At 38.9% G+C, this 144,179-nt stretch overlaps 4 protein-coding genes and 1 long non-coding RNA gene across 5 annotated transcripts in view; 2 read left to right on the top strand and 3 right to left on the bottom strand.

The window, feature by feature from the left end:
• Positions 1-8,016: 8,016 nt before the first annotated feature.
• Positions 8,017-65,402, bottom strand: LOC139727625 (uncharacterized). The gene is made up of 3 exons (XR_011710758.1): positions 65,332-65,402; positions 8,259-8,305; positions 8,017-8,072 (listed from the first exon to the last, which is right to left on the bottom strand). It is a non-coding gene; the product is annotated as an uncharacterized lncRNA (long non-coding RNA).
• Positions 53,909-76,699, top strand: LOC139727525 (uncharacterized). Its single transcript, XM_071638536.1, has 11 exons — positions 53,909-54,230; positions 60,996-61,026; positions 63,754-63,802; positions 65,378-65,633; positions 66,154-66,473; positions 69,822-69,908; positions 70,480-70,673; positions 72,552-72,609; positions 73,042-73,113; positions 74,567-74,696; positions 75,696-76,699. The coding sequence occupies exons 1-11, from the start codon at positions 54,142-54,144 to the stop codon at positions 75,739-75,741; spliced, it is 1,332 nt and encodes a 443-aa protein (XP_071494637.1). The 5' UTR covers positions 53,909-54,141; the 3' UTR covers positions 75,742-76,699.
• A 10,306-nt stretch (positions 76,700-87,005) lies between these two features.
• On the bottom strand, positions 87,006-107,831 carry LOC139727433 (xylulose kinase-like). Its single transcript, XM_071638429.1, has 15 exons — positions 107,687-107,831; positions 105,145-105,227; positions 104,508-104,658; positions 104,028-104,114; positions 102,838-102,966; positions 99,179-99,244; positions 97,933-98,005; positions 97,174-97,292; positions 95,185-95,266; positions 93,000-93,156; positions 92,141-92,256; positions 91,389-91,559; positions 90,567-90,713; positions 90,252-90,343; positions 87,006-89,308 (listed from the first exon to the last, which is right to left on the bottom strand). Exons 1-15 carry the CDS (start codon positions 107,741-107,743, stop codon positions 89,252-89,254), a joined length of 1,587 nt encoding a protein of 528 aa, XP_071494530.1. The 5' UTR covers positions 107,744-107,831; the 3' UTR covers positions 87,006-89,251.
• A 2,185-nt stretch (positions 107,832-110,016) lies between these two features.
• The window catches only part of LOC139716887 (ferrochelatase, mitochondrial-like), a 140,150-nt gene continuing 105,987 nt past the window's right edge, over positions 110,017-144,179 (top strand). The window contains exon 1 of the mRNA XM_071628447.1: positions 110,017-110,137. Coding sequence (XP_071484548.1) covers positions 110,107-110,137 — 31 coding nt within the window. The 5' untranslated portion in view covers positions 110,017-110,106. The remainder of the gene's footprint in view (positions 110,138-144,179) is intronic.
• LOC139716786 (uncharacterized) lies at positions 123,313-124,956 on the bottom strand. The gene has a single exon (XM_071628354.1). The coding sequence runs from the start codon at positions 124,845-124,847 to the stop codon at positions 123,816-123,818; it is 1,032 nt and encodes a 343-aa protein (XP_071484455.1). The 5' UTR covers positions 124,848-124,956; the 3' UTR covers positions 123,313-123,815.

Below are 144,179 nucleotides of genomic sequence, written 5' to 3' on the forward strand. Positions count from 1 at the left end.
ATATAGTATCACAATAAGGGCACGTTTTCCCATCTTCATTTCAATACGGGTCAGGAACTAGCAAAATTCAGAGACATGTCTAGCGTCGAGTTGAAAAAGATTATCCTCGCATTCGCACCGGAATTCCGGGTCTGTGATTGGTTGAAATCTGTCGCAAGACGCGGCGTGTCGCATTGCGTAGTATCCATTGGCTGCTGACTCAGTGCTGTGAGTTTTTAAATGTTAGGTTCCAGATTGTGATCGAATTTTCACTCTCTATACAAAACTTGAACTTTACACAGGAACCAATGATGTGTATGTGAGTGTGTACTTACAATGACCCTGAACAATGGACCTGGCTGTCACCTGTCCCGAGCTCTGCTGCAAGGCACATGAATGCTTAATCAATTATTCATGTGGATTGCCCCCGAGCACTGCTAGTCTGAATTCTTGACACAGGGTGAAATGCATGCACGTGAAAGAAGTAAGCACATGTTTCCATGTGCTTGCACACACCACATTTCAGAATGAACAAAGACTAGCTGCGATAGTGGAATTCCTCATGAAACATTCCAATCCTGGCCATTGTCCACGACCATTGTCTGGGTATCAACAACACATTCCACGCGTGTTCATTCACCAGTGTTCACTGCCCCACTTTCAGTAATAAAACATAATTTGCCTTGTTTTCAACAGGAAAATTCACAACCTTAAAAATGGTGCCCCTCTTCGTTTTTTAATTGATCATACTCGCTCAAGTTTCACGATTGTGAAATCGAAGAAATTACGGAGATCTATTTTCAATACCAGTCAGGAACTAGCAAAACATCAAACTATGATCTAAAAGCTTCTTGAACATTGGCAAAATAATCGTTTACTTTGATGCTAAAATGGACTACTATATTGACATCAAAAATAGGGAAATTAGGTATCAAATTAATGAGCGTAATCAGCTCTATAACTTAACTAACCATCCTGGGTCAAACAATGCACTGCGAAAGCTATGAAAGCTGTTGTTGCGACCTCTGCAAAAACTCTCGCAAAGTATCGCGAAATCTCGTCAGTCTCAAGGGCACAAACTGCGTAAACGTGATTCTGAATAAAATTGTCGTTCGTGCCTCATTATCGCACACGCTGCGGACTGACTGCTTAGTGTCGGTCTCATGAGCCTTCTGTGCGTAGTGTCGGTCTCGTGAGCCGTATAATTCCTGGGCTTATTATACTTGATGTCGAACTCGTGGGCTTTATTTACTCAGTGTCGAACTCGTGGGCTGTATAACTGGTGGGCTGTATGACTCGTGGGCTGTATGACTTGTGAGCTGTATAACTTGTGGGCTGTATGACTCGTGGGTGTCGGTCTCGTGAAGTGCACCCGTCTGGTGTAGGTCATCCCATGCTGCAAAGATCGACCCAGTCCTGAATGCAGCTTGCAGAGCTATCTCTGGATGTCTGCGACCAACAAGTGTAGATGACCTTTACTTACTGTGTGGTATTGCCCCACCACACATCAGGCGAGAGGTCTCAGCACAGATGGAGAAAACCAAGCAAGAAGTTAACCCTCGCCACCCACTCTACAATCGTGAACCTGCTAAAAAGAGACTCAAATCCAGACGCAGTTTTCTCCATTCAACCGAATCCCTTGATGGCACCGCCCACGGTCGAAGGATTACCCTATGGTCCAACCACCTCCAGTCTGTGACGCATAAGCTCTCCTATGGACCAAGAGAATCACTCCCTCCGGGTTCAAGTGAGGCATGGTCCACCTGGTCATGCCTGAATCGCCTACGGACAGGAACAGGGCGATGCAAAGTCCTCATGCAGAAATGGGGCTACAATAGGGATGGAGAAACTGCTTGCAACTGCGGGCAGGATCAGACAATGCAACATCTTTTGGTCTGCCCCCTCCTACCAGAGCCATGCACTGTCAATGATCTGGAGACTTTCAACACCAAAGCCAGATCCTGCGCTCTGCACTGGACAGGACTTGTGTAGTGACTCGAGAAGAAAGAAAGATTGGGTTGTTGTTGTTTTTTTTTTGTCTTATATTTTCATAAAATTGTAATGTTCACTGTTTGTTTCCTGTATGCATCTTTGAAAATGATTCGAAACTATTGGAAGTAAATACTTTTTCCCGAAAGCAAAGAGATCAAATCGACTGCGTTGCCTTATGGCATCGGATATTTCCAGGTTCTCAATGTACTGCCATAAGTACAATTTAATGACCGTTACACATGAAGTTCATCAGTCTTGACTACTGATCTTGCTGGATAAAATATTTATTACCGCTTTTAACACTTTCTTTAATCGTTTTTACTCAGTGTTATATCTTGATTTATAGCAGTTTTCCTCGAAAACTTCGCAATTTTCCAGAAATTGTGTGCTCGAAAGTAGGCTACTTTTTGACAGCGGCTTCACTTCTTGTCGGGGGGGGGGGGGGGGGGAGGGGGAGGGGGAGGGGTTAAGGGATGGCGTCATAGACCAAGGCAAATACCTTTTTCAGCTCCTGAATGAAACCACTGATCTCGTAAGAAAGCCGCCAGGGGCTAAACATGGTATAATTTTGATGCCCCCTCCCCCCTCACTCTGGTAGTCATTCTGTATAACCCCATGCGCGTTCCCACTTTTTCGAGAAACGATGAGAAGAGATGTATGTTTTAGGAGCTCAATTCGGGAGAAAAATTCCGAACAAAAATCGGTGAAACAGGGGGTCTTTTATCATTCTTTTGTCACGATGTTTTCAATTAGGGGTAGTTTTCAATTACAGCCCAAACCGAGATTTGGACCAGCTATCATTATAACTACTGAATAATACCATGTATATGCATTGTATATTGTTTTGTACATTATCAACAATGTACAAGAACGCGTGCTATTACTTTTGATGTAATATTGATATATACGAGAGGAATGAAATACTTCTGAATTGAAATGTATGTGCATTGTATATTGTTTTGTTTGTTTTGTACATTATCAACAATGTACAAGAACGCGTGCTATTACTTTTGATGTAATATTGATATACGAGAGGAATGAAATACTTCTGAATTGAATTGAATTGAATTGAATTGAAATGAATTGAATTGAACTGAATTGAATTAATCAAATTGAATTGAGTTTGCCCCGATTCTTCCGAATATGCTTAGGCCCTACTGGAAATGTTTTGCTGCAAAAGCACATCTTCTCTGGTATTTTCAGCATGATCGGAGAACTGTGAATGCAGACTTGTGCTGAAATTGTAGACAATCTCCACCTCGGCACTCTTCTTTCATTTATCGAGGAGAAATTTTTGCTAGCTTCCCTTCCAAAAGCCCATGACAGTGGTTCAAAATCCTAACCCATTTCACAAAATAAATGTTACCAAAAAGCTTTTAAATGCGAATATTTTACTCATGTTTTATAATAAGGTTTAATGTTTGGAAATCATGGAGTTACAAAAAAAAAAACCATTGTACATTGTATTTTCTTTTGCTAGGAGGTCTATATTAATATTCTGTACAACGATATTTCAAACAGTGTTTTCTGATGACTAACATTTCCATTTTGTAATGGCCAATCATTTGTCGCAACCAACTTCCTTGACAAATCATCATCATTTATGTTATTCTTAATTGATTTTCCTCTTTTATCTTTTGGCACAGAATATTTCGCAATCACACAAACACACATCACATTCCATGTTTGAACTGATTCACGTTATAGTAATCGTAACAAGCAAAGTTGTGATGGCGTGTGACGTTTATCACATTTTCCTGCTCTCTTTTTGATAAAGTTTATTGCAAAAAAAAATCTCCTTCCTTAATTCTGTCACACACACACACACACACACACATAGGCCTATACATATTATGTATATATATATATATATATATATATACACACTCAACAAAAAAAGTAAGTTCCCCCCTAACATTTTTCGATATATCTCAAAAAGTATTTTACGGATGTTCATAATTCGAACGGGAATGGATAGGGAATTTCATTACTCATAACATGAATGGCATATCATTGCCACCAGATATCATTATTGGTGTAAAAAATCGCATTTTATGTCAAAATGCATGGGAAAAAAAAGTTGCACTTTAGGCCATAGAGAGCATATTGTATACATTTCCTATGTAAGTTATCAAATGATCTTTTTAAATTGTGTAATTCTCAGGAATTTCTTCAGGTACAATGTGCTTCCCTATTAAACAGATGTTACGCATACTTTTTGAACTATAGGCCTTCTCAATATGAAAATATTGGTAGAAGCCATGTGATTTGTAATTCCAATTCAGGTTGATCACATTAATGTGCCTGTGGGCATTTTGCATCATGCCCTCAAGTTGTAGATCAGTTTGCTGAGGGAAATGGCATCGAACGTATGGAGTGGCCTGCAAGATCCCCTGACTGTAATCCAGTAGAGAATCTTTGGGATATCATTAAGTGGAAAGCGAGCAAGAAGTTGAAAGATGACACTTCACTGCAAGAATTTCAGCGCATCTTGCAGAGAGCATAGACCAACATTGAGCAGCGCCAAGTACAAACTTTAGTTAACAGTTTGAGGAGGAGATGGCGGCTGGTCATTGCGGGTGGTGGACATATTATCAAATACTTCACTATATGCTCATGAAAAGAAAGAGATAGAGAAATATGCAATAACCCATGCTTAAATGTTCACAATCATGAGTGATTGTTTGATTATTTGTGTAAAAGTCATTGCAAATCACTAAAGTGCAACTTTTGTTTCCATGCATTTTGACATAAAATGCATTTTTTCACACCAATAATGATATCTGGTGGCAATGATTTTCCACTCATGTTATGAGTAATAAAATTCTTTATCCATTTCCGTTTGAATTATGAAAATCGGTTGAATACTTTTTGAGATATATCCACAAATGCTAGGGGGGAACTTACTTTTTTTGCTGAGTTTATATAGTACAATATATAGTAGGATGGAAGGCGTTGCTTTATTAGTGACTTAGCTGGACAGTCTGTTTCGGCCGAAGCCTCGTCAGCAACTAAATCAGTTTCTTGTTAAAGTACAGTGTAAGACATACGGCTGTGGTGCACTCAAGCAAGCAGACAAAAGATACAAAAGATACATGCACGTGGCTACTTAACCACACAATAGAGTTGATAATGACACTGGTACTGGGCAGGGGTACCAAATTGTTACATGTGGGCGCCGGGGGGGATGGGGGCAGGGGAGTTAACCATGCTCTGCAAGGGCAAACTTTTTCTTATGTTTACATGTTGAAATTAGTTCTGTTCTTGAGTTCAGGATTGTTCGTTTCTTGGCCGTGATGATGTGGTATTTCTCCCATACAATACAGACACAGGTTGCACCGGTTTGTTTTGGGCGAGTACGGTTGGGCGTGCCTGACGATCCTCCATGTGAGGGAGTAGGGAGTGACTTCATCCCTCAGTCCCCAGATGTATTCGCTCAGTTCTGTCTGTTGTCGTTTTTCCCTGTTTGTGAAGCTTGCCTTATGAGTAGCATATCTTATTTGAAAGAGGTTGAGATGAGGCCAATGTATACTTTCTCGTCTTCTGGGGTCGCTACCTTCGCTTCGTATATGATGTTTCTGCCTGTGCATTTCCCAGGGATCGGGCAATCCTTCTTTCTGCAGTTGCAGGAGTCCCTAGCTTGCTCTTGACTGTTGTTGGTTATTTTGTTGTTGTGTGCCTTTGTAATGGTATGCATATTGTCCATGCAACTGTAGCTTACTTTCAGGGTGTTCTTGTTGCATATCTTGCGAAGCTGATGCCCTTTAGGGAAGTGATGCTCGACGAGGGCTAGGAACTTCTTCCCGATGTTTGTTATGTCCGCTGAACGGGGGGTTGAACCACTATGTTTCGTTTCCTTTGGTGTTGTCTTTCTTCTCTGCAGCTGTTGGTCTCCTTGGGCGTGTACGTCAACGTTTTTTTGGTGTCCGGCCTCGTGGAGTGCTTTTTCGTAGTCTGGTTTGGTGCTAGCTGTTGAATACTTCCTCGTTGCTGGAGATGTTGGATAGGCGGGTCTGGATGGACTGTGGTATTTTCTTGGTGACGGTGGGTGGATGATTGGATTCTGTGTGTACGTATAGGTGTGAGTCCCCTGGCTTCGAGTACGGCTTGAATTCCTTCTTGGTGAGGTCGAATGTGACATCGAGGAAGTCGACGATGGTGTCATTTGCACTGGCTGTTGTCTGTAGCCCGAACTCTTTGAATTTTTCGCAGAGCATCTTTCGGGGGGAGGGAGGGGGAGGGGGGAGGGGGCGGTTTGTACTACATGGGCTCCTATATAGTTGAGCACTGTCAGCCATATTGCAGTTTACACTCATACGCACACGAAAACAGATGGGGAGAAATATTGACCGACATAGCTGTGTTATTAGGCCTAAATCGAAGCATCTGAATTACAATGATATGATCAAATCATTGTATTATATTTAAGCTTCAAATTGCTAATTACGGTTTATAAGGTGCAGATGAAAAATTTTCAATTCACAAAACTTGAATGATTTTACAAGGAGCCCGTACAAAACAGAGAGAGAGAGAGAGAGAGAGGGTGTGTGTGTGTGTGTGTGTGTGTGCGTGTGCTATTAACAATATTTTAAAACTACTCCTATTTGAAAACATCGTGACAAAAGAATGATTTTACGCGCATGGGGTTATACAGAATGACTACCAGAATGAGGGGGGGGGGGCATCAAAATGATACCGTGTTAGCCCCTTACGGCTTTCTTAAGAGATCGGTGATTTCATTCAGGAGCTGAAAAGGGTATTTGCCGTGGCCTATGACGCCATCCCTTAACCCCTCCCCCCCCCCCCTCCCCCCGACAAGAAGTGAAGCCGCTGTCAAAAAGAAGCCTGCTTTCGAGCACACAATTTCTGGAAAATTGCGAAGTTTTCGAGGAAAACTGCTATAAATCAAGATATAACACTGAGTAAAAACGTTAAAGAAAGTGTTAAAAGCGGTAATAAATATTCCATCCAGCAAGATCAGTACTAAAGACTGATGAACTTCATGTGTAACGGCCAAATTTAAATTGTACTTATGGCAGTACATTGAGAACCTGGAAATATCCGATGCCATGGCAACGCAGTCGATTTGATCTCTTCGCTTTCGGGAAAAAGTACTTACCTCCAATAGTTTCGAATCATTTTCAAAGATGCATACAGGAAACAAACAGTAAACATTACAATTTTATGAAAATATAAGACAAAAAAAATACACATAAATAAAAAAGGGCTTGAATTTTCAAAATTGTATCAAACACCAAAACAAATCCCACGCCACAATTAATCATATCATATCAAATCAAATGAAAATCCCCAACTCAAGCGGTCAACTATTAGTTGCAGATTCTCGTAGAGATACCTCTTTAATTCAATCAAAATAATACAAAGGTATCGATATGGTACAAAACGTGAGTTGTCAATCAAAATAACCGAGTTGATAGCAATCGTATCCACAACTAGTGTCGAAAATTGGTGTCGGGTGTCGAAATCTGATGTCGCGCAGACGCTACGGCAATATCGTTACAATTCTATTTTCCGAGACACTTTACTAAAAGCATGTAGGTATCCTCATAGCATACAAATCAAATCATATCCAGACCAAAAATGAGATGGCAATCTTGTAAGAATTCAGAATTATCAATCATTATGTTCTAAAGTGTCGAAAACCGGTGTCCCTATATGGTACATACGTTGTTTACAATGTTGTATAAACGCACACACGGTACAATGAATAATTTCACACATAATACATAACACAGAGAAAAATAGAGGGGAAGAGTGACTTGCGTACAGATATATAGAACCCTCTATCCATAGGATAGCATATCCGTGGCATGTTTTTCTCTTTTTCTTCACCCAGGTGCCGATGGACAGTTTTGCATGCCATGTCATGGTCGGCCGTAATCATGGTTACGTGAGATATCAAGTGTGCTTATAGACCATTTACACACACACACACACACACACACACACACAAATAATGATAATAATAATGATGGCGTAAAACTGGTAAACTGCAAGCCTAATTTCCCAAATCGACTCACATGTGTCCTGTGCTTCGCCTTTAAATAATTCGTCAAGGTTGTTGACCTCGGCGCTCGAATCTGTGTGAAGAATCATAGGGTAAAAAGTATCAACACAGTCTCTGCCGAAGAAAAATGGCAATACTGGTACGCGATACGACTAAATAAATAAAAATGATGACTACCATTGGATGTGATCTTCGAGAACAAGGACGCGTCTCTACAAATTGGTCTTTTTTGTAAAAAAAAATAAAACTGTATACTTACACACCAGAAAGAGAAGCGTCACCAAGTTAAGCGTTGCTGATGTCATTCTGTGGAAGAAAATGGTGAATTATATAGTCAATTACTCAAATCTCCGTTTGTTTGAACTCCAGAGAATTTTGATTCACCACCGAAATGGGCAAAATTAATGATCCCTTTAGCAAGGCCAATATAAACATATTGTAAACTTGATAATGAACCAACGTCTGCTTGATACGAAAATGTGTCCTTCTCTGCGTAATTAGACATGTCACTACAGATTAAAACATCTAGGACCTACATCAACAGTCAGTGGTGGCAACCATCAGCCATAGCGGATGTGACGGCAAAGGAATGTCTGTGAGATCCGGAAAAGGCATCAGAGCGAGCGAAAGGTGTTGGTAAAATCTAAAGTGGCGTTTATGTGAATACTAGTACATAGGCCTAGCGCCAATAAGGATTGCGCGCGTGCACTGTAGCGCACATGTTGCGTGCTCTATGTTGCATGCGCGCCAAATGCGCGCTTTCATTCCCCCCCCCCCCCCTCCATTATCTCTCCATACAGTCAGATCGACCCAGTGGTCAGACCTTGCAGGGATTGATGGATGTTGTCTCCAGAGCAAGCGAGGAAAAGGGGCTATCGATTAACATCGCGAAATCAGTAACCATGGTCTTCAGCAAAACTGCGCAGCCACCTCGATGTTCGATAATGATAAATGGACAAGAGCTGAAGCAGGGGTGGTATTCTGTAAGCGCGATCCTTATTTCGATCCTAGGAGCGCGCGTAGGACAGAAAATAGGATACCCTTAGGACAGGCAAAATCGGTATTCTGTAAGCCTGTCCTAAGCCTATCCTAGGACAGTCATTTATGAATAATGAATATTAATGAGGAAAGACAGGACACGCCCGACGCAGTATCTATAAGCCAATCATCTGGCTAATTTTACGCAATGCGCGCCCAAGATCTTTTGCTCAAGAGTGCGCTTCACGCAGCTCTCTGTGCGAGGAGTTAAAAATGTATTGTCAGTCTAATTTTACAGTTAAGAATACAATTTCGATTATCAAAGCTTTAGCACGCACTTAGCCCACCATAATAACTGTATTTCTTACGAGTTCCATTAATTTGCATTTAAAGTTTTTGCAGAAATTAGCTCAAATTTTGAACTTTTGGAGGATGTTGGGGTAAACTGGGATATCATCACTGCATGCCAAACTTCGCCCTTTACTTCAAAGTTATTCTAAAACATATAAGATTTTCTTAAATATAAATAATAATAATAATACTAGATGCACACATACACACACACACACACACACACACACATGCGCTCACATTATTTTATGATCGATATGCTTGTAATAATAATGACTTGCTTATAGTTACTGACTTGCTTATAGTTTTCTCCCAGGAAAAAAACAAACAAACCAAAAGACAACACAAATACGACACTTACAGGAATATAGCGTAGCAACCCGTTATGTGGCTAGCATCAAAAGTCTTTGGGTCCGATTTAACATGTGTGCCCCATTCTAAATATCAGAAAGTTATTCGAGAAAATTCATCAAATCACAATTTTTTGTCCCATTTAATTCACCCCGCTAGCTCTCCCCTATCTTTATGGTAGTATAGACTTACATGCTGGGCAATGATAACATAATAAATAAAGGAGATTACTGATAGATTAAACAAAGATAATAAACACGGAGCTACTATACTATAGGTCATCAATTGTTGTACAGTCTTTTCATTTCACTATGTTCTATTTACCTTATTCTCTGTTATCAAAAGAAGTGAAACATAATTTTTATGTTATGTCGAAAAATGAAATAAACTTTGAATTGAATTGAATTGAATACTGTAGCTCCATGATATCCTTGTATAAACACGTAAGTTCACTGCATTTTGAAAAAAAAAAGTTAACCCATGCACATAGACTGTTAGGTCACGGGGGGGGGGGGTGTTTCATAAAGCTGTTCGTAAAGTTACGAACGACTTACGAGCGACTGGTGATCAGTTCTTGTGCTGAATTATGGAAATTCTGATAAGTATAGCATATCAGAACTGATCACCAGTCGCTCATAAGTTGTTCGTAACTTTACGAACAGCTTTATGAAACAGGGCCCGGGTTGAGGACATACGTCTTAACAATAATGTGTGCGTATGGATCGTTGCGTTACTAGTACTTTTCATATTCTACACGCGACCTAGAAGCGCACTGCGTACGTTTCTTTTTCTTTGGTTACTAGATCTTCATGGCAACGACTTCGAGGGTCACGTAATGTGGGCTGCGAAGGTAGGCTACTTGCACTGCGTCCGCATGACGTTCGGGCCGTCGCTGAGCATAATGATAATGATAACAACAATAATGACAACAACAACAATAATAATAATAATAATAATAACAAAAATAATAATAATAATAATAATAAGAATAATAAAAATGATAATAATGATAATGAAAATGATAATAATAATGATATTAATAATGATTATCATTGTTACCATATTAATAATTATAATAATAACTTTTGTTGTTATTGTGTACATAATATACTTTTGATTTATTTTGTGCCGAATTAATGAAGTGTGAATTGAATTGAAAATGGCGAACAACAAACAAATAAACGCATACCAGCTAGATAAAGAATACAATTGTTTCGAATATTATAGACTGCAGTTTTAGAATCCTCATTATGAGAGGAACAGATAACTCTGTTATACGATTCATGTATTTATTTTCTTGTTCATGAACATACAAAATAAGAGACAGTAGGTCGTCAGTATGGCCTATATACGCAATAGCCCGGCATAAAGCGCCAGAGAAAGGTTGCCTAGAGGCTATCCTTATTTTTGCTCCTAAACTTGGGGTGGTATTCTGAAATCCTTCCTAGGAAGAAATTTCTTCCTAAGTCAGGATTTTTTCCTAAGTGGTATTCTGAAAATCTTCCTAAGTTTCTTCCTAAGTAGACTTAGGAAGAAACTTAGGAAGGGGGCGGGAATATGCAAATTTCTGACTTAGGAAGAAGTTGGTATTCTAGAATGCACTTAGGAAAGAATTTTAGGAAAATATTTAGGAAAGCTCCACCCCTGTCCTAAGTACGTTGTTAAGAATAGCAAGCTGCAAGCATCGTGATAGGCGCGCTTGTCAGTCAGTCAGCGTGTTTCTACAGAACCCCAAATTCCGGGTCTATCGGATTGTATCCGATAGAGGGGGCTGTAGAAACACACCAGTAACGGTTTCTTTCCGATGCAGATTCCGATACCGATTCCGCTTAACTTAATTTTTTTCAAAGTCTGAAATCTCTGCTATTTATACTTTTGACACCAACTCTTTACTGTTTGTCTACACTTAATAGTATTATCATGAACTGCTTCTTCTCAAACAATTATTTTGTATTACTATGATCTGCAACAAGCCCAAATTTCACACAATTATCACAATTTTCTCCTCATAGTTTTGGTGCGAAAGTAGATCCGGTCGGCCGTCGGTCGGTATGACGTATCACCTCGCAGCTCGTATCGTATGCATTGTACGTACGTACGTGCGGTTCACATTTGTATCATCGTAACTTTTTCATAGCGGTTCGTTTCGAAATTTCGCGTCGATCAATTTTGAGCTTTCACTCCTTCCGAAAATGGCCGAGAACAGTGAGTTATCAGAGTGATCTTTTTATGGACTTTGAGGAGTACGTTAGTGAAGAGGAATGAAGCGACAAAAGCAGAGAAGGGGACGAGAATATAGACGAGGACGATGGAAGTTGGGAAGATGTAAGCTGGGGAGAGGACGATGGAGAAGTGGGAGAGCAAGGTGCTGTCGACGTCAATCCAGCCGGGGAAGCAGCGGCAGGGCCACGGGTGCCGCAACCCTATGAGCCGCTGCCTTTCGATGGAGATGGAATGGCAAACGACGGGGATGCTCCTCGTCTCGATTTTAGACATATTCATTAAGACATATTTCAAATTTCATGGCGAAATGATGTTTCTATCTTGAGAAATTTAACTTTGAAATCACAGCAATATCACCCCATTTTTTTACGAGCACGCATGAAAATGTGACCCAAATCATGTTTGCAAACAACGCCGAAAAGCTGCATTCGCGTGTGGATCTCCAGCGATCAGATAATGAGCGTACAGCGGTTAGAAAATACGCGTAACAAGCGCAGAAGCCACTCCCCCTATGTGTTGTCATACCCTGTGTGCGCTGCGTGCGTACGTACGTGCTCGGTATTCAGTTTACATTCGATTCACATGTACCGTATTGAGCGCCCTACAACACGTACGAACCCCGCGTATGTATGCAGGCGCAGCTAGCTAGCAGCAGCTAGGCAGCCCCGCCGGTAAAATTCGGGGAGCCGAGCGGACGAGAGAGCATCGCGATTGCAAGCCAGGGCAGCCGGCATGGCGAGCATGGTTACGTTCGCACTTTGGCTAAGCGGACATGATTGTATTCACAACCGACTTCTCGGCTTTATAGTGCCAGTGACTCGAGCATCGCGAGTGCACTTTCGAAATATAAATGCCATATAAATGAACAACGATAAGATCATAACCAATCCACAAGTAAACTAATAATAGTAGACAGAAATTTAGTCTGGTTGTTTTGCAAGACGTACGTGATTTGTGAGCGTGACTGTATCCGATATGTACAGTACAGGGTGCGTGCTATGCTGTGATGCGTGTTGTAGGCCTATAGGCAGTGTTGCCAGGTCCCAACAGAGCAAAATCACCAAAAGGTATGTGAAAAATCACCAAAAGCCATAAAAAATCACCAAATTTGGAAAAGCGTAGGTAAGGCTTAAATTCAAGACAAAATTATGTCAATAAACCTTTATCAAACACTCTGCGCGAGTCTCGGTGCAATTTACGGCGTGCCGTTGTCACACAGACTAAATGCAAAATGTTTACAATGTGTTGGGATATATGAGTGTTTGTGTGTGTTGAGTGACAAAAAAAAGGGCACATGTTATGATTCTAAGGAAATAAGGGGAAAACTTTGGGCAAAATGCACTTTCGTTTTCAATTAGTGTGATTATTTTTCATTTGTCTCATAACCACCAAAAAATAACCAAAAATCACCAAATTTTGATTTGGTTACCAGGCTAAAATTTTGTCACCAAACAACTTCAAAAATCACCAAATTTCACCCTTTTTGGTTACCGAAATCACCATCTGGCAACACTGCAGGAGCTATCGCAAGCGACACCAGCCCAGTTTCCTGCCTCGATATGCACATCATACACAACACATACACACACACACGTAGTGACACACACACACAGAGGTAGCTCTTTGCTGGCAGCATCTGGCGTCCGCACCGTACCGCGCGCTGGCACGTACAGAGTCGCATCACTCGCGGATTAATCTTTTACGCGGGACGTTATTTTTCCAACCAAAATAAAACTAAAAAAGTCCTCTCAAAATTCTAAATTTTCTGAATATTATGTGATGTATCAAAAAATCGTCCACTAGAACATTTTTTTCTAATAATTCTTAAACAAATTAGAACATAAAATCCATCATAAGAGAGCGATATGACGCAATTTTAAAGCTTTGACAGCACTGCATTTGCGTGGACATAAGAGGGAATACCCTTACGTGACATCATAATCTAGGGGTCTTGACTCAACGGGGAATAAGGCTTCGATATTTTGACGAAATTTGAACGCATATTCCTCAAAAACCAACCTTTTTAGGGGTTTGAAAGATGTGAGATAGGAAAGTATGGTTAATAAGCCTTTCAAAAACACAAACAGTCCAGTTTTTGGCGATCGGCTTCTTATGTGAACTTTAACCGTCTAATGAGGTAGTTCTTTCCGGGGCAGTTTCCAGTGTCAGCGCTGTAGAAACACGCCAGGTTCAATAATCCGATACTGACCCGGAAGACAATCACTAGTTTGACAGACATGTGTACGGTAATGTGGCCATGACTTTTATGTGCATGCATGTTGCAGCTATTTTATCTAACGTTGAATAATCCACTTTTACAGTAGTTGGGTGTCTCCAAAACGTCCGAGTATCAGGTTCTAACGTTACTAGTCACAATTTGCCTCAGATTTGACAAACTTGTAAAGAAAATACTCTGAATTTTAACATAAAGAAAAGACACACGAACAGGGGCAGGGGTGTTATTTTTACACAGTTGCGCTGTACCGTAATTTTAAAACCAAGGCAACTAACAGAACACTAGATCTAGTATAGTAACCGTTCTCATATAGTTAGGCCTAATACTTTTTAACGTTAGATTCGAGCTACTAGAACCTATAGTTCTACGAGTACGACTAACTCGTTACATTCTAATTGACAATACTTATACTAACTAGCGCTAACAATACGTGTGAGATGCACATAGAATCTAGTAGGGGTCTATTAAAACTAGATATTCTCTAGGCCTAATACTTTTTAGTTCGGAAAAGACAAACTCTAAAGTCTAGCATTAGCAAACTAGTGTTAGGGTTTGTTTTACGAACTTTTTGTCGTTATTCTAAAGGTTCGTTACTAGGGTCTAGTTTGTTAATCCGACAAAGAATTAAATAGAAATATGGATCTTGGTAGGCCCTATCTAGGGCCTATAAAAATACGGCGTTTCGTTAGTCCGAAAATGAAAGGAAATTCAAACATTCATTTACTGAGTATCGAAACATAATTGAAGCACATTTTGTCAATCCAAAAGTGGAAAAAGTGAGTCCACTTGGGGTGTAACGTTAGAATATGTCTAGACCTAGTTAACGTTAGATTTTAGAGGCAAGATGCCTACCTATTAAACAAACTTTACCGTACGTTAGAATTAACGCTATCTAACGTTAACCGTTAAGTGTTTTGTTAGGCATCCTAACAACAGCTGCTTCTGTTCTAAAATCTAACGTTGACTTGGAATATAACTAACAGTTCTTTAATGTTCCATAAACCCGAGTTTCTACCCGAATTACCCAGTAAATCCTACCTGCCCGAAGAAAGAGGTCTAACGCAGTTAACACAAACAGTCAACGTTAGCCCTCACGTTTAATAGGCCTTTGTTCTAACGTTACTTATAAATCCAATGACACACAGTCGATCCTTTTAGTTGTAACGTTAGGCCGTTTGTGTTTAAGACTCTGACAGTTAGTTAGACTAACGTTACTGAACGCTTTAACTTGTTAAGTTAGAGTGGTTCTCTAGGTCTAGCACCTAATTTAAAGGGGCCCTGAAATTCAAATGCATGTTGATTTGTGTTGATTTAAAATACCCTCAAGTTCTCAATACCACTTTTGTGGTGAAACGGATATCTAACACGATTAACGTTAGAAACATTCTATTTATTTTTAACGACTTTTTCTTTTTTTATTGTCCAGATTAACGTTAGACTCTAGCAGTTACTTGGGAACGCCCACAAAAAAAAAGAAACCACCTTCCAAACTAACACGTTACAAGTTCTAACGTTAGATCTAACTACTGTTAGAGTCTACTTTAAGACATTTCTAATCAATATTATTCCTCATCTGTCAGTCATTGGTAAAGACAGTAGATCTATGTAATGCAGTAGTAAAGTACGTCTACTGAAATATTTGACAAAACTATAAAAAAAAACCACCTTCCAAACTAGTTCTAGATTGACTTTAATACATTTCTAATCAATATAATCAAAATAGAGCCTATAATATGGAATGTTTCTTAGAACCACCCTTATATTCCCAAAAGTGATGTTTTCAAATAAAATTGGATTTCAGGGCCCCTTTAAGAACGTTAGTAAAAGTAGGCCTAGATAGTAACGTTAGAATCTAACGTTAGGCCTAATGGCAGTGACAAGTAGAAATGTGGAAATCACTAACATGAATAGTCTAACATTAGAGCTAACTTGTAGTAGTAACCAGTATACTAAGTAAGTCGTAAGATAGTATCCAGTCGCAGTAGGCCCAACGACTTTTAACGCCTAAAACGTGTAGACGTCTAACTGCTAACACTAGGCCCTAATCTAATCATTTTTTTATCTTAACTTGTTAGCGTTAGAAATATGCCTAACGTTGGGCCTAGCCCAACAGTTGAGTAGGAGGTTCTACTTCTACTCTAGAAACTAGTTAGAATTGATGATAGAACTTAACGTTACAGAACTCAGTCAGACGCGACAGAAGCTGTGTCTCTGTGAACTGCTGTTGTCTCGTCACATGTGATAATCCAGTTATAAAAATCCAACCTTAAGATCCGTGAAAAATTGACGAACCAAAGAATTGGTAGAAAACAAAACTAGTTTCTAATCCATATAAACGTTGGAGCTAACGTTAGAGTAGGAGCCCTAACGTTAAGTTAGATGAAAACAAATTCGTCCAGCAGCCGGTCGTAACTTGTACCCACACTAGGCCGGGCCGGCCGGCCCAGGGCTAGGCTAGCTAGCTAGGCAGGCCCTGTGCTCAGTTTCGTTCAATCGGTGATTGCATCCGCATCATCAGTAGATGCTTGACCTTGACCCAGGCCCACAATGCACCAGCCAACTTTCCAGACATCCGGTCACACCTGCATTCAGGTGGAGAATCGGATTCAATCCGATTATGCGCTTTCTGTAGAAACAATCCAGTTCCGCGTTAGCGCACTGTTTGATTACGCGCTTGCAAATGCTAGGTCTATCGGATTCTCTGTAGAAACACGCTGATTGCGCGCACATGTTCTTTGATGCGCGAAATGAGCGTAAGAAAGGGGACATGCCGCGCACTCGTGTATTTGACCCTACGTCACAGTAATATGCGATTGTCATTGGCATATGGAACGCCATTAAGGAAACAATACAAAATTCATTTCACTCCAGCCAATATTCATTTCACTTTTAACAAATACATTTCACTCACAAACATTGATTTTACTTTTTATAAAAATACATTTCACTTTTCACAATAATACATTTCACTTTTAAATTAAAATTCATTTCACTTTTCACAAAAATACATTTCACTTTTGCATTAAACTTCATCTCACTTTTCACAAAAATACATTTCACTTTTGAATTAAAATTCATTTCACTTTTGAATTAAAATTCATTTCACTTTTCACAAAAATACATTTCACTTTTACATAAAGATTCATTTCACTTTTCATGAAAATACATTTCACTTTTAGATACAAATTCATTTCACTCTTCACAAAAATACATTTCACTTTGGCGTACCATATCACTCAGACGAAACCATTTCACTGCGCTAAAACCATTTCACTCTGATAAAACCATTTCACTCTGATACAAAAAAATACGTTCCTCTTTTTTCCCGGCCAAAAGGTGGCGCCAGTCTGAGAGGAGTCACAGTGCCACGGCACTTTGTTAGCACTGAGCCGAGGTGAGTAGCCGGCCAGCTGGCCGGCTGGCTATGCATGCAGTACCTAGATTTACTTAGTAGCCAGTCAGTCGGCAAGCCCGAAAAAACCCGTCTAGAATATCCAAGTCCTCGCACGCGAGTTGACCCCGCAAGTCATAGAGAGCGCGATTGGAGAATCGTTTTGAAATGCTCATATCTTGGTCACTGAATTACGTTTTCACATGATTTTTCTTTTATTTGATAGGTAAAGGTTAAAACTTGGATGCTATCTTGTTGATTTATCCAAGAACGACATGAAAGATTATCAACTTCGTGGCTAACTAATTGCAGATGTTCCGGTAATAATGGATACAGATATTCTTCTAAAATTCTCCTAAAAGTCTTCTTTTTCATCGTGGGACACCAACAAAAGTTATATCATGTAAAAGGAAATTTATTCAGCTTTAAGATGATACCTAAAAGTGTAATGTGATGATTTGTAGATGGGTCAGCAGCCAGCTGATATCATAGGGATGTCATTCCTTTTTTTCTCGGCACGAAATCGCGAAGTACTGTCCCACATATAGAAATTGACGTGTGTCTTCGATGCCTTTGTACGTGTGTGTTACTGTATGAGCGACCCCAGCGTAAATACACGTGGTCAGTTTCGAGCGTCTGGCTGTGATATACTGTACTTGTGTCTGTCATTAGACATTACGTACTAATAGTCTACAGCCTCTTGCTGGGCCTCCCTCTCTCTCTCTCTCTCTCTCTCCCTCTCTTTTTTGATTATATGTCTTGTTCTTGTTATTCATAATACAATGTATGTTTGTTTTGTTTGCTTTTGTCCACCCTTCTGATTTCGTCAACAGGAAGTGTCTGATTCTCAGTTTCATTCTGCCATCAATCATTCACATCACTCTCTCTCAATTCAAAGCATCCTAAGCATCCACTCAAATACATTATAACCACTACTTATACCGTTCACTCCGCTAAAGTGAACACAGTTACATTACATGTATATCGAAATTCCGCTTACATTATCCACCTTTTTTTTTACATGCTTGGTTATAACAACATTTTGATATAACAAAAGAAAGCTGTTGATCCCAAGGACTTCACTACATTACTTCACTCTATTACTATAGGCCTACCTAACTAGGCAGAGAAATTTACATACATTATTGCACGTGCCATTCTCATCAATTAATAAAATACCTTTTTTTTTCATTAATAACAACAGAGAAAGGAGCACAATCCACAAGTTTTTTTTCTTTATAAATGTATATACATCTCCATATATATATATTTATTACATGTAAGTGTTGAAAGAACTACATTGCAGTTAAGTTTCAAGGTATCCACCAATCTTCATGACAATGTATCACACACATAACAAAAAAAAATACCTAAAGTAAGAGCTGCATAAGCAGTCTACAGTTTTATCTACTTTTTAGCAGTATAGTCAAATGCAATTTTAGATCATTTTATTTTTTTTATTTACAACTTGTATAACTCTCATTTATTTATTCATCCATTTATTAATTATTTTTAATTTATTTTTTGGTGGTGGTATTGGACTCAGTCTCCAGCCAAGTGGCATGTAAGAGACCTGCGAAAGGTACAACTGTCAGCGGTCTTGTGAGTACATGTAGGAACGCGAGTAGGATCAGTCTGTCTTGACTACAACATTGATGTACAGTGAACATTTCAAAAAAAAAAATCTTCTGGTGAAGCTCAGTAATAAGACAAGAGCAAATGAATGTACCAGGTAGTTTGAACAATTGCAGAGCTACATTGTATGGAGCAGATCTGTACAAATAAAATGCCGGCAAATTTGACACTGGCAATAAACAAACTATACTGATACCGATGTTGCACAAACATGAAACAGTTGTGAATATGGCTTGAATGTTATGTAAGTGAATAAAATCAAGCAAGAATACCACAAATGTTTTGAGGCAATACTCTGTAAATTACATGCCATCTACACTTTTGGCAAGGTTTCACTCAAATGATACATGTACAGAGATAACTTCATTAATAGTTCAAACTGCATGAATGTTTGAGGGTGTACAAATGCCCTTGAGTACTCTGAAGGCAGGTACACATACGTGTATCTACTATAGTATTCACATCGCCAAGGTTTCACACACATGAATAGAGGGTGACAGTAAACTGGCAGCTGCAAGAGCAATTTGAAGGTGTACATGTATACATATGAAGTGTACTTACTGGAAACAAAATGAAACATGTACAAAATATATAAACTTCATCGACAGTCCAAACAGCAGAGAATGTTTTGAAGGTGTACATATGCCCTTAAATACTTTGAAGGCAAGTACAATGTATCTATTGGTCACACTGCCAATGTTTCAAACACATGAACTGGCAGCTGCATCAACAATTCAGAAGTGTACATACTACATATGAAGCAGGGGCGGATCCAGGAATTCCGTAAAGAGGGGACGCGTTTACAAAATTAAAGGGGGGCGCATGCACCCCTCCCCCCATTTTTTTCTTTTAATTTCTTTTGTTTAAACAAAAAATAAAGGGGGGCGTGCACCAGTTGCGGTCCTAACTGGATCCGCCAATGTATGAAGTACACTTTATACTGGAAACTAAACAGATAAAAAATTTAAAGTAACTTTAAAACATCAATATTACTGGAAATCAAAGCAGACAGATTAGATTTGGCCTTATAGCATCTTGCAAAACATCTATGTGAAGAAATCTTTCATTCCCAACTTTAGCATTGACTGTATATAATCTTATCTGAAATGTCAAAAGGCAAACTAATCATCCCAACATCTCTGTCAACTGAATACACATGTACACATATCAGTACATGTACACAAGCAGTATCATACACATTTAAAATATCTGTGTGTCACTCTCTTCATGGTTATGACCGAGTGAATGATACAAATGTGTATTCGAACCCCTTACCAGTAACAACACTCGACAACACTGGGGTAGACTACAGGCCAACATGAAACCCCCCAGGTGTTATAAAAATCTGCTCATCTTACCTTTCACAAGGTCCACAATTTTTCTTTATAGGTATCTAATAAGTGCATGCCCGTTCAATGCGAACATGTTCAAAATTTTGGTTGATTTGGTGGAAGTACTAATGTAATGTATCATCTATCTAACTGTTGTGTCAAAATCTTCATCTTCCTTATCCCTTCTTGACCGTTCAATTCCTTTTGGTGACATACCTAGTGTATCTTCCTGATCGAACAGAATTCTTACATCTTTGAAACCTCTTCTGAAATGGGTCACAACCAAAATATTAGCAATAAAACATGCATACATGTACTAACTAAACCTCTTATAGTGCTTCAGTGATGATGTACAAATTAAATTCATACCTTCAGCAACAAGACATGCCCCTGTCGAGTAATGGCTGTACGTCCAGATACTACTTCATACTGTACAATGTACTTGCTTCCATAACATTTATCAAGAATATCATGAAGGATAATATTTAGTTTAATCAGGGCTCATTATTCTGCCATCTGTACAAACTCCAAAGTAATTTAAATGCACATAATTTAACATATACTATCTTGCATAGTTCCACACATTGATGTATCTGTAATGGTCGAACTTCACATTTACTACAACAACCATGCTTTTCAAAGAATATACATGTACATCCTCTTTACTAAAAATGTTACCGTAAAGATGAATGAAGTTGATATACAGTAACATACTGTAATATGTTACAATTGTATATCAACTTCATTCTTCCTATTGTATCATATCACATATTTAGCACCTTTCTGAGGTAGGTTATCATGATCACATACTGCTCTAGGTTTTTCAATGAAATGAAAAAGTTGACAGGTGTACTAATCAGTTGTTTCTATTCTTGTGAGGAAGTCACTCAGCGCTTGCAAAACAGCAGTGCTCTCCTTGATAAAAATCTGTCAGAGATTGAATGGTACGTGTGCATCCAAGAAAACAAAATACACTATAGAACTGACAGTGTAGATCTTCTCGTTTATGTCATGCAGATTTTCCTGGAGGCCACAGAGAAGAGAATCACCTTAAATATGCATGTTCCATCGGTGTGATGTCAGGTACTGGGGATACCTACATATACAATGTGACACAAATAGAGAAAATTAATCATAGATGATATTATAAACCATTATTCACAATAACATGTCCGAAAACATTATGTTGGAGTAAACCCCAATTCAAGCAGAGAGAAACTACAGACATGCACTGTACTATGGTAAACATATGAAGAGTCTGTTCGCAAAAACCGATAAGTCCATTTTTGAAGATTTTCAAGTACGGTCTCTGTCATTAAGTACAAAATAACACCTTTTAAATGAGATATTGGTCACTACATATAAAAGGGCATTTTTGAAGCTATGTCAAAAAGAAGCAAAAATTTTCTTAGTATTCTCTTTATTTTTCCTGACCTTTAATCGCAAATATCTCCATTTGGCAAATATGGACTTATCAGTTTTTGCGAACAAACTCTTCATATTATTCTGAGAATAATTGCATTCATTCAGACATCCTCGTAAACTTTATTGTTACAAATTGTAGATGCGGAAGACTAGTAATACATCTCTATATTTACTGACAACCTGTATACCAACTTGAAAAATTCAAATAGCCTGGTACTCTATTAGTGTTAATATTGCAGCCGGGTCAACTCTTAAACATGTCATGAAAATTATGTTTACATCAAATACTAGAATCGCTCTTGTGCCTTCTTTCTCCATGCGAAAGAAAAAAACTACTACTAATAATAATATTGAATCTATACTGTTCTTGTTTGTATTAAGTGATGAGTAGGTGCCTAAATCATATAATAATTAACTACTAAGAAATGAAGACTAAGACCCTGTTTATTATAGACAGCATACACATTGTACACTGTACAATTTTTGTGAATAAGTTGTAAATTCAAATTTACAAATTGCCATCGCCACATACAATTGTAGGCCTACCGCCACCGGCCTACACTGACTCACTGTACACAACACACGATATCACAAAGTTCCAATTGAGCGAATGAACAACGCTAATTTCAATATATGGGACTGACCCTGCACCTCCGCAGAGATCGTTCGGTACGGTCCGAAAAAGTCCCCTTCCGCACTAGATGCGATCGCGTGACCTTCCGGAGGACTAGAATACATTATTTGGCCTCTAAAAATGCAATCTTCAGGCCTAATTTTTAACAAGTTATGCTTCTAGGGCACCGTCGATCTTGGTATCTGCGTAAAGCACGAAGTATTGCCGACCTGATGAACAAAAAGTCACATCAATCCCCTTTTTAGATGGGTCAGCAGCCAGCTATAAACACGGGAATGTTTTGAAAGAGGAAAAATACTATGTCAACTTCGAGATACTATTTAAACGGCAAAAAAATACTCATTTTGAACCGGAAAAAAATAGCATGTCGATCACAAGAAGTCACACATCAAACTTACCCCACAACATCGCTGTTGAAAAGCGTTGTAAAACACACGTTAATTATTCAGCAAGTCAGGTGTAGATTCAATCCTCGATGTAGTATGCATGTAACGGCACGAGCGTGCATGTGAGTGAGGCCGAGGCGAGGACCGTCGACTGCTAGCTCGCCTCGCGTCGCTTCCGCGCCAGCGTTAGCGCGCTAAATCTTGGTACTGCATAGCCAGCCGGCCAGCTGGCCGGCCACTCACCTCAGCTCAGTGCTAAGTGCCATGGCACTGTGACTCGTCTCAGACTGGCGCCACCTTTTGGCCGGGAAAAAAGAGGAACGTATTTTTTTTTGTATCAGAGTGAAATGGTTTTATCAGAGTGAAATGGTTTTAGCGCAGTGAAATGGTTTTGTCTGAGTGATATGGTACGCCAAAGTGAAATGTATTTTTGTGAAGAGTGAAATGAATTTGTATTTAAAAGTGAAATGTATTTTTGTGAAAAGTGAAATGAATCTTTATGTAAAAGTGAAATGTATTTTTGTGAAAAGTGAAATGAATCTTTATGTAAAAGTGAAATGTATTTTTGTGAAAAGTGAAATGAATTTTAATTCAAAAGTGAAATGTATTTTTGTGAAAAGTGAGATGAAGTTTAATTCAAAAGTGAAATGTATTTTTGTGAAAAGTGAAATGAATTTTAATTTAAAAGTGAAATGTATTATTGTGAAAAGTGAAATGTATTTTTATAAAAAGTAAAATCAATGTTTGTGAGTGAAATGTATTTGTTAAAAGTGAAATGAATATTGGCTGGAGTGAAATGAATTTTGTATTGTTTCCTTAATGGCGTTCCATACTGGCAGACATTGGTTAGTTCCTTATGATACGGCATTTCGTATTGGCTTAGGAAAGGACGTGGGTGGGGATAAGGATGGCTTAATTTGCATTAAGAAGTGCCTAGGAAGACATTTCAGAATACCAATTTTGTCTTTCCTAGGCACTTCCTAAGTTTCTGACTTAGGAAGAAACTTAGGAAGAAACTTATGAAGATTTTCAGAATACCACCCTAGATCCTACTTGTGCTTACAGAATACCACTTATCTTAAGATCTCATTAACATCTAATTATATCTAATTAACATATCAAGTTACGCCCCTATCCTAAGCTGGGAGAGAAATAAGGATCCCTGACGTCACTATCCTATTTCTCCTCCTACGCGCGGTGTTACAGAATACCAATCGCGTATTTAGGAGCGAGAGCTGTCCTAGGATCCTTACAGGGCCCCAGGGCCCTGTTTCATAAAGCTGTTCGTACAGTTACGAACGACTTACGAGCGACTGGTGATCAGTTCTTGTGCTGAATTATTGAAATGAGTATTGATGCGCTATATAAGTATAGCACATCAGAACTGATCACCAGTCGTTCGTAAGTTGTTCGTAACTTTACGAACAGCTTTATGAAACACCCCACAGGTGTCATCTTTCAATTAGCTCGGTAGCCTGCTGACTTCAGACAGCCGCTCAGAACAAGAAATCAAGCGTAGAATTGGCATTGGAAAGACAGCGTTTCAGAACATGCGCCAGGTACGGAAGCGTAAAAGTGCCAACCAGATGACGAGATAAGAAGACGAGAAGACAGGTTAAATACCGAGAAGCCGAGTTACTGCAACTCGGCAAGTCGACTTGCTTGGATCAAGAAGACAAGATGACAAGTTGTTGAAACTCGGTAAGTCGACTCGTTTGGGACAAGAAGACATGATAACGAGTTGTTGAAACTCGGAAAGTCGACTTGCTTTGGACAAGAAGTCAAGATGACAAGTTGTTGAAACTCGGCAAGTCGACTCGTTTGGGATAAGAAGTCAAGATGACAAGTTGTTGAAACTCGGCAAGTCAACTCGTTTGGAACAAGAAGACAATATTCAGTTATTGGTTTTCAGAATCATATGCAGGGTGGTCCACAACTTGAAATTTTAGCATGTTGCAAGCTCACAATCTGAGAATATTGCAGAAATTGAATATGCGCGGAGCGCACACGATGAGTACATATAGTACGCAATATTTTGCTGCTTATCTCTCTTTGTGCTGCTTACATTCAGTGTTCTCTCTCATGTTTTATATATCTAAAGTACCTAGTAGTTTGATGTTTCTTATGTTATGCACATGTTTTGCACATTTTTGAATACTTTTACTTTGAGCTTGTTGCAAATTCTTGAGGATGTTGCATAGCATGTTGCTGGCTTTTTAGGATGTTGCACAAGAATTTTAGCATGTTGCAGCGACATGCTGAAACCCCTCGTGGACCACCCTGCATATGTTAAGTAAATTCGATCATTAATGATGTTATGTCCATATCGGTCCTGTCTCTAGCACCTGTATACTTCATCAAAAACAGCCCGTAACTTATGTGTGATAGTCGATCACGAAATCTCATATCGAAGTCATATAGCTCAAGTTCAGCGGAATGTTAGATATCAGTTGGGTTATTTAAGTTTCAAATATACGATTCCTCTTTTTTGATGTTGTTGTTGTTGGATCAAAATCTGCAGCTGATATCAACGGCATAAATCCTTCCGGGGGGGGGGGGGGGGGGGGGGTGATCGGCGATAGTCACTATTACCACGGTTACAAGCCAATAACCTGACCGGCGCACCCTTTTGTTTTTTGTTTTTTGTTTGGTTTTTTTTGGAGGGGGAGAAGCTTGGTGACCCCCCCCCCCCCCCGACACACACACACACACTTTACAGGGAGTGAATGTCCCATTCTTTTGCATGAATTATAAAGTGGGAGGGAAGTGGCAGCAAAAATATGTAGTCTTTTTGTTCTTGTTTTTGTTTGTTTGTTTTTGCTTGTCAGTATGAAGACTTTTTTGTTGTTGTTTCTCTTGTCTTTTGATTTCCTTTCTTCTTCACTGAAAGATCATTTTGACCCCCCCCCCCCCCAACCTTTCAAAAATGTGGCGCGGCCCTGAATAGTGCCCAAATAAAATCAATAAAATGGTAACATTTCTTTTATGTAATAAAATTATGTACAAACCATCCCCCCCCCCCCCCCGCCTCCATTACAGGGGGAATTTACGCCCATGGCTGCTATGCTTAATCATTCTTTGCCTTCTTCTCGGTTGGGTTTTTCGAATTCGCTATTGTGTAATATTCCAAAAAAAAAGATGTCACAAAAACTTATTAGTACATCATTCGGTTCATACCCTTTTCCCCGTATACCTATACTCTATTACTGTCATCTATAAAATGTTGAAATCCAAACTTAAAACGTGTCTGTTCCCCTCACAATGAGGACCATAACTGCAATATGTAATGTTTGGAACGATTGCAATCTTTATCTGGTATATGTGGTTGTTTGTTGCTTGTCCTTTTCTTCTGTGTTTTCTTGTTTGAACATGTATGATATTTAAATTCATTTTTATTTCTTGAAACGCCTTCGAAAAAAGTAGACCTGCGCCCTGTGCAAGTATAGACACCATTATTAGTATTTATTTATTTATTTATTTCGTTATTATTATTATCATTATCATTATCATTATTAATATCATCATTATTCACATAATCATCATTATCATATGTGAAGCAAGCAAGCTTTTCACGATTACATTCCTAGACAGAATGCAGAAATGGGGATCTCTGAGCGTTAGCCTTGGATGACCAGCACGACCGCAAACTAAGCAAGCAAACAAGCAAGTAAACAAAGTGACAAGACAAAAAAAAAAAACCAAACAGATGGTTAATGTATTATCGGCTCTGAGCGGCTCGGGAATACCGAGATCATTACAAAGAAACGAATAATTAATCACTGTGATTTCGAAGACTTCGTTGATACCCGTTATTTTTCGCTGTTCACAGAATGTGAGTTTTTTCCGACTGGAATAACAAACGATGTTAGAAAATTTAAATGGGAGTGGTAATTTTCTTGTGTCAAATTAATTGGAGGAGAGGTGATTGTTTGGGGTCTAATTTTAGAAAAGGGTAATTTTAAATGGAAATAATGTTCTGTGTTACCTATAATGTAGTGGTCACTGCAAAATGATGCAGCAGGGCAATACTGAAATAAATGCTATAGTCCGGCAGCAGAGGGGGCTAAGTACTTTTTCTCTGATATATATATATTATATATATATATATATATATATATATATATACATATATATAATATATATATATCTTTTTTTTTCTTTGTTGATTATTCATCTTTGGGATCTCTACAATGATATTCAGGTGGGTGTGGAGCTCTCACCATTGGGCAATTTTAATTATTCAAAGTGGCGTCCAAAATGGCCGCCATGAAGCCTATACAAGAGTCAGAAAAATGTCACTAAAACACTAGTACTTCAATTAGAACACTTATCTAAACGGTCAGTAATATTAGTGCAATGTCTCTAGTCGAACAGAATCTGGTTGCCATGGTAACCATCAAATAATTGGAACAAACCTCAAAAAAGTTAGCAAAGTATGCAAAACACACAAAAATGCCTGTTATTTGTGCGACGTCAACGAAATATCAAATACCTGCATACCTCTTACAAAGAAAGCCTTAATGAAGTTACCATTAATCTAGCCTTAATCTATATTTATAGTTGCCATAGCAACCTAAACTTGAATTTAATTGTGAATAAATGCCGAAGGATTGAATTGCAGTATAGCAATGATGTGAAAATGTGAAATACCATATTTCAGGTCTTTACTCCACATATGCCTATATTGGTTACACAAATCCAGTACCTCCCTCTGTTATAATTATGAAGTTGATATGTCCTGGTTGCCATGGTAACTGCTCAATGTCACTTTCAAGGACAGTCCCACAACATGCATACATACACATTGTCACAAAATTGCTTGACACTATTAAAATTAGATGGCAAGAGACTAACATCTTTGTGTAATACTTATTGGATGGATAAACCGACTGTTAGCTGGGATTTGCATGTTTTCATTTGTTTCCAAGTTGTAATATAAAAATAAAATCATACAATGTGAAATATTTTCATGGTTTTGTCAAAATATTGGAACATACATTGCAATATTACAGCCTGCATAAATTTCCTTAAAAAATCGTTCATTAAGTGTTTACGTGAAAACAACATTTCAAAAATGAGACTTCCTAGTATGTGGTACAAGGTGAAGAGTATAATGAAATAACTTTCACATTCATGACATTGACATCAATACATACATTGTTCGTAATAAACTACAGTCCTTGAGGATGAAAATCAAGTTTGTTTCATGATTTCCTGTTAATTATCTCACTACACTTACCTGTAGTTTTTATTCATGAGTCATGCATATTAATTTAACCGAAGTTGATATTATACAAGTGTATAAGGCAAAAACACTCTGAAAAAGAAAATATGTGTTTGTTATAATTTTCTGTAAAAACAAAAAACAAAACAAAAAACAAAAAACATATTATGACTTACTTTTCTTGTTTCATTTCTGTAGTACATGTAGGTTTCTAAATTAGGTCATGTAAGTTTTTTAAGATTCAGGTTCCAGTTCTGATGAGTAGCTTATTTTCACTTTGCTTCATTATGCGAGGGACTATAGTATCGAATATAAACTTGGCCGCCTCACTTTTAAAAAACATAGCGCCAGCCCCGATATGAGTGGTTCTTATATTAAGGGATGTTTAAGAATAAAGTGCCTTATGAGTGTTTGAACTTCTTAAATTTTCATATCTTTCTATGCTTGAATTTAGGATAAAACCGATTTTGTTAAGCTAAGATTTATTTCTGGCTACTGGCTATTTGTAAGCCGATTTTGTAATCTAATCTTTATGGTTTGACATCGTGGTTTAACTCTCAAACAAGTAGCACATGTCTTCTAAAGGTGGCCCAACTCACGGCTTAACTCTCCTTGCTCTGCAAAGTGTTGACATTTATTTTTCTAAAGAAAGTTCTTTTTTTTTATTAGGCAATATCCTAGAAAAGTAGAAGAAATTTTCATAGCTATGACAAGACAGGTTTATAGTTGTTCTTCAATTTGGTAACAAACACTTGTTGTGAGCAAGAATTGATTAGGAAACATATCCAAAAATGGAAAAAGTGGTTTAACTCTCCTGCATCTCCTCTACTTGATATCATAGGATTTTCTTTAATGTATATAATTTTATGATGCTTCAAGACATCGTAGGCAATTATCTCTTCAGATGATACTCTCATGGTAACATGTATAACACCAAGAAAAAGGCAAATTCGGAAGACAACGATGTAGTCAGTTTCTTTTACAGATTGATAAGCTTCCGATATATATATATATATATATATATATATATATATATATACAGGTTACTTATAAATTTTGAAACATCCCAGGACTATACATTCGTATGTAAAATATCATGTCTGGAACCAGCCAAAGAGCAAGTATCCATGGCAACCATCTACTCGGGTCCTTTAGGTAAAATAGTTTCTACGAATTTCTGCCAAACATTCTGGTCAACACGTCCCTCACCACACACACAAACCCGATTCCATATCATTTTGTATTTATATTGTGCATTTTAGGGATTTTAAGCTAATTCAATGTTTACCGTGGCAACTGTCCTGCAACAAAAAATGTAAAAAATATCTTGTTCAAGTTATTGGACCTTTGGACAAATGCTCCAATCCAAACGTTGATATAGTAGCATTTACAACACATGATTACATACATTTTCCTATATTGAGGGCTGTGTGGCGGCTATGTTGGACGCCATTTTGAATAATCAAAATTGCCCAAGGGTGAGAGCTCCACAACCACCTGAATACCTTTCAAAAGACCCAAAAGATGAATAATCATCAGAGAAAAAAAAACTGTATCAGAGAAAAAGTACTTTGGCCAAAAAAAAAAAAAAAAAAAAAAATGGCTTTTGGCTGCCGGACTTCTAAATACGGTATAAACAGAAAATAGCATCGAAATTCTCCTAGACACATCTCGTCGGTGTTTTCACGAAGTGGCACGACCGGCCAAAATCGAGTAAATTTTTGATTTTAAGATTTTTGCATGTTATGATAGTAAATACCGAGATCTACAACCTGACAAATTTTTGAACCTCAATCTCAAATAATTACGTAATAATAACGACCGTGTCACTTCGTGAAAACTTCGACTGGTCGGTCTACGATTTTCACGAAGCGGCACGATCGCGGGTTGCTGGTGCGTATACGCCGGACGTCATCATAAATCATTTATCTGCCAAACGTCCTCGTACGCGCGCGTCTAAGATGGCTGCGCCCAGAGCAACGGAAATTAGACAGATGAAATCGGTAAAGTTACATTTCGCTCTGTATTGACACTTTAATTGTTCGAATTGTTCACAGTCTTGAATGTAGATTTATGAATGAGGAATTAGAATATCAAAACAGCGTAAATATGTATTCTTGCAGATCACATTGACTTCGTTTGGCGCTGTCCTAGCTTCGTGATCTACGTGTGCAGTCCCACATCTATTATTCGGTGTAAGTGGAGAATAGGCAGGGAAAGTGATTCGACCTAAAGTCAAATGAACACGTCTCACATTTGCATCGAATCTTAAACGCACTAACTGGTGATATATTGTGAAGTTTTATTGTTACCTGTATTACGAGCTCAAATATGTAATGCTACGACCTACTTCTTCCCAGGTGGCAGGTAGACTGATTTAACTCTCTTATCTTACTTGATTATGTCTGAATCTTCCAGGAATTTAGATCCATAGCTGTTTAATAGGGAGTCTATATCTAGGCCTACAACTTCAAGATCTAACTAAGATAGCTAACAGTGTTACAGTGTTAATATTGTTCTTGAATACCGTTGGCGTTACCTGTCCAGGTTACTCTAAAAGTGATGTTATTTCACTGACTGCCTTTGAATTCTCAATGAAAAAAAAAAAAAGATTTTAGAGTTACTTCTGCTACTAGTACAAGTCTAGCATTAAATCAGGGAGGTCCTCTTCCCACCTCCCTGTCTAAATTGAGGCGTTACCAACAACAATGAAGAGTTTGATAATGTTGTCGAGAATACCGTACCAGCAAATTTGATTTGGATAGACAACAAGCAAAAAAAAAAAAAAAAAATTGCTGTGCAACGTTTATGCTCACCACCTGAATTCATGAATTATTCTATTATGCTATACTGTAGTATGAGCTTAAAAGCCTCAATGTGGTCGTAATTGGCTTATACGTGGCAAGTACTTTTGCCTTAGTTTGCGATTTTTCGTTTTGTTTATTTTTATTTTCTACAATCTATGGTTCTTTGAAACACAGAGGGTTTTTTTGGGGGGGGGGGGTGGAGGCTGGGGATTCGGAGCTGGGCAAATTGTAAAATTAAACCAGAGAGATGTTCATAAACTTCAGATTCTGGTAAGACGTAAAATATAGACCTGAAAGGGATGGGGGGGGGGGCAGTGTGACGTTTTGCAAATCTGTGCATCAATTTTATGATCTTACAGAACTGGTAGTGATGGAGTTTCATGTGACTGACATCTTTCATTCATCTTCCATTACAAACAGATATTGAGGCATTTGTATGGACAACCCAACAACTTGCAGACTGGAATGAAATGAGTGCTGTCCTTCGATGATGGGCTACTTTACAGTATTCCTGCAGTTTTCTCCTATCATCTCAAGCTTGAACAAGAACTGTAAGTTACATTGCTATCTGTCAAGGATTTAGAGTAAATTAGACAGACCAGTGTGTAATAGACAGTGCAGGCACACTACTAGTAATAATAATATTACTAATATGATTTGCCACATACTGAAATAATTGTTTTGATTACCTTTGAATTCTCAATGAAAAAAAAAAAATGATTTGAGAGTTACTTCTGCTAAAAGTCTAACGTTAAATCAGGGAGGTCCTCTTCCCACCTCCCTGTCTAAATTGAGGCGTTACCAACAACAATGAAGAGTTTGATAATGTTGTCAAGAATACTGTACCAGCAAATTTGATTTGAAATAATGGATAGACAACAAGCAAAAAAAAAAAAAAAAAAGAATTGCTGTGCAACGTTTATGCTCAGCACCTGAATTCATAAATTGTTCTATCATGCTATATTATGAGCCTAAGAGCCTCAATGTAGACGTAAATGGTCTATACGTGGCAAGTACTTTTGCTTTAGTTTGCAATGTTTCGTTTTGTTTGTTTTGATTTTCTACAATCTATGGTTCTTTGAAACACAGAGGGTTTTTTGGGAGGATGGAGGCTGGGGATTCGGAGCTGGGCAAATTGTAAAATTAAACCAGAGAGATGTTCATAAACTTCAAATTCTGGTAAGCTGTAGAATATAGACCTGAAAGGGATGGGGGGGGGGGGGCAGTGTGATGTTTTGCAAATCTGTGCATCAATTTTATGATCTTACAGAACTGGTAGTGATGGAGTTTCATGTGACTGACATCTTTCATTCATCTTCCATTACAAACAGATATTGAGGCATTTGTGTGGACAACCCAACAACTTGCAGACTGGAATGAAATGAGTGCTGTCCTTCGATGATGGGCTACTTTACAGTATTCCTGCAGATTTCTCCTATCATCTCAAGCTTGAACAAGAACTGTAAGTTACATTGCTATCTGTCAAGGATTTAGAGTAAATTAGACAGATCAGTGTGTAATAGACAGTGCAGGCACACTACTAGTAATAATAATATTACTAATATGATTTGCCACATACTGAAATAATTGTTTTGTCTTACTCTTTCTTTAATTACAACTGTATTTGTAGTTTTATGAATGTGAAGCACTGACATAACATGTAACATGGAATCCAACATTTTGACATCTAATTACCTGTAGTCATGTTGCATTTTGTTATAAAGGCAATGCTGTCCCTGAGTCTGATTTTGATATGGTAGCAGTATGCAATTTCTTCAGTGTCATGTATCTTTCAGGACTGTTGTAACTAGTTTTTTATTGTTAGTTTGATTATTGTTGTGTTTTTATTTTTTTATTGGGAGGGGGGCAAGGGAGATGAGGAAGAACAGTTATACACTCTGTACTGATATGAGATACCATCAACTTTGCCAAAGTCAATGGCACATACTGTATGACAAATTCTTGGCAGAGACGATGAAAATGAACTGTCTCAATATACATTTATAGTTTTACTCATGTCAATGTGTTTTTTCTTTGTACACTCAGAAGTCAAATGTCTGAGACATTACTTGCATGGAATTAACTATGTCACTGCTTTTCACTTGTGATGTCCTGCTTTCTTTATTCTTTACTTTAATTCTGCTCCTGATTCTAATCAACAATATGTTCATTCACCATTTCGTCTGGCTTAGCATCCTCTTCTTACTGCACTCAAGGGTTACATTGTGCACCATGCTAAAGGTGAGCAAGATATAAACAGCAATCCATGCAACACCTTTTCATGTAGTATTTGGTTTTATTTTGTCATAGACAATTACTAAGAAAATCCAGTGTCAATGGACAATTAGGTGTAATCCTAGTACAGTCTTCTTATGCACATTATCCCATTGATTTAAACTTTATGATAAAAAAAAAATGCATTAGCACTTTTGAGTAAAACACTACCAAAGTGTTTATATGAAAGGAACATTATCATATAATTATTTTCTTAGGGAAATCGGTGTAGTTTAAAAAATGTGGAAAATTTATTAAGAAGTATGTTATGACTGTTGTATCAAATGTCATTATTCCCCTCTGCAATGGAGAAGTAACATTGTCTGTGAAAAACAATTGTTCCTCTTTGCATAGGGAGAGAAGCAGATAACAACTGTCTACTGGAGAAAGCCAAGAGAAACCCGAAACAGCTACAAATGACTAGGGTGGCTGAGCTGAACATCTGCACTAAAATCCAAGCCATGGGATCATTATGGAAGGAGATCATAGCAATATTTCACCACAATCACAGAGTTGCTCCACACAGCAGCAGCAAACTTTTCACAAGAGTGTGTACTTTATGAATGGACAGGCTGGTTCTGGCAGAACATTATTTTGATGTTCTTTTTGATTTTCTATTTAATGACTTTGGGTTTGTATGTGTGCAGAAATGAGGTGGGGGGGGGTAGTGGTGTCTTAAAGTAGGACATCATTTCTAATAATGATGATATTGATAATAAGAATAAGAATAAGAATAATAATAATTATAGTAATCAACTGTGCTTATATAGCATATGGAAACATTCTGTATTATACCTTTTGTGCTCAAGGATAGAAATGATCTAACAAAAACATACAATTGCAATTACAATGATACCTTGTTTCACATTTAGACTGTAATGACAGGTGTTTGCAAGGCAAACTTAGATTTGTCAACATTTGCAATTCATTTTAAATTCTGGGTAAGATTATTCCATATAAAATGGTAGAGACATTACAAGCAAATGTATGCCATTGCTTTTTTATTCAGAATAACAAATAAGTCACTACCTTTTGAACGAAGGTTTCTCTCTGGTGTGTTTCCTATTTAAAGTAGTTCTTTCAAATAGTGTGGATTCAAAAGTTAATATCAACATTTTGATCTGTATATGAATTTTGACTGGAAGCTAGTGCAAGCTTCTTAGCACAGGTGAAATTTTTTTTCATAGTTTTGGAAATTGGACACTACTCTTGCAGCAGAGTTTGGAATAGCTTGTAATCTCTGTATCTGTTTGACTGACAATCCACAAAGTAATGTAATTAATGACAAGATCAACATGTCACATTAAGAAACCATGAACTGAATGTACTGCTGTGCATTTATCAGTAAAGTCTCAAATTTTCCAAATATGATATGTGAAAGAATCAAGGAGACATTAAGGGACATTAATCCTACATACTGTATCTCTCACTGTCACCTTATTCACTGACATTACTCTTGATAACCATCAATCCACGGGTCTCTCTATACTGCTTTGTCACAATGATGCCATCCTCAATTTCCACTGTATTATGCTTCCCCTCTCTGACTTTAAACAACAAAACCATACCAATGTTAAATACCATATAGATGTCTCTTCTTTTACTCTGTTTATGAACCAGCTCTCCCATCAAACTATTCATTTTGTCTCCCTTAGCCCAGCCACCATTATGCCAAACCCATAAACAATTTTCAGTATTTTTGAATTATGCCTACCACAGCACCTGTGACACCACAGCAGACGTAAACTAAAGTCAGGACCAAGTCAAGTCAAGTTGTGCAAGTTAGAAAGGTATTAGTAGATTGCAAAAGGGATATAAACAATTGGATGCCTACATTTCCTCTGCTTGCTCTCTCTCTGCAACTAATAAATGACTAATAAACTTTGACAGAAAATGTTTTCTTGGATGATAGATGTACTGGAGTACATAGCCATATTATTGCAGTCTGTGTCCACATCAGAAATTATGGCCTAGACATCATTATCTATGTCTTTTTATATTGCATATTGTTGTGGATTTTATTTTTGAAACAATAATGAGTAAATGCAGATCTGATAGCCACTTCTTACTGAGCTTAGATAAGGAACTTTGTGTATGGTATCCTCTAGCAGTGAGAGAAAAGAAAGGGAAACATGAGGATTTTTATATCTTGCAAAATAACATGGTATGGTAATAAATTATATTTCAGGCACATACTGTGCATAATATGAGTGCTTACAAACTTTTACAAAATTAGGGAAGATCAAGACTGTTTGCAGAAGATTTATAATACACTTTGTGAACTGTCACAGCAATTTAAACATCAATTAGTTCAGTCGCTGTCTACAAGATTGTATTGCCTTTGATATGAAGAAGGTTATCCATACCAAATCAGCTAGTGTCTTTGTAATTATGTACTTGTATTCATATCATCATATTCTAGATTGATTATAAAATTAATGTTTGGTAAACAGCATTTGACCAGGTTGAAGTTAGGTTATGGGATATGGAAGGAGGTGGAACATTTTGGTCATTATTTTGTAAGATTTTTGGGCTGTAAAGGCAAAAGTCAGTCTAGTCTCATACGTCTGACTGACATTTTTGAATCTACGAAAAAAAAAGAAGAGATATTGTAGTACCCTGAATGCCATAAAATATAGATATCAAGGTGGGTGATACATACAGAGCTTTGGTATAAATGTTAGAACATAACAGAAACCTTCGTTACATTTGAAAAATAAATGAAAGGTAATGTACTGTACCTTAACTTCATTCAAGTTGGAATCTGCATTATATGAGTAGTATGATCCACGTATAGTTTATTGAAAAGCCATATTCAAAACTCGTGTACACACGTGGTAATAAATCTATGAATGAGAAAAGATACCCAAATAAAGCTCATTTAGTTTTTATGTAATTTAAAAAGTTTTGTAATGTGTCACGTGTAGGAAATAAATAGAGAGAGAGATTGTGTTTTTGTTTGTGTGTATGTGTGTGTTTGCGTGTGTGTGAGGGAGAGAGAGAAAGAAAGCGAAAGAAAGGGTGGAAAAGAGAGTGATATTACCAGCACAGAATTATTTTCTTTACAAGAATGACACATTCACAAAGCAATATAGCAAACTGATTACATTTCATATTCGAAAACAACATGCTTCGTGGTTATAGCACGAGATACAGTAATGCTCCGAGGAAGAGAGTGAATCTTGAAAATTATGATCCGAAATAATGTGCATAAAGACCGATGCAATGAGCTGAGAGCAATGATCAATGTGTAATATAATGAAGAACAACTCAATAACAATGCCTTTCTGCGAATGGATGAGAGATTTAGAAGGGGAAAAGAAAAAAAAAGTATCAAACAAAATCTTGATACCCAATTCATATCACTAGCATACAAAGGAGCATCGCTAATGCGCGCGCTCGATTATGTGCGCGCGCGGCTATGAGAAATGATGAAGATAACCTAACGCGCAGCGCGTGCGCGCCGATGGTGTCACTTCGTGAAAAATGAAATCCGCACCATGCGCGAAGAATCAAAGCGGCACGGCCGACGGTGCCGATTCGTGAAAATATTGGAAGCGTTGTTTACGTGTTTTTATGTTTTCACGAACCGGCACGACGGACTTTGCCCGATATTTCAACGAAACTTTTGTTTTTCATGATGAACCAAGAACATGAAACACACAAACAACTCCTAATCTGTCGTTCAGTGTGATATTTAGGTAACTGGACGTGAAATATAGGCGCAATCATGGATTTTGCAAAGGCAAAAACTTCAAACGCGATTATCTCGAAACTTACTTTCGTGGCTCCTGGGCCGGCTGTGCCGGTTCGTGAAAACACCAGCGATCTGGAGGCGGTGATAAGAATTTTCAAAATAGATGCAGTAATGTACTCATTAATTTATAAAATAAAGGTAAAAATGTGTGGGCCCATAAGTAGACATATTCATGGGGTACTCCATGACATTTCATCCCTGCCTGCCTCTGAGTAGTTGTCGTGGGCCGTGGGTTCGGGGGATGCCCGATGGGGAATTATTGTTCTGATGAATTGGCCTGGAGGTTAAGAAGTTTGATATCCAGAGGTAATAGTTGTAGGCTATCAGGATTGGTGGGAAAGCCCTAGAGGGAGTAATCAACCGGGTGATATTTATCTGGTGGGTAATTGCCCTGCGAAAATTGTCCTGGTGGTATTTATCCGGGGATGGGGGATGTTTTCGGGGGAGGGGTGAGTTGCAGGGCCGTCACCAGCTTTTTTTTCAAAGGGGGGGGGGGGGTGCGTTTTGACAGTAAATGTAAACTGTGAGATTTTTTTTATTTGATTTATTGGATCCTGTGTCATCATGTACATTTACACATACTCTATATATGTACATACATGTGATTGTATGTACCCACGAATCTTTCGCTATGAAGGACTATACGGGGGTACATTATGTGACGGTGTGAGATCCTCGACGATGATCAATTTCGCTCCTTCAGTGCGGAGGGTGTGGGAGGGGATACCCCCTCCCACGGTGGGAACTTTTTGTAAAAACAAAAGTGTAAAAGTCGCGTTTCGTAGAGCATAGTGAAAATGAAAATAATATGAAGGACTATTACGGGGATACATTATGTGACGATGTGAGATCCTCGGCGAGGGAGCGAAGCAACCGAGCGGGAGAGGGTGTAGGAGGGGGATACCCCTTCCACGGAGGGACTTTTTGTAAAAAAAAAAAAAAAAGGAGAATTGCATAACAATTAAATGCGAGCGAGCGAGCTTGAAATTTTTGATATTTTACAATCCCAAACTGCGGTTTGTAGCTATATTTTTTCGCTTTGGAAATGAAGGGGGGGGGCGCACCGGGCGCAACTGCTGGCAATTACTGGCATCAGCATGAGGATAATGGCATAACGATTAAATGCGAGCAAGCGGAGCGAGAGAGCTTGAAAATTTTGACAAATTTACAGTCCAAAAACTTCCGTTTGTACCTATATTTCTTCGCTTTGAAAATTAAGGGGGCGCACAGGGCGCAACTGCTGGCAATTACTGGCAGTAACATCAGGAGAATGGCATAACAATTAAATGCGAGCGAGCAGAACGAGTGAGCTTGAAAATTTTGACACCGTCAAAAAACTGCCGTTTGTATCTATATTTTTTCGTTTTCGAAATTAAGGGGGGGGGGCTTACCGGGTGCAACTGCTGGCAATTACTGGCAGCAACGTCAGGATAACGGCACAACGATTAAATGCAAGCGAGAGAAGCGAGCGAGCTCGAAAATGTTGGCATTTCACAGTTTTAAAAAAATGCCGTTTTTAGCTACGCATCTTTTCGCTTTGAAAATTAAGAGGGGGCACCGGGCGCAATTGCTGGCAATTACTGGCAGTAACATCAGGAGAATGGCAAGGCGATTAAATGCGAGCGAGCTTGAAAATGTTGACATTTTACAGTCAAAAAATTACCGTTTGTAGCTGTATTTGTTCGCTTTGGAAATTAAGCAGGGCGCACCGGGCGCAACTGCTGGCAATTACTGGCAGCAACATCAGGAGAATGGGATAACGATTAAATGCGAGCTAGCGGAGCGAGCGACCTTGAAAAATTTGACAATTTACTGTCAAAAAAACTTCCGTTTGTAGGTATATTTCTTCGCTTTGGAAATTAAGGGGGGCGCACAGGGCGCAACTGCTGGCAATTACTGGCAGCAACATCAGGAGAATGGCATAACGATTATAGCGTCTGTATCACTTCAGTCAATCAATTTTCCTTACAACGTTTCTGTTACCCCAAGGTTCCACAATTATGTTTTCTCAATTTACTTTGTTTTGATTATGCAACCGTATTCTATGTTACCAAAGGAAGTGAAATGTTTATGTTCTTTTCGAAAAAAGAAATAAAGTTTGAATTGAATTGAATTGATTAAAATGCGAGCGAGCTTGAAAATTTTGACATTTTACAGTCTAAAAACTGCCGTTTGTAGCTATCCTTTTCGCTTTGGAAATTAAGGGGGCGCACCGGGTGCAACTGCTGGCAATTTTTCTGGCAGCAACATCAGGAGAATAGCAGAGCGATTAAATACGAGCGAGTGGAGCGAGTGAGAGTAAAAATTCTGACATTTTACAGTCCAAAAACTGCCGTTTTTAGCTATAAATATGTTGTTTTCGCTTTGGAAATTAAGGGGGGCGGTGCGCCACTGGTAGTCAAGGATGTCGGTTTATTGTTCATGATTGGGGGAGGTATGACCAGCAAGGGGGCGTCGAAGTGACCAAGCGGGGGAAGGATGTCCAAAATCTGCACTTTAGAGCATCCCCTAATTGTTTGTGTTTGTTTGTGTTTGTGTGTGTTTGTGTGTCTTGGGAAAGTTGGGAAATAGCCCGTCAAGTCTTATTATTGGCAATGCAAGGCATTTTAATATAGACTATAGTATGTAAAGCAACAATCAGTGATCTAGCTTTGATATAACGAAGTGTAAGGTACAGAGATGTAATTCTACATCACATTGCGCAACATTACAGCGACTCTTTGCCGTTCGGATGTTCTGAGTACACTGCTCCATCCTGCCTATCATTCAGAAAGCCAACCAGGAATCACGATGAATCACAATCTTTTGTTGGCTCCGGGCTTTTTGAACAATGTTTCACACTATTGATGCCTCTTTAATTATGGTTAAAAGAAATCTTAGAGAAAAAAAATAATTTCTTGCTCACCCTTTCATGTCAATTTCAAAAGCAGTTTATTAACCTTTGAATTACCATTTTGATATTTTTTTTTACCAGCGGATTGGGGGGGGGGGGGCACGTGCCCCCCCCCCCCTATCCCACCCCCGTTACGCCACTGATTGGAGACCTATAACGGGGGAGGGGGTGGGCGGGGTATCTTCCTCCCATGCGATGGAGCTTTTGCTTTTTCTGAATTGATAATCCGTTGCACAATGAATGAAATATTCCGTATACAGTACGGTCGATAGATAGTAAACACTGTATGTATAATGCATCAGTGCTGCCAGATCCGGGGTGCGATTGTTTTTGTTTTTTGTTTTTGTTTTTGTTTTGTTTTTGTTTTGTTTTTTTGTTTTGTTTTTTTCCCCTGGTGCAAAATAAAAATAAAAATTGAAGAAGAAAAAAAAACCCAATTATTTAGCGTCCGGCGTTGAGGTCACTCGCAGACTGAAGCATTTTTTTTTTTGATAAACAATTTTTTTAGGTTCTGAAGGGGGTGCGTTCGCACCCAGCGCACCCCCCCCCCCCCCCCCCCCCGGTGACGCCCATGAGTTGCCCTATCGGGAATAGCCCTGGAGGTAAGTTGTTCGGGGCTAGCCCTGCGATTGCCCTGGAGGGTAACTGCGCTGGGAAAGTAGAAGATTGCAGTGGTAAATCCCTAGGGTATCTATCGGGTTGTAGTTGTTATACCAGGGGTACTAATGCGGGAAGTAGTTATCCCGATTGTAGTGCAACCTTCGTCATTTGTCGGTGTTAGACACTGTGTTGTCACGGAAACAGTATTTTCAGGAAAAAAAAAATACCAGTGTTTTGCTCCATTGGTCAGGTTTATGCATTGAGATTTTGGTGAGGAAAATCATTTCTAAATAAACTGAACATATCTTTGATCATCGTAGGGCAATGTGTTGCCGTTGGGTGGTACATAAATGACAAGTTTTTTTTTTCTGAAAGAACATAAATTTTATTACCAGTTTTGCTGGATGAGCTAACACCATCGGGTCAGGGTGGGGCATCGGAAATATTCAGTGATTGTTTAAGTTGCGTTTGTCTTTGAATTCACTGATTTGTTGTTGTTCTTGATCCAAGCAAGTCGACTTGCCGAGTTGCAATAACTCGGCTTCTCGGTATTTAACCTGTCTTCTCGTCTTCTTATCTCGTCATCTGGTTGGCACTTTTAAGCTTCCGTAGCCAGGTGATGACGAACCGCAAATTGACCATCGCCACAAGGAAACGGTTCTTGAAGACATACATATGGTCAGCTATGACATACGGCGCCGAGACATGGACAGTTAATAAGCAGATGAGACACAGAATAGAAAGTTTCGAGATGTGGTGCTACAGGCGAATGTTGAAAATATCATGGACGGAAAGAAAATCAAACACAGAAGTACTAGAAATGGTGTCGGCTGAACGTGAGCTGCTCTCGACCATCAGGAAACGCCAGATGCAATTTTTGGGCCATGACGTGAGGAAGAAGCAAACTGAACATCTAGTCCTGTCTGGATTTGTGAATGGGAAGAGATCACGTGGACGACAGCGACTCACTTTCCTTTCTGCAATGGCTGGATTAGTCGGCGAGAGAGGATCTGCATTGCTGCATTCGTGCGACGATAGAGGGAGATGGCGGAAACATACTGCATCAGTGATCGCCAACGGGCAGTGACGTCCATGGCAGAACAGAGAACAGTCAGACCGTTCTGCAACGTCCTAAAAAGCCTCCGCATTTATCGTACGCGTATGCATGGACCTCGCGGACATGAATACGTAATGAGCTGGGAGACCACATTTTTGGAGTGTCTGTAAATCTAAACGACATTATCAATCTTCATGATTTATACATCGATAAAAAGCTGAAGAGTTGTACTTTGATGAAATTCGACTACTTAAAAGGTTATGACATATAAAATATACTGAACAAGGAAATTATGAAACACAAAATTTGCATATATTTTTCATTTTTCTTAAGGGGTACACTAGACCAAAGAAATTAAGGTGGACCAAACTGGAAGAGGTATAAAATGAAAGAGGAAATATCATTCTATGAAAGCATAATGACTTAATGTGGACGGATCCTATGAACAGGTCAGGTTGGCGAATAAATCATTGCGTTGTACAGTTAATTTTTGACGAGATTTCAGTTTGCCGCGAATACGCGTTGATAGTTGAACGAACCTCGCGGAATGACAGTAAACGTGTACTCTACATAACAGTAATACATTGTGTGTAGATGACAGTGTAGGACTCAAAAGCCGGGTTCACACGTACACCAATTAGCGGGATACAAATCTCGAGATTTGCATCGCGATCGTCATCCCGAGTTTTTTGCACGTGTGGACAGAAAAAACCCGAAAATTAGCGGGATAAGCATCGCGATGCTAATCCCAAGAAATCTTGATGAGGCCCCGCGCTGGTACGTGTGAACGGTCGGGATTAGAATCTCGAGTTTTTATATCCCATCATGCAATGCGCACATCACAACAGCGAGGCGTCTGCGAAGAGGTCCTTCACCTCTTTGGAGCACAACAACAACAGCGCGCGAACCACACCACTGACGCGCGTAAAAGACAATGGACAAAGGTAAGTGCGCGCAGGCAGTGATAGAGAAGGGCGCTGCGTGACCCAGTTTGCAGGCTTTGCTGTTATGCCTATCGGCAATTCTCGCTATCGCCAATGACGTAAAAACTACCCGGATGTTGATTTAAGCGTCATTTACGGTGCATTATGGGATAGTCCGGTAGCAAAGTCACTTCCGTTCGTACGCGCGTGATACGTGACTAATGCTATTTACACACACAACCGACTGTATTCTACGTGTACTTCCGGTTTTCTCGACTTGAATTACAGCTTTAATATGATTTGAAATTTCTCCGTTCTTAAGAAATTGCTGTTAATACGACTATTGGTTGTTGCTGCGAAGCTGCCATGTGTTGTTCGCACGACAATAAATGAAAAAAATCTGCAGAAATAGGACCCTTACTGGCATGCGAGACGTGACGTGGCCGCGTGGGTGAAGTTTGCGGGTGACTCCACAGCGCAGTACGTGCACGCGCGAATTACTAGTAGTGGTAGTATAGGCAAGCATGGTGTCACCGGACACCATCGTATTACCGGACACGCACATTTTTGCGTACTAATGACATTCTGTACGCGCGAGACTTCGTAGATTAGCCTTACAGAACTTTGTGTGGACCGAAATCGCAAAAAACGCCACATAAAAATGTAAAAACACGAAAAAATTCACATTTTACCTCAAATTTATAGTTGAGTGACCCACACCTCGTTTATAGTTAATGTTTATGCATGTTTGAATCACATTTCGCGACTGAAATTCTCTGAAATCCCACTCACATACAGGAAAAATGCTGAAGATTCTATTAGAACCAAAAGTTCACTGATCAATATCGGAAAAATTGTAGCTATCGTCCTCAAACGCGAACGATGCGGAATAGTTGTGCGCTAAGGGGCACGCAACTCATCACCCGCGCGTGCAGCTCCCATAGACAAAGCACGTATACTCTAACCAGATGTCGATTTCTCACAAGGTTTTATTGCGTGAACTGTTCGAAATGGTCAAGACAGACATTTTACGGTAAAATACGAAATTTGAGCTTCATTTGCAGATTTTTTGTGTGTCATCCGCTCGGTGAGAATGTGTACGGTGATTTGTGGGATGAATTGTGATTCTGGTGCAAGAATTAGGTGCGAAAGACCTCGATTATTCGATTACGAAAATAGCGTCCGGTAATAGGGGAGAGCGGGGTGAGTTGGGACGCGGGTCAAGTGGGACACGTTCTCTGAATCAAAAACTATTCAACCAATCAGCGATTGGCTTATATCTACAATAAGCCCCTAGCAACCATACATCACACTAAGAAAGCCATGCAGCTCGGCAAATTCTAAGTATGTATAAATTGCTATTGAAAATTTTCCCCAAAATATGACATTTTTTTGAAATCAGGCTAATTAACCTGTTGTCTTTGTATTCATGATTTCAAGGACACAATTGAAGCTGGTGGTGAGCCTTATTGATATGCAACTAATATAACTTGTTTTTGACAAATGCCTGCGTGGTTACTGAGCAGTCGTACATATTCATGTATATGCCATGTGAGGGACAGTTGGGACAACGTGTCCCATTTGTCCCTAATAATAGCATTACATGTAAAACAGTTCAGATTTTCAAACATGTTGTTCAAACTTGTTTTGTTAAAATAAAGATCATTTTAAAGCATGTTTGACTGTTTTCATTACCAATGTTTCATTACGCCTTCCAACTTTGGCATTTCCGACATTTCTATAGGATGTCACACTTTACAAACACCGTCCCATTTCTCCCTTGCCGTTGTCCCACTTGACCCACGGGTGGGTCAACTTCTCCCCCAAAATAAGGTTTTTTCTTTTTATTAACTGCAGAAAATTGAAAACAGTGCCACCCCCAGTTTATAGCTCTTTATGTTACCTACCATATGAACCTTCATGCAAGCCCGAAAGGAAGTGTAATCATCTCTTCTATAAAAAGATATAAGAAGAAAATCGGCGAACTTGAAATAATGTCCCACTTCTCCCCGCTCTCCCCTACAATGCGATTTTGCACCGCGCAAAAAACCACTATTTTTAGAGGGGTATGTTTGAAGCATATTTTCTAAAAATTGGAACGAAGAAATGACGTAAGTTGGCTGAATTCGTAATTTCCATGAGTCTGTGAATAAGTGGTGTTGTTTTTAGCCGAAATTTCATTCTATGAGTACGGAATTCAAAGCCACAAAGAAAAGCGTCCGGTAATAGGATGTTCCACCCTATTATAGTAGCACTAGGTAGTAGCGGCCTAGTGCCTACGTACATTGTACGTACTTACTTGGAAGAAATTGCTTCGGAGACAGGATAAGTTCGAGATCACTGTTCGTTCCCGATTGTGTTCGTGACATTTCGACAGAGAACAAATAAAAGAAAAGATGGGCATATTCCATGACGATATACTGTATATCCAGGTGGGTGAATATTTTCCAGCATATTTTCAGCGTATGCAGAGATGACTGATCTGTGATGTGCTCATCGATCGCATGATCAAGCAGTACGCCGTACCGGTATGTGTTATGTAATTAGCTTATGCGCTGCGTGCAGTGTGGTGCATGTTGACCGAAAGATCGGTCTGTATCTGTCCGTCGGGGAATGTTCCGCGGAGACTGCGTCTGGCTTCACCGATCCCCTCCGTCTACGGAGGACAGCGTTAATGGCAAAATATAAAAGAGTCCTCCGGACAGACGGATCTTTCTGTCTATCTGTCTATGGTGAATGCTAATGCAAGGCCGGCCGCCGGCGGGGACTACAGTGTACGAGTATGACAGGCCTGGCCACTCGCTGGCTCGTAGCTCGGGCGGTACAGCGGCCTATTGGCCTACTGTACTAGTATCCGTGGTCGGCGCTGCGCTATAGGTAAGGTACACGTACGCGCACGCTAGCGCTGTGCAAATTATGCCCCGCGCCGGAAGTGCCCTTGCTACCAAGTGCACTAAATCTTGACGAAAAAGCCACATCCGGGTACTTTTTACGTCATTGGCGATAGCGAGAATTAGCGGGATAATTCGGTACGTGTGGACGCTCGCCAAATTAGCGGGATACCGATCGCGATCGCTATCCCGCTAATTTGGTACGTGTGGACGCTCGCAAAAAAACTCGGGATGTGCATCGCGATCGTCATCCCGCTATTTTTTACGTGTGAACCCGGCTACTGAGACATAGTAGCCGGGTTCACACGTACAAATTAGCGGGATGACGATCGCGATGCTCATCCCGAGTTTTTTTGCGAGCGTCCACACGTACCAAATTAGCGGGATAGCGATCGCGATCGGTATCCCGCTAATTTGGCGAGCGTCCACACGTACCGAATTATCCCGCTAATTGCCGATAGAGATAACAGCAAAGCCTGCAAACTGGGTCACACAGCGCCCTTCTCTATCACTGCCTGCGCGCACTTACCTTTGTCCATCAGCCGGGTTCACACGTACAAATTAGCGGGATGACGATCGCGATGCTCATCCCGAGTTTTTTTGCGAGCGTCCACACGTACCAAATTAGCGGGATAGCGATCGCGATCGGTATCCCGCTAATTTGGCGAGCGTCCACACGTACCGAATTATCCCGCTAATTGCCGATAGAGATAACAGCAAAGCCTGCAAACTGGGTCACACAGCGCCCTTCTCTATCACTGCCTGCGCGCACTTACCTTTGTCCATTGTCTTTTACGCGTCAGTGGTGTGGTTCGCGCGCTGTTGTTGTTGTGCTCCAAAGAGGTGAAGGACCTCTTCGCAGACGCCTCGCTGTTGTGATGTGCGCATAGCATGATGGGATGTAAAAACTCGAGATTCTAATCCCGACCGTTCACACGTACCAGCGCGGGGCCAATTATCCCGCTAATTGACGAACCAGCGCAAGATTTCTTGGGATTAGCATCGCGATGCTTATCCCGCTAATTTTCGGGTTTTTTCTGTCCACACGTGCAAAAAACTCGGGATGACGATCGCGATGCAAATCTCGAGATTTGTATCCCGCTAATTGGTGTACGTGCGAACCCGGCTAATCTCTTTGGTAGGACCCTATGGTGTGTGTGTGTGTGTGTGTGTGTGCGCGCACAATGTATGTCATAGAGATACAAATTTACTGCCACTGCGAAGTTCACTATAGCAACTGTGACGTCAGTGCGAAGTTCACCTAGCAACTTCCGGTCATCTGCGTAACTGCTCTTCCGCGCGGACGCTATTACATCACGTAACAAAAAAAAAAATAAATCGACGCATCTTTTCACAAAATCTGCCATTAAACTATACAAAGTGGCAAACTTGGGGTGCCCGGATTCTGAAAGTGTAAACTTCAGGGATTAATTTTATGTATAATCGTTATTGTAAGATTTGTAGCAGTGACGCACTTTTGATCGGAAAAGTACCTTATGAGTCGATTTGGCGAGCAGTCCAAATTTGGTCAATTTGAGCATATTCTGCCGTTTTGCAATTCTTCCACACATTCAAGATACTGTACAATGTAGAATTTCGCGAGCGCCAAAATTCGCGAAAGATGTTGCCTACACAATATGTATTGGATGCCAGTGGCAATTCGCGAAAATTTCATGCTACGAGAAAGCCCGTCAGCTCCATATCGGGAACAGAAGATCGCCGTCGTCAACAGTGTGAATTTCCGTAATTTCAAGCTTTTCCATCTCACCAGATATAATTTTCAAGTTAATACCCAAAGACTTCTGTATGTGAGACACTATATAAATACTTAGCAGCCTTACGAACAACATAACTGTTATGTTTGGGAGCAGATACAACAATATATTCCACTTTCTGTCTCTTTTTTCGATGGTGGTTCTATAATTATAGCCGGACTGGTGCATTTCCTTCGTAGGTGGTAATAATGTAGCCCTAAATGGTTGCAACTTTCGCTTGCTACCTGCTGTCTGCAATCAACTGATTGATAGTGACGAAATGATTATGTTGTATGATAAGGTTCTACACTAAATCTCAACTGTAAATCTCACCCGATTTCTGTCGCCTACACACACAACACACTGCATAATATTATTGTTATGTAATGTCCCTCCACGCACGGCGCTGCCACCCCCATTGTAACGTGTCGAGTAGCCAAGTGTCACACACACATTCACCTTCGCGAGCGTTCGGTGCCGCAGCATTACCTCGGATTTTCTGCGTGAATTGAGGCAAAAGTTTTCAATATGTTTCTCTCTTTCTCCACTCTTCATATCTACTCTAGATATCCAGTTGGGAAATCCTATACGTAAACAAATGTGTATTTACATTGTAGCTCTTACGTTTACAAGTATAAATATCTCAGGATGGAACAAAAGTGCATGGTTAGCGCCCATGCAACCTTTCTTCTTTGCCTCTTTGTCTTATCTTTTCCACACGCATCTTCGCTTCTTTTTGGCCTAACTCCAGAAGCTGTGTGCATTAATCCTTTTTGGGTTGTACATATAGTGATGATGAGAGATTGTGTTGTGTATATGAATGGCGCAGCCCCCTCGTGGAACTATTCTATTTCTCAACATTCCTGTATAACCGAGGTATTTGTAAGTGGGAACCGCTGTGGAACCAGCTTTCTTGAATACAATAATAAATTGACGTCTCCTCCATTCTGCAGCCTCTTGACGAGTTCATCAACGTGTCCTACCATGCCCTATGAATTCCTGCGGAAGTATTGATAAGCCGGTCATTAGTAGGCAATAAAGGAGATGGGGGACTGCTTCATTTTTAGTAATATTCTGTCGATATAATTGCATCGTATCAGGTACATTCACAGATCTTCCGCCAGCTTATTGCGCTGACATTAAACGTTTAATATTGTGTATAATTTATAATATGATGTTTAAACACATATTACTCTGATCGCCGAACATTATTTTTTTATGACATAGGGCCTACCTTAATTGATGTTATTTTTGTTTGGGTTTGTTTGGGTTTTTTATACAATGGAAGCACCTAATTGTTCATTGCAGACTGATTTGATTAAATTGTCTTGACGTCTGTCATTATTTATACAACTTTTCTACTGTTTTGGGCAAGCCTTGCTCCAGCGATACCCACTGCGATGCATGTTCTCTCTCTTTCAGGCTTAGTGGGTTAATGGTGTCGGCATTCTCTTCAATTTGAGGGACGGTTTTTGTAGGGAGAATATGCCTCTCGTCAGCTACTGATGTTATGGGTGGCTTATTGGAGATGTTTCTCGATCAAATGGAACACTTGTCGCTTTTGAAATAGGTAGAGCCGGCGCTACGTCTTTAAAAGTGAGGGGACCACGTTTATGGGAACAGGGACGTCGATTCATTTGAATGACAATTTTTATTCGACCTGACACCCCCCCCCCCCCAAAAAAAAAAAAAAAAAAAAAAAAAAACTAAAAAAGAATAATAAACATAAACATTTGTCTGGTGCCACTTCTGGGGTTAACCGGCTGACAGGCAAGATAAGCAACAACAACAACAACAAAAAAAAACCTTCACACTTTTTGATGCCATTTCCTTACCACACTCTGTGTTTTTGATGTCACTCCTGTAACAACGTCGGTTATTGACAAACAAAGATAAACAAAAAAAAAAGTCAAACCCTTTATTTTCTGGGAAAAAAAGGCGAAGTGGCAAGTGGTAGGACATAATATGTATTATGAAAAAAAATGGGCCCCACCCCCCCCCCCCCCCCCCCCCCCCCCGGCCCCAACTGCGCCGGCCCTGATATAAAGGTCTTTCATATTGCAGTGTTTGAGTCTTCTCAGATTTTTTGCAGCTTCTTTATGATTGAGATTTTCGGTGAAACGGATCGTTTGAATTTGGCATTTTCATATGTGCATCCTTTGTGTCAGTGATTTCTGTTTTAACGGATGCAGTTTGGGTGTTCTTTTTTTGTCCCAATACTCAAAGGAATGTTATAGTCCCCCAACACATCGCTGGTTTGCGTGGCAGGATGCAGCTGATAGGCGCTGACAATATATTATTGAAACATCTATAGCAATGGGGAATATTGATTGACATCACATCTTTGACATACCATAATAATATATTAACATGTAGTACTATCGTATTTCATGGGGACGTCCTGTTTCTTGTCGACCAATATTTCTTATAAAGTCATTCTCTTTGCGTGCAGTGTCTTTTTGGTGCTTGAGCTCTTCTCCAATGTCGTCATCAACATCAATGAAACACCTCGAAACACTCCTTTGACCACTTTGTGCGATGTTGAATTTTGACTAGTACTCCTGGTCATCAATATCTTGTAGCTGAAAAACAGAGGTATATTGTTTTAGGTGTTTGCACTCAACCATGTATTTCATCTTTCGCTTTCATCCTGTGTTTTAGACTTTTAATACAAAGCCTTTTCTTCCTCTTTTTGGCTCTTCTTGATTCAGATACTATCTAAGATAATTGTTGTTCTTCTATGTCTCCCATTTCTTCTGTCTCGAGATCCCTGTCGGGTTGCCCAGCAATGGAGTCGCCATTTTATTTTGGCGGCAAAGTTTAAACGCTGTAAAAGGCTCCAAAAATGATTAAGAAAGTAGAAGCGTATGGGATCACAGGTAATCTTTTGAAATGGATCAAGTCCTTTTAGGTGACAACAAGTGGTGGTCAATGGTGTTTCATCTTCACAAACTGCGGTTAATAGCGGAGTTCAACAAGGTATATAGTGTTCTGGGCCTGGTTCTGTTTCTGTTGTATAAAATAACTTCCTGATGTTAAGCAGGTGGCAGATGTGAATTTAAGCTCTTTGCAGATGATACCAAGTTGTATTCACAGATATAATGACGATAATGATAATGATGATGCAATGAATCTGCAAGCTGATTTAACCAGAGTGATTGAATGGTCAAAAAAGTGGCAGATTCCTTTTAACCAGGAAAAGTGTTAAGTTATTCATTATGGAAGGAATAATCCATATGTCAGTTAAACAATGGATTATGAACACTGGCTCATCCCTGTTTAGCTACATTATGTAAAGGATCTTGGAGTAAATTTTGATAAGAAGTTAGATTTTACCCATCGTGTGGACACAATCCGTACTGCAGCGAATCGTAAGATTCGAATTATATTAATCGTACATTTTCTACCTTCAATGAGAAAGGATTTATTAAACAGCGGTACAAGTTGTCAAGTATGCGCAGACCTCTGCCAATTAAGCAGCTCATTTTTACTCATTTATTGTGATTTCCAGCCAGTGATCATCCAATAGTTCTACTTTCACATCATTGACAATCGAAACATACCCTCACGACCAGCCGTCACTGCCTGCGTATTCTATAGTATTTCCTGGCCAACACGACAGGGCATGCAATGGCTCGGGGTGTCGCAAAAGCAAGTGCGCCACGCCATCTAGTGTCCATGATGGACTGTACCAATGGTAAAGAATCCTTCCGAAAGAAAGAAAGAAAACCAAAACATATCAAATCCTGGATCCAAACGCGATCCCAATAACTGCTTAATCTGTTTCTTGTTTCATTTATCGACTTTTTAAAAATTTTAACCACATTTGTCAATTAGGCCTACCTTTTGTGTTAGAAGACACAGAAAAAAAAAAAAAACCGACTATCCGGCAGAGTCACGACCTCCTTGGGGAAGGATGTGGTTGTTGTTGTTGTTGTTTATTGTTGTCTAGACTTTATTGGAGCTTTGCCAGGTAGGCGATTTACTCCAAAAATACATTTGACAATTACACGTAGTTTTGTAACTGAAATCAACAAAACCTACAGAATAGCTCAGTTTATCTACGTTTTAAGTTTAATATTCAAACACCAAATAATTACAAAGGTGGGTAGGCCCAGTGCCGTATATTAATAGAGTCTGGCCAACTCGGTTTTCGGCTTATGTGTTTTGAAGCCTGTGATTGGTCAAAAGCTGGTCCCGTGATCTACAGGCGCCATGTCGTTACCAAAGTCAATCACGCGGGCGCGAGCAGAGCTCATACGCAGTGCCCATTGTTCAATATGCGCAGCTACGCACTAACATTGCTGGACTTTGGGACATCCCCAGTATCAATCACGGTGCAGTGAGGGTCTTGCCGTTGTCTACTTTATTGAAGTAGAACAGTGGCGGATCCAGAGGAGGGCGCAACCGGCGCACGCCCCCCTTTATTTTTCGTTAAAAACAAAAGAAATAAAAAGAAAAAAAAATGAAATGAAACCCGAAAGTGGCACCAGAAAAATTAGTCACGCCCCCCCCCCCCCCTTTACACAATTCCTGGATCCGCCCCTGTAGAAGATTAATAGGCCTACACGAAAGATATTTTGATATCTTACTGCGATAAACTGAAGATTCGTCATGCCTTAATTCCTGCGCAGCATGGCGTTGCGCGAACTGACCTGGCTCAAATGTAACGATGTATACCGCTTTCCGACAGATCCAAAACGAAAGAAAAAGAAGTGGGAAATCCGAGTGCAAGGGGAAAACTTTATGATTTGTCTTCTTTAGGTTCCTAGCGGTGTCTTTCAGACTATCCAAGTTTTTATTCACATTTGTATGTCACCGCCATAACGTACGAAGTGTCGCCTGAGGCATTAGCTTGTCTTGGTCGTCCCGTCCGTCCTTCCGTCTGTCCTTCATTCCGTATGATCAATTTTGTGGACACCGTTTGTAATGAAACTTGACATTCATGCATGTGTGAGTGGACGAAATTCTGTTTAGCTTATAAACTTTTGTGTAAACACGCTCAAACACGGTCAAAATCATGTACATAATGGTCAAATTCCTAAAATATTACTATTTCCCCCATAATGCAATTTCTGAAGGTGAGTACAGTCGTATTTCCAGACGAAAGTTACTGTCCGACCGTGATTCTCTTGTGATTATATGGTTTGTTTGTTTGTTTGTTTGTTCGCTGTTTTTGTTTTTGTTTTTGTTTTGTTTTTTTTTTTTGGGGGGCGAGTCATGGGGGGGGGAATCAAGGATCAATGTTAGGTAACATGTTAAAATTCTACTATCTCATTGTTGAAATATTATTTTATACCCAGTTCCTCCATACCTTGGAGATTGCCCAATGCACAAACTCAAAACCAAACACGATATTTGCATGCCACCATTACTACATAATGACGCGTAGGGAAGATTTTGGCTTTGATGGTCAAAGGTCAAGTGAATATACTAAAAGGACAGGATTTTCCATATATCTTTCAAATAAGCGCTCAAAATATTGCCATGAAAATAGATTGGTCAACTTACGGGTAAAAATGCTCAAATGCCTAATACTTGCTCTCTTAAACAATAAAAGTCATCCATTCACATCCAGTTCAATGAAAGGAAACACTCGACGCATTAAATTTTGTGATAAATATGCCATTTTTTTTCTGCCAACTTATGTGAAACTGTCGTTTAACATTGTCAAGACGTACTCTACACCTGCCAAGAGAACATTGTAATATGGCGGAGGTATACCGGTCGCTATTTGGACATTTTTATTTTATGTTTCTTGACTTATTTCATAATCTTCTATTCAACTGACGTGATCATCGTGTCTTTTGGTACGGATGTCACTGAGGATGTCCCACAAATCATGTTATCCAGGTACTTGTGCTTTCGTTCAATTACAGGTCTTTAAAAGTATTTTTAAACAATCTGAGATCCTTTCACATACCTTAGCACTTGCCGATGACGCTTTATGCTGTACACTGTACATGTGTAGGCCTATATAATTCCTTTTGAATTACATACATATACCTTTATGTCAGTTTAATACATACATAATAATGGTACTAAGTAGGATGGTACTAAGTAGGATGGTAATTGATGGTTCCTTATGACGTGCGAAACAGATTTGTCTATTGTCTGTGCACAGCTATATAGACTTGTAAATTTACATAATTATCATTTTGTTATACTAACCTTTTGTTCCTTGGACAACTTGCTAAATACAATATAGCATACAGTTTAGTGAAAGTTTACGAAACTGCATACCCTGAATTCTTCTTTTATTTTGACAGCAATAATCTATCATATCAATATTCAGGAATTGTGTCCTTTAGACAGCCGCCCCATTATTTTTCTGTGTACCTGTGTCTATTTGAATGTGTAAAAATGATTGATTGATGGCTTTGTTCAACGTGGATGGAATGAAAGAATATGTGCACTGTACGCTGGGTAACGACATGGCGTCCAATTTATGAGTTGGCCAGACTCTCTTAATATACGGCACTGGGTAGGCCTATAGGTTTAGATCAGGGCAGGGGAACAGATGTCACCTGCCTACTCCTGTACCGGAGGCGTTCCCATCGGTGGGCGGAAGTTACAGAACTATTTTGCCTAAAAGAAAAAAGAAAAAGAAAGAAAAAGAAGAAAAAAAGAAAGAAAAGTACCACTATATCTTGTGTGCGTCCCCCCCCCCCCCCCCGAAAAAAAAATATATATATATATATCATAGAGATATATAATATTATTGACGCTTGAACGATACCTTACCCATTTCGAATCGCTACGCGACTGTAAACAATATACCATTACGAAGTAGTTGTACATAATTAAGAATTTACATGTACTAGTGTACAGTGTAGTTGAAGAGCGAGACCTACCTCGGGATATGTGATGTTCCGTGCGTGTGGATCATAGATTAAATTCTAAACGCGTGAAGCCACCCTAAGAGATGAGTGCGTGGAGCTCAAAGAAAATGGAAAGCATGTATACCTAGATCCGTCACATTTTCATCGTGAGTGTACGAAAGCATACTTGAGGAGCAGACATGGAGGTTAGAGATAGCACAGCAAATTCGATGGTCGTACTGGAGCGAGGCGCTGGCGGGGCATCCACTCTCATACGACCTTCAAGCAGGTGAGACTTGTTTGAATAGTAGGCCTATACACAGTAATGGGGGGTTGGGTTTCCGGACACTTAAGTTCGCGTGTGAAAACTTACCTATTTTACATAGAATATGCACCCTTCTTTACCTCAAAGACTTGATATAGACCCCTCATATACTAGACAACATACTCTGAAAACGGCGTGAGAATTAACCTGCTAAATCGTTGGATTTTCCCCCTTCAAAGTGACCCCATGTACGAATGTATCAAAGAGAGTTGTGCACGCGTTGATTTAGTACGGGAAATATGATGGGGGGGGGGGGGGGGGGGTTGGGTTTCCGGACACTTAAGTTCGCGCGTGAAAACTTACCTATTTTACGTAGAATATGCACCCTTCTTTACCTCAAAGACTTGATATAGACTCCTCATCAGTTCGGGAAACCCACTCACAAGGGGGGCCCCTCCTTATAAGTAACCCGTCCCCCTTATAAGTAACCCCGTCCCCCTTATAAGTAACCCCCGGGGCACCCCTTATAAGGAGTCTCCACGCTTTTTTACAATGCAATGCAACGCGAAAATGAAAGGACTGCGGCAATTCGCTTGATTATGTCCATAAAGCTTCACAAGTTTCCTAGTTACTCACGAAATTTGAGCAAAATCGGTTCGAGGCATCATATCTAAAATCATGGATTTAAATGCGATGTCAAACGACCCATGCGAATGCTGAAATGCGAGCGATTACTGGCGTGAGTGTCGCCAGGCGCGGCGGCGCGGCAATGCTTGAGTGCAGACGTGGCGACTGAGTACGGAGACTTTCGTTCATTCAGGTGGCTTATTTTTTTTTAGATATGATGCCTCGAACCGATTTTGCTCAAATTTGGAAACTTGTGAAGCTTTATGGACATAATCAAGCGAATTGCCGCAGTCCTTTCATTTTCGCGTTGCATTGCAAAAAAGCGTGGAGACTCCTTATAAGGGGTGCCCCGGGGGTTACTTATACAAAGGGGGACGGGGTTACTTATAAGGGGGACGGGTTACTTATAAGGAGGGGCCCCCCTTGTGAGTGGGTTTCCCGAACTGTCATATACGGTATGGTTGGGTGTGCATAATACCGGCCACCTAACGTTTTTCTATCAATAGAAACGTGAAAAATCTCACAGTTTGCCTGAAATTTTACTCACGTGTGGAGAAAATACTCCGGATTCACAAGCGCGCACTGAAAATGCGATCTGAGGTACGCGCTCTTAGTCTTAGATGGCGGCTTCGAACGCGTGGGGTGTCATTTTTTCCGCACTCATTTGCCCTGCTCATTTCGACCAACCACCCTGACAATACGTATAAAGGGCACTTAAATGATTTTTTCGACAGGCCGCTGTTTTTTTTTCTAGCCGTTATTTTTCCCCCAATAATATTTGAATATATTTTGAATCCTTCGATATTACTTTTGAAGGACGGTACTGTTTGATGAATTTGAATTGATTTTCATTAGGAAACTTTTCATCGTAATTGAAATAAATTTAGATGAGTCGGTTTGTTTTTTCGCATTCATTTCTCGTTTCTGCATCAACTCGTACGGTCGTAGCGGGCGACAAAATGTTTATATAAATGTCATGTGTTACGTGTATATGTGTAACGTGTGTGCACGATCGTACAGCGGCGGTGACAATTTTGCGGTCAAAATCAAATTTATTACGAAAGGATACTCTACATCTAACAACGAGTCAGCAAAGGTAGGCCTAGTTATATGTAGTTACACGATAAACCTTATTCGATTTTGCTAAATTTCGGTAATTTAGAGGGAATACTTAGTTGTTTTTGCCACATTTTACTCGGTAGCGTAGCCCAGTGGAGAATCGAACACCGTTGCGCGTAGACCCATGCGTACATTTTCTTTCTGTACGCGCAATTCCAATATAGTGCGCGGTCGGTCGATACAGACCCGGTCGTTGTGTTGCACACCTACCATACTAGACAAAATACTCTGAAAACAGCGTGAGAATTAACATGCTAAATCGTGGGATTTTCCCCTTCAAAGTGACCCCATGTACGAATCAAAACGTATTAAAGAGAGTTATGCACGCGTTGATTTTGTACGGGAAATACATGTACATGGGGAGCGAACGTGCACGGTGTTTACATTCTCGCCGTACGATCGACGCTAACGAACATTCGATCGAACTGGCCTAATGACATATGTGTGTTTAAGTAACTCGTAACATCTTATGAGACTTTCACTGCGTCACTTTTATTCCAGACGCACTTACACGCACTTAAAATATGCGTCCGGTCCCCCAACCTGTCCGGACACACAACGCTTGGTCATACATGGGGAGCGAACGTGTACGCGCACGGTGTTTACATTCTCGCTGTACAATCGACGCTAACGAACATTCGATCGAACTTGCCTAATGACATGTGTGTATAAATAACTCGTAACATCTTGTGAGACTTTCACAGCGTCATTTTCATTCTAGACACACTTACACGCACTTAAAATACGCATCCGGTCCCACAACCTGTCCAGACACACAACGCTTGGTCATACTAGCCGCCCAGTCGCTGTGTGTGGGGACCACCGCACGGCGTCTGGCCCTGCTAACTTTAGTCCTGTAAAGTTTAGTTTAACATTTTTAGAACCTATACAACTTCCATGATGTAGGTGGTCAATCCTGTTCATGATCTTAAATAGATTTGTAGCAGTAAAGATAGAACCTCTGCTCTTTGTCTCTTGTAAAGCGTCTCAATACTCAAAACCCAGGGCTTTCATCAGCCTGTCTACTCCAGGTGGCAAAGATGTGGATGTCGTGGAAGTTGGCTCGTGGCTCCAGGGATGCCAAGTTCAAAAATTTTTTATGAGTGAGATTTTCATGACTCGGCATCTCGGCGAGCGAATGTGCGCGCGAGCGAGGGTGTGGAAGGGGTTTTTGCCCCCTGTGGCATGGGCTCCTAGGCTATGGACCATGGTAGGGAGCTTTTTCAATTTTTAGCTCTTAATGATGCGATCAGGTGCATACTTACGTTAGATCTAGTATTCTAAGTGATTATTTTTTACTTATTTTGAAAGACGAAAGGAAAATATACCTTCAATTGCAACTATCATTTTAATCTTTTGAGCTATGCTCATTATTATAGGCCCAAGTTGCAGACTTCGCCCGATGCGTGAGAAAAATGGGTGCCATGCATGAGATTGTGAGACGGCCCCTAAATGCTTGAGTCTCACGCAGAATGTGTGAGACTTGGTAGCTCTGTGGCTCTTTGCTGCGCTTTCTCAAACAAATCTTCATTATTTATTTATTTTTTTTTTTGGGGGGGGGGGGACATTGGACACCATACTGAGTCGAAATATTCTAGTGTGGGTCTATTGATAGACTTGCAGAACTTGAGCCATCTTCTTACATGAAATAGACTTTTAAAGAACGAAGCTAAGTAGGGTTGGACCTACTACTCATCAACTGCCTAATGTTTATTTGCTTGATAAGAATATCTAACACTGAAATTCACGTAAAAACTTGACCTACGTGATTGAGAAAATCCAGCACCATCAAATGCCGTTGGTCCCTTTTCGATTCGAAGTTTCAGTGCAAAAATATCGCCGTCGAACTTGCGTGGCCTCGTTTCAGCTCCCCGCGGTAACGCTCCTTATTGAGGTCGACCGCTGTTTTTGCATTGACAATGCACGCAAACTGAGTTGTATTGAACACCGTGTTGTATGTAAAGCTTTTTAGAAACTTCCATAGACATTACATTACGATTCGTGAAAATATTCATTCGAAATTTTGTCCTTGATTAAAACCATTAATGAACAGTGAATTTTCACGTTTTCCCACACCATCCTCATCAACAGTCAAAGCCAATCCATTTTTATGTGCTCTGCGCGCAGTGAAGTGCGTAAGCATTCTGTGCGCCAATACTACGCGGTCGGTTTCAAAAAGGGTGGTCGATATGTAGTAGGACTGCCATACTTTCCGGCTCGTTGAAATAAAGTGAAAATCAATTGAATTTACGTCATGTAGGCTTAAATCAACAAATCAGTACATTATGCAAGGTGGTTATAAATGTCACTGCAAAATACTACTTCAACGTGGTGGCAGAGGTAATTGAAAACATGGGATTGAATGGGTATGTAGCACCTGAGAAGGGGTTACAGGTGACGAGCAGAGCTACCAATCATCCGTCCGTCTTTTGAATTCTTTCACACAAAATTCCTTCACACAGGAATACTGTGGGAACCTGAACGCTTCGCGTTCGGGTCGGTCGCTGTTATAGGTATTTTGACAGTAGACCTAGGCCTATATACTGACTTTGACTACCACGTACACTATCAACAGTTAGGTTAGTGTAGTGGTTCACATAACTTTACTTCTACGGTGTGAGACTAGCTCCAACATTTTTGATAGACACTGGCTCTATGTCTATTCTATTAAATTACCAGTAATTTACTGGTATAGTACATACAGACCTACCAAGTCTCACACATTCTGTGTGAGACTCAAGCATTTAGGGGCCATCTCACAATCTCACGCATCGGGCAAAGTCTGCAACTTTGGCCTATAATAATGAGCATAGCTCAAAAGATTAAAGTGATACTTGCAAATTAAGGTATATTTCCCTTTTGTCTTTCAAAATAAGTAAAAAATAGTCACTTACGTATGCACCTGATCGCACCATTAAGAGCTAAAAATTGAAAAAGCTCCCTACCGTGGGAGGCCACAGGGGGGGAAAAACCCCTCCCACACCCTCACTCACGCGCACATTAGCATGCCGAGATGCCGAGTCATGAAAATCTCACTCATAAAATTTTTTTGAACTTGGCACCCCTGTACATACGTGTCCCAACACACCGACACTGTACATTGAAACCAACACCCCTCTATTTATAGCATTGCGCGTAAAGAGCAAACTTTCACGCATGAGACTACGCACAGTGGTTTTGCATTCTTCACTGGGGATTTGAAGATGTCCAAATACCGGTACTACTGAAAAACCTGATAATAAACATGATCAACAGCAAAATAATGATCCCATAGATTATAAATGGACATAATGGAAAAGCATTACGTGCATTTCACACATATTGTCAATAGAGGGTAGGGGTGTTGGTTTCAAAATTACGGCGCAACTGAGTGCATCAAAATAACATTAACCCACGCATTCGAAGCAGTTATCTTGGAGCGTAAGGTTTGGTACGCTTTCAGACTGCATGTGGTCAAAGAGGGATTACTCTATTTCGGTTGAGTTGCTCACTAGCCATAACCCCCTTCCAAGAATTTCATGATAAGGTACAGTTCTATGCAATTTTGAAGTTACTTTTTTCTTTGTTTGCTTGCTTGTTTGCTTGCTTGTTTTGTGGCTGCATTCTTTGTTATTATTTTGTCATGCAATCAAGCTGTCTTTTGTTATGATCATCTACGTTTTACGTTTTTTTTATGCCTCCGCCACGAAGTGGTGCCGGAGGCATTATGTTTTCGGGTTGTCCGTCCGTCCGTCCGTCCGTGCTAACGAGAGTATGCTTGTGTGGCTAGGAGAACAATAGTGCACAATAGATGGCAATTATTTGATTAGATTTAGGGTGAAATCTGCTAAAGGTCAAAGGTCAAGGTCAAATCATGAAATTGTATCCGTTTACGCGATAACTCAAGACTGGATGGAGCAAATTTCACCAAACTTTGTTGGAGGATAATATATGATGGGACAATTACTAGATTAGTTTTTCAGTGAAATCGGACAGAGGTCAAAGGTCAAAGATCAAGGTCAAATCCTAAAATTTATCTGTTTACGTGATAACTCAAAACTGGATGAAGCAGCTTTCACCAAACTTGGTCCACGGATGATGTATTAGATGAGTAAATTAGACAATTAGATGAGTAAATTTAGTGACATTGGCAAGGGGTCAAAGGTCAAAAGGTCAAGGTCAAATGCTACAAATGTTGCAATTTCCCCCATCTATGCAATGCCCAAAGGTATTTTCTTGAAACTTGGTGTGGACATGTACTACTGCGTAAAGATTCTTCAGAGAGAGTTTCATGTCATAAGGTCAAAGGTCAAAAGGTCAAAGGTTTGATGAACTTGTTGCAATATCACTTTTCACGCAAATGGTTCAATGTATCTTCGTGGAACTTGGTACATACGCATGTACTGACTGGCAGGGATTATCTAGGGAATTTAAGGGTCATGGGTTAATAGTCAGGGGTCAAAGGTCAAGGTCAACTCCTCAAAATGTTACTATTTCCCTCATATATACTAGTATATATGCAATGCTTGCATTGTTAGTTTCAAAACTTAATACATGCATTACCTACAAATTTGTAATGGAGATTCTCCGGGAAATTTCGAGCCAGAAGGTCAAAGGTCAAAGGTTAAGGGTCAGAGACCAGGTTTCAATGCCCCCCCCCAAGGAAAAAAAAAAATCTATTTTGTACTGTCATTACACTCTTTCTTCATACCTTGGAAAATAATGCATAAACTTATAAAAAGGTCCGTCAGAATTCAAGTAAAAATTCTCAATTCCCCAAATATGTGTACCCGCACTCTTAGAAAATTATAACAAACCCACAAGACATTTCTGACAAACCTGTCATTTCAATATTTTTTTTCAAGAATCATGCATTATGGCAGAGGCATCAGTCGCCATAGCGACATTTCTAGTTTTTCTTTCCTTCTTGCACTGTTAGGGAAGCTTGAGCATAATGCAAAACAGCAAGCAATATTCATAAGGTATATGACTTTTTTATAGTCTTAGGTAGAACAAGTTTCTGTAGAATAATTTCATGATCTTGCTTTCTTGTTCTGTAACCAGACCTCCTTCAGGCAGGCAGTCAAGGAATGCGGTAAGTACAAAAGCTTGAAAATATGCACCATTTTTTTAAAAAGCAACCAAAATGGGACTTCGTGTGTACAAAGTATACAGAATTCATGCATTGTATGTACATAGAGGCATTGCTGATCAGATGCAAGTTAAGTGAAGTTTATTGTTTTCGAAAAATACCGGTACATTGTTTAAGTCCATTTACCGGTATGTACTCAGTAATCATCTGTAACTGCATTGTCAAATGCAATAACAGATTTTTATGAAGAAAGGCCCTTGATTAGGCCAAAACAAAAAATGGTTTGTTTGCCCTTCGCGACTGACCGAAAATCACAGAAATTTCGGGTCTTTTTTTTTTCTCTCTTTCAGGTTTATTTTTTTCCACAAATTTCATCTTCTGCAAATTTGTGAACGGTTTTAAACCCAAAATTATCCATTTTAAGCTAAAGAAAGAATGAAAAAAAAAAGTCTAAAAATGTTTTTTCATCTCATCGACCCGTCGTAATTGTGTTCAGGCCGCGTGGAGCCGCAGGCTGCATTGCATGCTAGCTACCTTTTTGGCTCATGTGCATATAGGTAGTGCGCTAGCTAGCTAGCTACCGTACCGGCCGCGGCGCAGCGCAGCGCGACTGCCAAGATGGCTACTTTTGCAGCATCCGTTACCAGCAGTCATGGCACCAAAACTGTTTGGAGTTCAGTTGCCAGCATCTCACTGGAAGGTACTTTTTTGGAGCTGTTTGCAAAATTTAACAAAGATGGACCTTATAAGTGTTTGTCAGTGAGTGATGTTTCTGCCTCGCCTACCGGGCCCTGGCAAGACGTAAATTTGAATGAATCCCTTGGAGTTTTGAGTGCATTAAACTTGCGCCACATCCTGTACAAAGTTGAACTAGAACTTGAAGTATTGCCAGAAGGATGAGAGTACGAGATGCCCTGCCAAAGTTGCACAATTACATGGGTAAAAAGCGTATTTAAAAAAAATAAATAAATGACCTACCGACCCTCTTGGGTTTTGACAATTAAGGGCAAACAAAAATTTTTTTTTTGGCCTTAGACAGATCCACTAATATGCAGTTGTTGAAGCTGATCTGGGAGAATGTGATTATTATTTACTGACCTGAAGATAAGACAAAGAAAGCATATATTAGAAATATATTGTATGCTTTAATTATCTGTAATTGATGACATGCTTTTGAAAATCATTACAATTTTGTTCTTGATAAATCAATTTCTTATTGGTTTGTGTTGAATTTGAAGTTTGTAAAAGTGTTTTTGATGCAAGAGATATGACTCAGACACAAATTTGTGCAGTTAGAATGTCATTTAATTGATGAAATATGCAATGCTCACGAAGCCCCCAACTAGCTACATGTATCAGCTCCATGGTTACAAAGCGAAGAGTGTGGGCCATGTACAATATCTACCCAGTACTGTACATAATGTACGTTGAGCTGTGTGCAGAATATGCATAATGCTATGGGTACATACAATTGTAACATTTCACTTGTCTTTTTGAAAACTATTATCATGCTTGGTTTGTGACACAAATGAATTATAACACATGCTTCACAGGTTGTTTGATAACACAGCATTGCCTCTATTTCATGCAAACTACTAGTACAGCATAAATTCATCAAGAAATCAAGAGTCAAACCTTTCTACATTTTAATCCAGTGCTTACAGTCATTAACATACACAGTAGACCCTATATACTGTAGGCAGCATGTGACTAGATTCTACAATCAAATCTTCTGCTACATGTAAAATTATTGTTTTCTTTATCATTGCTTGTTTGATAAATAATAAGTGCAAAATAAACTTGCAGGCTTTCATGTCATTTTACTTTTTATGATGATCTGTATAATGATGGTAAAATGATTGTAGCAAAGTGATTAATGAAATAAATAAAGCAAGGTACAGTAACATACAAGTGGAACTTTCCTACAATTTTTACAGTCAGTGAGGTCTGAACTAAACACTGATTAAAATGTGAATGGCAAGAGCTATTGAAGTGCATTGATTCAGCACAGTAGTATACATTTAAATGACATTTTAAAGAGCAGCAGCTGTAATTCCCAGCAGTGGTGGTAGATTTTTGTTTTGTTTTGTTTTGTTTTTGTTTTTTAATCTTAAGAACATAGTTTAAATTATTTTTGAAGTTTTTAGAACTGTAAACTGTGGTAAAACAAAATCAAAGCAGCACACTCTGTACACAAGCTGTCAGGAATCCATACTAAGCCCTCCCTTCATAACTAATTTCTGCGTGTTCTCTATTTCGCAGTAATTCATATTTGTATGGTATGAAATGCATGGCATATTTGCAATTGAGTACATTATAGTGAAGCAACATCAAATAGCACATATCACACATACCTCTTTACCATAATTTCTTTGTTTTTAGCTCACTTTCCCCTAGGGCACAAGTGAGCTATTGCAATCATTCATTGTTCATTGTGCATAAACCAGTGAGTATATTTCTTTTCAGAGTCTTTTTGCAAACCCCATGAAGGATTTTCACTAAATTTAGTTAAGGTTTCGTTTAGTTTCAGTTTACTTAAATTTCTAAGGTGACTGTTTGAATGTATTATTGCTATTGTGATAACATTTTCAAACGGATACCATGTCCCCTGGGGTTCCATCCAAACCCCTCAAGTTTTCAATGTTCTTTTTAGGTAATAGTCTGCAAGAATGCATGGGAGACAAACTTGTGATACTCTCTTGTCTATCATATTTGTTTCTTAAAATTTAGACTCCAATACAACGTTCCGGAAGTCAGCTTGAAGTCTTACCCCCTGAAGGTAAAGTCAGAGTTGTTCCTTTATTATACCCCCGCCACATATAGTGTGAAGGGGGTATATTGACCGATTCTGTGACGCGCTATGTGTATTTTTGGCGTGGGCAGCGCCATTGCTCGGTGTCTCAGCCGACCCCCCCTTCCCACTCCCCACCCCTCTCCCTACATTAGCACGCGCGCAGAATGAAAAACTGCTTTAGCCAATGGGCGTCTCGTACTGAGTGCGCGAATGCTTGCTTAGTGCGCGAACCTTTGTTACAAGTGCGCGATAAACATGTTGCCCGGGGTGGGGGAGAGCAGGGGGGGTCGGCTGAGACACCCACTATGGCTGCGCCCAGTGCCATGAAATGTCTGCTGCCCTCAACGAACCCGAATCGGTCAATAGGAATCACCGTGATGTTGGTCGGGCGGGCGGGTGGTCGGTCGGTCGGTCGGTCAGTCGGTCGGTCTGTTGCAAAATCTTGCGTCACGAACTCCTCCTACAGTTTTGAAGCAATTTAAATGAAACTTAGGGTAAATGATGATATTGAGGTATAGATGTGCAAGACATGTTTTTTGTGTTTGTCGGACAATGCGTTGCCATGGTAACCATAATTTTACCAAAACCTTGTGGATTGAATAACTTCCATAGTATTTAAGCAATCAATTTCAAATTTGGTATCTGTGATGATCTATAGGTGTAGTTATGCAAGACGCTCTTTGTGTTTGTACTTGACAAAGCGTTGCCATGGTAACCGCATGTTTTCTTCGAAATCTTGTGGAGTGAACAACTTCCAGAGTTTTGAAGTAGCCCAATTTCATTCTGCTTCCACATTTTCTCTTGTTTGAGTGTGAAAAAAAGGATTAAGTAAAATGACATGGCATGATAAAATCATCTCACTGTTTGTAGTTATTGGAAAAATGTGAAGATTTTTTTTTTTCTAGCTAGCGAAGTGTTCAAGATTTTATTATCTAGTTGCCCTATGAATAGATTGTTTCATTTCAATGTAAAGATTTAAGGACACGAAGTGGTATTTAGCTCAAACTGAAATGCCAAGATGTTTTGTTTCAGAATCTCACATGGTTACAAGTGAAGGTCACTGTAGATTTTACAAGTTTGCATACATAATTGACATTGAACAATACAACAGTGTAATCCTAAAGTGCTTGATTACCAATACTATTACAGTTATAATTCCAGGGTTGGAGTTGTTTGTATTCTGAACAAATTTTGTAGTTGGGCAAAATATCTACCAGAAAATAAAGTCCTGAGCTGACGTAGCCACCGATAATGTAAAAATCTGAAGGGGCAAATACAAAATTATGCATTAATTTGTAAACATACTCAGTTTTCTAGTCTTGATATCTTGAAAGTGCAACATGTTTTTTCTTATTTTGAAGTTGAGCAAAAGCTGGTCTCTTTTCTAGGGCGAAACCTCTTCATACTTTTTCCTCATAAGTCGTATTTCCCAAAAGTGGTGATATTTTCCAACGGAATTACATATATTAAAAAAAATGAAGAATAAAGACAATTGAGCGTATTGTATCATTTACCTTCAAGGTAACAATAGATTAACTGCTAAACACTTTGACTCTTCAGATGAAAGCGAGAAATCAAATCGCAGCTCGGGGCCACATGGTCACAAAGGATCAGCAGACAGGGAATCCCGTCAAACTCTAAGTGCGGGGTCATCAGGTCGGAGGTCACGCCAAGGTGAAGAGTCAGCTGCAAATGTGAAGAGAGCAAGTAGTGTTGATGATGTGCTCTCATCACCGAGGGAGGATGCAGGTAGCAGACCAGGCAGCAGAGCTCACAAAGAGGTTTCCTTAATGACTGTCAAGAGGAATTATGAAACGTAAGTTTGTTTTTACTAATTTTCAAATACAATTTAGTCGAAGTTGAAAATGAATGCATTCTTATTGTTTTCTGTCAGCTGGTGAAAGTTGTTCCTTTAAAGTTTGCGACATCATACAAATTTTTAAGTCCATTATTCAGATTCTATGACTTTCCATGATGTACCTGATACATGATAAGCATTATTGTTTGCATTTCAGAGGGTTTTCTGTGAGAAAAATGCAAATGCTTTAACAAAACGAGTAGATGTCACTATCTTACTTCATCTTTACACTTTGATTATCTTCATGAATTCTTCTCCATCTTCTTCTGTCTTTCTTCTAAAAAATTTTAGCAAGGAGTTTGTGTCCCAATGAGCACTGTGTACATTGCCTCTTAATCTGTGAATGTGCACATGCACAATATATGCACTAATGTATGAAACTCAATGTGTGCCAGAGATCAGTTTCACACCAAAATGCCCCATTCACAGAAAATTGATGGTTACTTTGCTTTCCTCATCATTCTTTTCCAAATTTCAGGCATGGAATTCCAAAGAATGAAAGCTGGGATTTTGTTCCAAAGGATATGCAAAACGCTAACCCCACTCTTACAAATGGAAACAGTCCTGTGCACAGACATGAATGTGACATCCCAGGAGAAAAGAAGGGACTCCATAACTCAGCAGAAGAGATGAGAGAAAGGAGGATTAGAGGGAATGGTGATGGGGAAAACACAGTGTCGTCAGGAGAGAGCACAGAGCAGAGACTGAAATACCTAATGGAGCAACTTAGTGTCAAGAATGAGGAGATTAAGCAGCATGATGAGAGGCAAAAGTCTGGTCATGCTGCCAAGAGGGGAGGTAAAACAGACTCTTCTTGACCCTCTCATTGACATTTGCAGGTTTCTTATTGTAGTCACATGAAACTGTTTGGGATGATTTTTGAGAGAAGGTGTTTGCATGGTGTGGTATATAAGATAAACTTGGTTTGCAGTTCACCATGTATAGTCCTTAGAAGGACTGTTGGAATGACAGGAGAAAGATAGAAAGAAAGGTCGGATGAGAGGTGAGAAATTGAGTAAAAGTATTCTTTCTGGAGTGTGTGTAGTCCTGAAAAGGACTGTGAACCAAGGAAATATAGAAGAGTTAGAAGAGACTCAACGTTTCGTACAGTTGACTGTCCGTCCTCAGGAGTGAGAGAAAGCAGGAGATGCGCGGGGTGGAGTAGGCAGGATGCGGACGTGAGTGACGCTGGCATGGCGTTGGCGGTGTATGCGGACGTGAGGGTGGGATGTGGGGTAGTACGTAGCGGGAGTTGGCGATGCGTGTCGGCAGAGTAGCGGCGGTGGTGTGTATGCGGACGTGGGGGTAGGCTAAGGGGTAGTACACCAGCAGGAGGTGGCCATGCATGTCGGGAGAGTGGCTGTAGCGGTGGGTATGCGGACGTGGGGGAGGGGGCATTGGGCATGAAACTGTTTGTTGTTGTTTTAAAGAAAGAAAGAAGAGAGAGAGAAAAATGGGTTCCTATACAAATAATTTGCCCCATGAAACTGCATGAAAGTGAAAGGTACATTTGTTCCTGGTATTCAGCTTGTCTCTACCCATCGCACAAGACATTACACAACTCGTTTGCAGGAACTGGAGCATGAAATGTGGTAACGACATGGTTTGCAATGAAAAACAGAATGTAATAATCCATGAAGTATGGTATTGCATGTTTCCTAACCCTGTGTATTTTATCTCTCTCCTTGTTTGGAATCTCTAAGTTTTCCTGTCTTGTGCATTTCTTAGCTGATATCACCTTTACCCGAGGTCACTCGGCAGTATTCACTTTAACTCTATCTGAACTTTCTGTCTTTTTAAAAGTAAATTCAACATCAAAAACTGGTACACACAGGCTGTAATGGGATGAATGTTACCATTATTGCTAAAAGTTAGAAAGGTACTTGGTGCTTTTAAATGTGTACAACTGACTAATGCACTCTGTAATGACTTTATCAAACATGAAACTTCCAATGTTTCAAGCTGTGTAGAATAAATACTCAAGAATTTTGACTGTTTGAATTTTAATGTTTCTTAAGTAATGATTCATCAAATAGAACATATCAGAAAGCAGAGGCTTTTCATAAATTGTAATATTGTTAAATTATATTTGGGTTGGTTTCATTTCATACAATTGATTATAAGCCATTCATTAATGTACTTCAGTTCATGTTGCAAAATTTAGGAATTTTTAAAGTCAGTTTATTTTATGCAGTGGAAATTTTGCTCCTCAAAGCATATCCATTCAATCAAAACTGGCATCTTTACCTCTAAAATGCAGCTTCCCTCCAAGTTCAAGTTAGATGTAATCAATAAAATAAATTAAAACAAACAGAACTGTTAGCAGTTTTATCAAGTCAGACATAGAGTAAGACAATTATGGAATTGTAAATTTTACATGTTTTCTCAGAACAGTGATATACATGTAGTAGTAACCTCATGCATCTTAGATCAGGTCATAGTATAATGGCCTCACAAATTTCCAGTGATAGGCCTACATACAAATCTTTACTAAATTTCTCATTGTAATTGAGCAACATGTGTATTGCACACCATTCATAGTGGCATCCTCTCAAAGCAGTCTTAGGTTATGGTGATAATTTCATGCCGTACCAAGACATTTGAAGCTGCAGTACATTTGAAGCTTCAAATACATTGTACACAAACAAAATTCTTTTAAGGAGATCAGAATATGCTTTCTGTGGAAGTTGATCTGGATGGAACAGCTTTGTCCAGCCGTTGTACGGGTGCATGTCACAAGACTGCCAGCAACGAGTTGCACAGCTCACAAGTTATACAGCCCATGAGTCATACAGTCCACAAGTCATACTGCCCACTAGTCATACAGCCCACGAGTTAGACACTAAGTGAACAAGGCCACAAGTTCAACACTATGCAAAAGAGGCTCACAATACCAACACTAGGTAAACAAAGCCCAGGAGTTTGACACTGCTCAAAAGAAGCTCACGAGACTGACACTAAGGAAAGAAGGCCCACGAGTTCGACAGGATGAACAGTGCTATCTATAAACCAATTAAGGGTGGGTAATTCTTCAGCGTATCCTGATAATGGCATGAGGAAGGAATAAGTGATGGGAAAGGGAGTTGCTTTAATGGGCGTTAGAGTGTTACCACGTCAGTTGCCCTCCCTCAACCCCTCGGTATTTTTAAGACCTTTATTTGTGTATGTGTGTGCAAAAATTAACAAAATTTACTAAAAATTGTGCACCAGAATTTTCCACTTCAATTCCCCTCCCCCCCCAAAAAAACAAAAGCACCCTCATTTGCATGTTAACACCGATTTTTTAAAGCTATTCTTGCTTTCACCCCCTTAAAAAAAAAAGAATCTGCGTAATCTGCGCAGTTGTGAAATGAAATTTACAAGGAAATATTTCACAAAATGGTCAATGTTGCAGTGCACACTTGCTTTACATGATCTGGAGGGGGTGTAGTCATCAACAAAGGTGTGGATTTAGTATGAATTCACAGCGAATAACATATTTGTCTATCAAGGTATTTGGTTTTAAAGGTACATGTATAAAGTTTTCATTAATTGAATTTCATTCATTAAAGTTACATGAGATGATTACAAATTGTTTCTGTAATACTTCTCAACAGTTGGGTAAAATATCTAAGATATCTAGTGAAGCAAGAGAGAAAGGGGAAAGATCTGATGTCCTGCCCATCTGTCTTCTAGCTGTCATTATCAAAGACTAAACTTGAAGCCATACATTGTTCTTTTTTTTTTGGGGGGGGGGGGGGGAGGGGTTCCATGAAGAGTACAATGTTATCATGAAAAATGGCATGATGAAAGTGCACCCACCAGTTTGTTACTTTCCCCTTTATGTCATTAATGCAACACCCCATACAGATTGTGCTGTTCATCCTCAAATGTTCATCCCGTTGAATGCTTGGGCCTTCCATCCCAAATGTCAGTCTTGTGAGTTTCTTTTACGTAGTGTCAAACTCATGGGCTTTGTTTGTTTAGTGTCAAACTCATGATGGGATTGATTTGCATAGTGTCAAACTTATGACTCGTGGGATGTGCAACTTGTGAACTGTATGACCCATGGACCTATTTTCAATGTCAAACTCGTGGGCCATATGTCTCATGGGATGACCCTGTTATTACCTATCATGATGTACTTGGTATGGTATTTCTGTACAGATTCGTCAGACACAAGAAAGTTTCCAAGTACAGTGATGAGTGACTCATACTATGTCAGTACAGGTACTCCTGCAGAGCTCAGAGAAGGTGATCACAGCTTTAATATACCGTTTTGTATTAAGATGCATGGCATCTGTAGGTTCTAGGATTCCATCATCATTTTAACTTGATTTAGTGAGTTTGATAGACATAAAATCGCGATGTATCTTTGTTCTTTAAAAATTATCAAGATAATTGCTCATATGAATATAAAAATGAAATGTAGTATATTACTGATGTTTTTGAGACATAAAGATTCTGTTCACTTACACTTTTGTACATGTACAATGTATCACAGCACCTCTACTAGGTGAAGTCTTGTGATATGCTGAGAAAAATAAAGTTAGAAGGCCATACAGAAATCGTGTAATGTAGCTCTTCTTTAGGAAAACTGTTGATTTTTAGGAATGACTTAAATTATATTGTCACTTGGGAGGTAGCTAGCAAAATTGTTTGGTTGTATTATCTTCATTTTTAATTTTCATAAACCCCCAAGCCAGTAGAGCAAAGAATGCAGCTAACTCTTAAAGTGCATCTGAAAGAGTGGACTGCTATTGTATGAATCCTTTGCAGATACAGAGACACATTGTCTTATAATTTGTCTTACTTTGCTCTGTAGATGCAGCAGGACCCAGCAAGAAGCCATCACATGCTGCTCCACCATTCCTGGAGGACAGGACCCTCACAGAAAAAGCAAGAGAGGATGAAGAAGAGGAAGAAGATGACATTGATTCTGATGATGTAGAGGATGAGGAGGAGGAGGAAGAAGAAGAGGAGGAAGGGCTGTCTGCTCCCATTGAACTCATGGGGGAGGTAATTTGGTTGTCATCACCCTTTGACATGAGATTTGTACTGTTTGTCTTGCACTTTGAAGACTTCAAAGGCATCAATTTCTAGGATAGACTGTGAGGTGCAATGGTTTATAAATACAAAGTATGAGAATGTGTTTGTTTGTTTGTTTGTTTATTTTATTTAATCACGGGGTTAAAAGCCCTCAATCAGCCAAGAGGCTGTTTTTCAGAGAGGCCATGAACAAAAGATTTGACATAAACAGAACAAATCAAAGATACAGAACGAAACAAAATCAAATCAAACATAGAGGTGAGAATATCAAAATAGAAAAAAAAAACACGATGAAACAAAGACTGAACATACTCTAAAATCAATATCAATATAACAAAAATACCAAGCAATCATCTGAGGTGATTATCTTCATTCAGGTTAAGCAAATACTTCAATATGACCTATGAGTTCCTGTATGAATATTTACGACTGAATCAAGAGCATTCCTAAAAGAAGACAGACTGTCTAATATTCTAATATTTTCGGGGAGATCATTGAAAATACTTATGCCAATATAAATTCATCCATGTTTCAAAAAATTTGTTCTAGGTTTTTTCAGTGTTAGGATATTGCGTGAATATCTTAGATAATGTGCATTCTGTTTCACTGTTATTTTATCACATAGACACGACGGCAACATGTTATGCAGGAGCTTAAAAATATATAGGGCAGCTTCTTTCTTCCAGCGAATTTCAACTGGTTCAACTCCGGTGAAGTTGTAAAGGGATTTGCTGCTAAAACGATTGTCTACCAGTAGGACAGCACGAAGGGCTCTTTTCTGTAGTACACCTATTTTACTTAACAAAGTCTTTCCTGCGTTCATCCAGATAATGGAGCAGTAATCCAGGTGCGGCTGAATCAAATCTTTGTATAACAACTGTGTATCGGGTGAATTTGACAAGGAGGGGGGTTCGGACTGTGTGTTCCCTCAGAGTGCCTGGCCTGAAGACGGTGGGACCGGTCGATGTCACTGGGGCTGAGTTCCACGCCGAGTTTCTCTTTTGCCAAATCGATGACCATCTCGTCGGTGTCCTCGTTCGGGGTTTCAGAAAGCCCAACTATTCTCAAACAGTTGCGACGGCTGTAGAGTTCCTGCTCTTTGAGATCTTCTGCAACTTTGGACAATTTGTGCTCGAGATTGCCTATGGTCCATTCAAGGTCATGAAGTGCTTTCAGCTTTGACTGGAGGTCATGATTGAGTGACTCATAGACACGTTGAGTGACGGAATCCATGATTGTTTCTGTGACGGCTTTTGTTATGACCTCTACCACAGCAGGGGTGCACAGAGCTTTGACAATGCGCTGTTGAAGAGTGTCATTGAGTTCGTCCATTGTAGGTTCCGAGTGACCGGCGTTTGAGTTACCAACCGAGCTGTCCATACCTTCATCGTCACTTTGTGTCGGGAGAGTTTGCCCATAGTCTGAAGCCGGGGTAACGTTGTTGTCTTCAGCGTTTGTACCCTTCTTTTTGGTGCCTCTGCCACCACTCCTGGAAGCCATTTCCAAGAATCGAAGGTGATCCAGATGAACCAGCAAGGGTACAGCAACGGCTTTATGCAAATATAGTGCTTCGTATACGTTAAAGAAATAATGAAAATTAAGAAATTAAGCCACTTGTTCGAGGACAGAAAATCAAGAGTGTGCGATGTCGAGAGCGCCCTCTTTAAAAGAGCCTCAAAGAGCCTGAAATTCTAATTGATTTTATATGGCTTAGTTGTCTCTCACTGTGGTGCATATGCAGTAAAGGAGGCTGGACATATGAATGCATGTATTAGTTGTGCATCTTTATCTTATACCGAATGATAGCATATTGCATTGCATGAATACTAGAATCTTATTTCTATTCAGTTTTTAGATGCAGTCATGGATGAGGAGTATGAGACAGCAGACAAACTGTGTAAAATGAGTAAGTTACCATCTGTACACTCACTTTTTATGAGGTCGTAAATGAACTGTTCTCACTTGTGCACTACATGGGAAATGGAGTGAAATTACTTCACTTTTTAAACACACTATGGTCATATGTGTGTACATCAGAGCTCAACATTAGCAGTTGCCTGGTGGCCTGAGGTCACTAAAAGAATTGATTTGTCCACTTTCAAATTGTTCGTCTGGAGTCCAAACAAATTTTGTTGAATGTACCATTCATGCTTATTCTGCAAAAGGCTCCAAATTTTTTTTTCTTGTGTAATCAAAAGTTGTATGCATGCTCTTTACATATCACATGACAAAATTTTATGTGTCAATCAATTTTGAACATGAAAGACAGAGAATTTAAAATGTGAAATATCTTTCAATATGTGTTATATTCTACATTTCTTAATGCTTTCTGCATTAGTTCTCATCTATGAGCCTGACAATAAGGAATGCCTGCAGTTCAAGCCTTTAATTGAAGAAATGCTGAGGAGAGGTTAGTAAAGACAGTAGAAGAGTTCTCAAACAAATAACTCTTCCTACAATCCATATCCCAGGCTGATCAGAATTCTTCATTGTATCAAAACCTTGTTGCACAAAGAATGATGTACATTTGAAATTTAACTCAATAAACAACATTGCTGATCATAGCAAAACACCTCAAATACCAACAAACAATGCGACTTTATCAGCAGTTTATGATGAGACCCCAAGGTAAGAAAGCTAGCACTTCATTTTCTCCATGAAAATATAGAATACAATCATTTCTAATTTTATGGTAGTGCAGCAAAGTTGAAATGCATGTCAGAAAGAATGTGGAGTTTGGGAGGGGTAAATATTGGAATTAACATTTGCTTGTTTGTTGTTGTTGTTGGGGTGGTTTTTTGTTTTTGTTTTTGTTTTTTGGTGTTTGTGTGATGTCAGAAGACATGCATAGAGCCCAGAAGTACAACACCTGTAAAGCAAATCCACAATGCCATGCCTGAAATAATCTAGGAACTGACAGTATAAAATATTTCTGCATGAGGAAGTATGCTGGTGTGGTATTATGTGTTCTTATGTACATAGGGGAAAGATAAGCTTGATGTCGCAGTTCCAAGAATAGACCCTGAAGAATATTTCACCATTTTGTTTTTATCAGTATCTTTAATATGCATTCTTATCAGAGTTGCCAGAACTTCTAGTGTTCAAAACACTTTAATCATCATCTCTATTTAAAGGACAAGTTCACCTTCATAGACATGTGGGTTGAGTGAATGCAGCAATATTAGTAGAACACATCAGTGAGAGTTTGAGCAAAATCGGACAATCCGTTAAAAAGTTATGAATTTTTGAAGTTTCTGCTCAGTCACGGCTGGATGAAAAGACTACGATAGCTTGTGATGTCACATGAGTACAATGATATAAAGAAAGAATAAAGAAAATTCAACATATTTCCATTTTTCTCGCATAACAAAAGAGCACTCGACTTCTCTCTTTCAGATGGCAGGGGGAATAATACTACCCTTAACATACGTCAGTAGCAAGTCGAAGAAATGTGCACTTTATTCAAAAAGTAAAGTTTTGTGAAATTCTCTTTTTATTTTCCTTATATAGTTGTACGCATGTGACATCATACACTGTAGTAGTCTTCTCTTCCAGCAGTGACCGCGCAGATACTTAAAATATTCGTAACTTTTGAACGGATTGTCCAATTTTCCTCAAACTTTCACTGATGTGTTCTACTAATGTTGCTGCATTCTCTCAATTCTTATGTATATGAAGGTGGACTTGTCCTTTAAGGTTTATAAAGAGGAAGTTTACAATTTAGTGTATGACAAACCAGCAAGGACATCAAAGGAGTGTAACATTGAGGCTGCATGCTTTGACTTGTTTATCTTGAAGCATGGTATGCGAGCATCAAGTTTTGTAGTACTCTCATTAATGTGTTCATGTCTGTTTGCCATCAGAATGGGATCATCAGTTGTGGGGTAGTGACAGTGATGAAGACTCAGATGAGGAAAGCGAAGGAGAAGATGACGAGGAAGATGATGAGGATGAGGAAACAGACAGTGATGAAGAAGATTCTGACAGTGACAGGTGACTAGAATGATAACCTTGGGAAAGTTGTACCAGGTGACACTGATCAGTGCATACAGTGTATTTTAGTGGAATTGGATATTTAACGAAGAAAAAAAAAAAGGTGTACAGTACAGCAATGCTCTATTCTTTAGTTTATGCTGTTTTATTCCAACTCCTACACAATTTGTTCTTGTCCCTACTTTGACCCTGAAGTTGTAATGCATACCTACCTTTCCAGCGGATGATATTCATGTTATTCATGATGCTCATTATGACTGAGCAAAAAGGTGCATTTAGAGTTTCTCACAGATTTTGGCCCTGATGAGCACACTTTCAGAAATTTTGCACACATTAGGTTCCTTCTTGTCTTGTGGACAGTGATCTGCATTGTTTGCTCACCCTCATCCTGTAGGTCAGTTAAAACTGTACAACTATTTTGGTATGCCTCTTTGGCACAGTTAAATTGTAGTCCATATCTTTGTGCTGAAAATTTGCAGGTTTTTGTCTCCCAAAATGAAACTTGATCCTCATAAATGTCATCACAACTCTTCTGCTGACAAATGTATGAGTTTTGCAGGTTGCTGATCCCAATTCAAATTTGCTGTAAAACCAGCTCCAGCAGAATTCTTAGAGATGATATAAATGGCAGAGGTGTACAGGCACTGAACCCTGGAAGACTACCAGATGTAGTCGAATGATATTCCAATTGTCATATCCTATTATTTTCTGCATGCAGCAGTGCTGAACACTAACAGTTGGTGATAGTGAAAAGGATATCACCCTTATAACAAGCTACTTTGGACCTCTGAAATTTCCTCGTTATATTGGGTATCATATATATCAGGTATAAAAACAATATAAAAGGAATGGGACCTGCAAAATTATCTCTCAATATCAGGTATCTTGCTTTACATGTTCCTGACCTCGTTAAAACAAGGTTCAACTGCAATATCATGCAATAATTTGTTGTGACATTCAGAGTATGGCTCTTCTACCATGTCATTTTCCGATTTTCAGCTCTGAAAGTGAAGAAGAGGAGGAACAGGAGGATGTACAAAAGTGAGAATTCCCCCACCCAGTCAGCTACAACTTGTACATGAGCAAGAGGAGCATGCAATTCAAAAGAGGAGACTATTTATAGATGTAATACTGGTACTTCTTTCAATCCGTCCAGATAATAACACATTCAGGCAAATATTGAGCAAGAGGAGTGTGCATAATCCAAAAGAAGAGACTGTTGAAAAGTGTAACAGGTGCATCCTTCACTCCATCCCGATAGTAAAGCACATACAGGTTTACCATTTTATGCAAAGCCAACCATGGTGGGAAGATAAAATATCAGTACATGTACCAGTTTTAACTGAGACTAATAATTCAACATATTTTGGGGGTTACAGTTCATTATTCTGAAGGTTTGTTAATACGAACATGAAATAAGGGTAGGTTTTCCAAAGGCTCGGTATTCAGAAGGTTTGTAATTCCAAAAATGTAATTGCACTGTAGTTTTGTTAATCTGTAAAGGAAATAAGGTTTGTTAACCCGAAAATAAGATACTGTTGATTATTGCGAAGGTTCATTATTTGGAAGGTTTGTAATTCTGAAAATGTAAGGTTTGTTATTTCGAATGTTCGTTAATCCAAAAATGAAATAAGGTTTGTTATTCCGTAGGTTTGTTAATCCGAGAATGAATGAAGGTTGATTACTGTAAAACATGAAATATTCGCGGCACGAAATTTTCGCGAATTGGAGCTGACGGCCTTTTTCGCGGCAAGAAATTTTCGCGAATTGCCTCTTGCGTTCAATGCATATAATGTAGATAAGAAATTTCGCGTGCATCTTAATTTCGCGAATCTTGGCGCTCGCGAAATTCGCGAAATTAAAATGCACGCGAACATTTCTCGTTTTACAGTATTCTGAAAATGAAATTAGGCTTGTTATAGGTATCATTTACCGTTTGCAGATGAAACAAAAACCCTGCTTTAGTGCTTCAAAACAATTCTAAAATGTGAAATTGGGGTAGAAACGGCCAATGTAAAGATTTGAATGAATCAGTATAATCGATGTTAAGTATTGTGAAATATACAAAATGTGAACAATATTTATAATAAAAATGTTTCTAGACTAAACCATCTACAGTTATGATTTTAAGTGGGAAAAATAGTGCTATCTCATATTTTAGGCTTTATTATGAAATATTAATATGATAGGATGTTTTGTGATACAACTTACCTACACATGTGCCTCGAATGTAATATCTCAAACATTCGTTAATCACTGCTCGCAATGGTAAAGAGTACCTTTAATTTGAAAGTGAAATAAAGTTAGCTATGCAAAGGTTTGCGAATCCGAAATGAAATATGGTTTGTTATTCCAAAGGTCCGTTATCCAAAAATGAAATAAGGTTCACTTATCTGAAAATGAAATAAACTCCATTTTGTGACAAATTACAGTTTTAATAAATAAGAATGGTATTATATTACGTGGTCAATACTGAATGAAAAGATGCGCACACACACACACACACCCACACACACACTTACATATACACATACACAGACACACAGACATGTATATAACCACACACATACACACGATTCATATACTTATTGGCAAACTGGAATACAATTGTAATCTGTAATTGTGTTATAATACAGTGGAAACTCAATATAAAGGTTCTGATAAAATACCTGACATAAAAAACTAATTTCTCCACTCCAAATGAATTTATTTCCTTTGTGTTGTATTGTTTATTGACTACAGATATTACAAAATATCTAAAGGCCCGGTTCCACTGGCGTTTAGGAAGATTTGCCTATGAATTGCGCACAAAATTGGTTTATATTCGCGAAACATCCGCAATATTGATGAAACATGCTTGTATGAGTCGGCCAACATCCGCACACGTCCGCAATTATCCGCAGAGGCACGTTTTTCTGTTGCCGGGATTTTTGAGCAGCACAAAATTTGGGTTGCGGATGTTAAGCAAATACAAGTATAAACCAATTTTGTGCATAGTTCATATTATATTGATATCATATTATTCACATGCATATAGTGATCATCTCTTTTGAAAGGGTCCCGAGTGCACCCTGGTCACGATAGATCAGCCCCTAGTATTCTAATCCTCATAACTACTCAACAGAAAGGATGATGACCCTTCCCCCTCCCCCCACCCCGCCATTGCCACATAATCAATATTATTCAGTTTTCAGAATAATGAACCTTATTTCATTTTCAGATTAACTTACCTTCCAAATAACGAACCTTATTACGTTTTTGGATTAACTAACTTTCGAAAAAACATCTGTGGAATAATGACACTTATTTCATTTTTGGATCTGCAAACCTGCGGAAATCAAGCCTTATTTCATTTTAAGATTAACAAACCTTCAGAACAATGAACCCTATTTTGGAACTCTATGTTTGGATTTCAAAAAAAAAAATGGGGGAAAAATTCATTTTTGGATTAATAAACCCCTAGGTATAGCAAATGTGTGTGTTTTGCAATAAAGAACCTTCAGAATAATTAACCTTATTTCATTTCTGGATTAATGAGCCTCTGGAATAACAAACATATACATATATATATGTACAATGTATTTTTTTTCTTTCTTTTTTGTGCCATTATTCTCGTTTACTTGATCAGGTTTTGTACAGTATTACGCAGGTTAAGGGGGAATACTGTGTCAAGAGTAATATTCCGACAGGAGAAAGAAGTAGAGAGTATTAAAGGAGGGGGCATAGAAGATTCATAAGAAGCAAATGTTATTCCGTTTACTCAAGTTATGTCAGCATTCGTGTGGAAGTTTGGTTTATTCTGAATGTTCTCATTTGTATAAAACTGCATGGATAATGTACACTTGTGTGTTGAAAACAAAAGTCTGTCACTTGAGCAAAATCAATACAAAAACAATGAAGCACTTGGTAGGCTCAAGTCTTCAATATTTTATAAATAGCATGAGTTGTGATGTGATGTGGCTTGCTTGTGTTTAAGTTCTCATTATCAATTCATTATGTTTGTTTTTTTTTTTCATTATTGCAATATGAATGCATTTCTTCAGCTTGCGAAAACAAGTCACAGGCAACACATCAGTGTACATTGACATGGATGCCTCATAGAGGAGGTCGTAACCTCCCTGACTGCCCAGTGAAGTAGGGTGCGTCTGAATAAAGCATGATTGATGTGCTGTCCATACTAATTACCAAAAGCAGCAGCAGCCTCTCGGCTTACATTAAGGCCAGTGAATCGAAGGGATCAGATCTTGACTTTAGCAGTACATAAGATATCAAAGCACTGTTGCTGATGCATTCACTTATTGTCATCCACAAATCAGTTACTGTTGTTCACCTTATACAGTTCGTACATGGCAAATATTGGACATCTTCATTTTTATTTATTTATTTTTTTTTTTTTTTTTGAATTTTGGAATTTGGGGGGGGGGGGGGAGGTCTGTCAGGGGGTTAACTTTGCTTTTGATTTGATTTCATAAAATGTCAGTGAGCCATTGTTGATTTATCCAATTTCTATTCCTTGTTCATGTTTAATGCACTCAATTAATGCACTCTAAATACTAGATCACAATCCAAAGATTATAATTTGAGTTTGTGATGGCTCCTATAGTGAAATATGAGTGTTTCACTGGAATTATCACCAGGGCACCTTTATGATAGAAATAGAAGAGATCCTCACCTAGAGGAGGATGAACCTCTCCCCCAACCCCTTCTTCCTCAATCTCTTTGCCCCTGTGCACTGAAATACAGTTAACCTCACATTAGTCAACACACATGGGAACAGACAGACTCCAGGGACTTACAACGTGTGTGTTAGAAATCCAAACTTTTGTGGGTTTTTTTTTCTTAAATTCCACATTGTTCCACATTTTTCATTGTGTTGATGTATGCTATTGGTTGACATCTGTAAGGGTTCCTGTCCGAGGCTGACAATCTTTTTCAGCTTAATATGCACTTGAGTTGCATAAAATCAAACACTTTCTGAAAGCCATACACTCAAGTTTGGGCCCAATTTTCTCACTTTCATCCACTTCTTGAAATTGCATAATCAGATTTTCACCAAACCTGACATGTGTTATAGCTAGAATGTGAAAGTATATTTCTACAAATGGAAGCAATTTACCACTTTTTTGTGTGTGAAAATTTGAGTGAAATAGGACAAATTGCATCATGGAGAGGGAGACAAATTGAAGAAAACTCTCACACCTTAAAGTGCATCATATCAGTATACATGTATTATCACTTGCTGTCCGGTCAAGACACTCGTTGATTCCTCGTGTGGTATACTTGACAATCTCACAAATATTACATTTCCTTAAAAAGAAAAGTGTACAAGACTAAGTATGTGACATAAATTTGTGAGTCTTTGTATAATCCTTGAGTTCAGAAAAATTCAGTACTGTATCTCCTTAGCATTTCATGATTTCTGATGTCCATGCACTCACAGGACACAAAGAAAATAGTGTTAAGCTTTCTCATCTTTAATAGTTGATGTATTAATGATGAAAAATGTGGTCGTTGATGATGCTTTGCATGTGTGAGGCAGTAAAATGAGTGAGCCATACACAATTTAGCAATGACAACAACAAAAAAAAAGGTTGAAATGTAAAATGTGAATTCTGCTTTATTCACCATTAAATGTATATGCATATGTGTTTATTTGTATTAAAGGCATTCTTCCATGTGAGTACACTTTTGATGTAAATTGTAACATCAATATCAGCTCAAACTTGAGCCAGGAACATACATGTATAGATTGTAGTATAGACTTTAAATATAAATCAAAGCTTTATCAAACTTTGATACTGTAGAATGGAATATTCATGAATGCTAAGTTCTGCTTGAAGTGTCAGATTTCTTGTTCTTAACTAGCTGAGAGAGAAAGAGAGAGAGGGCATGCTGACAGATGACAAGACAGTGGATAATGATTTATATTTGTATCATATAATCATTTGTGCAGCCCTAATAGATTGCATTTTTTTTTTAAACAGTCATTGCAATATCACAATAATACCAAAGTACATGTATTAATGCATGACACAAATTCTGCATTGCCACAACAATCATACTATTACACTTAACTGCAAGGAGGGGAAAAAGTAAAACATACAAAACTAGTTACCAGTAGTCTCCAGAACTGTGATTTCCTGAATCCCAGGTGTAAAAAAATCATATTATACATACTCCACTATTGATACTAAAGCAAGACCCATACACAACTACACATTGTACTTTGTATAAAAGGCTTTCAGTAATGTTAAAATTATTTGAATAGATTGTAAATCCACACAAATGACATCACTAAGGTATGTCATGTTCCTTATGTATACAGTAATCAAGTGTGATTGAAGATATAAAGATCAGAAAGAGGGAATTGGAAAGAGGATAGAAAAAGAGTATGTATAAACAAGTGAGATACATTGCTACCTATATGCATAGGTTTCTACTGAGAGCACCTCGCATCACCGCGAATTTTGTCTTCCGCATCATCTCATATTTTACGACCACTCAAGCTGTTTCTACTGAGCGATAAAATACGCGGTGATGCGAGGTGACGTGCAAAATGCAATGAATCCGGAAATCATGTATTTTCAGGTCACAAATAGGGTCACGCTGCCTCAAGCTGCACTGCCATTATGTGGTAGGCCACTGAATTTCGTTTAGCCTTTCCATTCAAAATGCCCCTCACCAACATTTCCTGTCACTTGTTATTAGGAATCGTTGCAGGTCTAGGGTCCAGTTAATGCTCTCTAGGGGCTCCGACATACTAACGTTAGTATTCCAGCGAAAATGAATAAGGGAATCTACAACTTCGAGATGATACGATATTATGGGAAAATAACGCAGTGTAAAAATCAGAGTATATAGTATCAAGTATAATAGGCTGTTGGGCACACAAACAATAGACAATGAATGCACGCAATTCACATGTACCACCTCACGTATTTAGTAGGAGTTGGTACAAGGCATGATGTGTGCGAAACTACAGTTGCTGTGTACACAAGTGTTGGAGTGTGCAATTGCAGTGAACCGATTTGAAAAGCGCGGGGCGAAGCTCCCAATAATTTGAGACTTCTAGCTGGTACACCACGAATTTCGCTACCCGGTGTGTTTCTATTGAGAATCATCCCTCGCATCACCGCGCATCGACCACTATACCCGATCTGTTTCTACTACCGAGGAAAAATTCGAGGTGTCACCGCGCATTGCCGCGCATCACCTCGAATTTTCATCGCTCAGTAGAAACACGCTCATTGAGTATACATAACACAGCATGTGTGCAAACATATCCACACTTGCACACGTACCTGACATAGGTGAAAAGAATGACATGGTCCGAAAGAACATTCTATACCCAGTTGAACTGTTGTAAGTGCATAGATCGATGTTCAAATACCTTGACAGGTAAAGACTATAATATCTTGCACTTTAACCCTAGCGAAGGTGAGACTATCCATTTTAATATGTGTACACTCTACCATGACCATTTTATTATGATCCAATATGTAGGATTATACATATAAGCCTAGCTTACAGCCATGGATTAAAAGCAATGGCAGCAGGACTAAAAAAAATCTGAAAGCTGCTAGGTAGATGTCTGCACATACATGTACAATAGGTGGCTGAAGGACTGTATAGATGGTAGGATGTTGGGGGACAGGATGTCTGCAAGGCAGCTGCTTCATGGGCAGGCTGTTCACTGAATCATAGTGACCAGTCTACCCGTAATATGGGAAGCCCCTGTACAAATGTAGTTGGTTAAACATTGTACAGTGCACTCCCGTTACAACGAACACGGTTATAATAAAACTTCTGGTCCCAAAATTATCGCCATTAAAGTCTATGGTACAAAATTCGCTTACAACGAACACGGTTTTAGCGAAATTTTCGTTATAGCGAAGTCTTTTCCAAGTGCCATTGACAAGAAAAACAAGCTTTCGAAAATATGTAGCGCAACAAGCATTTATAGCATCTCTGCATGGGCAAACACTTCACATCACAGTGTGTTCACTCCGTGTGTCAGCACAGTTTCCGAGCAAACTTGCGTTATTGTAACACAATAATCTGAAATTACATAAGGTTCGTTTTATTGTTCCGAAGGTTCTTTATTACAAAACACACAGATTCAGATACACCTAAATGTCCGTTAGTTTGGAAATGAAATAGGGGGTTGTTATAATGAATATTTTGGCATTATTCCAAAGGTTCGTTAATCCTACAATGAAATATGGCTCTTATTGCGATGTTTCGTTAGTTCGAAAATGATAGGAATTCCAAACGTTCGTTAATCAAAACATTTAAAAAAAAAAGTTTCATTAATCCAAAAGTGAAAAAGGCGAGTCCACTAACAAAACTTAAGAACTACAAACCTTATAATCGTCGTAAGATAACTGAACCTTCGAAATAACTTTTCTAATTTTTTGACTAACAAACTTTCTTCGGAATAACAAACCTTATTTCATTTTCTGGTGAAAAAACCTTCGGAACAACGAACCTTTGGAATAGTGAACCTTTCTCATTTTTTTATTTACGAACCTTCGGAATGACGAACCTCATTTCATTTTCAATCAACGAAGCTTGAGAAAGTGAAAAATATATTTCTATCTAAATTATGAACTTTCGGAATAACAAATCTTCGGAAGAGCAAAGCTTCAGATGAACAAACCTTTGGAATCCTGGTAATGGTGAAACTTCGGAATAAAGAGCCTTCGGAGTAATGAACTTTAGTAAGACACGAACCTTTGGAATAGCGAATTGTAACCGAATCCTAAACCATCATTTTTCTATACATGTGTGACAATACAAACAACTTTATTATTTCTTTTAAATGTAATATTTAAACGAAAACAAATGGGTACCAGCCCATTTCACATAGCTTTCCAGTGTATGATGAGTATTCAACAAACAGAATATGATATATGCGTGGTTTCCTTGTTTTCGTTATACACATTATATTTGTTCGGTTATAACAAAATTTCGTTATAATGAAAGAAAACTGCCGGTTACAAGCATTTCGTTATAACGGGAGTGCGCTCTACCAATGATCTTCCAATGTTAATCTTTCACTCTTGAGCCAGCGTTGGCCTGATGGGAATGATGTTTATGTACCTTAGAAATAACTAACATTATTAACGTTATTTCATTTTTTGAAATTACTAATTGACATATGATTGACTGGAATAATTTTCTTTAATTATGACTGTTTCAAGTTATGGTAGAATCATATATCATTTACTGTACTGTATGTGTCTGTCTGAATATGTAATACATGTATCTTGCCATCTATACTTCAGCATTCATATGAATTTGACCCCATGGAAAAACAGAATCAAATGGGCAATTCATCCATTTTGTAATCTTTCTATGATTCATGTGTGATCTAGCTATTGCTTTGTGTATTCTTTAATGTGAAATGGAGAATAAACAACAAACTTCCTGCATAATGAATTTTGGGAGTAGCAAAACCTTTGATATAACAAATAGTTGAAAAAAAAAAAACCTTTGGAACAATGAACTTCTACACATATTACTGAATGTGTACTGTATTTGTCTGGTTATAGCAAAATTCGAATAAAACATAAGAAAGATGCTGGTCCCAAGGACTTTGTTACAACGGGAGTGCACTATCCCTTTTCTTCATGAAAAGAAATTTAAGATCAATTTTACGGGTTTAAAACCACTATCAATTAATTTCATCTTCATGTGATGTAAGGCCTTTATACGCCATGTACATCACATGGAATAGAGTACCAGTAATCACAAGAGAAGGCCTCCCTGTTGACTGAGCATGGCAGTCCCGTACACAAATGCACCAACAGCATGTTTGTGCCAGAGATGAATGTATATGATGCTGACTGTACCACTCGCACAGAAAAACAAAACAGACCTGAAATTTGCTTGCAAGATCTTATTCTCCTTTATTCATTATTCACAAAAATATGCACGTGTATTCATATTTTTTTCCTCATAGTAAAAATTTAATGCCACTGTGTCATTTTCTGCAGTATTACTGCCATTACATAATGACTGCTGATTTATAATGAATAAATATATGTGTCTGAAAGGCAGGGTCTTTAATATGTAAAAAAACAAAACAAACTAGAACCGGAATTTGTCAACAGTGACAAATTAGGTGATCCGATCTATTCGAAAATCAATGATTTGAGTCCTGATCCCAATGGGCATGGCCATACCGGTTTCATTTGTGTTGAGGAGACATTGGCCGTGTGATGTTTGGATTCTCATTTAGAAAAGGGAGTCAGACTTGCCATCTTTGGTACTGAATTCCATATACACTAACGAAGATACAGAATGAAGTATATTTGACCTTTGACCCCACTTTGCACACCCAAGATGGCATCTGAGCAAAAAGTGGTTCTTTTGTGAAATGATCCTTGTAACATGCCCTTTGCGTGTGCAAAATGTGGGAAAGACAGGACATGTATTTACCAAGATACAGGATGAACCATTTGTGACCTTTGACCCTAATTTACCTACCCAAGATGGTGTCTGATCAAGTAGTTGTTATTTTATGAAATAATGTACGTGACATGGACTAAACATGTGTAAAATATGGGGGTGATAGGGTCTGTTTTTCTTGAGTTATTGCAAAGAAAGTTGCAGAAAGAAAGAAATATCTCCCTACATCGAAGCTAACCTTCAATTTCAACCAAGTTTTTTGATGTGATCTTGGCATCCAGTAATAAAATAGATGGCATAAGGCGATAGCCCAAAATGTCAGCTACAACATATTAAAATCTTTGAGAAATTCACCGAAGGATAAGTGAGCTAGTGCTCGATAAAGACAGTCATGTCAGTTTTCATATCTAGAAAAATTCCCTCCCATAGAGATAGCACGTCATTACGAAGACACAGGTAGCAGTACATATGACCTTTGACCCCACTTTGCACAGCCAAGATGGCATCTGAGCAAAAAGTGGTTATTTTGTGAAATGATTCTTGTAACTTGATCTTTGCACGTGCAAAATATGGGAAAGATAGGACAGGTATTCACTAAGATACAGGATGAAACATTTATGACCTTTGACCCTAATTCACATACCCAAGATGGTGTCCGATCAAGTACATGTAGTTGTTAATTTATGAAATAATGTACGTGACATGAACTAAACATGTGCAAAATATGGGGGTGATAGGGCCTGTTTTTCTTGAGTTATTGCAAAGAAAGTTGCAGAAAGAAAGAAATATCTCAATACATCAAAGATAAGCTTTAATTTCAACCAAGTTTTTTAACGTGATCACAACATTGTATGAAAAAACAAAGGCACACATACGATAGCGCAAAGTTTCAGCTACAACAAATTAAAATCTGGGAGAAATTTACCGAAGGGTAAGTGAGCAAGTGCTCGATAAAGACAATCATGTCAATTTTCACATCTAAGAAAAATCCCTCCCATAGAGATAACACGTCATAACGAAGATACAGAAAGAAGTACATATGACCACTGACCCCACTTTGCACAGACAAGATGGCATCTGAGCAAAAAGTGGTTATTTTGTGAAATGATTCTTGAAACGTGGTCTTTGTGTGTGCAAAATATGGGAAAGACAGAACATGTATTCACTAAGATACAGGATGAAACATTTATGACCTTTGACCCTAATTTACATACCCAAGATGGTGTCCGATTAAATAGTTGTTATTTTATGAAATAATGTACGTGACATGAACTAAACATTTGCAAAATATGGGGGTGAGAGGTTCTGTTTTTCTTGAGTTATTGCAAAGAAAGTTGCAGAAAGAAAGAAATATCCCAATACATCGAAGATAAGCTTTAATTTCAACCAAATTTTTTGTAGTGATCGCGACATCGTATGAAAAAACAAAGGGCACATTCAAAAAAGCCGAATGTCTCAGCTACAACATACTAAAATCTGGGAGAACTTCACCGAAGGGTAAGTGAGCTAGTGCTCGATAAAGATAGTCATGTCAATTTTCATTTCCAGAAAAACTGCACTCCTATAGAGATAAAACGTAAACTGTTCAAATTTGACAGGATTACATTCAATCCATTTTTACAAGGTGATGCTGTCATCAAATTAAAATATTGTTATCACAATTATGAAAGAGCATTTAAGAAGCTACAACATACTGAAATCTGGGGGAAAATCGGCAAAGGATAAGTGAGATATGCTCGAGTGAACTTGAAATTTGATGACATCATTTTACAAATTTAGTTTTTTTATTTCATTGTGAAATTTGATACCTTTTAATCATTTTGCCAGCATCGGCTACCAATGAAATGACATGTAAAACTCATCAGCTTTCAGGATATGTAAAGAAAATGGGGGGTCATCGTCAATCCTGACGAGTAAAATCGGATTTAAAATTGGCGGTTTTTTGGCATAGTTGCACTGTATATCGCCATTGACGCGCACGCGGAATTTCAACTTTGACGGGCCCGTATGACGTCATATTGAGTCGGATTGATTTGAAACTTGGCATAAATATTCCTAGACATTTCAGACATCCGATCCAGGTGAAAAAACGGCAAATTTCTATTGCATATGAGCTGTGTGTGCGTATATGTGCGCGCGTGTACGCGTCCGTCCAATTTTTTCAATTTTTCAAAAATTGCTCCAAATGGTCTGAAACGTGTGCAAAAAAATTTTGAGCTCGATTGAAGCATGTAAATATTTTAACACGCGCGTACATGCACGTTTTAATTGTAGAGATGAATTTTGAGAATATGAGTAGAATGAACTTAACTTGAAACATATGTGACGTAAATTTCATTGAAAAATTCCATTCCATTAATGAGATATGAGTGAAAATGTGTTTTCATATAATGACGTCATAGTGACGTCATGGTCGACTGATCACTACAATTTTATTTGATCTGTCGTATTTGGGACATGATACATACATGGCATAAGTTTGACATTGATAGGCAAAGGACTTTCTGAACTAACCTCTGCACAACTTTTGAGGAGAAAGAAATAAAGAAGACTAAAGAAAGAATCCGTACAGAAACAAAAGGTGATCCAAGAGGATACTCGGATCACCTAAAAATTATTGTTTTCATGTTTGGAGATTCCCCAGAAATGAGAAAGTTGTAAGTAAACCTGACCTTTGCTCAGGTTGGTCAATTTTCTTTCTCTTTCAGCACATGATTACATTTAAGTGTCTGAATGTTCCGAGGCTCAAATGAAGATTACAATCACAATTCATAATGGAGATTACAAGTGATTTTTCTATCGTTTGAAAGAGCTCTTAGTTGCATAGTTTTTCTTTGACAATAAATGTACATGCATTAGAACATTTTTATCAAATGTTTGGAAATTGTGTCCATATTTTATACTTCAATGATGGGCTCTCTAAATATAGATATCAAAACATTTAAGGGTTTATCAGGTTTTTTTTTATCTGTTACTATGGAATTCATAACAAGGATCAATTTGTTTGTATACTATCAAATGCACATTAACAAATTATTCCAGTTGATAACTATAGTGATTCTAAAGGAGCTCATCAATGCCTGTGGTTACACAACCAGTAATAATCAGTGTATGGATACAGAAGATGAGAATACAATCTCATGAACCACTCTTAGTAAGAAGCACGATTTCTTGTTCTTCACTACTAAAAATCAATCTGGTGGATGTGAGGAATTCGTGCCAAAGTACGTGTATCAATATACTGTTTATTTCTTTCTTTTTTTTCTCAAAGAAAACGGAAGTAAAGGACCAATTTTATTATATTCAATTTCAAGGAGTTCAGTTAGCTTATTTGTAAGCCACTTTTCTACAGTCCCCCAGAATCTACACCAGTTCTGTGTTTGTTTGCTATACATCTATATATTTGTATATTTATGCATTTTCTATATGAATTACATATTTTTAGAAAAACCTACTCTAGCAGATCAATAACAGAGCTACCTGCATATGCTCCATATTTAAGTGAATGTATGCACTTATGACTTATTTAGTTCACATAGTCAAAGCCACTTGCATGGAATAAACCATTACAAAAGTTCCAAAAGGTATTCCCATTAAAAAAAGGAGATATTCGATCTTTGGGGGAATTGCATATTAAATAATGCATTTATACCCTGAAAGCTTGTAACATCAAGGTTAACCACAACCTTTACATGAACCAACCATCTTAAATGGTTCCTTTGAACACATTTATCATTCACTTAACCACTGCCATATTTCTTATCAATTTTCTTTTCTTAAGATATTTTGACACTCATCTTTCATAGTATATTTTTCCTTGTCGACACACTTTGTACATGAATACCTTTGCATGTGTGTTGATGAAATAAATCATCCATGTGTAAATGCATATACATATAAAATACAGTCAACCTCCCCTAAATATTGGACTTGGCCAAAGTCAAAAATTGGCTGAGTTGAAGAAAAAATTTTCCCTGAATATTCTATTGTGTACATTATAACTCACAGAAGTCAAAGGATTTTCTCCTGCCCCTTTGGATTTGACTTTACGAGGTTGACAGTACATGCAATAGTAAAAAAAGCCTTACACTACGCCACATTCTGCAAACAGTGAATGTACAAAGTTGGATGCTGCATGGCCTCTACTGTGATATTGTTGATTCTAGATGTTTATAACGTTCTAGCAACGCACTGTAGACCTGTAAGAATATGAAATAAATACATTTTGAGTCATAATCAAATATTCTTTTTATTTCACACCTGAATGACATGCTTGAAGAATGAATCATTTTTGTGATAAAAGTGTGGATGCTTTCCACTATAAAATAAGGGCTTGAACCAGTTGTCTATCAATTTCTTTTTTTTTTTTCATCTGCAGTAGTCATATTTGATATTTCCATTTTACATCAGTTTACAACTTGAATTCTATCAATTTTTTAAAAAGCAGATTTGCATGTTAACATGTTTAAATTTCACACATATTTATAGATTTGCAGTATTAGAAATAACCTCATTAAAAAAAAATGAAAAAAGAAATCAAACTTTACACATTGCACTCTTTTTTTTTTGGGGGGGGGGGGGGGGGGGGGGGTTGATTATTCTACGAATAATTACATTGATTGACATGAACTGTCTAAGACAATTAGGCTTATTGTACTAGCTCACAATAATACATCACTGTGCTTTGAAAGAAAAGTTGCAATTTTAAGTGACAATCATTCACTAGTTTGAATTATAAAATGGGCTTTAACAATCTCTGCAATCTGATTGGTCATTTATCATGCACTGATTTTTTGATCCACGCTGAATCATGCATCCGGTAAAATCCAAACACATGGCCAAAGCCTTGTATGGTATTGTGGACTGATGATGGGGGAAAAAGGTAATATTTCATGAATTTATGGGCCCATTTTATAAACCCAATGATGCACAGGCCTATTTCATGGATCAGTGAGAATCAAATGCTCTTGTCTAACTTAAGAAATGGCCTAAAACCCACTCACTGGGCTCATGGGTTTAAACAATATTCCAAAGTTAAACTCACTCATCCAATTTTCACTGATCTACTCCGTCATGTGCATCATTTGTACACTATTAAATGAGAATGTAGCAGTGGAACCTACTGCATTTAATGTTTTATACCTTGGGAGCTTCTCCCTGTGGTCTTGCTGCTAGTTTGTAGTCTGATGCAGCCCTCACAACATCCTGGAAGGATGCTTTGTCGCCAAGCCAGCCTGCAGTAAGATGAAGAGTGTGAAACAAGCAAGAAGATACATGTACAATGTAATACATAATACATGTATATAAACAGATAGATGGGTGTCATTGATCTGTCAAATATGTCGTTAGGGGAAGACTGTTTTTGTGAAAGAGGGGTGGAGTTTTAGATGAGGGATAGAACACTGAGCCGCTGCATGGATTGTACACAGAGATATTATATTCAGTTATTAACCTCACCATGCTTGGCTCTGTATGCACATCCTAAACAGGCAGAATTGGCAACATCCTGGACATAAACAGGAGCATTGAAGACATCAGAAAGGACCTGCAGGATAGCAGTATTGGCAGATGCTCCTCCAGTGACCAGAACTCGTGTGTCTCCATCTGGAATTAGAACAGATTTCCCGTGAGACTAGTGAGAGTTTTACTGAAATAACTTTCTCTCTTAAGTTATTTCATCTTAACAAAATTATAATTGAAAGATGTTTCAAGTAGTTAAAATCATAATGGAATCGCTGCACAAATGCAAGTTCATAGAAATAAGGTATTAAAGCCGGGAGACAACTGGTTTTGTGTTTTCCCACATATAAATGACATTGCAATAATCAATATACATAAACTTTACTTACTACTGCCTTAGTCTTGAAAACGGTGCAATAACACTGTTTCGTGCACTACTTCAACATGTGGATGAATGTATGATAGAGTATATTCTGCTACAATGTATGTCATGTGTTGAGACCAACACCAATAAGGCCAAGTCCTCTTTTCTGGCTGTGAAGCTTTTGGGCTGTTTGTTTGTTTGTTTTCCCATTAATTCCTGTTCAGTGGTGCTTGTCACCTTCATCACCTCATGAGAGATTGGCTCTGTGCTCCCCTCTCATCAGTGTTGTGCCAACCACTTTGGACTCTCAACATACTACATACATGCTCATATGGAACCATGCTCAAAGTGATGTGATGGTACATGGATTTTGTTGCTGTTGTTGTTTTCCAGATATCATCAATACTTCACTATGAAATAATTGAAGTCATCAAAGCAGACACTTGAATACATACCAATATTATAACCTAACTGCTCAGCATGTAACCTCTTGGCCAGGCATTGACCTTCAATGACAGCCCTGACCTCTGTGGCTGGGTCAAATGTCACAACAGACTGGTTGTCTGCATTAAGGCGATGTTCTCCAACCGCTGATGGGGTGATCTCTTGAACATGGAAATAAATCCCTGCAAAACGTGAATACCAACAATGGCTATGGTTTTGACAATCTTCAGTGGTGAATCATAGACATTGTCTTTTTTTTCCTGGTACAACTTTCACTGTTAATACATGGCGTATACAGTATCGAATGATATCAAAACTACAATTTAAATCCTCCTTAAAATTTTACTATAAAGAACTAGAGTATGTGAAATATCTCCAAATACAACATCAATTCTCTCATCTGAAGAGAGGCTTTCCCAGGAAACCTATGGATTGTTGTTTGTGGTTTCCTTTCGGTTCTGGCTTTCAGGTAAAGAAATCTGACATCACACTCTACATATCGTTCACAGAGTACTATATTAAATTGCACAGATTTACAATGAATGAAATTATACAGCATCTTTACAAAAAATAACATCATCAAATAAGTTCTCCTCCATTCAAGAGTGTACAATTTTATCACTTGCAACCTCTCATATGACATTTCTTGCCGCCTTCGGTGCAAGATCATTCCCACTGCCTTCCTCTGAACTTTCTCCAATATATATTAATGTGTTTCCTGGCATGAACAAACCAAGCTAAAAGCTAACCAAACCATCCCTACCTATGTTGCCATTGTTGCCCAAAGGTGTGCTGAGGAGTTGCTGGTTGAATGTGTCCCAAGAGCCATTGCAGCAGGCATCTCGAATCTTTTCTCTTGTCAAAGAACCATTTTTGAAACTGCCAAGAAAAGCAAAAAGTCTGGTAAAACATGTTCTTTCATATTTCGTCATGTCTAAAGTGCAGTAAAGCAAACTACTCACGACATTTTTTTTTTTTTTTTTTAAATCAGGTCTTCGACTGGTTGCCAAACACTTCCCTTTATTTGAGTGCTTGTTAGTGGTACTTTTTTAATGTATTTGAAAACGGCAGCAAAATATTGATTACTACTCTTTTTCTGACCACAGGGATAAGCATAGGTACGACGGTCCAATTATTGCACCATTGCCTCTCATATACAGACTGCCACCATTGTCTGGGTCCACATTACATGAACTGAGGCTGATAACTATTGTGACATTTCCCAAAATTATGATAAAATCCTCCAAAGTCAAACATATTTTGATATCTCATATATAGAAAAAAATGCTCTGCAATGCTTGTCATAAAAAATGATATTCATCTTTGTTTCTCCAAGCACTCCACAAACAGCAATGACAAAGCATGTAGTTTTGAATGAAATCGGTTGATTTCATCATATTGACTGGCCATTCTAGACAATATTTCCCCATTTTTCCTCAAAATAGATACCATAATTGTATTCACATCCCCACATTTCTATGTAAAACAAAGAATATCGAGTGATCATGACATGTTTAAGTGAAACATTTTTTGAGCAATAAATTATGTCTTGTACAAATCCTTATTGATAATCATTTCAGGTTCAGAGATATCCATGGCTTTCAATACATGCTGACACTAACCAAAGCAGGGCCATGTAGGCATTATTATCTACAGGGTTGACAAAGATGTGGCCCTCTAAGGCAGGCTTGGGAGTGGTCAGCCACAAGAAGAGGGTGTCACTTGTCCCCAGGCTGACAGCTACATCACCTCCTTGCAGCCTCATACCAGCAAGAGATGCTATCCAAGAAAGAAATACAAAATGATGAGATATGCATTGTGCAATACACAGACATGCTCATACTGTATTAACACCCATAAAGAGACTCACTGCTGGTCTGAACAAATGCTTTACATAAATGTTAAGGTCTTTTCTGCCTTTGAAGCAGACTAGAATTATCACTCCATCAGCTTGATTATAGATGACATAGATGATATTAACAAAATAGGGAAACCAATATTGTCTTTGCATCTGCACATCACTGTCCAGATGATTTTGTCTCTATGATTCCTGTAATGTTAATGATGGTAGCGCTAATATTACTACTACAACTACTACTACTACTGATAATAATGATAACAATCTTATTGATGGTGATGGTGGTAATAACGATAATGGATACAACAGTACTGTTATATAGCCATTAATGCAATTATAATATTCTCATTATTATTACCAGTCTACCACTCATTGTCATCATTGTAATCATTATTATAAACATTTACAATAGTGGTTAACTCCTAAAATATGTGTTCCATAACCCATAGAAATGTCAGTGCACATCATACAAACAGTAATCATTTCATGACAATTTTTTTTTTTCTAAAATGTGTCCACTATCTGATGGAAGGGGGGATCAGTCTCCCTGCTGAAATGAATGTAAAAAAAAAAAAAAAAATGAATCTTTAGGCATTAAACTGATCACCAGTAATACCTAGCCGACACAAGTATGTAAATAGGTATGCAAGCATATATCAGGTTTCATGTATTAAAATAGGTCTATAGTACATGTGGACAATGTGTGATTACATTTTCACAAAACTGGCAAAATATTAAAATGACATGTTTCTCACAAATGTGTTGAATGTTCACCTTCCTTGACCTAGGTTTAATTGGATGAATAGGAGAGCATGTTTTGGGGGATTTAAGGACTTTAACTTGACTTTGACCCTTTCATAAGTTTATGCATCGAGTAATTTTCAAGGTATGGAGAAAAAGTGCAATTTCTGTATTGAATAGTAAATTGTTACCATTTTCATCTGGCCTTTGACCCTAAAATTCATGAGAGAATCACTGTCAGGCAGAACATGCATAAATATGTACCAGTACCAAGTTTCAAGATAACTTGAACCACTTCTGAGATATGGAGGAAGAAGTATGTTCAGCACTTCACTTGATCTTTGACCTTTGACCTTTTTGTGAAAAAAAAGAAGCTTCCCACAGAATCTCTATTTGGTTATACAAATGTACATGCTTACACCAAGTTTTAAAAAAAAATAATAATCCTGCTGGCATTGCATAAATAGGAGGGAAATAGTAAAATTTTGAAATATTGCCCTTGACCTTTGACCCCTGACCTTTGAACCCATGAACCCCAAATTCCCTAAATAATCACTGCCAGTCAGTACATGCAAACATACTATGTTCCATGAAGATACCATGAGCAAATTCCAAGATGAGGAGAAAAAAAGTGAAATTTTAGCATTTTTACTTGACTTTTTGACCTTTGACCTTTGACCTTATGACCCCAACTTTCACCAGAGAATCTTGATTGGGTAATACATGTATACACTAAGTTTCAAGAAAATATCTTCAGGCATTGCATAGATATGGGGGAAATAGTGAAATTTTAAGCATTGGACCTTGACCTTTTGACCTTGACCTTGAGCATGTGCACTCAAAAGTTGATAGGCACAACTTCATCCCCTAATACACATACATGCCAAGTTTCATTACGGTACCTCAAAAGGTTTTTTAGTTACGCTGTCCACAAAAGTCATTACGGATGGACGGAAGGACGGACGGAAGGACGGACAACCCGAAAACATAATGCCTCCGACACCACTTCGTGGCGGAGGCATGAAAATTTACAATTAACACTGTTTGTAGCAAAGGTGTAGTTAACCCATTCTGTCCTGAATTCTTGAATTCCTATAGACTTAATACACAGGCCACCAGGTTCCCGTACGGAACCGGTTAAGATATTGTAGTATACACTAAAAACCAGTCTTTGAAAAAAAAAAAAGTTGCTGCAGATTCAAACTGACCTGGGTTGTCTCCGGTAAAAGCAATCACTGCACAGTCAGGTGAAAAACCAAACCTGTCTACGAAGTAATTGGATATGCTACCCTAAGAAAGAAAATGAACAATAAAACAGTATGACATCTTAACTTAGTCAAAAGTATTTTTACCTTGTTTTGCCTTCAAAATTCACTGCACCTAGTTAGGACATCTCAAAAATTCTCACATCCATGACTAAAACAACTAACCCATCACTAAATTATTATACCCACTCCTATTATACACATACAGAAGGGAGGGTGTTTAGGGTGTTAAAACACCTTTTTTTTTCTCTTTTTTTGCAGAAGGGAGGGGTATACAATAATTGGCCTTTAGTGTGACTGCTTTTGTGTGTGTGTGTGTTTTTTTTTAGCGCTGTTGCTCTTCTTTTTTTAATTACACTGCATTGTGATACCATGGCTACAAACCCATTTATTTCCCATGCTCCCCAATGCCCCCCCCCCCCACACACACACATACTTTCTTTTGCTTGTAATGTGTGTTTCCCCTTAATGTTGAACATATACTGAGAAAAAATCCTGGGAACAGCCATGCATTTAGTCCTTATTCACAAGATCTTCATTGCTTGCTGCTTCTGGGGATGGCTCCTGCCTCATACATTGCCTCTATACCCAAAACTGAGCCAGCCTCCCTCCGCCCCCCCCCCCCCCCTTCGATAAAATCCTGGGTATACCTACACTGCAAAGAGTAATGTTAAAAGTCTGGACAACATTTAGCTGGGTGGCATCTTGACAGACTCATTGATTTTATCTTATCAATGAAATTTAGTCAGTTCATTTATGTCATAGATTATGAACCTGCAAAAGTTGTGGTGGATCTTCTTATATCAATCAGTGACTGGACAAATGAAGAAGCATTGTCAAACTAGATATATCGCTACGGCGACTGATATGCCTCCGCCATAATGCATGGTTCTCCTAATAGGTCTATAGTACAATGTCTTGACAATGTGTGATGACAGTTTCAAACAATTGGCAAAATATTAAAATGACAGGTTTGACACAAATGTGCTGAATTTTCACTTTTCTAGAACTAGGTTCAATTGGATGAATGATTAAAATGTCAGAGTGTAGGTATTTGGGAAACTGATGATTTTTACTTGACTTTTGACCCTTTTATAAGTTTATGCATTGAGTAATTTTTCAAGGTACCAGGTATTGAGAAAAAGTATAATTTCAGTATCAAATGGGAAAATAGCATTATCTAAACCTGGCCTTTGACCTTTGACCTCACAGTTCCAAAGAGAATCACTGTTAGGTTGAACATGCTAAATATGTAAGTTTCATGATGATACCTTGAGTTACTTTTGAGATATGGAGGAAAAAGTGCAATTCAGCATTTTCACCTGACCTTTGACCTTTTGACCTTTGGGCAAGAAACTTCCCACAGAATATATATTGGGTAATACATGTATACATCAAGTTAAAAAAAAAACCCCTTCATTCATTGCATAAATATAAGGAAAGTAGTGATATTTTGAGGAGTTGACCTTGACCTTTGACCCCCCTGACCTTTGACCCATGACCCCCAACTTCCCTAGATAATCACTGCCCATCGGTACAAGCATATAAACTAAGTTCCATGAAGATACCTTGAACCATTTGCGAGATATGGAGAAAAACATGAAATTTCAATTTTTTTTCACAAAATAACCTGTGACCTTTGACCTTTGACCCTGTGACCCTAAGATCCACACAAAGTATTATCCCCCAAGGATATACCCTCATACCAAGTTTGATGTAAAACCACAACACGGTTCTTGAGATATCGACAAAAACAAAACGGGACGGACGGACGTACGTACGGATGGACGGTCGGACGGACGGACGGACGGACGACCCGAAAACATAATGCCTCCGCCCACTTCGTTGCGGAGGCATAAAAACGTGCGCTTAATACACGTAGGAGGGATTAACACTTATTTTTGAATGAATTTGAATGTCAGTCAACCTCACCAGGTTTGTGAATGAAGGTACAGGTTGTCCTAGCTTATCTGCCAGGTTTGGCGCACATGCATCAAGGGCAGCCTGAGACCAGCTTTTGGAGCTGATGTCCAGCAGGTTCATCCCTGATCCTACAGGATGAACATAAGATTAGAATTTACTGTGTTGCAATGAATTAGCTGCACAGCAAGTTACCACATACCTAAATTCAAACATCAACACTGAAGGCTTTTGCTGATAAGTGACATCAGGCAGAATGGTAAGATAACTTGAACTTAAGACAGGCTTTCAAAGAGGTTACAGCATACACTGCTACTTCGTGTATCACAACTGCTGACACTTGTGCATTTTGTCATTACATGAAGAGTTTGTTCCCCAAAACCGACAAGTCCATTTTTAAAGATTTTGAAGTACGGTCTCTATCATAAAGTACAAAATAATACTTTTTAAATGATATATTGGTCACTACATATAAAGGTACATTTTTGAAGTTATGGTCAAAAGAAGCAAAAATTTTCTTATTATTCTCTTTATTTTACTTGACCTTTAATCGCAAATATCTCCATTTGGCAAATATGGACATATCGGTTTTTGCGAACAAACTCTTCACATATACCATCTGAAATATTACGTAATACATGTATCAACTTATTGAGTCATATAAGTGAATCCATGCAAATGGAAAGATATCGATACAATAACTTTTGAATTAGGAAAAAAACATGCAAACACTACACAAGGGTGAAGTGAATACATGGATAGCATACATACCATCACTATTATCAATGGCAGCATAATCACCAAGCAAAAGTGAGGCAACAAAACTGCTCACAAGCGAGATGCGCTAGGACAGAAATGAGGATTCAGTGACAAATAAGTTTCTAGCAGAATACAAAAAAAAAAAGACATTGCCACTCAAATTTGTAAAATTGTGACAAATATATTCTTACTACAGTGCACTCCTGTTACAACCAACATGGTTATAATGAAATAAAAATCGATGTCGCAAAATTATCCGCTTTTTTTTTTTTGTTTATTTGTTCAGTTATAGTGAAATTTCGATGTAACAAAAGAAAATTACCTGTCCCGAGGACTTCGTTATATCGGGAGTCTACTGTAGAAACATTATTGCACTATTATCATCATGCATCAGACATGTAATTCATGGTCCTGAAATTAATACCTGCAGTATCAAGTGTATCTCCTTGGGACATTTAGGGCTATATAAACACACTGACTTTTATTGAGTGTTGTACACTTGTACTACATACCTATTTGGAATGGTATTGAGCATCTGCAGCATGCCAAATGGCTTCAAGATTAAAATGCTGGAAATACAATGAGGTCATCAAGAAATATTGTGAATTATGGAATTATTGAATAAAACAGTGCCTGAGTTTATCAATTGATTTCTTGTAACACGTTTCAGTGCTACACAAATGCTTGTCATGCAACAGTTTTTGCAAAAGTGGCAGTTTGTTTGAGGCACATTCCAATGTCAAAACAATGCTGATGAAGACACACTAATTGAAGGCCGAAATGATGAAACAATGGGTGCGTTCGAGCGCTCAAGAGAGAACCAAAGCAAACCAAACCATAGTGAACTGTACCGTACTTCGCCAGATTTGGAGCGTTTGAGGACTCTGTGGAGAAAGCGTACCTCGTGAGAGGGTCACACATTTTGTAGCAACAGTTATTCACCTGGAACGCTCAAACTACTTACAGATGTCCCAAACAAAGAATATGAACTCTTTGCATTTTGATGTATGTGCATGTTATGCACATTCTTTGAATACAAACTTTTGGTATGCTTTTGGTACCCTTTTGGAGCACATCGGGAAGTAGTCCACTTTTGGCTTGGTTCTGTTCAGTTTGGTATGGTACAATTTAGGAGCGTTAGAGTGCTCCTCCAGCACGGGTTCGGTACGGTTCAGTTGGCTTTAGGAGAGTGCTCAAACACACCCATTTACATGTAACTAGAAAACACCAAATATGGCACTGACTACTAGTACCTCACCTCTGAATTCTCATAGTCGAGTGGCTGGGACTGGTAAATTTTTGCAATCTGATTACCCGTAAATCTCTGAAGTTGAAAACAGAGAGAGAGAGCTTTTACAAGAGATGCAGTTGTGTTAAACCTTCAAACATTTCACATGCTTGTAAGATTAAAGAGGTGTTTACAATTGCAAATAGAAGAAACCATACCAAATCTCAGCTGGTTCTATCACTTTCAAAAAAACCTAGCAGTTTAATACTCAGGAATTCTGGTGTGCTTTTGACAATAACAATCAAATCAACAGAGCTACGTGATTTTTTTCCCACTCTATATGACAATGTTAGCACAACTATTAATGCAACACTATGCAAACATTTGCCTAAATGATATTGCACATTTATACTTTACTTTATACTTGCATCAACACTTCCTTGATGACTTTACAACAAGGCAATCATTCTATGCTCTACAACTGTATATCTTCTAGCTTTGTAATGTTGTATGATTTAGTTGTACATTAGGTAATATTTTACAAATGCCAAGAATTGTGCAATAAAAGACTACATATGTATATGGGCAAGTCCAAGATAACGCGCACGTTACGTATGGGACATTCAGAGACTTTTATGACCTGAAAAATAGTGTTAATGGCCTTTGATCATATTGAACTTCATCATGGTGATTGATATCTAGGAGAAGTATAATCACGTAAAAAATTGAGAAAAATGACCTTGACAATTATATTCTAGAAGAGAAAATATGTGCCGTTACGTATGGGATCAGAAAACATTTGTTTTTTTGAACATTTTTTTCAACCTCAAAACTCTCTGAAAGTATATCATTCTACAACTTGTAACTCACTGTGATGAAAGTCACAACACTCAAGATTATCACAGGTAAGTTTCATGTCATTAGGCAAAAAGCTCTAATTACAGGTTCTAACTAGAAATGTCGCTACAGCGACTGGTTATACCCCCGCCAAACAACATTTCATAAGCTTTGGTCAAAAAACTGAGGAAGTAGTTAAATCCACAAGATCTTTCCTTGATCTTCTGCCATTAATATGCCGTTACCATGGCAACGTACTTTCGGGTACTGTCGAAAAATGCGTCTTGCACATCTACAACCAAAGGCACACATCTGTACCAAGTTTCATGGAAATTGGGCAAAAACTGAGGAAGTAGTTTGCAACACAAAATTTTCCATCATTTTGGCTCATAATATGTGAGCTGTTACCATGGCAACATACTTTTTGTCACTGTCAAGAAATGTGTCATGCTGACCTATATCCTAAGACAAACATTCAATATGAATTCCATGAGAATTGGAAGAACACTGATGAAGCAGTTTTGCCATGAAGCATTTTGCCCTATATTTTACCAATAACATGCCGTTACCATGGCAACGCACTTTTTGCCACTGCGGAAATATGTGTCTTGCACATTAACATATTCAGATGAACATCTGTACCTAATTTCATAAAAATTGATCAAAAACTGTGGGAGGAGTTCGCGACGTAAGATTTGTACCCATTTTTGCCCATAATATGCTGTTACCATGGCAACGTACTTTTGGGTACTGTCAAAAAATACGTCTTGCACATCTACAACCCAAGGCACACATCTGTGCCAAGTTTTATGGGAATCGGTTGAAAACTGAGGAAGTAGTTTGCGACGCAAGATTTGCAACGGACCGACCGCCCGACCGCCCGACCGCCCGACCGCCCAACCGACCGCCCGACCGCCCGACCGTCCGCTGATTCCTATATACCCCCTTCAAACTTCGTTTGGCGGGGGTATAATTAAAGACAGACATGACGCGTTACGTATGGGACAGTTACGTATGGGACAGTTTGTCCCCCATTCATTTAGTGTGTGAAGAACCATGTTTATGGGTATTTTGCATAATTATTGAAGTAAAATCAGTTGAAACTACTCAAATACTGATCCAGATTGTCAAGGAAACAATATTTCCCAAATATTCACCATCATAATCATATTCAATCATATTTTTATATAGTTATGACCAACCTGGGTATGCATGCCCTTTGTCCCCCATTCGTTTAGTGTGTGGAGAACCATGTTTATGGGTATTTTGCAAAATAATTTTGCAAAATACCCATAAACAAATTTTTGCATTTTGAGGTGGAATCAGTTGAAATTACTCAAATACTGATCCAGACTGACAAGGGAACAATATTCTCCAGATATTTACCATCATAATCACATTTAATCATATTCTATATTTTTATGACCAGCCTTAGTATGTATGCCCTATTTTTATCAGGATAGTTACTACTGAAAAATTGAATAGTTTAAAGTGTTTACTTCCTATGATGAAGGGCAGTTTGCCATTCAGTTTCAATAAAAATCAACTTGACACAAGAAATATCAAGTTTAATAAATAAGCAATACCTGCTGCATGGAACCCCAGTGATCGAGTAGATACAATGTATATGATGTCTGTCTAGCAGTCAGGTCATTGATTCGAGTCACACCTCAGTATGTATACCCATGAATTTTGTTGTGGCTACTATTGAAAACTGAATAAGGAAATTTGTGTATCACTTGCAATAAATAAAAAATCATTTTACTTTATTTTTTTTTATATATATCACAACCATTTCAAATTGGAACTCCATACATAAACTTTGAATTCCTCTAGTCTTAAGATTGTATGCTCTTAAGTAATTCATATAATTGGTTTCCAATCATGTCATTAAATGTTGAAAACTGAATCCTCATTTCTACAAAAAACTATACCATCCCTTTAATGCTGATTTTTCATTGTGTATTTTGCCATTTTCCCCTCCCCCTTTCTGAAAATTGTTCAGTCAAGTTCATGTATTGTTTCAAGTGTCTATAACTCAAAAAGTAGCTACAATGTTGGGATGCTTTCTTCAGGATGATTGACCATTTGTGTACTGAGAGACCTTCCCAGCTAGCTACATGCATTCACATGCAATATGTATGAGGATGTCCCATACGTAACGCATTTGTCCCATACGTAACATTATTTCAATGCCTAATAAAAAATGTTTCTTTTACTTTTTTTTTTTTCCTCTGGTATTTAATTTCTCTAAACAATAAATTAGAACTTTCCAAAAGGGCATTAAAATAACCTTAGCAATTTCAGAAAAACCTAAAAAAATGACCTCATTTTGTTACGTATGGGACATCTCATGATAGGACATGAGCTAATTTGCATAATCATTTGCATAATCCCTAAATTTTCATACCAAGTTAAACTATGTGATGGTCTTCTTATGTCCACATATAAATCAAATATCATTTGCTTTCCTTTGAATTAATATGAATTTTTATAAATGTCCCATACGTAACGCTGTGTTTCACATTTATGCAAATGAAGCCATTGAAATTTGCATAAATTTACATAATATAATTTTTCCTCCATGGAATTCAAAACTTCAACTCATAAGCTTCAAAATGATACCAAACATGTCAATATTGAGTGAAGATGAAATTTTGCCTTCTGAGGGGACCTTATCTTGGACTTGCCCCGATTCCAAAGACATTGCTGGAATTTGCATTAAATTTAGTTTTTCAATTTGACAGTATTTTCAATTCGCATAAAAAATATTTTTTACCAGTAGAAAAGCACATGACTGCACAAATTCTTACACCTCAGTCATTGTATTCTCTAGCCCATATCATCAGTACCTCATATGCCCTGGACCCAGTAATGGTGGCTACATTCTGAGGGCCTCCAAGTTTTTCTTCAAGGTTCTTACACTGTGCACTGGTGCTGGAGTCCATCCAGATGGGAGAGTTGGTGACTGCGAAAGAATTCTGTGATATAGAAGCAGAAAGCACTAGCCATATAACCATGTTCCTTTATTCACATTTTCCTGCATGTTATTAGCATGTGATTACTGGAGCATGAAAAGGCTGACACGTTTTACTTTTAGATGGAAAGAGATTAAGCCAGGATGATGATTGACACTCTGCAAGACAACTACTTTGGTAAATGTGACTCGGAATGGTAGCATATTAATTATATTACAGACAGTGTTAGCTTCAGTATAAAAATGCAACATTATAATCATAGCACCTATATAGATACACATGAAGATCCTTGTCATTTGATTGGTTGTTTTATACTGATCATTTGTCCCATTTTACTATTATGTCATCATTCATGCAAGTGTGGCTCCATTTAGTGTGCAGTCTTGGATCCATGTGATTTGCTCCATTGCACGTATGCCGAGAGCCCGGCACACTACGTACAAAAAATGCTCATGTTTGCAGTGTGCATGCAATCAAGCATATTCAACAGACAGCACGCTAGCATATAGTGCTCAGTGAGCACTCTCTCTATCTCAGATCTCCCGCATTCTCTCTCATTTCTAAATTCATAATACATCAAATGACAAGGATCTATTTTTAGGTGCTACATAAAGCATAATAAATGTTTTTCATTGATGCAATGGACGAATTCAGTGAAAAATGAAATCATTGATTACGAGGCGCAGCCTCGAATGGATTGTTTCATCTTTCATCTCATGAAATATTGTCCATTACGCTCATAAACATTCATTATTTGTATACTATTGCCCTCAATCATATAATTTCAGTGATTGTCTTTAGGACATATTTTCCATATTAATTATTGAAATCACGCAGCAATTTTACTAAAAAATATTAATGATACTTACTGCAACCAACATGACACTCATGGACATTGGTCTGACTTTAGGGGCACTCTCTTGCAAGATACAGAGGCCAATGTTGTATTTTAAAAACAATATATATATATTCACCAGAAGCTACATGTAGTTCTTCAAACCGAACAAAGTGTCTCACAAATTTAGCAGTCACCATTGCACTTGTGACTGTGTTGATAGACATACCTGTAACTGCTCATGCAGAGTTTTGTCTGACTGTAGATTATTCAGGACAGACTGTGAGTGAAGTTTCCAATAAACACTCCCATGTTGCTGTGGAAGAGAAATGGAATATTATAATACAACACATGTATAATTATAAGAAAAGTTTGGCCAGAGATGCATCCCACCATAGGTCCCCAATCAGCCCGTAGCACCCCCCCCCCCCCCTTCAATTACATGTACGTTAGACATGTATACTGAACTGCATCTGTGAAGAATATCACTGCTATAGTATCCATCATAACATTAGTCTGGAGAAAGGCCACAATTATGTGCAAAGGGCAGAATGTAAAGAAGCAAGATTAGAGGTGTGACAAACTATACTTCAAATCCTCAAAACATGAGTTATCTGATTTGCAACCTACATGTAGCTGGCATAATACACTTATTATGATTTCACTGAATGTAGACAAAGCTGCATCTTTTTCATCAAGGATTACATACTTGGCCTGTTCCTGACAGAGCAGCCACCTTGCTGAAGTCCAGATTAACTGCCTTTAACCTGTCAAGAAGTGTGTCCATGGCTTTCACCCACATTATGGTTGGGGAGGTCACAGTGAGTTGGTCAGCCTGGATATGCACTCCACCCTCTGTTCTGTTATGACACATTCAGAGTCAATGTAAAAAAAATAAAAAGATTAAAAAAAAAAACCTCAGTAAACTGTACTAGCTGCTGTGAAGGTGGCTTATCAGCCAAATAGGCTCTAGATTTGAGTCATTTCAAAGCACAGGTAATAGCATTTTCATTGACAAATGATCCAAAAGACAACTACATAGTGCATATCGGGAAGTACCACTACTGCAGTGATGCTTCAAACTCTGTTACTGTAAATGTTTTCTCATGGTGCATATCAATGTCACTTTTAAATGTGTAGGGGCCTGTGTAAAGCCACACTAAATCCACAAAATTTCTAAATACTATCACATAACAAATGTACAAGTTCACAATACAAATGTGTACAAGTTCACAATACAAATGTACAAGTTCACAATGTTACCTCAAGGTTCTATAAGACTTGTATTTGTATTTTTCATTTTTTACAAAAACAAAATTTGTTGTGAATTTTTAAGATCTACTTACCGAAACTCAGGAAGATCATGGTCAAAACTGACACTTGTTTCTGCAACTACTTCTAGGGCATCATTGATTGCTATAGCTTTAGCCTATTTACAAAGAAGAGAAGATTAATTCTAGATGTATTTCAGCAGTAGACACTCCCGGGCAACACAACATGTATCATGGGTTACACTGACAGGACAAATTATCATATTAGTCCCTAGGCCTAACACACAACACATGCACTCACACAAACAAATTAATTTACGCATTTATACTAGTACATGTACTAATATTCAAGAAAACAGAGGCAATACAGTACTTAGCCTGACCAGACGCTGTTACTAAACTATACAGTACTCTAAGATGCTTGTTTTGTAACTGGTAAACCAATAGCTGGGTCTAGACTAACTGCGACAGCCGCCACATGCAGTGTGGCGGCTGCGCCGTGCTCCCACTCAGATCTTCATGTTGAACAAACGGGTGCCTTTGCGGCGCTATATTTCCTTAATTTTTCAACAGAAACTACTAGGAATACTTACATCCATGGGTCGATGAAACCTAAATGACTATCATCGGCGACTGTTTGATGCATTTCATTGCGTGTGATGCACAAAATGATGTCTTATAAGCAGCTTACCGATGTTCGCAGAATTCACAATCACTTGCACAAGCGCACAGAATACTTGAACTGTATTGCTAGCCTTTTGTCAAGGCCCTCTCGCTGTAACGGAAGAGCGAACGGACGAGCGAAGCTAGTCCATCCGAGCGCACAGCGCTACCCCACTCGGCTGGGCTCTCCACACCGTACAGCGAGAGGGCCTTGACAAAAGGCTACGTATTGCTACAGACGTAAATATTCATAAATGAATGATACACGCCAAAAAAATAAAATAACAACAACAACATGCTGCTGCATTTTTTTCTGTACCCTTAATACGCCAAAGAAATGTGTTCCAGTAATGCTGCTTTAATCGCTTACAAAATAATAATAATAATAATAATAATAATAATAATAATAATAATATATAATAATAATAATAATAATAATGTCTTGATCATGCACATCAATTAGGTCTTCACACTGAGTTCATGAATATTCATTTACAATGTTACTAGTACTATGTACATCGACGATGCGGCCGACGGGGGAAAAAAACAAGGAAAAAAGAAAAACAGGCGAAAATACTAGCAATAAAAGCATCAACATTAACTTGTCCTGTTAATACGATTATATAATCGAGACAACTATAAAAATTGCAGTATTGAACTACAGAATTGCAAACATTGAAAATGAACTGTTTGATGCATTATATCATTTCACCTTGTAATTTATGCACTGAGTAATTATGCATTATTCATATCCTTGAACTTCCCTACCGATGACGTCATTATTTACGCATGCGTAGATGCGTGCGAATGGATACACGTTCAAACTGGGGCAGGTCGCTTACTCCTAAAAAATGTGGAAAATTTTGCAGTTTCCAGATGAATTGGTGAGAAGAACCAAGCCAATGAAGTAATCTATACTTCAATTTTGATTGTTACTGTGTTCATTATCGAAATTTAGTTATTGTTTATTTGTGAAGTCGCCGCATGTGGCAATAGTGGAGCTCACACAAGCGAAACTGCGGGGAAGCCGCCAGGACCGCGCTTGGCGGCGCGGTCTCCGGGGCTAGGTCTAGACCATTCAGAAGTGCACACTATGATATTCAGCAAAGTCAAATGTCGAAAATTGACCTGAGTGGAAGGCGCCATTCTCACAGTTAAAGAAGCATACACATCACTAGTGAGAGCATTCCTTCTTGATATTTATTGGTATGAAACAAACATTAAATGTTCAGTGGCATTTTTAAACTTCATTTTGATTATAATCAAAGGATTGTTCACAAAAGATTTAAAGCCAGGAAATGCTTCAACAAGCACTGTATCAATATCATACAAAACATATAAAAGATATATAATATAATAACAAATAGAATGGACCACTCATCATAGCATATTTAAACAATTGTTTTAAACTTGTAAGTTGTAACGTTAGTGATTTATTAATTTGCATAAAATTTATTTGGTTGGGTAGCAGTACTAGCAACAATAAAAAAAGAAAAAAATCCAGTGTTTTGGGAGGCTTTCGTTCACCATTGGCATTGCAGTAGATATAGACCATCGGGCATATGAATAGCTACGCCTACAATAGGTCTAGATCTATATCATATGAAAAAAAAAAATACTTAATACATAGAAATAATAGGGATAGACTTCTTAGAACCAGGGTCACGTACACGTCGGCCCCCTTTACATTGGCTTTAATAAGATTTGGTGTTGGTCCTGAAACTATCAATAGATAGGGAAGTCGACGGGTTGCACCTTACTGCATAGAATTTGGATTGGAAGTGGTCATATGGCATGGCTGTGCTTGGAAATAAATCACACAATGAAACACGACACGTGTACGGAGGAAAACTGCAGAGCGATTGTGATTGTTTCAGCTAGTCTATAACTAGCTCTGTCCCCAGTCAGATAAAACGAGTAGAGTACCGTATTTTAGACTTGTAAATTAACTTACCGTTTGTGTGCTGAAATCGAAGCCAAGAAAGAGTTTATCAGACTTAGAGTTTGCCATTTTCACAGAAGAGATTTAAACTTTTTACTGTCCTGAAAATCTTAGTAATTCGTAGTTGCAGAAGAGATAAGAGGGAGCTCGAGGCCTGTACAAGGGGCCAACGCAGCACGGGTGAGAGCGCGAGTACGCGTTCCCAGGGTACTACTTCGGTACTCCACCCCTCTCGAGGTTGAGGTCAGTAACATGATTTTAATTGCTCGTATTTTTGCATTGCCAATTTACAACGTTGTTGCCTGTAAAGTGATCGAAGCAACGCGTTACTCCTTGGATCGAAGGGTAATGGGGGGGGGGGGGGGGGGGGGGGCTTTGCACGCTTTGCTGAAATTTCTGCCACCCGTGGGTCGTGCTTACCGTCACGGATAGGGGTAAGACTGCCCCTGAGACTCATGTCGATGTGTGAATGCGTAATTTGGGAATGAAATAAAATTAAATGCCATTTCTTTCTTTATCCCTCCTCCCTAATTCCCCTCCCCCACAGTACTCCTCTTTCCAGATAAATATTTTGTGAATTACGCTCACTATTTCATCATTTTCCCTTTATCTCTGCAATTCCGAATGGAGATTTGTGAAACTAATCATGTGCATATTTGGGGACAGCTAGAGGCATTGTTATGTAAATTTGATGTTGTCAGTTTTACTTCTTAGTTGGGAATTGTTTGAAGAAATTAAACAGTCTCGGAGGAGGGGTCGGGGAGCGGTTTTTTTTTTTTTAAGACGGCACAGATTGGGGCATGCCGCGTGTTAAACCTATGGGAAAAACGTTGGGTTAGGGTTTTTGGTTAGGGTTAGGGTTAGGGTTAGGGTTAGGGTTGGGGATAGGGTTAGGGTTAGGGTTTGATGGTTAGGGTTAGGATTAGGATTAGGGTTAGGTTTAGGGATAGGGTCCCCAATAGATTTTTAGGGTCCCCAATCTGCGTCGTCTAAAAAAAAAACACGCGGTCGGGGAGAGGTGAGAGTGCTCAGGATCGGACCGAGTACACTGTATTTGCTTCATGAGATAATCTCGTAGAAGGATGGGTCATTTGAATGAAATTTGGATAAGAAATATATAAATATTTGATAAATTTGGGGATTGCATGTGCAATCAAATGTCTATAAACGGTTTTTGTTTTGTTTTGTTTTTTGTTTTGTTATTACATTGTATCAGTCACGTGAAATTGTTGTGTTATGTAAAATGTTTTGTAGTTTTATTGGGAATAGGGTTTGGCGGAGGCAGCCATGCAGTCGCCACAGTACTAAAAAAATCATTTCAGTTCTGTTTGTTTTTAAAAGTGTAATATGTCCCTATTAAGTGGATGTACATGGTTGGATATTGCTTAACCTATATTGATTTGTATGATTACCATATTTTCTAATTTGTGTTTATTACACGTGTAAATGCTTCATAAATAGTATTTTTAGGCCTATTAATGTTATACGCAATGGCCCTTGGGCTACGAGGTAGGCCTATGACACGAATGAATAAGCCTTTCTGTATTTCCATAGAAGAGCTTGCTTCAAAAATGCGCTAAATCCATTGAAAAATGACGAATAATTTAGCGCCTTTTGGAAGCAACCTCTTCGTTTGGTGTATGAATAAAACAACTGACGCAGTGGGATCACCGTCGACCGGGCGTAGAAACACTGTATTATCAGATATTTTTCTCACTACCTATTCAATATAATATATTATTATATAATATTGGATGCACTTGAGTGGTATATCAGATATATTGCACGAGTCGAAGACGAGTGCAATATTCATGTTGATGAATGCAATATATCTGATATACCACGAAAGAAATCCATTTAATTGAAAGGGGATATCACCCTCCCGTGAGGGAATTTATGCATTTTTTTTTCAGATAAAACAGCTGATGCACACTTTTCCACGAAATATTAGGAAATTTCCCAATCTCAAAAGTGTACAAAGTCAAACGAAAGGGACCGACGCGACGGGGGAGTTTTTTGCATTTTTATTGATTGCGATTCAAAGATCTGTATAGTGCATATTTCTGGTAGAGTATTGGACAATTTTCAACCAAAAAAAGTTCGAAATTTTTCTCATCTCGGGAATCATTGGGGGTAGGGATGGGAAAAATTATGTGTTTGCTCCCAACATTTGCATAAGGGGGGGGGGAGGGGGGCGAGGATACCCGTCATAAATTGCGAACAGCAAGGTTGGCGCACCTCGGTGATTTGGGGGTTGAACACGCCACCATAGAATTGTGGACAACATAAGTACAGTCAAGAATTGATAGTCGACTTATTTTACTTTTTGTTTCGTAAACACGGAAAACGAGGTCGCCTGCTTATCCAAAAGCAGGCCGTGCATGTAGAAATACTGTGGGAATTTCGGAAATTCTTAAACCCATCTTTTCACCATGTCTTCATCTTTGCAGTTCTTTTCATGTCGTAAGTTCACTGCTTTACGTTCTATTCAAGTTTTTTCCGTATATTTGTCAATATTTAAAGGTTCTAACTAACGAAGAAAGAAGTCGACCGACTTGCCTACACTATACTACAGTCCCACTCGTTAAAATACCGGTAACGTTTGAGGTCAAGGAGTGAGGTAGGGTAGTCTAGACCTAGATGCTAGATCATGTCTACCACCGGCCGGCGTAGCCAGGGGACGAAAGGGGTGGCCCCCCCCCCCCCCCCGATTTGGAAGGCGAGGGGAAAAAAAGAAGGAAATATTGCGTGTGTACTCTTTGCATGTGTGCGTGTGACGTGTGTGCACCATTTAGCCAATAACAAAAATAATAGGCCTATTGGCAGATTGTTGAATTTCAATTCTGAAAATGCAAAATATCTCTTGCTTGGCAATGGGAGTTGGAGGGGGATACTTCTTCTTCTTCCGATGAGTACATCCCTCTGATAAGAGTAATGTCGTACTTGGCAGGCAAAAGCGCAGTCACGGAAACACGCAAAATAAGAGTGCATTTTGGGTGCAATTTGGGACAAACAAAAATAAGATACCCCCTGCCTAGACAGAAAGATCCGTCTGTCCGGAGGAGTCTTTAATTTTTTTTTATGTTATCGCTCTCCGGAGGATAGGAGGGGATCCATGAAGCCAGACGCAGTCTCCACGTAACATATCCCCGACGACCAGATACAGACTGATCTTTCGGTCAACCCCCTCCCGCACCCTCCCCTTCTGTGCTCGATCCTATCCTTAGACTCAGTACACTCTGACTTTAGATTGACAAAAACTTCTGAATAATTCTGAGTGCACATACAGTAAGTAAGCATAATGTCTATAATTCAGATCAGAGTTTTTATACTCCATATTTCAACTATTCCTGTCATAACAATGAACCCGTTCGTAAGCTAGCAAGGGTAGGGTAACAGGGGCGTCACCAGCTTTTTTTCAACAGGGGTGCGTTTTGACTCGAAATGTAACAAGATTTTTTGGACAGACATTTGGAATTAAGTAATCTCTCAATCCCCCGACTTTTAGGTTTTTTTTAGGGAAACCAAGCGGAGAAAGGACACCGGGCGCGCCTAGCTACGCCGCGGCATAGCTAGGATTTCATCTTTTTTTTGGGGGGGGGGGGGGGGGGGAGTGGGGCTTTTAGTTTACCGAGCCCGAGAGAACGGAGTTAGCGAGGGGGGGGGGGGGGGGGGGGGTGATGTGGAAGGGGGTTTCCCCCCTCCCACGGTGTGAGAGTTTTTCCATTTTGATGTTGTAAATGGTGCAATTTGATGCATGTTTTTGCTTGTTTTATCGACTTGAAACAGTCCCACTTGTTTAAAAGTAGCAGTATATTTTGATGTGGATTATTATTGAACAATTGCCTACAAAATAGTATCGTCAAAATAAACTTCCTGTTTTAACATATACACTGCATATCATAAATGCGACCAAGCAAGAGCGAGCGGAGTGAGCGAGGGGGGAGTGTGTGGGAGGGGGTTGTCCCTCCTGGCACAGTGAGAACTTGTTTTTTTGTTTTTTTGGTTTGATGTTGTAAATGGTGCAATTTGATGCAGGTTTTTGCACGTTTTATTGACTTGAAACAGTCCCACTTGTTTAAGGTAGCAGTACATTTTGTTGTAAATTGTTATTGAACAAGTGCCTATAAATGATATCATTGAAATAAACTTCTTGTATTATTGATTCTTACACTGATGTCATGAGCGCGACCGAGCCCGAGCAAGCGGAGCGAGCAAGGGGGGAGGGTGTGGGAGGGGGTCGTCCCCCCCTAGCACGGTGAGAACTGAAATTGCATTTTGATGTTGTAAATGGTGCAATTTGATGCATACATGTTTTTGCTTGTTTTATCAACTTGTAACAGTCCCACTTGCTTAAGGTAGCAGTACACATATTGTACATTTTGATGTTAATTGTTAGTGAACAATGTGCCTATAAATGATATCATTTAAATAAACTTCTTGTATTAATTCTTACACTGAATATCATGAACGCGACCAAGCAAGAGTGAGCGGAGTGAGAGAGGGGGAGAGTGTCGGAGGGGGTGTCCCCCTCCCATGGTGAGAACTTTTTGCATTTTGATGTTGTAAATGGTGCAATTTGATGCAGGTTTTTGCATTTTTTATCGACTTGAACAGTCCCACTAAGGTAGCAGTGCATTTTGATGTAAATCACTATTGAACAATATGCCTATAAAATGGTGTAATGTAAATAAACTTCTTGTATTTGTTCTTACACTGAATATTATGAACGCTGTCTGTTAAGCAATCAAACAGAAAAAGCATGCACACGAGGGTGGACATAAGGGGCATTTCTCCTCCCAAACCAAGATTTTGTATTTTCAGACCTGAAATTCAGCGATCTGGTGCAAATGTTTGGTGCAATACAATTAACTGTACTTGAATTATTTGCAGCCCCTTCCAAAAATAATAATTCAAACACAAAGTTTTTTTTCCATTGAAGTGTTAAATGGCTCTTATTGCGAGTGTGCATCATCTCTGTGTATGTACAACGTATAGTGAGGTAGAGCTTTAGGGGGAGGATGCTTTTGACTTTTTAGAATTGAAATAAAGTGATCTGAAGCACACTTTTTGTGGAAAATTTGGAAATTGTCATTCCGCATTATATTTGTTTCCGCCTTTCAAATCCCGGGGGGGGGGGGGGGGGGGGGGGGGAAGGGGGGACTGCCCCATCCCCCCCCCCCCCCCCCCCCCCCCCCCCCCGCCTACGCCATTGGGAAAGAGTTAATTGAAAGGAGATAATATCCCCTCCCCCACGACAGAACCTTTGCATTTTTTTATTAAGTAGAGTGACAGATTTCATTTCATTTCATTTATTTATTGTCCATAAAATGGAAAATTTTTGTGATTCAAGTGGCATACAATGTACATAGATACACATATAAAACATACATTTCCGAATGATGTACAGAAAATACCAACACACATCAATAATTCATAGAAAGTAACACAGAGAGACTTAACACTCAGTAACGGAGTATACATCCATGACATCCAATATTGCACCTGTTTTTGTTTTTTGTTTTTTTATCTGTCCAGGCATTATATATATAACAGCAGTTGTAAAATATAATGAAATACGGGGGAAAAAAATAAGGCTGATGCAGCACATACAAACAAATACTGACATATCATCTTTAAAAATCTGAAACACTACTATGAATAAAAGGGTTACAACCTGCATAAAACTCCTCTTAACCCTAATCCCACCGGGTTTTTTGAGGGACTTGAAACCACCGGGGGGACCTTTTTGGCCCCTCCTTCAGATCTTGGCCTCGGATTGCGCGATCCTTGCGAAAATTTCCAGTAAGGTAGAGGCCAATGTAATCTACAAGACTGTATAGTTAAATTTTTCAAATTTTCATTTATGTATATTATATTAATTAATTTATGCTAATTTATGCAAAAATATTTTTTTTGCCTATAAATCAAAAAATTTTAAGCACCAAGACTTCTAATTTTTGGTGAATATATTCTTTTCAATATTCTCAACAATGATATTGAAGGAAAAATTCAGATTCATAATTATTTCCAATGTATTTTATTGTTTATTGAATTTCTTATGTATTTCCTTGTTTTTTGAATTTTTTTTCTCGGGTTTTTTTCGTCAAAATTTGTCATTTAATATTTTTTAAGCATAATCAGGCTAAAATAGATCATTTTCAGCCTTTGAAAGCAAAAATATTTATTATTACCAATATGTGAATTAATTGCAAAAACACAATTTACATTGGATTTGTACACAAAATCATGTTTTTGAGCGATTTTTGGGTCGACGAATTTTTTTCAAAGGGGCGTGGCTTCAATACGATATTCCCGGGAGCAACAAATTTGGTCTCAAAAGTTGCGCGATACTTGAAAGAAAAAAGTCATAAAACGTCACGGCGAGAGCATCACGCATTGTGAAATAATCACGCGAAACGTCGAGGGGGGGCCAAAATGCCCCCCTCCCCCTTTCCGGTAGGAATAGGGTTAAATAGACTCAACAAATTGAACAACATCCCACAGAGAATGTGGCTGAAACAGCACACACAAAAATGTGCCAGGTGGAGGGCATACAAGAATGTAACAGCTACAGCTAGGCTACAGCACAAACAAGAATGCGAGTGGTAAAGAACATGTACTCACGCCCGAGAGTGTGGCATGGCATTTGCATTTGCACTATTTCCCAGACAGGGGATGATTTGTGCATGAGATTATATACTCATCCTTCCTAATAATTTTCTGTCTACAGATACCATCCCATAAATATTGCACACCAATAATTTTACTTACTTATTTCAATATCCTTATGATTTGAGCACATTTCCCTTTCCTAAAACTGCTATACAAACCCACACATCTCAACACAAATATACTCTCCATATTACGGAGTAAAACGTAAAAGGTAGTGTCAACAAAAACAGTTCTGTGGCCAAACTGAAAACATTGGTCAGCAAAAGTGACAAAAACATGATATCAGAAATTACCTAAACATAATAGGAAGATTAAATGAGAACTTACCTGTTTGAAATTTAATCTTGATTTTATAAGTAAGTCGTAGAGAAGAGACTACATGTCTCATCGGGTGTAATATGAGATCCCGCTGGTCACGTGTGTGGCAATTTTTTAAAGCTGTACGAGACTACAGGATATATTGATAGGAAGATGAAGATGTTGAGAACTTTACCTGCATAAGGCTACGCAAGTCGCAGGGTGGGAAGAGGAGGGATGTAGTCTCTTCTCTACGACTTACTTATAAAATCAAGATTAGATTTCAAACAGGTAAGTTCTCATTTAATCTTCCTATTTTATTACGTAAGTCTCCGATCGAGACTACATGTCTCATCGGGTGTAATATGAGATTTCAAAGCCCTGTAGTCACGTACAGAACAATACATCTGTAAGCCATTAACGGCATCACTACAGACAGACATACCTGTGCACTCTGTGCAGACTGCCATTCCATATGCAGACTGAAGTTGCCAAGTCACATTTTCAGTAAAGCCTGGGCAAATTGGTTAGTATCTTGTAAGGGCTTGCAATAAAACTTTCGGAATGTCTTCTCAGCCACCCATCCAGCCCTTGAGAGGATTTCTGACACAGGCACCTCACTCCTTTGTGCTGCTGACGTAGAGGCCGCCCTTGTGGAGTGAGCACTGAAGATCTGTGTATCGACACCAGCGTCATGTAGGACAGTCTTAATCCAACGTGCAATTGTTTGCTTTGATGCACGACGGTGAGGCTGCTTGTAAGCTACTAACAAATGTCTCTCCATCCCTCTTAGATTCTGTGTCCGCTGCACATACTCTTTCATATAATTCACTATGCACAATCTCCTATCTGGAGGGTACGCATTTAGTGTGACACTGAATCCCGTATTTCCAGGCTTGTTTTGTTTCAGTGTGTTCTCAAAAGAAATCTCAACAGATGATTTTTTCCACCTCATCCTGTCCAGGTGGATAACATGAAGAGACTGCACCCTTTGTGCAGAAACAAGTGCTACCAGCATAGTCAATTTCTGAGTAAGTTGCTTCAGATTAAGTGCCTTGGATGGAGACAGCTTTCTGAGGTAGTCCAAGACGACTTTAACATCCCAGATAGAAGAGTAGCGAGGAGCAGGCGGCTTTAAATGAAAAACTCCTTTCATAAACCTATTTACAAGTGGGTGCGACCCAAGAGGCTGTCGTCCACCATCAACTATGAGAAACGTGGAAAGGGCACTCCTGGCTGTATTCAGGCTACTGTATCCAACTTTTTCTTTGTCTAACATATTTGTAAGAAATGCAAGGACATCACAAACTTGGACATTCAAATAATTAATGTGTCTCTCTGCACAAAATCTTTTCCATTTTCTGATGTACACCTGGTACTGTGCTTTAGTGGATCCTTTCCACGACGCAGCTATGATGTCTATTGTCCTTTGTGTGAGGCCTTGCTCTGCGTAAAGTCCCTTCCAAGCCTGCAACATAATAGAGACAAGTGATTATTCAAAGGATGTGGGGTGCCTGAAACTGGTTGACATAATAATGTCTTACTCTTTCGAATTAACATGGGTTCCTCAACCAGCATACTCTTAAGGATAGGGTACCAAACCTGTGTTGGCCAATTGGGCACCACTAAAATCCCACATGCCTTATCCTTCTGAATTTTCTGCAAGCACATTGGCACTAGATTGAACGGGGGAAAGGCATAAAAATCCAACTGACTCCAATCAACTGTGAAGGCATCTACTGCCCAGGCCTCTGGTTCAGGCCTCCAAGAAATATATCGGTCTACCTGTTTATTCAGGCGGGAGGCAAACATGTCAATTTCAGGCACACCAAATCTCCTGATTATTCGTTGAAATATGCTCTTATTCAACATCCATTCTGTGCTGTCCGAGAATTTTCGAGACATGCGATCTGCTTCAATATTCAATCGCCCAGGTAGATGAGCAGCTGTAAGCCAGATGTCCTTACTAATACACCATTCCCAAATATCATTGGCCATTTGATTACATTCAGGAGATTTTGTGCCACCCATATTGTTCAGATATGCGACAGCCGTTATGTTATCTGCTCTAACAAGTACATGATTGCTCCTTTTCTCTGAGCAAAAGGCTTTTAGCCCATGACTAACTGCTACCATTGTGATATCTTCACTCGGATTGACACTACGAGTGTACACCTTGGTGCCGGGTTATAGACTGCACTGTATTGTGGTTTATTGCTGAACACGTTCATACTTCTGACACAAGGTGGCGCTATTACAACTCCTCCCTTCTTAATAAAAAAGTTCTGTTTACATACATGTGAGTACATGTGTGGTTACAATATAATATATATAAAAGGCTAAAATAACTGTAATGCAGGCTTATGCATTTTTTTTTTTTTTTTTTTTTTGCCTTGTCATATAACTTTGTTACCCATGCAATGCATAATATCAAAATGTTAACTCCATAAAGGATCACTTTTCCTTTCTAAATAAAACATTTCTTTCACATAGAAAATGTTTACAACTGTGCTTTTGTTCAAAATGTGTCCTATAATCATTTTCACTCATTTGTGTGTGTGTGTCTATCATTATACAATCAAATATCATGTCACCTTAGAACAGTAAATGGGTAACCAAGGTAATACCAGTTATAATGTGAGTTTAGAATATCATCAAAATCTGTGATGCCTTCAATCTCAATCAAATACATCCTCAAAATATGATAAGTACATGCTTGTCATGTGACTTCTTAATAAAGTAGTACATCTCCTGTGACCCGCATGTACAATATACACTTGTATTTATAGATTTTCAAATCTGTTATACATATTATCAGTGCCACTTTAAACTCAACTTCCGGTGTACATAAAACACTCAGTTTCATGAAACATTTATCTGGCATTATTTAAATATAAATTCCAGTTGTTTTTTTTTTTCATCAACATTTAAACTTGAACTACAGATTATAAACAGCTGTGAGTTTGCAGAAATGTACATGTATGCATGTACCAAAATTTGAATGTTAACAAAAACATTTCAGGTATAATCTATAATTACCTGTATGTTCAACTTTCATTGCATTGGTGCTACATTTTTTTTTTTGTAATGATAAAAAATCAACTTAAAATTAGATACATGTATGCCTTTTTACAAACTATTTCAAATTCCCTTTTTTTTTTTCTTTTATATGCAAAAATTTTGCAACATATACAGTGTACTCTCATTATAAGGGAAACACTGACAAACACAATATTTGTAATGGGCCCAATGAGTTTGTTATTACAAGAGCCCACTGTATGAACAGATTATTTGTGCAACACTTTTGTTATTGCTGTATTTTGCATTACTCCATCTGCAAATTTAGCAATATAACATCAAAACAAAAACAAACAAATGCATAAACTACAATTTTGGCATTTCTGTTTATGCATCAAATTTGACCACAGGTTTTCTTTTCCTGACTGGATACCTTCCTTGTCCAAACGTGGCTGACCCACCTACCTCTGATTGCGGTGGGGTCAGTCTCTGACCTACATCTGTTTCACTAGTCTCTAGTCCAGCAGTTTGACTGCTACTCACATTTGAACTTCCATTTACATGTTGGTTCAATCCCTCACTATCATTTGTACGTTCATGTACTTCATTTTCATGCATTTGTGCATGTGTTTCAGTCATAGTCACATTTTCTGATTCATCTGGTTTCTCCTCTGTTCCTAACTCAGCCATTTTCATTGTCATCATGTGATCAATGTGTACCATTTTCACTTTCCCACTACCGAACATCTTGACCATGTAGGTTCTTGGCCCACATTTTCTCACAACCCTTCCTGGTGACCATTTCACCCACTTTTGATGCTGGTTTTTCACCTTAACTTTTTGGTTTACCTCCACACATCTTTCTTTCACTCTACCTCTATCATGATTTTCCTTTTGTTTTTCTTGTTTTTCCTCTACAGTTTTAGCCAAGTTTGGTTTGAGCAGTGTGAACCTTGTGTTTGGTTTTCTTTTCAGGAACAGTTCTGCTGGTGTCTGCCCCGTAGTGGTATGAGGTGTGTTTCTGTATGTTATCAGAAAATTGGCTAGTTTGTGTGACAGTGATAACTGTCTTTTCTTTGGATTTTGGTCAAGCATTTGCTTCACTAGCGCGCGTTTCACAATTTGCACTGTGCGCTCAGCTGCTCCGTTTGAAGCTGGATGGTACGGGGGTACCCTAGTGTGCTTTACACCATTGTTTTTCAAAAACTGGGTAAAGTCTTCTGAACAGAATTGGGGTCCGTTGTCAGACACAATTTCTTCAGGGAAACCGTAGGATGCGAACAATCCCCGCAAAACGTCTATTGTTTTGCTTGAGGTTGTTTTGTTCATCGGAAACACCTCAACCCACTTGGAGTGACTATCTATCACAATCAACAAGTTTTGCTTCTCTATCTCTGCATAGTCTATGTGTAGCCTCTGCCACACTCTACTCGGCCATTTCCATGGCTGCAATGGTACCTTTGGGGGTTGTTTTCCTACTACTTGACACGTACTACACTGTTCTACTATATGTTCAATGTCCTTATCAAGACCTGGCCACCACAAATAGCTTCTCGCCAAGCTCTTGGTCAGGCACATACCCATGTGCTGATCATGCAGATCTCCTAACAGTTTGTCTCTGTACTTCTCAGGGATTATCACCCTAGATCCCCACATCACACAACCTTGATCTATTGAGAGTTCATTTCTCCGTACAAAGAATGGTTTGAGTTCAGTGTTTGACATGTGGTTTGGCCATCCATTTTGTACGTACTCCTTCACCTTTGACAACACTTTGTCTGTTTGGGTTGCCTTCCTAATGTCATCTGCTGTGACTGGCAACTCATCTACATAGGAGAAATAGAACAAGTCCTCTGGGTTTGGAGTCACTTCTGATGCCAGGGGTAACCTAGACATTGCATCAGCGTTACCGTGCTCCGCTGACCTTCTGTATTGAATGTCATATTGATATGCTGACAGTATGAGGGCCCACCTTTGCATCCTAGCTGCAGCCAGTGTTGGAACATGCGCAGTTGGATTTAGAATGGCTGTCAATGGTTTATGGTCTGTTTCAATTACAAACCGTCTGCCATAGAGGTATTTGTGAAACCTGCGAACACCAAAAATCAAAGCAAGCGCTTCACGCTCAATCTGCGCATAGTTTCTTTCACTGGTACTGAGTGTTCGGGATGCGAAGGCTATGGGTCTCTCTTCCCCATTTTCTAACACATGTGAAATCACAGCCCCTACACCATATGGTGAGGCATCACACTGCAACTTCACTGGTTTGTTTACATCATAGTGTACAAGCATGGTACTCTCTGCCAACTGAGATTTGCACAGTTTGAACGCTTCTTCACACTCACGTGTCCACCTCCAGGGTACATCATTCTTCAGGAGCTCATTTAGAGGGTGCAATATGGTAGCCAAATTTTGCATGAACTTCCCATAGTACTGCACGAGTCCCAAAAATGATCTGAGCTCAGAGATGTTCCTGGGGGTGGGCGCGTTCTTGATGGCATCCACCTTACACTTCATGGGGTGTAAGCCATCCTTGTCAACTCTGTGTCCTAAGTACTCTACTGAGTCCTTGAAAAACTCACACTTCTGTGGTTTGACACGAACATTGTGTTTCTCGAGGCGTTTCAGTACCTCTAGCAGTTTCTCATCATGTGTGCTCTTATCTGGAGCTGAGACCAAGATATCATCGAGGTAACATACCACACCCTCAATCCCTTCAAGGATTTCTGTCATGACCCCTTGGAAAATTCCAGGAGCTGTGGATATGCCAAAAGGAAGCCTATTAAATTCAAATAGACCCAAATGTGTATTGATTGTCAATTTAGACTTTGATTCATCATCTACACCTAACTGTAAATAGGCATTTGTCAAGTCCATTTTGGTAAAGACCTGCCCGCCGGTGAGGGTACTAAACAGATCTTCTGCAGTGGGTAGTGTGTCTGGCATGTTACCTTCCAGTACCTGGTTTATGGTGACCTTATAATCACCACAGATTCTGACACTTCCGTCTGACTTAGGTACTACTACAATGGGTGTTGCCCATTCACTATTGTCTACCTTGCTGATAATGTTTTCAGACTCAAGTCTTTTCAGTTCTTTTTCTACTTTTTCTTTGAGTGCATACGGCACAGCACGAGCTTTACAATGTACGGGACTAGCGTCCGGCTTCACACGAACTTTCGCCTTGTGACCTGTGATTTGTTCTCCTTGGGCGCTGAACACTTTAGGATGCTGTTTGATCACGTCCTCCGCACACTTGAAGTTTACGCGAACATGGAAGATGTCACTCCAGTTGAGCTTCAAGGTTTGTAGCCAATTTCTACCCAACAATGCTGGCTTATCTCCCTTGACGACCACCAACGGCAAATCTGCCTGTTGCCCCTTATATGTGACTGGGACCTGAACGCTACCCAACACTGGGATTTTCTCTCCAGAGTAGCTGCGCAACTCGATTCGCTTCGCGTCTAAAGGAATCTGCTTCAGCTTTTCCATGTACACTGCTTCTGGTATCACACTCACTGATGCTCCGGTATCGATTTCCATTGTTACAGGGGCTCCTCCTAGCTCCACACAAACTGAAAATGATCCGTTTTGTGCTCTGGCTGGTTTACCGGTAGCTGTTGAATTACTATATATCGTGTATATAGCAAGTTCGTCCTCCTCAGTGGTAGGTTCCTGCTCGAGGGTATGTAGTGATTGACGATGTCCGCTTGTGGATCCAGAAGATCTGGTCTGCTTTGAAGTAGGCTTGTTTTTGTTTCGACAAGCGCTGGCGATATGCCCTTTCTTCTTGCACGAATAACACTCTGCATTCTTAAATGGGCAGTTCATTGGCGAGTGCTGTCCTGAGCATCGGTAACAAGGCTTCCCTGTCCTGTTACCATGGTTACTTGTCCCTGTGCTTGACTTGTGTGACTTCGCTTTATTTGTCTTTTGGGCGGGATGGTACATCTTGTGAACTTCCCCTGATGACTGGTGCTGCGCTGAGGCTGACGGCCGCACTGCCTTAGACCCTTTTTCAGCCAAGTCCATCTGGATTGCAGTGCTACATGCCACATCAAAAGTAAGATTGGACATTGTCATCAACTTGCTGCGTATCCTCTCACTCCGAAGACCGCACACAAACCGATCTCTCAAAGCACGATCTTGGAAATCTCCAAAGTTACAGTGGATTGATAATTTCTTCAATGCCACCACGAAATTCGCGATGTCCTCTTCTGGCAGTTGACATCTAGTGCCAAAACGGTAGCTTTCCGCAATCTCCAGCGGTTTAGGGTCAAAATGATCCCTTAGTTTATTCAGTATCACTTGGAGTGATGTGTCTTTTGGCTTTCCCGGTGCCAGGAGATTTTTGACAGTTTCATACACTGCAGGGCCAACTTCAGTGAGAAAAATTGCCCTCATTTTGGTCTGAATTTCACAGTTTTTACGCACAGACTCTTCATCAGTAGCATCTATCTCTACTATATTGTTTGCGGCAAAAAATAACTCCAAACGTTCCACATAGGCACTAAAAGTCTCACGACTTTGTTGGAACTCACCCAGTCGTCCAATGTAGCCACTGGGCGCCGCCATCTTGGATTCCTATTCTTGACAGTCTCACCAACGGTACGTGTTGAATCCAAAAATAATCAGTCGGAAATTTAAGCTTAAACTCCACTAATAGTCCTCAAAAACATCTCAGTGGGACGGTAGACATCATAATCTACTCGAAAAACAAGCTTGGGATTCCGCTCATCCCGACCTCGTCGCCATATTTGTGATATCTTCACTCGGATTGACACTACGAGTGTACACCTTGGTGCCGGGTTATAGACTGCACTGTATTGTGGTTTATTGCTGAACACGTTCATACTTCTGACACAAGGTGGCGCTATTACAACCATTTCTAGCAGGTTAATTTTATTCTGATTTGCCTCTTTCAACTCATCACTATTCCATCTGCCACCTGTTGAAGTGCACAGATTTGTTGCCCCCCAGCCTTTACCACTGGCATCTGTGTGGATTTCCACATCTGGTTTTGCCCTCTGCATTGGGCTAAACTGTGACTCAAGGTTCCATATCCACCACTGAATTTCATGGATGCTTTCTCTTGACAAGGTCATATGCCTATCGAAATGTCCCTTGTTCCTTGCAAGGGCAAGAATCTTGTCTCTCTCTGAGGCTCTATAATAGAGAGGGCCATATTGTACTGCTGGGAATGATGCCACTAGTTGTCCAATAACCTTCGCAACTGTTCTGATAACAGGTTTCTCAGTAGCCAACAGTTCTTTACAAGACTGCTTTATGTTCTCCTGTTTTTCTTTTGGAAGCCTAACACTCATATCCAGAGTGTTCAGATTGAAACCCAGAAAGGTAATCTCATGAGTAGGCTCTAAAACTGATTTTTCAGGGTGAACAATAAACCCCAAATTTGATAGCAACTTAGTAGTTGCGCTCACTGCTGCCTGCATTTCCTCGGCAGTTTTTGCAATGATAAGTGTGTCATCTAGATATGCAATTACAATGTGGCCCTGCTCCCTGAGCGTTGCCAAAACAGGCTTTAGCAGTTTTGTAAAGAGCCTTGGTGCTGAACTAAGCCCACTGGGAAGTGCTTGAAATTGCCATAACCTTCCCTGCCATGTAAATCTCAGGAATTTTCGAGAATCTGGGTGGATAGGAACCGTGAAGTATGCGTCTCAGAGATCGACTGAAGCTAAATAATCTCCCGGAGAAATAAGAGGTAGAGCTGTCTTGATATTATCCATCTTAAAATGCTGATACAAAATACTCTTGTTTAATTCTGTCAAATCCAAGATGACCCTGAGGCCGCCATTCTTCTTTGGCCTTGTGAAAATATTTGATATGAATTCCCCTTCTACATGTTCACATGCTTCTATGACATTTTTCTCAACCAGCTTGTTGATTTCTTCCTGAATTGAGGCCATTTCCTCAGAATTTCTTTTGAATTCATGAACGGGTTTTTCCCTACAAGGGGGATATTTAGCTGGGTCAAATTCAAGCTTGTAGCCCTGTACAGCTTGCAAAATATATGTATCAGATGTAAGCTCTCCCTAGTTGTGCATATGTAGCTTCAGTCGACCTCCGACTGCAATATCATTGACATTAGATGTTATCGTCTCCCTTACCTCATCACTGTTTGGGAGTTGCTCTATTTCATCCTGCCCTGCCCTTGGCCGAGCTTCCGGTACTGTGGGGCTTGGCGTCCCTCTCGAGACGCTGTCGGGGTAAACGTATGGGGAGCTTGTGGAGTCCTCTTCCTCCACTGGTTTCGTTGGCCTAAAAAAGGCCTAGATGTGCTCCCTGACGAATCCGCGTAGGATGTCCGCGACACCCAACCAGCTTCCTTGTATCTGCGTTGAGACCCCTGGCTTGGGTAGGGGTGATAGGCCGGCTTGGGTCTTTTAAACCCGCCTCTCATCACTCCGGCCGCCGCTTTGTGCTGGTCTTGCAAGTCCTTTACTTGCTTGCCCAAGTCATCCCCAAAGAGATACTTGGTTACAGGGTTTGTTGGTTTGCAGAGATGAGTAAATTTCGTGTTCAGATCCGGCTTGATCAATTCTTTACGAAGAGCATTCATCTCAAAGTTTGCGTTGCACAACAAAGCTAGAACGTCTTGCTGTTCGGGAGATATGTTGCTTGGATCGAGCAGGCTGACATAAGCTGAGATACCTCTTGTTAGGGATTTTTGGACCCTCTGAAGTTTCACATCCTTCGTACGAACAGGGGCAGAGAGGTTGTCCCAGATCGTCTGATTCACTTTCGGGGTGTCGATCCCTCGACAGTTCGACGGCACTGGGTATTTGCTACTTGTCTCATCGAGCACTTTCTCGTCCAGATGATGGCTCATCAAGTAGTTGACAGAGCTTGCTAGCTCCTCATCAAGAGGCTGTCCAATATCTGATGCCACCGCAAATTTAGCAGCAAAAGCTGGTACTGTCTGTGCTTCTGCCCTATCCACGCACGACTCCAGCTCTGAGCTATGCCCTGCACTCAAGGCATGCACCATGTCATCATCCTCAATATCCATTTCTTCTGTATGTGCCAAGTCATAATCTGCACTAACGCTAGAAGTTGAAGCAGAGGCTGAATCACTTCCACTGGCACCGCGATCAAGATGTCGGTCTGACTGTGCATGTCCCATGCCTGCCACCCCTTCCCTTTTACTGGGAAGAGCCTCCATGAACTGACAGAGCAAGCCTTCGAGTCTATCAAGACGACTGTTTACGGTCCCAAAGTTATCATTTGTCAACTTTGACGAGTTGGATTTCGTAGCAATCCGAGGCCGAGTCGCCGCTACCGCCACGCGGTCGCCAGCCTCCATCACCGCCGGTACTCCCCGTCCACGGCCCGTGTTGGCAGCCCTACCTTTCGCTGCCGCTGCGCGGTCAGCTTGGCTAGCACTCACCGCCTGTTGTGACTCCATTGCTGCTCTGTTTTCGCCCGAAGATTCTGCCGCTGCGCGGTCAGTTTTCTTCTCTTTGTTTTCTTTTTCCGCGGCCACGCCAGCGGATCTTCTATCCTTCTGTTCTTTCATTATTCTGATAAGTCCGAAAGGAAGAATTTCCGCGAAATTCTTGAATATTCGAGGGTTGTGAAAAATCCTTTTCACACACACAAAACGCGCCAACGAATTGCCACACACGTGACCAGCGGGATCTCATATTACACCCGATGAGACATGTAGTCTCGATCGGAGACTTACGTAATAAAATACATAGTCTGACCACATGTTGTAGGATAAAAATAAAAACACCCTACAAAACATATACATCACTGATCCTTCATTTCAAATACATATCAAAATTATTATCAGAAATAAAACAAACAAAAAAATTCAAAAACCTGTTTTTTTCTGCCCCTGAAAGACTACATGTATGATCTTCCATTCCTCCTTTACACATCATTCTCAAACAAAGGGTGATTTCCACATAAAAACAATATACTCAACTTTCCTATCTGTCTGTAGATCGATGTCATCCCATTCATATTGCACACCAGTAATTTTTCTTGCTTGTTTCAGTGCCTTTGTGATTGAGCAGTTTTCCCTTTCCTAAAACTGCTAATCCAGACCACCCATCCAAACACCAGTATACTTTCCAGTAAAACAAATATAAAGTAATGATATCAACAGAAAATGATCTCAATTTCCGTATAAGGATATAAGAAATACATTCTTTATGCACAGTTTACTGACCAGTCCGGTGCAGTGTTCCTCCCAATTTAAACTTATTATCAGTCACCATACCCAGATACTTATAACTATCCTAACATCCTAGGCTATCCACCTATTGTTGAATGAGAACACCCCCATAAAAAATATACATCACTGATCCTTCCTTTCATCTATACATATTGAAGGTTCTTATTAAAAATGGAACGAAAAAATTCAAAAACCTACTTGTTCTGCCCCTGGAAGACCGTAGTCTTCTCCCACTCCTCATTTGCACATAATTCTCAGACAGGGGGTGGTTTACATTTGAGACAATATACTCAACTTTCCTAATAATTCTCTGTCTGCAGATATCATCCCATTGATTTTGCACACCAGTAATTTTGCTTGCTTGTTTCAGTACCCTTGTGATTTGAGCAGTTTTCCCTTTCTTATGACTGCTATACCAGACCACACATCCAAACACCAATATACTCTCCACAACTGAGGAGTAGGACAAATGTAAAATGGTGGTATCAACATGGAATGATCTCAATTTCCTTAGGAAATACATTCTTTGTGCACACTTACTGACCAGTCCGGTGCAGTGTTCCTCCCAATTTAACTTGCTGTCAATCACCATACACAGATACTTATAACTATCAACAACCTGAATATCCACTCCATGAATTATATTTACCACTGAAGAAATATTCTGTTTATTTTTCCTGAAATCTATTTACCATTTCTTTTGTCTTGCTTTCATTCAGTCTGAGACCGTTTTCATCACACCATTCCACAAACGTATCCAATGAGTTCCTATACTCTTCTTCATTATCCCTATTGATAAGACCAACAATGGCTGTGTCGTCAGCATATTTCAAAAAAGAAACAGTGCTGCAACTGGACTGACAATCATTGGTATACAGTATGAACAGAACTGGGGACAAAACACACCCTTGAGGAGACCCTACCTGAGTTATCATAGCATCGGACATGACACCTGATACAAGAACTGACTGAACCCTATTTCTGAAAAAATCACTGATCCACAGTAACAATGTAGGATTGACCCCAAAAAACTTCAACTTTTCAATTGACTTATAAGGCTCCATTGTATTGAATGCAGAGGAGAAGTCAGCAAAAGTGACACAAGCATAATGTCCTAGGCTGTCCACATGTTGTTGGATAAGATGTGCCATTGTCAGTACTGCATCATCTACAGATTTCTTTGATTGATATGCGAACTGCAAATTTATCTATAGATGCATTTTGAAATAGGCTGAAGGAGAAGTTTGAGTATTATCCTCTCAAAACATTTTGCAACCACTGATGTTAAAGCTACTGGTCTGAAATCATTGAGTTCCCTTGGTCTTGACTTCTTAGCAACAGGTATTATCGTTGCAGTCTTCCAACGTACTGGAACAGTATGGGTTGACATGGATTTTTGGAACAGTCTGGTAAAGGGAACAGCTAACTGTAATGTGCATTCTTCAGGAGTTTTCCATGAATCTTATCAGGACCCATTGCCTTCCGAGCGTTAACACATTCAAAGAGCTTCTGAACCCCTCCAGTTGAAATAGTGACCGAACAACCATCAGATTGTAATAGATGGTTAGACTGAGTATTAACAAGATCCTCACAATCCCCACTTTCAAATCTGCAATAAGATCTGTTCAGATCATTTGCAAATTGATTTGCATTCTCCCCAGGGAACACCACATTCTCCTTGTTTTTCGACGAAAAACCAGTCATCACTTGCATACACTTCCATGCATCACGTGTATTATTTGTTTTAAAACAATTCTGAAGTTTGACTTTGTATGCCCTCTTTGCTTTCTTGATTTCTTTCCTCAGATTGCTCCTAAGTTCCCTTTGCCTCTGTAGATCACAATCTATAAATGGGCAATTCCACGGTAACTGACGTTACACGTAAGGATTTTCATGAAATTGTTTACCTTGTAGTTTTGTGAAGGAAAGTACCTTGGGCTTGCTATTAGCATTGATGAATAAGTTCATGAGAATGAAGAAATAGGTGGAAAGTTTTTCTCTCAAACTGCATTTCTTATCACATAGCAAGTGAAAATGTGTTGGTAACTGACGTTACGGAAAAAGGACATGGGAAATTATGGTGTAGATGTAAATGGAAATATCTCATGTCCCTGACTTTTAGCCTTTATGTGTTTAATATGGCAATACACCTAGGTTCTTAGGAACAGGTGTGCAAAATAATGTGCACTTTAGTTGTCTCCTTTTACCACCATGCCAATTTCAGTGAAGACATGACGGTAACTGACGTTACGTAACTGACGTTACGCTTACATTTGCCATAGGGTTTACACATGCAAAATCATGATTGGGAATAGCTATGTGATATTTCATAATTTTGACCATTCAGAATGATTTGGTTGATATGGAGTCATACCTTGGTTCATCAGTCATAAATACACAATGAAATGAAACAGTAGTCCATTTTCTTTGTGTTCTATGAAAACTTAAAGGTAAACATGTCAGTAACTGACGTTACGTAACTGACGTTACACATACTTTGCCGTGGGGTTTACAGAGAACTAATTTATTTAACAGGCTATTATACTGCTGCAATGTACCAGTGACAATCCCAGGCAACTACAGCAACAAATTAAAACAAAATCTAAAGACACAAATAATATTGGGTGGGACCTTAGGGGGCACCCCCCCCCCCCCCCATGCCATAGCACAGTTGGGCAAAAATAATGTAAATGCACAAGAGGATATTTCTTGACATTTGTCTGAAGATTTAACTTTTATTCAACATTTATGATTACACAGAGCCATTAATAGATTAAGCAGTTCCAAGTATAAATATATTGACATGACTAAGGGCTTTTTTGTTTGTTTGTTTGTTTGTTTGTTTTTTAATGAACAGGAAAGTTTTTATCTTGTGCTCCACCCATAATACCTTGTAGTACTACACAAAACATGGATATTTTTGTGCTTGAAAAAAATATCAGAATATCTTCCAGGTCATGGGGAAAAAAACATGTATCAACTCATAAATATGCATAAATATGTATGAAATCTATTGTGATGTATTTCTCCTTCTTTTCTTTATTTTACTCCTGATGATCTCCATCATCAATTGATTTAAATGAAAAGTGCCACATTTTTAATATTTCTCTGTGAAGAAGAAAAATAAATGCTTTTTGGTCAAAAGAGCGTTACTGTTTTATTCCTAGCTTGAAGTAATTTAACTGTTTTTCTTTTCCTTTTCACTGATATATCACGGCTTGCAAATACATTCGAGATACCAAGAAATTGGACTTTGCAATGAAAGAATACTAAAATCAATATAAAAACTCTTCCTGTTCATAATTATCATGTGTTGTATTACAAAACGTCCCTGCATGAATAGAATAAAGTAATCAACAAATACACACTGTATGAACAATTTTTAGCTCACCTGAGCCAAAGGCTCAAGTGAGCTATTGCGATCGCCCTTCGTCCGGCGTCCGTCGTGCGTCGTGCGTCGTGCGTCGTCCGTCGTCCGTCGTCCGTCGTCCGTCGTGCGTCGTGCGTAAACTTTTTACATTTTCATCTTCTTCTTGAAAACCCCAAGACCGATTTTCATCAAACTTGGCAGGTAGCATCCCTAGGGGGTTAGGAACTCAATTTGTTAAAATGGGCACCATGCCCCACCCAGGGGGCCCCCAGGGGGGCCCAAACCCCCCAAAATTAAGGAATCTGTAAAAATCTTCTTCTCTAGAACCAGAAGTGATAGAGCTAAGTTAATACTATGAGTTAGTACATTGATGACTGTAGTTTCAAGTTTGTTCATGGCAGAATCAGGGGTGCCCCCCTTGGGACCCAGGGGAGGGGGGTGGGGAAGGGTTCTAATGGGGCCTAAATTGTACATTTTCATCTTCTTCTTGAGAACCCCATGACCCATTTTCACCAAACTTGGCAGGTAGCATCCCTAGGGGGTTAGGAACTCAATTTGTTAAAATGGGCACCATGCCCCACCTAGGGGGCCCCCAGGGGGCCCAAACCCCCCAAAATTAAGGAATCCGCAAAAATCTTCTTCTCTAGAACCAGAAGTGATAGAGCTAAGTTAATACTATGAGTTAGTACATTGATGAGTGTAGTTTCAAGTTTGTTCATGGCAGAATCAGGGGTGCCCCCCTTGGGACCCAGGGGAGGGGGTGAGGAGGGGTCCTAATGGGGCCTAAATTGTACATTTTTATCTTCTTCTTGAAAACCCCATGACCCATTTTCACCAAACTTGGCAGGTAGCATCCCTAGGGGGTTAGGAACTCAATTTGTTAAAATGGGCACCATGCCCCACCTAGGGGGCCCCCAGGGGGCCCAAACCCCCCAAAATTAAGGAATCCGCAAAAATCTTCTTCTCTAGAACCAGAAGTGATAGAGCTAAGTTAATACTATGAGTTAGTACATTGATGAGTGTAGTTTCAAGTTTGTTCATGGCAGAATCAGGGGTGCCCCCCTTGGGACCCAGGGGAGGGGGTGAGGAGGGGTCCTAATGGGGCCTAAATTCTACATTTTTATCTTCTTCTTGAAAACCCCATGACCCATTTTCACCAAACTTGGCAGGTAGCATCCCTAGGGGGTTAGGATCTCAATTTGTTAAAATGGGCACCATGCCCAACCCAGGGGGCCCCCAGGGGTCCCAAACCCCCCAAATGAAGGAATCTTTATAAATCTCTAGAATCAGAAGTTATAGAGCTGAGATAATATCATGAGTGAGTACATTAATGACTGTAGTTTCAAGTTTGTTCATAGGAGATCCAGGGGTGCCCCTCTTGGGTAGGGGGGGGGGGGGGGTGGTTGGAAGGGTCCAAATGGGGGCCTGAATTGTACATTTTCATCTTCTTCCTGAAAACCTCATGATGGATTTTTGTCAAACTTGGCAGGTAGCATCCCTAGGGGGTCAGGATCTCAATTTATCAAAATGGGCACCATGCCCCACCCAGAGGGCCCCAGGGGGCCCCAATCCCCCCAAATTAAGGAATCTTAAAAAAATTGGGCCCTTATTGTACATTTTCATCTTTTACTTGAGAATGCCTGGTCAAATTTTAATTTAGATTAGTGACTGCGTGAAAGGTGAACTTGCGATACTCAGGTGAGCGCTAGACCCGCGGGTCTCTTGTTTTAAAACCCTATAGAATCCTCTCTCACTTTGAGCAACATCAGTGTTAAGTTTCAAACAATAATGAGTACATGCCCTACGTACCATAATACAAGTTGAGCCATGTTAACTACACCACACATTTAAGTGCAAGAGAAGAAATATCTGTTTGTGCATTTGCCTTGAGGTAGAAACTTGACTAAGCTTCCTGAAAAAAAAAATGCCAGCAAAAGCAAACATTGGTGAAGATTGTTAAACTGTTGGTACTAACATACAGCTGTGCAGAAGTTTGTTTGTTTGTTTGTTTGTTTTTATAGAAAATGTGGTTAACATGCAATCATGTCACTGATTAGGCCTACAAACTTTGGTAGCTTTATCATCCCGTAGGACTGGGAATGTACTAATTTGAGTGCATATACTGCATGTGGCAAACTAAACTTCCAGATGATATAACCTTAAACTTGTGCTGAATCAAAAAAAAAATGGTAAATGAATGAATAAATGAATTTAGAAATAAAATAAAATTTTAAAAAAATATCCATGGACATACCATGGCAATGACATCATTCCCTATGAAAGGGATAGCTGCTCTTTGTTGTAAGTTGACTTCCCAGATGTATTGAAATGGTCAAAAGTCAAAAAATTTGCCTCAGTTATAATTACTGTCATGGTAACTGACGTTACATACTCATGTATGACGTTTCGGTAACTGACGTTACACATTTTGTAGTGTTCATTTTGACTCGCCAGTATGCCAAGTATCCTTATTTCTGGTATTAAAATAAAGGCATATGGGCATACATTAGAAATCCCAAGTTACATCATACAGGTCACTTCCTTTGATGAATAAACTTAAAAATTCCTTGTTTTTGGTAACTGACGTTACATCCATCATTATCAAAGTAATTAACAGTTTTTATCAAATTCTTTAAAGCTACCAGCTTTTTTTTCTATCGTGTGGTAAAAGACTTCTTTGGTAACTGCATACATATGAAAGATTGTTGTTTAGAGTACTAATAAAGTGGATATACAGAGAGTAATTTATGCGACAATACACTCTTTTCGCCATTGAGTTATAGGCATATTCTGGCAGCCATTTTGAAATTCAAAATGGCCGCTTTTATTGAAAAACATAATGATTCTTAAAACTTCAACTCAAGTACTGTCTGAAAATGTATGGTGTTTGAAACAAATATCATTTTGAATTTTTGGCACCTGTGTCCTAGTTACCGTGGAATTGCCCAAATGCCTGATGTCTCTGATGCAGAAGTGACTGCATTTCTGGCGTTAGCCAGGGCTTGTTATTAGGAAATATCTTGACTCGTTTCACAGGGACATGTAATATTCACAGAACAAGATGTAACCATTTATCGTATCTGTGATTTCATCTATATCCCCAGCAGAATAAAAAAGCACATCCCAGTCAGTGAGTTCATAACAGTCCTGTAATTTTTGTAATGTTTCATTCTCTAAACTGAGGTTTCACTGACTTTAATCTCTGGCGATATTTTGGAAGTAAATGAATAACATTGTGGTCTGAGTTACCCAATCCATTCTGGATCACAGATTTATATGAGTTTGGTACAGAACAGTAGCATTGGTCAAGAATTTGTTTCCTCTTGTAGGCTGATCAATACATTTTTCAAAATTAACTAGAACACAATCCAGATTACAGTGATTCATGTCCCCTAGCACAAACTTTGGCGAGTCCGGGGACTGTGTGTCCAGATCCTGTACTGTGTTCTGTATAACCTCTTATGCCAACTCGGCATTTCCATCGGGGGGTACATACACTAAAATAAAATGTAATTGATTGAACTCCCTTGGAAGATAAAACCGCCGCAATGCTACACATAACAATTCTATAATAATTATTCTCATCACAGACAGTCTTCACAACCTGAAAATTCTGACACCAACGTTTATTTATGTACATCATTACTCCTCCTCCTTTTGTTTTGTTGATTCCACTTCTGTCATGCCGTATGCAGTCGAATCCTGTTATGTCAAACAGATTATCAGGAATCTCCGGCTTTAGCCAGGTTTCTGTGAAACACAGCACACTAGACTCTCTGAAGTTGGACAAATATCGGGTACAGGCACGAATCTCGTCAATCTTATTCCTCACTGACCTTGTGTTACTCAAAGTTATGAATGGAAGGGGTGGGCGCTGCCGTCTTCTCTTCAACCGTTGCCGAATTCCTCCACGCCTACCTCTACGTCTATGTGGTTGGGGCTGATGTTCCTCTCCAGAGTGAAAACCATCACACCTCAGCGGCACCCAGTCCAGTAGCTCAGGCACCCAGTTCGACACTCTCGCAAGCTCGTGCAAGACGTTGTGTTCATACGTAATACGATGGGCATGTGCACGTGTATTGCCACTCTCCCAGCAAAGTAGACCAGGCGGTAAAAAGACCAATAAAATCACGGAGCAAATCCACACAGCACAGACGATTTTTGACAGACATTTTCACAACTGCTGTGGTCAGTAATGTCAAATAGCTCCGATGAATAACAGTCACATGGAAAAAATTCACAGTTGCAAACCAAAAACGGATAAAAAATGGACGTTAGCCACTTGAAACATGTCGCCACAGTGCAGCGCCACCAACTGTATCTGGTGCACACTTTCGATAAAATATTTGTAAATCTGTCAATCTATAGGTGTATTAAGTCCATGGAAAATAGATCAAATGGGGGAGGGTGTGGGAAGACGTATCCCCCTCCCACACGAGAGAGACTTTGTCTTTTTAGAATTGAAATCCAGCAACCTGCCATCTGGTGCAGACTTAGGGTGAAATAATTGGACAGATATCTAACAAAAAAAGCAAGAAAATCTTTTCATCTCGGGAATTATACTGTAATTATATGAGGTGGGACGGATATGGTGCGCTTGCCCCTCGAACGTTTTATGGAGGCAATTTTTTTTTCTGTCAAAAAGCAAGAAAATCTTCTCATCTCACGTATTATTGATTATGGGGGGCAAAATTATGATATGCTTGCCCTTCCAATGTTTTTATGGGGACAACTTTTTTTCTGTCAAAAAAGCAAGACAAGTCTCTACATACTTGTAAGTAGCACACGTACATTGTACATGTATGCGAACGTGTACGTGCTCCGTACCGTATGGATGTACAGTACGGTCGATAAATAGTAAACACTGTATAGAATACTCGTTATAGATATGTATAAAATCAGTGCTAACAGATTCCAGATGAGAATTGTTTTTGCCCACGATTTTGTTGTCCCTGGTGCAAAATATAAAAAAACAGTGAAAAAGCAAGAATAATTATTAAGCGTCCAGCGTTGAGGTCGCTCGCAGACTGAAGTGGTGATTTTTATGCCTCCACCACGAAGTGGTGACGGAGGCATTATGTTTTCGGGTTGTCCGTCCGTCCGTCTGTCTGTCCGTCCTTCCGTCCGTCCGTCCGTCCTTCCGTCTGTCCGTAATGAATTTTGTGGACAGCGTAACTTAAAAACCTTTGGAGGTATCCTAATGAAACTTGGCATGTATATGTATTAGGGGGTGAAGTTGTGCCTGTCAACCTTTGGGTGCACATGCGCAAGGTCAAAGGTCAAAAGGTCAAGGTCAAATACTGTAAAACAAGGAATTTTCGCGAGCACTTTAATTTCGCGAATTTCGCGAGCGCCAAGATTCGCGAAATTAAAATGCACACGAAAGTCCATGTTTACATTATATGCATTGAACGCCAGTGGCACTTCGCGAAAATTTCATGCCACGAAAAAGGCTGTCGGCTCCAATTCGCGAAAAATTCATGCCGCGAATATATCATGTTTTACAGTATGTAAAATTTCACTATTTCCGTATCTTTGCAATGCCTGAAGATGTTTTCTTGAAACATAGTGTGTACATGTATTACCCAATTTAGATTCTCTGGTGAAAGTTTAGGGTCATGAGGTCAAAGGTCAAAAGGTCAAGTAAAAATATTAAAACTGCACTTTTTAGCTCACCTGAGCCAAAGGCTCAAGTGAGCTATTGCGATCGCCCTTCGTCCGGCGTCCGTCGTGCGTCGTGCGTCGTCCGTCGTCCGTCGTCCGTAGTCCGTCGTCCGTCGTGCGTCGTGCGTAAACTTTTTACATTTTCATCTTCTTCTTGAAAACCCCAAGACCGATTTTCATCAAACTTGGCAGGTAGCATCCCTAGGGGGTTAGGAACTCAATTTGTTAAAATGGGCACCATGCCCCACCCAGGGGGCCCCCAGGGGGGCCCAAACCCCCCAAAATTAAGGCGCACCTGGTAAAGTAGGGACGGCGAGCGACGCGGTGCGACGCTTCTGCAAATTTCTTTCAATTTCCGACGTCAAAGGACACCCAGCGACGGTTAGCGACGGCATACAACCAGTAGTTTAGACTGCGTGTCGGCGGGCGCCGCCGAGCGTCGCAAAGCGTCGGCTAACTCCCAAGTATACTTGTAAAAGACGAGCCCTCAAAAATGGACCGTTGCATGTACGAAAAGGAGCTTACCTGGTGGCCGTCTCGCTGCGTCCGCAAAATAAGCTCCTTCCCTCTACCCTCCCGATGCGTCCCGATGCGTCTCGAGGCGTCCCTCGTTGAATGGCGACTATTGTTTCGTAATGAATAGAAAGCTTATACTACTAGTGCTAAGCGGAGAAGCCATCGGCAATCCAGGATTTAGGGCCACGCACTATTTTGACATGAAAATTACACTTACTGATACATGTGCAAATGTATTTTAGGTTACAGAAATGAATTGTGAAATGATTCAACTCCTCAGCAATGCAACTGCGAACCAAATTCGGCAATTAGTATTAAGGAAGAAATGCCATAAATATACTATTGCTTGATGCTTAAAAAAAATCGCGAGTTTACCGTTTAATTCGCGCTACTCGCGCGCTCGCTACTCATGATCCGAATCCCCGATAGCATACGCGTGCGTGTACGTAGTGCAGCGTTCGAGTATACTTGGGCACACAATCTGCGCCCTGGGCTTGAGATGAAATTTTATGAAGCATAGCTGTGACTTGTGAGAGCTAAAACATCAAATGCAAGTCCCCGCACCGTACGTAAATTTTCATTTAAACGCAAGGAAGTTCATTGCTAAAAGGAAGCGTGATTCCGTAGGCAAATATCGAACGCAACCTTCACTAATCAAATGGAATAGAAAGTGCTACATATTACTAGCAGACAAAGCGAAGCCATCGGCAATAGGAGGGTTTGGGGCCAAGCACTGTTTTGACCTGAAAATTACACTTAACTGATTTTCTAGGTTACAGAAATGAATTCTAACATGATTCAGCTCCTCAGCAGTGCAGTATCGAACCAAATTCGGCATTAAGTATGAAGGTAGAATTGCTGCCCGATGCTTACAAAAATCGCGAATTTACCATTTCGCGCTACTCGTTCGCTACAACTCCCGATATCGATCCGAAAATCCCCGATACGCATAAAGTATTATGTGTTATAGCGTGTGGTATAGTGCACATAATCTAAGCACCGAGCTTGGGAAATTTCAGTAGTTGCGAGAGGTAAAGCATCAACAAATGCAAGTTCCCGCCCGAGAGCGAGCCGTACGCAAATTTGCATTTTATTGCAAGCAAGTTCATTGCTATTTATAAGCGGACGCACGATTTCGTAGGGAAAATATCGAAGGCAACCTTGACTAATCCAATGCCAATTTGCGTTTGTTTCTAATTCAACGCAAAGTTTCAGGCAAAACTGTATTACTTTATTTGCAGTTGCAAGTCAAATCTCTCACAGGGTCAGCGAGCCCTGTCAGTCCTAACAACTTTTTAGGCACGACGGACATCCACTCGTTGGTATCTATTCCAGAATGCGTTCGGAATACTTAGTACCTTTTATCTCAGTGGCATGCACTCGAGAATGCGCGCATTCTATACCCATTCCGGCCGTCGCCTGGCCTAGAAATAAGCCGGGCATTCCGGAATGAAACTGAGAATGCATCAACAATGAGGGTGACTTTGTCTAATCTCTCTATTGTCTGTTAAAACCTAACGGTAACACTACCAACAGGATTAATTTGCCAGGGTTCACAGCCTTTGTCTTCTAGAATGCATTCGACCAGCCCCACGCTTTCACCAATGAGGTGCATTTTGTATACGTACATGCCGCTACTAGCTCACCATTTTGCTTCCTTCGCGAGCTCTCAACGATCGAACATGTGGCTCTGGCTGACCTGGTACATATTGCGAAGGTACCAAGGTAGTCTTTATCCAGGCATGCTAGATTTCGAATTTTCTATCAAAGGACATTTAATTCAGTTTTCGCCTAGAAGGGATAAATCAATCCTTTTGCATGGCTACATGACCATTTGTGATATCAGGGAGGTGAGGTCTGTTCGCTATATGTTTTTTTTTAGGCGAAAAGAAAGACAAAACAGTATCATATGACGTTTACAGGAACTCAAAAGGGGCTTTTACTCAAGACTAGTGCTAGAGACATGTCCCTGGCTCACTCCCACTCCCAGGCCAGACTGTCTAATTGATATCTACACGTGGTTTACAACAAGGGTGGGGTGTGAAGGAATGCATACGCGCATTCCTTTGCTGGCAGGCAACACTAACTTATTGATTGATCCACTCTGCTTTCATGGAAATTTCCACAAGCTTGGCCTGGCTGGGGCATAGGTATCATTCCCATTTATTCTGCCAGCACATGTTCCTTGTTTTGTTTTAGTTTTAGTTTAGTTTTGTTTTTGTTTTTGTATTGTACCGAACTTCTTCTTTGTCGGGTGGGCTGGGGAGAGGAAAGATCAAAGTGAGCTGAGAGGGAATGAGACAGGGAGAGGGGAATCAAAAGGAGGAATCGTCTGCTAAGCATGTTGTCTCCTATACTTTTGCACAGTTCCATTATTATTGTCATCAAACGCCGATCATGTGAAATTAACCGGATTTTGATCAAATAGAATTGAACTGATATGAATAATAATATGAAAATCAGTGCTGTTGCTACAATACAAACGCATTCTACGTCACTACGAATGATTACAAGTTACTGATCTTATACTGCAGGACCTATAATGTATTACAAAGCGTTTTTAAAGCGACAGGGCTGTGTATGAAATTACAGACCAGCGTGGCTAAGAGCTACCCTCACAACCATGAAGCACACGGGCAAATTACAGATAGGAAAATTATTCGACATGTATTCTAGCATGTTCCGGAGCTGCATGTTATTGCTATTTACTTTCGAACGTAAAAGCAAACATGTGACATTTATTTTATCATCGTACGGAGTTGTATATTATCGTTATTCATTTCTGAACGTTAAAGCAAACATTCGACATTTGTTTTAGCATCTTCCGGAGCCGAATATTATTGCTATTTACTTTTGAACATAAAAGCAAACATCAAACATCTTAATATCATCGTACGGAGTTGAATATTATCGTTATTAATTTCCGAAAGTTAAAGGAAACATTCCACATTTATTTTAGCATCTTCCGGGGCCGAATGTTATTGCTATTTACTTTCGAACATAAAAGCAAACATCCGGCATTTATTTTACCATCGTAAGGAGTTGAATATCATTATTATTCATTTCCCAACGTCAAAGCAAACGTGCGATATTTATTTTAGCATCTTACACAGCCGAATGATATCCTTATTCATTTCCCAATGCAAAATCAAATACTCGACATTAATTTTAGCACCGTACGGAGCTGAATCTTACCGTTCTTCTTTTCCTAAAGTATAAGAAAACATCTGACATTTATTTTAGTATCATACAAAGTCGAATATTACCGTTATTCATTTCCGAACGTTAAAGGAAACATTCGACATTTATTTTAGCATCTTCCGGGGCCGAATGTTATTGCTATTTACTTTCGAACATAAAAGCAAACATCCGGCATTTATTTTACCATCGTAAGGAGTTGAATATCATTATTATTCATTTCCCAACGTCAAAGCAAACGTGTGATATTTATTTTAGCATCTTACACAGCCGAATGATATCCTTATTCATTTCCCAATGCAAAATCAAATACTCGACATTAATTTTAGCACCGTACGGAGCTGAATCTTACCGTTCTTCTTTTCCTAAAGTATAAGAAAACATCTGACATTTATTTTAGTATCATACAAAGTCGAATATTACCGTTATTCATTTCCGAACGTTAAAGGAAACATTCGACATTTATTTTAGCATCTTCCGAGGCCGAATGTTAGTGCTATTTACTTTCGAACATAAAAGCAAACATCCGGCATCTACTTTAGCCGAATGTTATCTTCATTCATTTCCGAACGCAAAATCAAATATCTGACATAAATTTTAGCACCTTACGAAGCTAAATCTTACTGTATTCATTTCCAAAAGTATAAGCAAACACCCGACATTAATTTTAGTATCATACAAAGCCGGATATTATACCGTTATTCATTTCTCGAAAATAAAAACAAATATCCGACATTTATTTTAGCATACGGAGTCGATTGTTAGCGCTGTTCATTTCCAAAAGTATAAAGGCAAACATCCGACTTTTCTTGGTGGCCCGATCGGTCCACCAAATTCTTCATAAAAATATATGAAATTTTGGTGCCCGACGTGCGTTTTTTGATGGCCCCGGGCCACCGCTAGTGTCGAGACCTGACGGTATTCCTGGTAGGTACCTCTTAGCAACGGGGTTGGCGTCTCAATCTGGCGAGAAAAAATACGAATGTATCGAACTGCGGTACGAAACGCAACTTTAGGCGACGAGTATTATGTCGTAAAAAACAAACTAACCAACATACAGAAAAATCGAACAAAAACAAAATCTCTGTGTTAGAAATCCGTTTCCAGAGACACTTTTACTCATTTTTTTTTTTAATTTCACACTCAAACTGAAATACAACGTGTATAACATCGCGCGACTTTTCTTTCTCACAACGCAACAGGGCGGCGTGTCGTTCTTTTGAAGGTCAAAGACAATCGTAGAGGTGCACGATGCCGCTATCATTCTTCGTGAATGAATGGTTTCAGTAATGCGTCTGCATTCTCGGACGCATTCCGGACGCCTTGAATAGAGGATTTTATAATCCCCATTCTCGGAATACGACGGAATGCCTCTATTCAGAAGGCTGAGGGGAGTAACAATAGGGCATTCTCAGTGCAGGCAGAATGCGTGGACCGGGAATGAAGTAGAGAATGCCTGCATGCCGGACGCATTCTGGATTACCAGCGACTGGATGTCCGTCGCCACAGCATATAGGCCTACAATTCATCACATTTTATTTTGCTTTCTGCAGAATGTGCGTCATCATGCGTCCCGAGGCGTCCCTCTCTGAATGGCGACTGCTGTTCTTTAATGAATAGAAAACGCTAAACTGTACTGGCAAACAAAGAAGAGAAGATTAATCATTATCTTATAATGTCTTAATGAAGTGTAAAGTTACTCTAAATACTACGGATTTGGAAGTAAAACGTGATTCGTTTTCTTCTCTTAAATGCGTTCTTTGAGACCTTCAGCAAATTGTGATAGTCCCTTACGTGCTACTAAGTAGGTTATAGCTCGTTATTCCGAAGGTTCGTTATTCCCGAATTTCATTTTCGGACTAACGAATCTCCGGAATAACGCCACAAATGTTCGGATTAACGAACCTCTATAAGGTATAGGGAATTTGCGTGTTTCGGATCAACGAACCTTCAAGTTCAAGTTCAAATTTATTTCCATTCGACATAAAATCATCAAACAATTCATACAAAGAAAACACATAGATACAAATATATGAATATCAAAAGAAATATACACACATACACAAAACAACAACAAGAACAAGAGCCGATGCGTAAATTCATGTGAATGGGGGGTCAACAGAGAAGAGCAATAAGCCTTGTAAATCGCTGACCCCTAGAAAACATAAATAATGTGTAAAATATATCGGGAGTATAGAAACGAAACTAAGGAGGAAAAGAAAAGGACAGGACTGAAGAACAAATCAAAAGACATATATAAGTGCAATTAAAGTAATCATTCTGAATGAGAATAAGAATTCAGGAGTGAAAGTTTATAATTCCTTTTAAAACTATTCAAAGACGGTTTCATTTTCAAATCAAATGGTATTTCGGTCCATATTAATGGACCTTTATAAAAAACTGTATTCTTAGAAATATTTGTTCTCACATGACATAAATGATAATCATTAGCACGACGGGTGTTGTAAGCATAAACATTACTATTCAATAAAAATTTGGAAGAAATATTGGAGGGCAATAAACCTTTTGAACACATATACATAAAAATTGCAAGATTATATCTATTAATATCATATACATTTAAAAGCTTCAAATGAAAAAATAAAGGTGAAGTGTGAGCATTAAAAGATACATTGGAAATTATTCGAATAGCTTTTTTCTGTAATACAAACAATTTTTTCATTTATTTAATTTATTATTAATCAACCAATTACTCAGACAAATCAATTCATGATTGAATAAATCCACCAAATAACTAAAATTGTTATGTGACATGAACACACTGGCGTCGTCTGCAAATAAGATAAACTGTAAAATTTTACTTGAACAAACAATATCATTAATATAAATCAGAAATAACAATGGACCGAGAATGGAACCTTGTGGCACTCCACAACGAATGCATTTATACGAAGACTTATAATTGTCAATTGTTACAAACTGAAATCGCTTAGACAAATAATCTTTAAATAATCTTAGCAAAACTCCGCGAATACCATAATTTTCTAATTTATTCAACAAAATTGAATGGTCAAGAGTGTCAAAAGCTTTGCTCAAATCAAGAAACAAACCAATAGTGTACTGTTTCAAATCAATTGCTGTTGTAACTTTATGTATCAAATCAAGAAGAGCTGTAGAAGTGGAGTGTCCCGAACGGAATCCATACTGACTGTTTGATAAGAGATTACATGAAATGAAAAAAGTGTATAGTCGTTTATATAGACACTTTTCAAATACTTTGGAAAATAACGGCAGAACAGATATCGGACGATAATTCACCAAATTAGAAATATCACCACTTTTAAAAACAGGAATTACCTTTGCAATCTTCAGTTGATCCGGAAATACGCCATTGGAAATACACAAATTAAATATATCACATAAAGGAGAACAGATTACATGAATCACTCTTTTCACAACATCAACAGCTATATCATCATAACCTACACTGGTTCCACTCTTTAAATCATTCACAATATCAATAATTTCTTTACATGTTATTGGAGAAAAATATGCCGTTTTATCATTTCTTGTCAATTGTGAACTATAATCATAATTTGAATATTGCACATTGTTTGTAAGATTAAAACCAATATCAACAAAATAATCATTAAATCTTTCAACCATATCATCTTTATTAGTAATAGATGCACCATCAACATCAATTTTGATGATATTTTGTTTTTTAGATTTCACACCTAATGCATCATTGATAACTTTCCATGTTAACTTTATGTCTCCTTTATAACCATCAAATTTCTTTTTATAATATTCACGTTTCACCTTCTTTAATTCATTTGTTACTTTATTTCTAAATTTCTTATAAACTTTTTTCCTATATTCAGTAGGATTATTCATATATTTCTTATATAATCTCCATTTTTTCCTTATCATTTTCATCAAATTCTTATTAATCCATGATTTATTTTTTCTATGTTTTACTTTGATTTCACACAAAGGAAAACATCTGTGATACAAACATCTGAATTTCGTTATAAACTCATCATAACAACAATTAGGATCAAATGACTTAAAGTTCCAATCAATACTTTCCAAATTACGACAAAACTGTACAATATTCATATCATTTATTTGTCTTTTCCAGGAAACACACCTTTTTTCTTTAATCTCATCATAAGAAACACAGAATACAGGAAAATGATCACTGATATCAGCCAAAATCAGTCCACAAAATATATTTCTGATATTGTTTGTAAATATATTATCTAATAAAGTTGCAGATTTTGGAGTCACACGGGTTGGATAATGAATAAGTGGATACAAAGAATATGTTGCACATGCATTCACAAAATCATTAGCATATGAACAAAAAGAAACATTCATTAAATTTATATTAAAATCACCAACCAAATATATTATTTTATTTTCCCTATTTACAATGTTCAAAACAGAAGAAACTTCATCTATAAAAAATTGCACAGATTGATTAGGTGGCCTGTAAAAAACACCCAACACCACGTTCTTATTAACAGTATTTTCTATCTCAATGAATAAACTTTCGCAGTGTTCATTACTCACACTCAAATCTTCTCTATGTTTATATGTTAATCCATCCCGTACAAAAACTCCCACGCCGCCACCTCTTTTACCAACTCTATTATTATACACAAAATCATAACCTTGAATATTACACATATGAGCGTCATTCTTCAACCAAGTTTCAGTGACTCCTAAAATAGAAAAAGAAAGATTCAAACACTGCAATAAAGCACTCAAACCATCAAAGTTTCTAGTTATACTTCGGCAATTAATATGCAAAACAGAAAAATTATTACAACTCAGAGAGTGTTTGGAAACCTTGTCATTGAATTCATCAGGTAAATAAAAAGACTGATCAATCTCCTGAAATTCTTCATTACCATTAATGGGCGACAGAACTTGTGATATTGTACTGAGATTTAACCTATCTATTGCACTTTGATATATATTGCGTAAAGACATGGCAAAGAAAGGAGAGAGAGAGAGAGAGAGAGAGAGATGAAACAGCAAAAAGAAACAAAAAAGTAGATTATATCTGACACATACGCACACAGGTGCGCAACACATAAAATCGCAATTTATACCTTAAGTTAACAAAAGAAACCTTGACAGATTGTATCATCCGGATGCCATCAATTACGAATATAAGCAAAAAAGGTCAGTTTCCATGGGAATTATGTTACGTGTTTAAATCAGACAGAGATGATATGAGCTTCTTTTTTCCTGTGGACTTCAGGAGGGCTATGACACGCCCATCATTCGACCACACTGCACTAACTTTGTCTTTCATTTTGGAGGTTGCCGCCAGAAGTTCAGCGTTCTGAATAACGAACCTTCAGAATAGCGAACCTTCTGAATTTTGAATTGATTTGATTTGATTTATTTCATTCTCATTTTCATTTTCATTTTTTTCTTTCATTCCACAAAACATAACACAAAGTAAATCTCAAATTCAATCATAAGCATATATACATTGCAAAATATAACGATCAATGGTAATCAACAAACTTACAAAGATATGCACACATACTGGAATTACAAAGTTATGTTTGAAGGATTAAAAA

The sequence above is a fragment of the Diadema antillarum genome, unplaced genomic scaffold (genome assembly GCF_040938485.1).
Source record: "Diadema antillarum isolate AM-2024a unplaced genomic scaffold, OU_Dant_1.0 scf00000001, whole genome shotgun sequence".
Lineage (NCBI taxonomy): Eukaryota > Metazoa > Echinodermata > Echinoidea > Diadematoida > Diadematidae > Diadema > Diadema antillarum.

Excerpts from the sequence above, each read along its gene's own strand:
- LOC139727525 (XM_071638536.1), top strand. The coding sequence starts at position 54,142 with ATGGAGGTTAGAGATAGCACAGCAAATTCGATGGTCGTACTGGAGCGA. Across the intron at positions 65,634-66,153 it reads GTCAAGAGGAATTATGAAAC|GCATGGAATTCCAAAGAATG; the intron begins GTAAGTTTGTTT and ends TCCAAATTTCAG. Across the intron at positions 70,674-72,551 it reads CCATTGAACTCATGGGGGAG|TTTTTAGATGCAGTCATGGA; the intron begins GTAATTTGGTTG and ends ATTTCTATTCAG.
- LOC139727433 (XM_071638429.1), bottom strand. The coding sequence starts at position 107,743 with ATGGCAAACTCTAAGTCTGATAAACTCTTTCTTGGCTTCGATTTCAGC. Across the intron at positions 98,006-99,178 it reads TCGACTATGAGAATTCAGAG|CGCATCTCGCTTGTGAGCAG; the intron begins GTGAGGTACTAG and ends TTTCTGTCCTAG. Across the intron at positions 92,257-92,999 it reads GCCTACATGGCCCTGCTTTG|TTTCAAAAATGGTTCTTTGA; the intron begins GTTAGTGTCAGC and ends TTTTCTTGGCAG.
- LOC139716786 (XM_071628354.1), bottom strand. The coding sequence starts at position 124,847 with ATGGAGGCTCTTCCCAGTAAAAGGGAAGGGGTGGCAGGCATGGGACAT.